General features: G+C 26.3%; 13 protein-coding genes and 1 pseudogene across 25 annotated transcripts; 8 read left to right on the top strand and 6 right to left on the bottom strand.

Moving 5' to 3' along the window:
• Window positions 1-788: 788 nt before the first annotated feature.
• Window positions 789-8697, bottom strand: LOC112595477 (homer protein homolog 2). The gene is made up of 10 exons (XM_025340711.1): window positions 8608-8697; window positions 3858-4460; window positions 3614-3770; window positions 3410-3541; window positions 3034-3312; window positions 2843-2964; window positions 2579-2760; window positions 2350-2495; window positions 2083-2269; window positions 789-980 (listed from the first exon to the last, which is right to left on the bottom strand). The coding sequence occupies exons 2-9, from the start codon at window positions 3887-3889 to the stop codon at window positions 2084-2086; spliced, it is 1236 nt and encodes a 411-aa protein (XP_025196496.1). The 5' UTR covers window positions 3890-4460; window positions 8608-8697; the 3' UTR covers window positions 789-980; window position 2083.
• A 4891-nt stretch (window positions 8698-13588) lies between these two features.
• On the top strand, window positions 13589-16062 carry LOC112595527 (ATP-dependent Clp protease ATP-binding subunit clpX-like, mitochondrial). The gene is made up of 2 exons (XM_025340775.1): window positions 13589-15133; window positions 16006-16062. The coding sequence occupies exons 1-2, from the start codon at window positions 13589-13591 to the stop codon at window positions 16060-16062; spliced, it is 1602 nt and encodes a 533-aa protein (XP_025196560.1).
• Window positions 16063-16949: 887 nt separating this feature from the next.
• On the top strand, window positions 16950-22004 carry LOC112595414 (protein SAND). Of its 3 annotated transcripts, none has more exons than XM_025340615.1 (9): window positions 16950-17041; window positions 17372-17468; window positions 19818-20043; window positions 20210-20407; window positions 20502-20745; window positions 20814-20989; window positions 21068-21188; window positions 21313-21594; window positions 21681-22004. In XM_025340615.1, the coding sequence occupies exons 3-9, from the start codon at window positions 19826-19828 to the stop codon at window positions 21819-21821; spliced, it is 1380 nt and encodes a 459-aa protein (XP_025196400.1). In that variant the 5' UTR covers window positions 16950-17041; window positions 17372-17468; window positions 19818-19825; the 3' UTR covers window positions 21822-22004. The 3 variants fall into 3 exon arrangements, with proteins under 3 accessions (XP_025196400.1, XP_025196399.1, XP_025196398.1); XM_025340614.1 differs by lacking the exons at window positions 16950-17041; window positions 17372-17468 and adding exons at window positions 19009-19510; window positions 19604-19733 and having other exon boundaries at window positions 21681-22003; XM_025340613.1 differs by lacking the exons at window positions 16950-17041; window positions 17372-17468 and adding exons at window positions 19009-19542; window positions 19604-19733 and having other exon boundaries at window positions 21681-22003.
• Window positions 22005-22363: 359 nt separating this feature from the next.
• Window positions 22364-23841, top strand: LOC112595482 (pyridine nucleotide-disulfide oxidoreductase domain-containing protein 1). Of its 2 annotated transcripts, XM_025340716.1 has the most exons (2): window positions 22364-22500; window positions 22570-23841. In XM_025340716.1, the coding sequence occupies exons 1-2, from the start codon at window positions 22452-22454 to the stop codon at window positions 23808-23810; spliced, it is 1290 nt and encodes a 429-aa protein (XP_025196501.1). In that variant the 5' UTR covers window positions 22364-22451; the 3' UTR covers window positions 23811-23841. The 2 variants fall into 2 exon arrangements, with proteins under 2 accessions (XP_025196501.1, XP_025196500.1); XM_025340715.1 differs by having other exon boundaries at window positions 22364-23841.
• Window positions 23807-24849, bottom strand: LOC112595483 (pre-mRNA-splicing factor 38A). The gene has a single exon (XM_025340718.1). It carries the CDS (start codon window positions 24676-24678, stop codon window positions 23866-23868), a length of 813 nt encoding a protein of 270 aa, XP_025196503.1. The 5' UTR covers window positions 24679-24849; the 3' UTR covers window positions 23807-23865.
• Window positions 24850-26073: 1224 nt separating this feature from the next.
• Window positions 26074-26774, bottom strand: LOC112595488 (prefoldin subunit 5). The gene has a single exon (XM_025340726.1). The coding sequence runs from the start codon at window positions 26579-26581 to the stop codon at window positions 26135-26137; it is 447 nt and encodes a 148-aa protein (XP_025196511.1). The 5' UTR covers window positions 26582-26774; the 3' UTR covers window positions 26074-26134.
• Window positions 26775-26924: 150 nt separating this feature from the next.
• Window positions 26925-28541, top strand: LOC112595487 (prostaglandin E synthase 2). 2 transcript variants are annotated; one of them, XM_025340723.1, is made up of 5 exons: window positions 26925-27043; window positions 27140-27477; window positions 27543-27949; window positions 28006-28218; window positions 28288-28519. In XM_025340723.1, the coding sequence occupies exons 2-5, from the start codon at window positions 27166-27168 to the stop codon at window positions 28517-28519; spliced, it is 1164 nt and encodes a 387-aa protein (XP_025196508.1). In that variant the 5' UTR covers window positions 26925-27043; window positions 27140-27165. The 2 variants fall into 2 exon arrangements, with proteins under 2 accessions (XP_025196508.1, XP_025196510.1); XM_025340725.1 differs by lacking the exon at window positions 26925-27043 and having other exon boundaries at window positions 27166-27477; window positions 28288-28541.
• A 1265-nt stretch (window positions 28542-29806) lies between these two features.
• On the bottom strand, window positions 29807-31223 carry LOC112595471 (protein LLP homolog). Its single transcript, XM_025340698.1, has 2 exons — window positions 30925-31223; window positions 29807-30029 (listed from the first exon to the last, which is right to left on the bottom strand). Exons 1-2 carry the CDS (start codon window positions 31079-31081, stop codon window positions 29812-29814), a joined length of 375 nt encoding a protein of 124 aa, XP_025196483.1. The 5' UTR covers window positions 31082-31223; the 3' UTR covers window positions 29807-29811.
• A 3033-nt stretch (window positions 31224-34256) lies between these two features.
• On the bottom strand, window positions 34257-35546 carry LOC112595470 (annotated as a pseudogene).
• A 368-nt stretch (window positions 35547-35914) lies between these two features.
• Window positions 35915-37555, top strand: LOC112595469 (transmembrane protein 208). Its single transcript, XM_025340697.1, has 5 exons — window positions 35915-36495; window positions 36572-36727; window positions 36981-37117; window positions 37212-37296; window positions 37361-37555. The coding sequence occupies exons 1-5, from the start codon at window positions 36490-36492 to the stop codon at window positions 37511-37513; spliced, it is 537 nt and encodes a 178-aa protein (XP_025196482.1). The 5' UTR covers window positions 35915-36489; the 3' UTR covers window positions 37514-37555.
• Window positions 37556-54529: 16974 nt separating this feature from the next.
• On the top strand, window positions 54530-73542 carry LOC112595438 (clavesin-2). 2 transcript variants are annotated; one of them, XM_025340661.1, is made up of 7 exons: window positions 54530-54651; window positions 68400-68627; window positions 69692-69913; window positions 71421-71614; window positions 72155-72271; window positions 73088-73181; window positions 73296-73542. In XM_025340661.1, exons 2-7 carry the CDS (start codon window positions 68402-68404, stop codon window positions 73469-73471), a joined length of 1029 nt encoding a protein of 342 aa, XP_025196446.1. In that variant the 5' UTR covers window positions 54530-54651; window positions 68400-68401; the 3' UTR covers window positions 73472-73542. The 2 variants fall into 2 exon arrangements, with proteins under 2 accessions (XP_025196446.1, XP_025196447.1); XM_025340662.1 differs by lacking the exon at window positions 54530-54651 and adding an exon at window positions 67527-67623.
• A 14008-nt stretch (window positions 73543-87550) lies between these two features.
• LOC112595427 (nocturnin) lies at window positions 87551-105792 on the top strand. 8 transcript variants are annotated; one of them, XM_025340629.1, is made up of 10 exons: window positions 87551-87632; window positions 88797-88974; window positions 92602-92819; window positions 92952-93102; window positions 93174-93370; window positions 103100-103272; window positions 103803-103862; window positions 103955-104076; window positions 104146-104352; window positions 104415-105792. In XM_025340629.1, the coding sequence occupies exons 5-10, from the start codon at window positions 93180-93182 to the stop codon at window positions 104910-104912; spliced, it is 1251 nt and encodes a 416-aa protein (XP_025196414.1). In that variant the 5' UTR covers window positions 87551-87632; window positions 88797-88974; window positions 92602-92819; window positions 92952-93102; window positions 93174-93179; the 3' UTR covers window positions 104913-105792. The 8 variants fall into 8 exon arrangements, with proteins under 8 accessions (XP_025196414.1, XP_025196415.1, XP_025196418.1 ...); XM_025340630.1 differs by lacking the exons at window positions 87551-87632; window positions 88797-88974 and adding an exon at window positions 89483-89567; XM_025340632.1 differs by lacking the exons at window positions 87551-87632; window positions 88797-88974; window positions 92602-92819; window positions 92952-93102; window positions 93174-93370 and adding exons at window positions 102008-102397; window positions 102494-102684.
• A 100-nt stretch (window positions 105793-105892) lies between these two features.
• Window positions 105893-108416, bottom strand: LOC112595481 (transmembrane protein 138). The gene is made up of 4 exons (XM_025340714.1): window positions 107870-108416; window positions 107710-107782; window positions 106919-107093; window positions 105893-106266 (listed from the first exon to the last, which is right to left on the bottom strand). Exons 1-4 carry the CDS (start codon window positions 107998-108000, stop codon window positions 106139-106141), a joined length of 507 nt encoding a protein of 168 aa, XP_025196499.1. The 5' UTR covers window positions 108001-108416; the 3' UTR covers window positions 105893-106138.
• A 2182-nt stretch (window positions 108417-110598) lies between these two features.
• Window positions 110599-112607, top strand: LOC112595436 (eukaryotic translation initiation factor 3 subunit I-like). Its single transcript, XM_025340657.1, has 6 exons — window positions 110599-110707; window positions 110807-111053; window positions 111118-111267; window positions 111642-111769; window positions 111972-112172; window positions 112255-112607. The coding sequence occupies exons 1-6, from the start codon at window positions 110705-110707 to the stop codon at window positions 112501-112503; spliced, it is 978 nt and encodes a 325-aa protein (XP_025196442.1). The 5' UTR covers window positions 110599-110704; the 3' UTR covers window positions 112504-112607.
• Window positions 112608-118293: the final 5686 nt, after the last annotated feature.

Below are 118293 nucleotides of genomic sequence, written 5' to 3'. Positions count from 1 at the left end.
CCACAAGGAAGCCAAATGTTTAAAATTAATAATTTATATCAAAATCGATGCTAATTATAAAATAAATAAAATATTTATTTTACATGTGTATACAATAAAATAAAAAAAATAAATAAATTCAGTCAAAAAAAACTAAAAATATGTAGTAGTGTAAAAAATATTTATAACTACAACTTATGTTACTGTAATTTAACTTGAAATCTAATAATATAATTAATAAGTAAACAACAGCAAAGGTTTTAAAAAAAAATTATGTAGGTAAAAATATAATAAATTAGAAAAGTAGTATTTGCCTTTAAAGAAAATCAATTTCAATATTTATCTACTGTTATGTGCTTTTGTTGGAAAGTTTCTTTGTTCTGTTACTCACGCCATAAAATTTTTTATCACTTATTATTCAAAATGTGAACAGATTGTGAAAATAAGTATATAAAGTTAAAAAAAAAAAATAATAATAATATATTTATCATATTTAAGTTAACATAAAATATTTTTAATAATTATAAGTTTACACAAAAAATAAAATCAAAATAATTATAAAAACAATAAAATATCACATTTATTATATAGCAGTAAGCAACCAATATTTCTTTAATCAAAATTTTTATTATAAATAAAAAATTATTATTTTTTAACTACAAAAACAAACAATTAATAAAAAAAGACCGATGGTACATTTTTAATGTGGAGAGGAAATAATTAAGTTTTTAAAAATAATCTAATAATTTTAATGATAAATTTTAAAAATAAATAAAATAACATTTGTAATACTTTTAAAATGTAAGCCGAGTAAGTTGATAGGCTTTTAAATCTTAATAAGTAAATTGCACATAAAAATGTTTGATAAGCACAATAAATGTTACGATATTTTTCTTGTGAATCTAAAATTATTTTTAATGCTATAGTGGCAAAGGAACTAGAGATGAGCGATATCGAAAAATTGATTCTCCTTTTATTCGATACTCGATACATTTTTAGATCTATAAAATAATATTTATATTTAATTTTTAAGTATTTAGTGATAATTTAAATTTAAGAAAGTCAAACCCTTACAATAATTTGAACAAATTTCTATTTTTTAGTTAAATTATTATAAATCAATTAAATAGGCGCATAAACATCTTTAATTTTAGGTTTACATAAAAAAAAAAAAAACTTTTATGTAACGATAAAATATTAAAATTGATACTTCTTTAATAATCGAGGTATCAAATAAAATGAATTAATTAAACAAGTTTATTTTGGAGAAATGTGACATGCGAATGAATTTTATTAAACTGCATAATTTGAGGAAGTTAATCTAGGGATTAGAAGTTGGAGGAATTATATATTTTTGTTTACAACTTCATATTAAAGTAGACCAAGAAAGAAATCCATCATGTACAACATTAAAAGCAAACATTTTAAATGTATATTTCTTCATTTTTATGCGTATTAATATATATTTTTTTTTTTATAAAGATTTATTTCAGCTAACAAAAAGTGAATTTTTTTAATATTACAAAAATGTTTGATAATGCTATATTCTTGTTAAAACGTCAGGTTTGTTTTTAATTTATTATTAAGAAAACATTCATTAATATTGAAGACATTTTTAGTATGCAAAACTAATATACTATTAATTAATAAAAATTTTTTTTTCAATTTTCAACACCAAATTTTGCATACTTAACATACTTGTGTACTAGTCAATTTTAACCCCTATAACTTCCAAACATTAATTAATGGCATTTAATGATTTACTTTGTAGAATACTAGTTTCATAAATTTATTTTAAAACAATACAAAATTATATATAATTTATCTCTAAATTTTAGGTCAATCACAAATCATAAGTATAGAAGAAACTAAAAACTGAATTCTTATAAATATGCAAAATTGGCAAAAGATATTATGTACATTTGTAAACTAGATACACTTGCCTTTTTCTTAAACTTAATATTTTTCAATGATTTTCTTAATTTGTTATGAATAAAATAATATAAATAAAAAAACGATAGAATTATGTTTGTTAAAAAATGAATAAAATTTTAAATAGTGCTTTCTACAACCAATTGTTATTTGATTTACAAATCATTATACCTTAGGTTTGAATAGCAGTTGTCATTTCTCTGTGTATTGCAGCCAATTCTTGTATGCGTACAAATAGGCTATTGTTAAGTGTATCTATAACACGTCGTTGTGATTCTTGTGCTGCTAAAGCTGTTTCCAATTGTGCTTGGGCTAGACTAACCGCAGCTTGAAGTTCTGCATTTTCTTGACTAAGAACCTAAAAAGATACAAAATTATAGAATTTAATAATCACATTTTCTTTTTTTCATTACTATGTGCAGTTTAATTTTTTATTACTTTGCATTTTTCTTCAAGTGGCATTCTATTTGTAGTCATCTTTTGGATTTCTTCATTTTTACTCTTCAACTCGCCATCAAGGTTTTCAACTTTCAAGCGTAAACTAGTTAACTCATTTCTTAATTCTGAAGCAACTTCTGATCCTCCTATGGATAATTAGTAAAATATTATTAGACTTACAAAATATTATTAATATTAATTTTTCAGCATCAATTATAAGCTAATATACCTTTGGCTACTTCAGCGTCAAGGTATCTAGTTTTCAATCGTTGATTTTCCTCTTTATATGATTGTAACTGACGTTTCCACTCGTCTACATTTGCTGTGCTCTCTTGCAAAGCATTGGTTAATCTTAAATTATTGTTCTTAAGTGTCTGAAGTTCAATTTCCCATTTTTTTGCATTTGCTGAACTGTTCAATAAAAAGTGGAACATAATGAATATTGAAAAAAAAATTACTTTTTTAAATTTTAAATTAATAATAGTAATATTACCTATGAGTTAAAGCTAATTTTAATCTTTCATTTTCATATTTCAATTGAGATTCAGGTAACATTGAATTTCCACCACTCATACGTCCATCATTACTTCCTTGATGTTTTGGACTTTCTGCAGCCTAGGTATAAAATATAAATTATATGGTATAAAATAATTTTATAAAATGTTTAGTATTAATATTTATTACGTGATTAGCATTAGTAACCATAATTTTAGACATCTGGTTAATCATTTGTTCAGTGGAATTAGTATCTTCTGGAGTAGTATTTGGATCAGTGGGTGTCATGTTAGGAGGTTCAATAATACTTTGACCATCAGATGACTGACTAATACGTGTAGTTACAGGACTAGCATTAGCACTTGTAATTGGTGTTGTTGAACTCATAAATGCTTGTTGAACCTGCTGTGGTCCACTTACTGCTGATTGTCTTGTTTTTTCTTTTACTTCTTCAAACTTGTGTATAAACTAATAACATGTGAAGTTGATATTTATTATTTATAATCGACAAAGAAGACAAAAACATTTAGATATCTTAAATTGACTTTTTTTTTTAAATATATACTTTATTCAGTTCTTGTTCAGAAGAAAACCCCAGACCATATACAGTATTGGCTCTATTATCGGTCCATTGACCAAACTTTTGTGATGTTTTGGTGAAGGACATATTTGGAGTTATTGTACTGTTTATGACAGCCTAAAATATGTCAACATTAGAAATATGCCAATAATGATTTGCTATTAAATGTGTAAATACATAAATACATACTTTGCTTCCTTCAACACTAATGATACGATACAATCCTCGATGAGAGTCAAAAAAGAATGAAACATTGACAGCTACTGTAGATGCCGATATCCATGATTTTTTTGTCTTGGGGTCTATGTGGAAAACATGGGCCTTGCATGTAAATATTGGTTGCTCTCTATAGTACAAATTTCGATTCCATAAAAAACAATGATACACAAACAAATATTATAAAACAAATAAATATATAAACTTAAACACTTACCCCATGGTATCCTTTCCTAGAGTCATAGCCATCAACGAAAAGTGTTGTTTGGAATTCGGAAATCGTGATAACCGGTTCAGCAGCAGAGTTCAACTGTTAAAAGTAGATTTACTAACGTCGATACCGTGCACTTTTGATATCAAAAAAAACAATTTGCGCTGTCCGTATGGTACTGCGATAATTCCAAAAGCGGCAAAATGTATAAACCGAAAGAACACGACCCTGGACTGGGTCGAAAGGGATCTGAGACGTTTTGCGGGCCGAATATTTGTTTATCAATCAATCTCGACGAATACGCTTTTTTGATAAGAAAACAATTTAATAAGAAAATACGCGTGCGCATAGTGGACCAACGCCCATTTGCGCGTGCGGTCGTCTCGTTTATCTCCATAGAAAAGTCAACATAATTATTTACAATTTAGTACAGATAACTAGATTACTAACACATGATAACAGACGACAATAAGATTAATCAGCAGTAAAGTTGTAGTTGTCCGAAAAATGATAAAATAAACTTCAGATACTTGATAAGAGAATAAGACGGAAAGTTTTGAACGAAAAAATCTGAGAATGTATTACTATCGAGTTGTCTTTTCAACATAACTATAATTTAAAATTAATATAAAACTATTAAATTCATAAGTAAATATGTCTACATATAATGATAAATATATTATACGCAATCATATTTTTTGTATAAATTATATATTATAATAAAAATTAATTAGCGAGTGACTGATTCATAATCAACGCGGAGCCAAACCTATTAGAGCTATAGATTTGAAATTTTGAGAGTAGACTAAAATTATAATTTCACCGTGCACTAATAAACGATTTTTTTTTAATTTTGATTTTGAGGGTTTGAAATTAGCAAAAAACAAAATTTTAAGTGTACATTGTATACCTTCTAAATATATTGATAAGTAAGCACTTATAAGCCAGAACCTCTAGCTCTCATTTTTAGCATTTTTTCACATGGGCAATTTTATTTGGCATGCTCAAGAGTCAATACGCACACAAGTTAAGTAATTTTGTACCAAATAGAAATAGATCAAATGTAAATTATAGAGAAGTTTTATAATGAAGTTGTTGTCATAAATTATTATTTTTAATTATATACCTATTTAAATTTGGTGAGTAAAGCTGTGACCGGTAACCTATTAGAATATTATATATTATATATACTATAATATATTAATAAATAAATAATTAGATAATATATGACATAAAAATTACAAATATTAAACATAAATATCTAGATATTTTATAGAGATAAGATATTATTTTGATTTCAGTATTATTAATCATAAACACAGTTATTATTATTTTCATTATAAATGTCAATAAAAATTTTTTGCAGAGTCTAAAAACTTAAATGTTTAAGAATTTAATATTAAGTTCTCTCAAGTTGCTTATTTACAAATTAAAAAATATCACAACATATTTTCATAATCGTTTAATAAGTATAGAATTTTGTTATATTTTCTCAACCATAAAAAAAAAAAATATTCCACATAAGTTGATTTATAAATATGTAAAAATATTTAAAATATATAGTCACTATTCATTTTTAAAAACATTTTAAATTAAAATTTCGACAAAATTCACCAAAATCACAAATTAACAGTCGAAAATTTAAAAAATATGCAATTTTTTTAACAAACACTTGAAATTATAATACAATATTCTTTAAACATAATCACTATACTGAAACCAAAACTCTAAAAGAATTAAAAGCATACTTTTTATTTTTATAGACATTTTAGATTCAAATTTGGATGAAATTACATATTATTCAAATTATGAATAACAATATTCATTATTTGGTCATAATTCATACACATTATTTGCGTGAACTTAACTTTTACATATATTATGGACTTATAACGTTAAAAATAATTTATTTTAAGATATTATGTATTTATACATATTTACACTATTAAATTAGTTTAACAGTTTATAACCATTATTTATTTGTAATACTATATAAAGTATATAATAGTATCATTAAAATAGAATAAAATAATAAATATATAATATTCTCTGAGAAAATGAAGCCAACCTACTGTACAGCAGAGTTGGACAAATTTTTATACAATTATTGTTTGAATAAAAATGTATTCAAATAGTTTTCAAACATAATATTGAGCTTAAGTTCTATATTACATACAAAAATAAATAGATAGTTGAGGACATGTGATATATATATATATATATATATATAAAGTATTTTTAACCTTATAATATCTATTAAACTATTATCTAAACATAAAAAAGTGATTTTTTCATATATATATATATATATAGGTATTTTATAAGCTATAAAGTAGCAATATCGACCAATCATAGAAATATTTTTTAGTTATAATACACTACTACCAGGTCCTGTTGAAAGATGATTTTTCTTTACAACTATAACTAATTTACTAAAATGTAACAAACTGCCAGATAATATGTCTGCAGAAAGGGTTTTTTTAAATCTAATTTAAAAATGTAATAAAAAATAACATGTATGACTTGATTGTTTAACTTGAAATTTTTTATAAATATTATTTTCATTTTTGTTATTATTTAAGTACTACTATTTATTTTACATATTTTACTAAAATTTGGTGGTACCAAAAAAGTCATTTTCATTAGGCTTAGTTTTGAAAATATTAAATAATAAAACTAAATTAAATTATGTTTTGTATGTTAAATTTATAATTCTATCTTTTTGACTAGCATATATGTTAATAATATTATCATAAAATGATTCAATTTCTTGAAGTTCATGAATCAAAGACTTTTCAATTGATAACATTTCAAGAGAATTTAAACAAAGTTGTGAATTACTATTTCGAAAATAGGTCTTGATTCTTTTAAGGCAAGAAAAACTACTTTCATTTGATACATTAGTTGATGGTATGGTTAAAATAAGTATAAATAATTTATAAGCTTCAGGTAAAATATCTTTCAATGCGTCTTGTTCAATAATTTTAACCATGTCATAAATGTGTAATAGATTTTGATATTTTACATCGCTATACAAAACTTCTAATTCAACTTTTAATTTATTTGTATCGTGAAATATATTAGAATAAGTTAATTTCAAATTATTTAAAGCATTTTCTGGAAATTTACAAGAATATTCTTTAAATTTAGTTACATCAGCTAACTGTAAAAAAATTAATTTATTTGTATACTGAAATCTAGTATTTAATTGTATTAGAATATTATCAATTATTTCATAAAATAATATTTTATAATTTGATTGACTGTTAGATTCATTTCTAGTAGCTTTTGGGGGTTTTGTAAGAGTAATTGCTTGATTAAATAATTTTAAAAATGTAGACTCATTTTTTTTTTTATTTATAAGATTACATGTTTTATTTATTTTTCTTAAGCAGAATTCTACATCAAATGATTTATTTTGAAGTATATTAAATAAATTATCGGTTAATATAAATATATTACTAAATATCAGGGCTAAAAAAGCAAATTCAAATGTTTTTAAATTTTTTAAATGACCTGTAGCACCACATATAGATTTAGGCGATGATTTAGGATTACTGATAATAAAATCAAAAACATTTATAAATCTAGACCACTCATTAACTATAGTATACAAAATGTTTGATTTTAAGGACCATCTAGTTTGAATAAATTGAGGAACTTGTTTCCCTACAATATTATCTACAACTTCAGTATGTGAAGTGGAATTGTAAAAATAAGTAGCGATACCAGTTAGATTAGCAAAAAATATACGACATTTAGCATTTATACTACAACTATGTTGCAATATCGAATTTAATCTATGAGCTAGACAGTATGTAAATAAAGCATTAGGTGCAAATTCCTTAACTCTAGCCTGTATATCTGTTAAATGCTCAGACATTACACATGCCCCATCATAACATTGGCCAACCAATTTATTTTCTAGATCAAACTCATGTAAAATAGAATAAACCAAATCAAATAAACCTTGAGCTGTGCAGTCTTCACTAAAATTATGAAAACCAAAGAAACGTTCAACTAATTCAGATTTATCTGTAACATATTTAATTATAATTGAACATTGTGTTTTTTTATTTGTAATATCGTCAATTTGAATAGAATAAAATTTACATTGTTTAATTTCATTTTTTATTTGGTTTATTAAAAATTCAGAAATACACAAAGTTAAATCATTTTGAATGGATTTGGATAAATCTAGAAATGTGTTTTTTATACTTTTATAATGATTTTGTATTTCTTGAGAACATCTATTAATATGCATATCAAACAACTCTTTAAAATTCCCTTTATTTAATGAACCGCTGTTCTCATCATGATTGTGAAATGCCAAATCTTGTTTTCCCCAAAATAAAACTAAATCGATTAAGTGCTCCATAAATAAACGATTCAATCTCACGTTTTCATTATAATTTTTCTTTAACAAATTACTATTCTCATTAATACTATCTACTAAAGTAAAACTATTTTTTTCTAAGTTTTTTAGTTTTAAATGATTATAAATATGTTCTTTTGAAGATTGATGTATTTGTATACTTCTAGATAAATTTTTTAAATCACAATAACCAACAGTATTCCAAACAGACTTAATTTGACCTATTAACAAACACGGCCAACAAAACAATTTTTGTATGTAATGACTTCCACATAACCAAGAGTGTTTTTGATATAAATTTGGATTAAATGACCTACAGAATACCTTATTTTGTCTTTTGTCAGGAGTCAAAACTGACAAAATCGGAATAGGTCTACCTACTTTTAGTAAATCATTTTTACAACCAGACTTCCAACATTGAAACGGCGTTTCCAATAATATGACAACCACATCTGTTACTGGATTCATAATTCTGATTTCTGATAGATAAAATTTTTCGGTAACTAGCGTAAACGATGAATAAAAAGCACAGTGGCACGTGTTAATGAATTTAAACTAACCAACACAAACGACGATTCGAACAAGACCGAATTATAAACTAATATTGAACTTTTAGAACGGTTTCATTGGGCGCTGTGACAACTGACAACAGTACAAATAGTACAATATCTTCTGTTGTCTGTTATTACTTAATAGTTTCTGAATATGACTTGATTGTTGTCTGTTGAACGTACCACAGCTGTGGCTACGGGCTTATCACAATATCATATTTATATATAGTACAAAGAGGCGATGAAAAACGAGCCTCTTGAAAATTGATGCGCAAGCGCAATTCTATTTATTTACAGTCGCACACATACGCATGTGTGTGTAATTTATGTACACAAATTCAAACTCGGAGGCGAAGTTAAACGGTGCCTCTCCAATCAACGTATTCTTACGTCATCAAAGCATTGTATATTATCGTCGGCTGGATACTGGAATACCAGTGTTTATTTAGGTATTTAATAATAATAATTATTATTTCGTGCATGTTTTATCAGTTCAAAGCTAAGGATGCCCGCAGTCGAAAATTCAAAGGGAGGGATAGCGTTAGTTGTTAATAATAATCAAATGCTTATTAGTTATTAATGCATTATGTGTATTTTAAAACATTTTTAAAAGTATTATAAATTATAATAAAATAATTAATATTACATTGTTTTGTTTTATTTATGACAAATTTATTATAATGCCACTAATTCTATTATTGTTTATAATGTAGATACTATAATTGATAATAAACCAAAAGTAGTAGATTTCAGCTTTTTAATATTGAAAATGGTTTAAAATTTCTCTATACTGTTTTGAGAAAATCTATAAATTAGTTGTAACACTTGATGGTTAACAATTCACCAAGTCCACTAAGAGTTCATCTTTACATGATTATATAGCTACAATTAATCCTAATGTTATAAATCTTATTCATAGAAAATTTAACACACCCAAAACAGTGATCCACTTGACACCTAATATAGTGTGGTACTTATTTGTCTATCTCTTTTATTTCATTATGGATATTAATATAATTGAAGTTGCTGTGTTCTGTGTGGTATGTATTTATGTGATTTTAAAGTTTAAATTTAAGACTAAATTTAGTCTCACAAAAACTAATTTAAAAGTTACACCAGCGGTTCTCAATCTTTTTAGTACCGCGACCCAAATTTCCTCTGAAAAATCTTTAGTGACCCATATGGTTTCACTTTTCAAAAAGTAGTTAAATAAAAAAAAAAATTAATTTAAAATAATATAATAATAATAATATAATATAGTTTATTTCAATTTTTTTAACAAAATATGTTTATAGGTTTAAAGTACAGGTTTGTAATCAATATATTTTTACAAATGTACTTTTATTAATAATATATTTAATATTAATTTAACATACATTTCTTGGAATCTGTATAATTTAAAAAACTGTTCGCGACCCACCAAAAATTGACCGACGACTCACCAACATTTTGTGAATTATATAACACATTATTAATAACTATGCAGATTATATTGTATTGGTGCGTTATTGGCCGCTGTCAATTCCGCCGGTGCGTACAAAGTTTTACACGGCCATCCGTTTGTCTTCTGCCATACGTCGTCATGTAAAGAATCAAAAGACCGTTATTGTTACATTTTTATCAGTGCAAATCTCTGTATTATTATATTTTATTTTTAGCGTGAATCGCTGTATTTTGCTATATTTATTTTGTTTCTTTATATTAATTTATACGTGTGCGCGAATTGCAATAATCATATTATTAATTTATATAATTTATACATTTTTTGTGTGTGAATTTTATTGAGAATAAGCTGAATTGCTGAATAACCCGGCTTCGCCTGTATACAGTTTTTTTGTGTAACCTACTATAACTTTTATTTTATCAGTTTTTATATTTATTACAAGCTGCTTATAGATAAGTTTATCCTAGGTTTCCCATGTATTGTAACAATAAAAAGTCAGCAAAAAATTACTTTATTTTAATATTTTGAAGACAAATTGTAAGATACAATTCTAATCGACGAAATGTTGAAATAAAATATACCCAAAAAATTATAACTTTCTGTAATTGAAAAAAATGTTTTACGTATTATTATAATTATTATTACTATTATTAGTATTATTCTTATTATTAGGTACTATTTTTACTTCTTATTATTATTGTAACATTATTATATACATTATGGTGTTATAAAAACCCATCAATATTTATATTGACATATTTTGTTCATCTCAATACCTTTTTATAAACAGTATTTTTGGTACTGCCTACCTCCACTACTACTCCTGTTGGAAAAGCCTGTGTGCGTTGTCGATTATGGCAAGCGTTATAATAGAATCATAAATGACCATACCACCGTGTTATTTTAAAATCGAAATTAATAATATAATGTGTTATCGATAAAGTGTTGAGTAATAAATACGAAATATCAAAATAATATACAATACCTACTTTAAATGATAATTGAATAATTCATATTTTTTCCAAAAAAAAATCAAAAATACATTAAAAATTATTTGTGAAATATGTGCTATTGGTAAACCAAGGCCCAAGATGTGTACTTTTTGAGTATTATTTACTATAAAATGTTAAGTATGTGCAGATGCGAAAATTCTGTGCTGTATTGTATGTGAAAAACGTTTAAGTCAAATGTCGTGCTGAGTGTCAAGTTGCCAGTAATCACCGGTGATAGGTAATCAATTTCTGAAATGCCGCCCGGGGTGCAACTCGCCGGCTTTGCGGATGACCTCGCGGTTGTGGGTACGGCCGTGATCGGACAGCAGCTCGAAGAGGCAATCAATCCTATATTGACAGCCATAGATGACTGGATGCGGAGCAGGGGCCTTGAGCTGGCTCATCAGAAAAGCGAGGCGGTGGTACTTTCCCGGAGGCGGGCGTTTGTCCCACCACGTTTGACGGTCGGCGGTCACCTGATTCCATTGCGAAATGAGATCAGGTACCTCGGTGTTATTCTGGACAAGCGTCTGACCTTTGCTGCACACGCGAGTACCGTCGCTGCGAAGGCGGCCCGCTCGGCTGCTGCGATATCCAGGCTCATGCCCAACATAGGTGGATCAGCTCAGTGGAAGAGGAGGCTGCTCGCGTCTGTTGTGGAAAGTCAGTTGCTGTACGCTACTCCAGTCTGGTTCCCTGCCGTTGCCAGGAATAGTCGCCAGAACTAGGACGATCTTGATCCGTCCGCAGAGGACCGCCGCTTTGAGGGTAATCCGGTCCTACCGTACCGTGTCGGGCGAGGCCGCCCTGGTTTTGGCCTGCATGCCGCCCGTTGACCTGCTTGGACTGGAGAGGCAGAGCATTAGATCCCGACTGCGTGCTGCGATGGAGCCCGACGAACAACGGCCTCCCAAGGCGGTCGTGAAATACGAGGAAAGAAAAAAACACGATCGTCGCCTGGCAGGCAAGATGACGTGCTACCCCGAAGGCGGCCTGGACGCGCCGCGTCATCCCTGACCTGTCAAGATGGCTGGAAAAGACCGTCCCGTGGGTGCCTCTGACGTTTCACATGACACAGTCACTCACGGGCCACGGCTGCTTCGAATGGTACCTCCATCGCATAAACAGGGCCGCCAGCCTGCGTTGCTGGCAGTGCTCGGGCGAATCAGAAACCGTCGAACATATTTTCTTCGATTGCCCCCACTGGGACAACTTTCGTGAACCCTTGAGCGCCAGGATTGGCCATCGACCGAGCACCGACGACGTCCCGGACATTATTTGCGGACCGGCATTCGAGCTTCTGCTGGCGGACGCTCACGGAAAGGATGCAATCCTGAGAGAAGCCGAAGAGCGGTTTAGGTTGTTTTACGGCATGGTGGAGAATATCCTTTGAGTTAAGGAAGAAGAAGAACGAGTGCGACAGGCTGTGAACGGACGGAATCCACCATAGCTAGGAACTGATATGTAGCCAAGGCAGGGAGAACAGAGCTCCTATTTATTAATAGTATACTATTCTTTAATAATATATTTACATTTGATTGTAATAGCAGTGAGTGGGGGACTGGCCCACCGTTGTTAATTATCATGTGCTTTTTGTTTTGACAATAAACGATGGGGGCTGGAGGAGAACTGAGAAGTACTGGTACCATGGTTCCTCCTCCAGTCCTCGATATCATAAGGAAAAAAAAAGGTAATCAATTTCTATTTGTAGAACTTGATCATATTAAATATTAGGGAGTGTATTCTAATAATAATTAGTAGATATTTGTATTATAATTTATATTAGTTGTTTAATAAATATATTATAAGAACATTTATATTACAAATATACATATATTTTTTTTAAATTAATTTCTTAATAATATTCTTTATCTCTAACTACTTAATATATAGTGCTTACCAAATAACCAATAATTTTGATGGACTAGTACAAGTATTATTGGTAGTATAGTGAATATAATACCTATAATATCTATATTAAATCATATGCAGTTAAAAAATTATGATTTATGAATTACCCTCAAGGCCATAAACAATAATGAATAATTACTAATAAGTATGAACGATGGCCGATGGGCTATATATAATACGGCTAAATACCTAAGGTTTACTACACATGATGAAACGTAGAATAATGTTAATTATTATAATACATTACGCCCATTTCAAGGGCTACCAATCAGATGATTTTATTTACGGTTTTATTGTTTTGAGCTCGACTGCCTGAGTTCAGAATCTGGTTACCATACTTATTCTAATATAATATTTGTTTATTTTTAATAAACTCTGTCCCATCGGTTGGCTTTATTATACTTGTTTATGATCGTACCTATTATATTTTTGTTCTATAGCAGAAGTTTTTAAAAGCTCTGGAAATGGCGACCAGATTAAAATACTTTTGTATGAAAATATTTACACGATCCAAACTGGACAATAGTTATTTAAATTTATCAAGAAACTTCAGTGTTTTGTCTAATAACCATATCATAAAAGACATTGTTCACCAAAATAATTTCCAAACGTTGCTTAGTTATTGGAATGTAGAAAACTTTGGGACAAGACAAAAAGGTAATAATGCAGGTCAAACAAGGATACTTTGTTCAAAGTGCCAAAATGTTAATTTAGCGTTTTTTTTAATTTCAAATCGATTTTTGATATGTCAACGATGTGATTATATATTTAAAGTGATTTCTGCTGAAAAAAATAAATTCAAACCACCGCCACCGACTCCAAAAGAAATTGTTGTTAACCTTAATAAGTATGTAATTGGTCAAGATCTAGCTAAGAAAGTGTTAGCTGTGGCAGCTTATAATCATTGTAAACGTATTATTCATATTACAGCACCTCAGAAGAATGATTTAATCGAACAGTTGTTTGATAATTTACCAAATTCAATAGAGCGTTTTGTTAACGAGCGTCTATCCAGAATCCTACAAACGAATAGTATAAAAAATAGTCAAGAAGAAATTAAAGTTGCTTCGAAATTTGAAAAAACATTATTAGAAAAGAGTAACATAATATTATTGGGGCCTACAGGATGTGGAAAAACATTACTGGCTCAAACAATAGCTAAGCAATTAGATGTTTCATTTGCAATTTGTGATTGTTCCAATTTGACACAAACGGGTTATGTGGGAGATGATATTAACAGTATAATTAGGAAACTCTTACAAGCTGCTAATAATAATGTTGATAAAGCTCAAACTGGAATTGTTTTTTTGGATGAAATTGATAAAATTAGCGCTTTACCTAATATTTATCGATTGAGGGATGTTGGAGGGAAAGGAGTCCAACAAGAAATGTTGAAAATGTTAGAAGGTACTGTTATTAATGTACCAGGAAAAAATACCAGAAAATTTAGAAATGAAGCAGTACAAATTGATACTACTAATATCTTGTTTGTTGCTTCTGGTGCATTTATTGGTCTTGATAGACTTATAAGTCAAAGGACAGACCAAATTAGTATAGGATTTGAAGCAAAAATTTTTAAATCAGGGGTAAGTAGAAGAGATGCTACTAAAGCCGATTTTGTTGATACAACAGCTTCATACACTGATAATGAAAAGGAAAATGTTAAACGAGATGAGTTGTTAAAAAAAATTGAACCTAGAGATTTAATTCAATTTGGAATGATACCAGAGTTTTTAGGAAGGTTTCCAATTTTGGTTCCACTCCAATCATTAAATATAAACTTGCTTACACGAATACTTACTGAACCAGAAAACAGTGTAGTCAATCAATTTAAATTACAATTCAGCTTAGATAAAGTTGAATTAACATTTACTGATGAAGCACTTAGATCAATTGCCTCACAAGCTCTAGAAAAAAAAACAGGTGCTCGAGGCTTACGAGCAATTTTGGAATGCATTTTGTTAGATTCAATGTTTGAAATACCTAGATCTAATATAGTTAGTGTTCTAGTCAATGAAAAAAATAATCCATATTATAAAAGAGACAATTCAATTGATAAAAAAAAAGCCAAAATGGATCCAAAAGCAGTGGTGTAGTGGAGCGAATACGCGGGTATACGGCGTATACCAACTTTGATTTTCTTAAATGCGTATACTTATAGAATTATACACATAAAATGTGGATATACCGATATACGCGTATAGGAATGCATTTATTTTATAAACCAATTTGATAAAATAATTTTTAATTAATAAATAAAATGTCGAACAAACTTGATCAATTTAACGGTTAATATTAAAGGTATTCAGTATTCATAGTATATTTCCGTGAAACCCAAAAGCGCAAATCGTCGATTTTTTCGATATACCAAAAGCGTAAATTCATTTTGCGCTTTTGTACCTTAATAGTGAGATAAAAGAACAAAAATAAATATTTTACCCAGTGGCGGTCCCTGGGGGGGTTTGGGAGGTCAGCTGACCCACCGTTTTTTTTTCTCAGTAAAATGTGGCCTCTCAAAATGACAAACTACATAAATATGTACAATACTACGATAATCAAAAATAGAAATAATATAAACTAATAATATGGTGTTATTAGTAATTTATAAAATGTACACAGACTCAAGAACATTTCTATGAAAATATAATTGTAAATGTATAAATATAAATATAATATATTATGAATATTATGATATATGATGTATAGAAATTAGAAAGATATGAAAAACCCATTCAATTTGAATTAATTAATAATATCAAAGTTTATAAGTCAGTTTTAAATTGTATTAAAAAATTAGTTATGACTTATGCTTTATCTCTTTTAGTTATAGTATTTACTATATTAATATATGTAATATAAATAAGGTAAATGTAATGTACAGTTGATTGAACCTTCTACACAGTGGCCTCTCATAAGTGAGGCAGACCCACAGTACTAAAATCCTGGGTTCGCCACTGATTTTACCTGTTATATTATAAGTTTAATTATAAAATTATAAAATTATTAATTTTGATTAAATATATATGTATTTTTATAATTCAAAAATACATCAATGCTGATCGAGTTCAGTTTAAGTTATGTATAATCATAACGAATCACGGTGAAAGTTAATAATTATTTAAGATAATGACTCAGTATATACAGTATAAACTTATATTTAACTTATTAAATACACTTTATTTTTGTAAAATTAATGGGTCGCTGTAAATTGTGTCCCGGGTATATTTTATACATACGTAAATTGCGGCCCCGTTATATTTTAATATATTTGCCTACTTAATAATTTGTCATTGTTATGTAAATTACATTAAGGATTGTTAAAAAATTTAAAAAAAAATACAAATACTAATTTACCAAATACTGTAAATACTGTAGGCCAATGTAAAAACTCGTGCAAAATATTTCGATCAAATGCACACTGACACTGGCGGCTAGTAATATTATATAAGTGAGCATCAAGTGATATCCTTATCAATTAATATTAAAGATAATATAACCAGCCGACCGGAAATCGGAATATCCCGGGCCGCAATTTACATATGTATAAAATATACTCGGGCCACAATTTACACAGTATATAACTAAGACCTTTTTTGTGGGACGCAATTTACCAACTCCGAAATTTATTTGCGCTTATGATTTATTAAAAAGGTATTTTTTTTTTCGCACTTCTAGGCTACAGCCTAGTATTTGTTAGTATAATATACGACAGTACAACACTGTAATAATTAGACATAGATATTATATTCTATTGTACAGCTTAGGTATACTGACCGTTGAATTGTTTAGATACATTGTGCGATTGTGGCCATTGTGGGAAGTGGGAAAACGTATTATATGTAACTGATATGATGATAACAGATCTCGTAAAGTTGCAGGAATATAATTAGATGAAGAAAAAGCTTGTCTGGAAAATTGTATGATATATTTATTTGTTTATATGCTTCTTTAATTTCATTTGCTTATTATTTTATAGTCTAAGCATATTAGGTGCCTAAATAGATACCAAATTTAACAGTAGCTTAACATACCTGTAGTGATGAGAATGAGATTTATTTTATATTGTTTTTTAATATTTTCCTCTAATTCTGTTTTTTGTTTTTATTAACTAATAATATATACGAGTATAACTAATACTTAAAAATCCTATTTGATTATTTGATTATAACTACTTAAAAATGAATATTACTTAATTATTTATTATCCAAGTAATCATAAAAAATTAAAATTTATAATATTATTTCTAGGACTATGATTGTAGACTACTGAGACTCAATTGCGGCATGGTAGTAATAAAGTGACATAATGTATTTATGTAATTATAAATATAAAAATAATAATAATGTAAGTAACATTTTACTTTTATACAAGCATATTATGTTGCAATGAATTGTAAATTATCATACGATAGAAGTTAATTACAATATTTTAATACAAATATAATGGATTAAACATACATATCTATTTTGATCGTACTTAGCCCCTCAGTTTTATCTATAGTCCCCCTAGTTTTTAAACTATTTTACTTGAAACTTATTAAAACTATTGAGGCCATTTAATTACAACTAAAAAAATTATTTATTGATGTTTATATAACATGTCTATTACAGCTTATTAGTTATATTTCAAATAATCAATAGGTATATTGTATTTATTTTTAGATTTATGCTCAAATGACAAAAAACTCAATTAAATGAAGGTTAATACAGTTTATTATTTATATTTTATATTAATCGATAATTTTATCGAAAGCTAAAATATATAAGATACTTGTGTAGTTGTATTGTGTGAAATAGTCAGCGACACAGACTAGGGGGTGATCGCAACAGATGTTTCGTACTAGTAGTCATTAAACCATTTGCAGCCCCTTTTCAAATATTTTGTACCTATGATTAGCATACAATAATTCCCCCATGTGACAGTTTTGTATGAGGATTGAAGATGCGCAGTGAAAGACAAGTTTCGGTCGATCACCGTATGCGTTCTCTCATAGTTATTAAAAAAGAAGATTTTTCACTAACAAACGTCAAACACTGTGCATATTCAAGAACAAAATGATCAACTAATAACTTAAACAGAAACTATTCAGGACAACTGACAAGCACATTTATAAACCCTTTTCATTTGTATCTAGTTCAACATTTGCAAGTAGTTTAGATACATATCTTGAAGACCATAGAGTCGGGTCCTATAAGACCTATATTAAAGGCAAGTAAATAAGCTTACTCCTAGAATTATACTTATACCTACTCATTATAGAAATTTACCACCGGGAGCATTTGCATCAGCGGTCACTTTTCATTCTTCCGACTATAGTAGAATCAAAAACTATATAGATAACAAACGATTATGTATATCCAAAATGCGATGAATAGCACTAAATTACCTCCTGCCGTTTTTAAAATGCATGCCAAATGTTTCCATTTCTGTCAAATGTAGAATCACTGAAAACAGAAAAAATACCGATTGAGTGCGTGACGATCGCGGTTCACTTTTCGCCGCGTCCACAGGTATTATTCTGTTGTATGATAGGTATTTCGATAGTGACATCCACGGTCTTAGAAGATCGTCATTATTTATTGTTTTTCATTATCAATCGTTATTTATTGTTTATTAAAATAAATTTCTTTAAATTGGTATTTTATTTTATATTTTAATATATATTTTATGTTATTTTTATTTTACGATCAATAATATCACATTGGCCTGCTAATTTTGTAGCTTTCTAGTTTATTATCTATATTTTGTGCTTTTAAGAAGACGCTACTCCCAAATAAAACATACAGCATGGCAAATTTTCATTCAATAAAACCAATTATATGCGTTTAGCTTAAATATTAGAGTAAAATGATCTATTAGTGAATTATGAGCATTTTTAAATAGGTATTAATAAAAAAAACACAGATAATGTTCTTCCCTCAAAATTTGATAATGGGTCATTTCGTTCTAGTAATCTGGTATTTAAGCTAAACACACAAAATTGGTTGATGGTTCTATAGCACGAACATTTTCCATATAGGTACATTTGTAAGACTACAGATGCAGGTGTCTGGCGTAGTAACTTCCGCATTCCGAATTGTTTATCTCGTTATTATTATTTTCATTATCACGGCTATTATCATCACAGATTAAAAACAATAATATGTTAATAATTTTATCAGGATGCTTATCTGCAAATTTTTTGTGACAATAATACTCTGATTTCTGAGTTTCGACTAGATGATAAATTTCGCGCTGTGCTGCTTTGAATGCTGTCTACTGACATCGCCATTCGCCAGTAGAAGTGTTGATTGATGAGTGTTGCCGGTGTTGAACTATGCATTATGTATCATTGGAAACGTCATTTGACCGTGCTGCTCTTTATTAGTAAAAAATTATCGCAACTGGTATAAATATTATGATATGTTTTATATGCTAGGTACTTGTGATTATAACCGGTTGTGTAAGGATTGAAAATGATCATAATTTATGTTTTAAAGCCGATTAGGTTCCAAAGTTGTCAACAAATTCATTAACTATTAGATTTTATACTGTATCTGGTTGTTCAATTTATAATAAACCAATAAATATTTTTATGTATTGCACATTCATTGGATTTTAATTACTCAGGTATAATATATAAACTACATAATAAGTTTTTTTTTAATTAACGTCTAATGATATCATATGTTCTTTACAATATTTTTCTTTTAGTATATGATATGGAGAAAACTCAAGAAACTGATACAACTACACTGATTTCTGATATAAATGATATTGCTATACACGATCCAGAAAATAGTAAATCTGTTGCTGAAGATAAGCCTGTACCGAGTTGTTCAGAACAAGGAAGTTCTTATGAAATTTTATTAGATCAACTTAAAGAAAACAATAAACATATATTTGTTTTAAGTACAGCCGGTAAACCTATATACACACGGTAAATATATCTTTTAAGTAAACAATAATGAAACAAATGCAGTTTCCTGAGCAGTTTTCAGTAGATCAGTGTATCAATAAAACACTAATTAAAAAATACAGTTAATTGCATTTGTATCATAAAAATTAAATTTTTTAAATTTTATTTGTATACTTTTCATGTATAGGTTTGGAAATGAAAACCAAATGGCCTCCCTATTTGGTTTAATGATAGCTTTAGTGTCGGTGACTCAAGATTCAAACGACACATTGCAGTCAATTTGTTGTGGTCAGACTCGAATAGTGTTTTTGAATAAAGATCCTCTTATATTGGTCGGTGTTTCCCAATCTTCTGAGCCTTATGACCAAATTAAAAAACAATTAACGTAATTTATAATATAGCTCATATAATTTTAAAACTAAATATGTAAAATATTAATTATTTTAGATTAACACATGCTTTGTTACTTTTTTTTATAGATATGTGTATAACAATATAATTAGTACTTTGACATTAACTCAGTTAAAAAAAATTTTTCACAATAGAACTAATTTTGATTTACGGCGATTGATGAGTGGATCTGAAAGATTAATAGACAAACTTATAACGTTTACTGAGAATGATCCAGGATTTTTATTAGATTCTATTAGTTGTCTACAAATGCCATCTAGTAGCAGAGATAAAATAACACAAACAATATTGACACAATGTAGTAAAATTAAAGTAAAAAAATATTGATATTATATTTTAAATTATTTTATTTTATATTAATAAATATTTAATATTTTTAGAATTTAGTATTTGGTTTATTGATTGCTCAAAAACATGTTATATCTATTGTACGTATGAAAAAATATTCACTGCATGTGTTTGATATTCACTTGATATTAAACTTAATTAATTCAACGGAATCATTTAAAACAGCAGAGAGTTGGACACCTATATGTTTACCTACATTTGATTCTAGGTAAAATATTTCTTAAATATGTTTCAAAAATTGTATGCCAAAATGTTTTCATTATAATTGTGTTTATAACTTTTTCAGTGGTTACATGCACGCTCATATATCATATCTAGCAGAAGATTGTCAAGCATGTTTAGTTTTATTAACAATTGATCATAATCTTTTTTTTACACTTTCTGATGCCAAAAGAAAAATCACTGAAGTTTGTTTTATTTATTTAATTTTTAATACTTCTCTTGTTTCATTTTATAGTCATTCATAACTATTAAACTGTATGAATAGTTTATTTTCACATAATAAATAAATGTATTAATTTTTTGTAACAGAAAATGCGTTGCAATGATTGTCTCCATGCAATTAACGAGGCAATTATTCGCCAACCCATTAGCTTAGCACGAGCAAATATTACAGGATTGCGGCATCTTTTATACAAAAACAAAAATCGGTCACAACACTGGTGCCCTCCATTTACATCTCCATATAATACCAATGAATTACAACAAAATCTCATGTCAGTATATTCTTCATTAATTAGCCAAATTAATTTCCCTGGGCGTACATTAAAAGTGATTTTTCAACAATTAACAGCTGAAACTATGCTTGCTTGGGTATGTAAATTATATTTAATATACTATATTACGTAGTAAAATTATATTAAATGTTGAATTATAAGAATAATTTAACATTGTTCTAGGCAACTGAAGATGTTGAATTGTATATGTGTTTTGAACCACTAGTTTCTAAAGAAAATGCAACAAATGCGGTTACTAAATTAACACAATGGATGAAAAAAGAAGAGGATTCATTGTTTATATTTAATATTCCCATGTTTTAATATCAGCCATTGCATGAAATTGAATTTGGAATTTGTGATAATATAAATATATTAATAGGTACCTATCTTAAATTATTCTTAAATTTTTTAGGTATGTAATTATAAATTTTCAACTTTTTAAGTTCCTTTATATCATCTTTCTTTATTTTAGTTAGATGTATACAACCAAAATAATAAAGAAATTAATATAAATTTATTATTTTATTATTATTTTTTGCAATTGTATGAACTTAAATTATTTTAAAAATAATTATTGTCAGAGATATAAAACATTGCCGAGATAATATTGTACATGTTATAAAATATTAAAAAATCATGATTTATTTCTGATTATTTTATTTGTTATAATGTTATAAAGCTATATAATTGTATAGCATGTCTTTGATGTTATTTATCCAAAAAAATATTAAATTGTTATTGTTTTTTTTATTTATCTATTTATTAATCCCTCTCTTTTTCTATAACAATTGATAAGTGTTATCACTTGTTAGAATTTTTTAGAATTTAAAATGTATTTTAAATTATTTTGATAATTTATTTTAAATAAAATATATGTAATTTAAAAATCATAATTGAGAATATGGAATGTGAGTAACTATAATTATTATTATTATCGTAGTAGAACGCACAATGAGTCAAAACCAGCAAATCAATTCAACCTATGTTGTGATTGGTGGAGGTATAGCTGGAATAAGTTGTGTTGAAGCTTTGAAATTGTATACAACAGAGCCAGTGCTTTTAATTTCAGAATCACCAATTGTCAAAGTGGTCACTGATATTAAGTTTTATACCAAAATTGCTGCAGGATTTAAAGTTGAGGATCGGAATCTCCAATGCGTTGATAATACGGAATACATAATCGATAAAGTAGTTGCAATCAACTCAATAGAGCACATAATTTATACTGTTAATCATCAAGAAATCAAGTATAAAAAATTGTGTTTATGTACAGGTGCTACTCCAAAATTGTTGGATGACAAAGAATATGTTATTGGATTGCGTGATACACATTCTGTGGAGTATTTTCAATCAATTATTGGTACTGCTAATAGAGTATTGATTGTTGGTAATGGAGGTATTGCAACTGATTTGGTTTACAAGTTAAATGGTATCGAAATTATTTGGGTTATTAGGGATGAACACATTAGTTCACATTTCCTGGATGCTGGTGCAGCAGAATTCTTTAATAACAACCTTAACACTCAGCAATCAAGCGACAGAGTAATCAAAAGATTTAGATATTGCGGGGAACGAACTTCTGGAGCTGCACTAGGTCCTGACTGGCACTGTGGAGCAATGTTTGGAAACCACGACGGTAAAAATGTAATTATTGAGTATAAGACTGAAATCAAAAATATTTCTAAAAGTGATGTAGTTAGGATAGAATTAACTAACGGTAAAGTGTATGAATGTGATTTTGTCATATCAGCTACTGGAGTAATACCGAATAGTAATTTTGACATAAGAGATGGTAAAAGTATTGACATTGCTAGTGATGGTGGTATTAAAGTAGATTGGAAAATGGAAACAAATCTATCAGATATTTTTGCAGCCGGTGATGTATGTACTGTAGATTGGAAATCTGAACATTGGTTCCAAATGAGACTATGGAGTCAAGCAAGACAAATGGGAATGTATGCTGCCAAGTGCATGCATTCTATGCATATAAAAGAAACATTATTGCAAGACTTTTGTTTTGAATTGTTTACTCATGTAACATCATTTTTTGGATTTAAAGTTATCTTATTAGGCTTGTATAATGCACAAGGATTGGACAAGAAAGATTGTGAGCTATTGGTTCGTGTGACTAATGGGCAAGAATACATTAAATTAGTATTACAAAATGGAAGAGTTGTTGGAGCTATGCTTATTGGGGACACTGATCTAGAAGAAATGTGTGAAAATTTAATATTAAATCAAATTGATGTAACTAATTTAATGAATGACTTATTAGATCCTAATATTGATATAGAAGATTATTTTGATTGAATTAAAATTATTTATTTATTGGAAAAAAATATACAAGTGTACAAATGAAAATGTTTTATTTTCTATAAGGTGATCTAGATCTATGTCTTTTTGTTCGTTCACGATCATGACTTCTGCTTCTTCTATGTCGGTCTCTATCTCTTCTATCACTCCTATCACGATCTCTTCGATCTCTATCTCTATTCCTTTTTTCACGTTCTCTGTCTCTTCTTTTTTCTTTAACTGGAGAATGTTTATTTCTATGTTCCTTTTCTCTTCGTTTCTCAGTAGGTTCTTCTTCATCTGATGATTCAACACCTTCTTCAATGTCTTCTTCAAGTATAGACACTTTGGGTTCTAATTCATTGTTTTCTTCCAACACATGTCTGCTTTGTATACGTGGTAATATAACATCACACACACGTTCATCTCGTAGCAGTGAATCAATAAATTCATCAACATGTATAAGCTCGAACTGGCCATCTCGATTTTGTCTTCTCAACTTACGACTGTCAGCCAATAACGGCTCCAAATACTTATAACAATCTACTGATGAGCCTGTCAAACGCATATAAAATGCTCCAAGCGCTCGCACATACTTGAATTCTTCATTTTTTATGAACTCTACAATGATATCTTTTTCAGGTTGTATTTGCAACATTTTTAATGTCAAACACAAGAAAGGTGTGGGTTTTATATTACCGCCAAATACTCCTCCTATAAATCGCATTGACATTGCCTTGTCCACCAGCAATTCAGCAGACAAAGCAAAACATTCTTCTTTCCAGAATTTGTTGTCATAAATACGAGACCGAATGATCTTTTCGATCAAATACTGAGGATTTGTACCGTGAATAGTTTTTGCATCTTTTACCGTTCGATTGGCCATTCTTTTGTTAAGTTCTTACTATTAAATAATAATAATTGACACGTTATAATTGACGAATACTGACTACTCAGACTAGAGAATAGAGTACCGGCCATAGATAAAAGATTAAATTAACCAAACACCTACCGGAAAATAAACATACACAATATGTTTATTATTTAAGAATACGACATTACGCCAAGTCGACACTTCTACAATAGAATATATTTGATAGAGGTAAAACGATAAAACGTCGATTACAAAACTTTACCAGAATACAGTGTTGCCACGGCTCTCGGTACATTATAGTTCCACCCGACAACCATGTTCCTTACAGGATTGTAAATTATTTTTTTTTAAACATTGTACAAGTACTACACTACTACTTGGTACGGTACAAGCGTCAAGCACGATATGGAAATTGGAATTTATGATCACACTTTTGAGTTGCGGTGGTTATTGGTAGTAAATTGGATCTAGTTGGTACTTTTGGGGTAAAAAGTAAACAATTCCTACTAAGTTTTTTTTTAATAACCAATTAAATTAATAGACACTAATATTTTTTATGCGTTTGAACTTGGAAGTTAAATTTTTATAGCTTAGATTTGAAAATTTTATGTCATGTTTTTCATAAATAGTTTCATACTAGAACCAAAAAATGAACAAACATATTTTATTTTATGGATATTTAAAGTTTAAATTTAGACAAAATCGCATGTTTTAACAATTTTAATTATTTTTTTTATAATTTAAAAATATTATTTGTGGAGATATATATGCATATTATGAACTTAGGTATATGCAATAAAGTTTTTAAAAATGTAGATTAATTTTTAGATATTCTTATACTTTTATATTAAGGAGTGATATTGACTTAATCAAGTTAATAAGGATAATATAATATGGTATAAAAATATGATATACTATGTTTTCAGAAAAAATTTAATTAACTTAGTGATATAAGCTGACAAACACTCTGAATCATATTTCATTTGTTATAATGATTTATCTTTGAATTTAAATTTAAAATATTTTTTACAGTGACACACTTAACACCTACATTACAGCAATACATAGTGATACCCACTTGACCACCTTTTATATTTATAATTAATTACACCTTTGTATGAATAGATACATACAATACTTGAACAAAATGTTTTTCAACACAAATATTTAAATATGTGATCCATTAATAATTGATATATATTTTGACAGAATCTTTAGTACATATAATATTTTAGTTCAATAATTTATCACACAAATATTAAATATTTTGACAATAAGAATTCTCAATGCTATACAAAAATAATGCTCCAATAAGGACAAGAAGCATTACCAATCATTTATAGAAAATATTTAACGAACATTTGATTAGTTTAATTTAATAGGTATTAAAAACAAAATATTTAGCTTTAGTTTTATTTTAATTAAATGTTAGGTAAAAGTAATTAAAAAAGGTTAGTATAACTGTTATTTATTTATTTTCAGTTTGAGCTTGTTGTAATTTCATCTCTAGTACTTCAGTAACAACATTTTGTAGCTTTTGTTTTTCTAAACCAATCTGTTGGATGCCTTCCATTCGTTCAACAAGGAAGTTGACACGTCTTTTGAAGTATTGAATTGCATCTTCAATCTCAAGCTTTAAAAAATATCCAGCACCTATGCACACAGTCACATGCTCGGGATTGGCTAATTGTCCAGCGGCGTACATGGACTTGGTCAAAGGAATCATCATAGATGTACCTGATGCTCGTCCTTTGGCACTCTCCAGCGCCTCTTGTGAACTAATGTACCTTTTCTGTGCCATCTTCAAGGATTGTAACGAATCTTGTATTAAACTCACTTCTTTGTATACCTGTTCCTTCATTTTTGCAAGTTGCTGCACGTTCAAATTTTTCAGATCAATCATTTTACCTGCCATGGCTTAAGAGGGTAAGACTTGGAGACGAATTTACAATTATTAAACGATTAAATTACTTAAACTGTCAGTAGGTACTCGCTATTTAGTAGACAGACAGTAGACACTAGTCTATAATCATTAATCAGTATTCAGTATTCACTATTTAGTACTCAGGTAGTCAGGTCCAGGCGTCAGGCGTCAGAATTGATCATTTCTGTGTTATCAACAAACATGTGCAGACTAGAGTTGATAAGCCAGTGCATGCAGAATTACACAAAACAAAAATTTTTAACATGCAGTTTAAAAATTACCATATTACTTTGATTTTGTTATCTGTATATTCTGTATTCTATTAAATATTAGATTTATTTAGGTAATATTAGATCATGTATTTTTTGACGGTGAAAAGTGGATATTGAACAAAATACATTGTACTTCAATAATGATCAATAATTTTATTCTTAGTTGTTAATAATTTTACTTGTAAGTTTTAAATGTTTAAATAACTAAACTTTTCTGCTGTTAATTAATTGTAATTTTAAAAAACAAGACTTGTTACCTTTATACATTTTTTTATAGGTAAGTAAGATTAAAAAATAACGAAAATGGCATTGCGAGTGGCTGTTGCCCGTTTACATATAAAAACAGTTGCTGGAAGACCGTTTTTATTACGTATAAACAATCCATTTAATCGTATGAAACATTTCAATAATGAGTCGCCACTAGCTAAACACGCTAGAAAACGTACAAGCACAGCACGTTTAATAGGTGGTGGTGTGGCCATTGGTGTTGTAATTGGAGCAGCATATTCATATTTCTCAGATTCAGAGCGAAAACTACCCGGTTCTATAGTAAATACTCCAAAACAAATACCAATCTTGAAGACATTGCCTCCTGAATTGAAGGTCACCCGAAAAGTATGACCATTACCCTTAATTTTTATGGCATTTAAATTTATTATATTTATAATTTGTATTTTCAGGTGCGACACAATAATGATGAACATGCTGATTTAATTTTGTTTCAATATCCAACTTGTCCATTTTGTTGTAAGGTGCGAGCGTTTCTTGATTATGTTAAGGTGCCATATGATATCATTGAAGTAGACCCTATGCTCAAACAGCAAATAAGCTGGTCTGATTATAAAAAAGTTCCCATTCTATTAGTAAAATCAAGTAATGGTTATCAACCACTTACTGATAGCACAATGATTGTATCTGCTCTTGCTACTTATTTAAAAGATAAAACATTCAGCATTGAAGATATTGCAAATTTTTATCCATCAATATCTTTCGTTGATGTCGATGGAAAGAGAAAGACAGACATTATGAACAAATATTTTATTATGAATGAAGACGAATCTGAAAAATCAAAACGTTCAAATTTTGAGTAAGTTCTATTATTAAGAAATGATCTATTAAACATAATATGAAAAATTCTTTTAGAAATGAAAGAAAATGGAGAAAATGGACTGATGAAACTTTGGTCCATGCACTCTCACCAAATGCTTACCGTACTCTGTCAGAAGCTATAGATTCTTTTAAATGGTTTTCAATAGTTGGTGAATGGGAAAAAAATTTCCCCTTTTGGGAAACCATTTTTATGGTATATGGTGGAGCCTTTATGATGTGGATAATTAGTAAAAAATTGAAGAAAAAGTAATTTTTTTTTAATTATTACATTATTTAATATAATTAACAACTATATTATATTTGATGTTTTAATAGATACATGCTAAAAGATGATGTACGCCAATCGTTATATGAAGAATGTAATACATGGGTAAAAGCAGTAGAACAAAATGGAGGAACTTTTATGGGTGGTAATAAACCAAACTTAGCTGATCTAGCTGTGTATGGTACTCTTTCAAGTATTGAAGGTTGTATGGCTTTCAAAGATGTACAGGAAAATACTAAAATTAATGTGTGGTTTAGTAATATGAAAAAAGTTATACTATAATATTGTTCCTAATGTTGTCATTTATTAAAAATGATAAATAGAATGAAAATGGGTCAGTGATTTATTTTAACAAAATGAGTTGTTTATTTAATTTTCACTAAAATTATTTATTGGTTATTATATCCTACTTAACTTTCCAATTCAAACATATTAATCAATCATATAAGATCTAGCATTTTAGGTCCTGCGTTACTTAATGAATGCTTTTAATTTTTGATGTTCCTACTGTTTGTTATTTATATATTAAACTACAAATAAGTATTTGAATGGGAAATGAACATATTTTTTATGAAACTGTTTTTATCTATTCTGTGATGGTGCAACATTGTTATCATCACTGATTAAAGGAAAACTATTACTTCAAGCTAGATTTGACATTTATGTTAATGATAAAATTATAAGTGACGATATGAATCAATAAATCTACAAGTTATGATTAAATTTTCAACTAATATCGCACATACTTATGATCAGTTACTGCATACATATTTACAAGATGCACTATATTATATTTTTAGAAAACATAAATTCCATAATCTGCTATTAAGAGATCACTGCTGCCATTTACTCAGGGTTAGTATTCATTTCAGTTAAAATTGATGTACATGTATAAAAATCTTAATAATGTTGTCTAAAACTTATAATACCTTATTATGATATACTTGTAAATATTTAAAAATAGTTTTTTACACGTGTTTTAGTAAATTTTTAATCTGTTGTTAATTTTTTGACATTAAAAATTCATACGAGTGGTGATAGGTTGAACAAGATCAGTACCAAATCCCCTTAATTCATTAAACTAAGTTTTATGTTTGAGCAAAATTTTATTTTATGCTAAAAATATTAAAAATAGTTTGATGCTTATATAATTTTTATTATGTTAATGTTTTATAAAGATATATTACTTGGTATAGCAAAAAAAGTTTAAAAAAATATTAAACAGTGTTGTCTGTATTAAAAATTATTAAAATCTGAAATTGATTTTTGATTTATTAAATAAATTTCAATTTACTAGTTTAATGTTATTATATTAATAAAAGATATACTAAAATGTATTTATTTGATTTTCTTTACATAAAAAAAAAATCAATGTTTAGAAATGTCTATATTTGTTTTAACTATATACAACTCAATTTATTAAAAATATTGAGTATTAATTATACAATATTATATGGATTATAATCATTGTGCAATAAATTTTGTAAAGTTGAACTTGTTAAAAACTCAATGATAAACTTTAAACAGTCAAATTTTATTTTTAAAATGGTCAAAATTACAAGTTTTTTACAGCTTTACTTTTTTTTTTTAATTGTTCCCTTTATTCTTTTAGCATTGATTGATTGTTGTTTTCTATAGCTTCTTATGTATTTTTTGTATTCTTTTTTTCTTAGCCAAGTTGGATGTTTAACTTTTTTAGAAGTTTCCTTTAAAGATTCTGTAGTTTTGTCCACTTTGGATTTTTCTTCCTTTTCTTGTTGAATTTTTTCAGCTTCTTCATTTTTAGCTTTGACTATAAAAAAGATTAAAGAGTTATTTTATATTAATGTAATATTAATTAAACATTTTAAATATTTAGCTATAGAATTAATCAATTATACAATTGTGAAACAATATATAAATATAGACGTTACCAGTATATTACTAATAATTATTTCAAGTTGATTACTTATTTAAATGTTAAGATATTGGCCGATGGTAATTAAAATATTATTTAATTTTTAATAGTCTATATGCAAAACTTTAATTTAGTGCATTGTCAATTCATAAACTTTTAAATCAATTATTATAATAGTATTGATAACATGGCGTGTTTAATATTAATCTAAAACAGTAATAAGGTGTAAATGGCAAACATTGTAACTCATTAACATATTTTAACTCAAACACAGTTATGGTTAACAGATTCTTGTAGTCGATTTGAAATAAAAAAAATTACATCCAAATAATTAAGCCTATTATATTATGAATCAGAAGGTATTAAGTGCCTCCACAAACTCAGTAAATACATTTTATACTTTTTCCATTAAATAACAATATGTTAAACAAATGATTATGTTTTAAAATACAAATGTACCACATTGATTTATGAGAATTATCTATTAACATGAAATACCTTATCATACCTAACAATTAACGATTATGTATTTTGATATGAAAATAAAATTAATATCCATTATGCTTATATTTCTACAGAGACAATTATTATTATGACTTTAAAGATGTAATATGACATGAAAAATGGAAATACTGTAGTTTATACATTACTGTACTGTAAAACTGAACAACATAAATATTAGGATGATTTCTACTATCAAATGCCCAGTTCACCTTCACCAGATTATTTCTTTGTACACAACAAATACACTTTAAGCCATAAGCGACTTAATAAAAGAAAAATAAGTTACCTAAACAGACATGTTCAATTTCACCGCCTTCCTTGACTTCTATTTCTCCGGCGTTCACCAGCATATTCTTCAATCTGTCTAATTCCTTCACGCCATACCTGATTCGCTTGATAGCCCTCATCTTCCGGCGCCACTTACTTCTTATACTTTTGGCCATTGTAAGCAGGTCGACAACAGATAAGTTATAATAGTAGAAAACAAGTAATAACTGACCACGGATTCGGAATTGCGATTTCGTAGTGGCACAATCGTAGTGCGCACTAAACAATACACGAAAGCACGTGAGTAAAAGAATAACAAGTGCTTATCAATTATGCACCGTGGTATCAATTTTATCAATATTAGTTTGACGGAGCCAGGTAACTGTGGTTAAGGTTAGAGTTATTTAAACATTTAGATAATAAATTATATTCCACTTATTACTTAACAAGAGTCGTCTGAAATTGTTCTGATGAACTTTCGTAATTGAAGTTGTGTTTTACAACAACTGTTTTCCAAACCATTATCAGGCAACTTGGATACTTGGTCATCTGTACCAATCACAGATATATAATACAACTAGATAGCCGACTACAAACTAATATTGAAGTCCAGTAAATGGCCGACTTTTCTTATCAAAGAGCCCCTTGTTTACATTATGATTTTTGATAATAAAGAATCAATGATTATTGTTATAAATTATAATGTTATGTACTTGTACTTTTGCCATGACAAAGTAGTATTTTACCATTTTAATTTGTCGTTATTTATGTTAAATATTAATATGAAAATTAAAATAATAGAAAAAGTTTAGAATATATTAATTCCAATGAAAAACCTTTTATTTATTTTTACAATTAATATTTAATACCTAATAAAATTTGAAACAACTAGTTAGGTAACATAAAAAATGAAACTTTGGTAGATAATTAAAACATAGGAACATTACAAATTATTATATATAAGTATAACAAATTAAAACTACTAATATTAAAATAGAAACTTAGTACATGGACATTTTACATAATTATATATAAGTAAGTATAAAATTATTTATACAAACTGAAACAACATACTAATGAAAACTCGTTATTAAATAACATAGTAATAATATAAATTTAAACATTTTAAAACTTAAAGATTGTTGTAACAAAATAAAAGAACCCTTTTATTGGTTCATAAAAAGTATCTGTTTGGTCAATTTTTGTCTGTCACTAACTTCATTCAAAATTTCAGTGGAAAACATTTTTCCAAATGAATGGAGCCTTATACTTAAATATTGCTTGACTAATAGTGAAATTAATATAATTTTGTGGGGTCTATCAAGCAATGACCCATTGCATGATAAATTTGCAAAAATATTCTTATCTAAGCAAAACTTTTTGTTACAATAATAGATTACCTTAAGGTCTAAATTTTGAATATTTAAGTGTTTCAAATTTTCAGTTAAAATTAAAAAATACATTTCTGCTTCATTTATAATTTTAAATGCACATTTAGAAGCAAATATAAGACCTCCATTATTTCTTAAATTAGTAAATTGTTTATATTTTTCTGTACAGCTGTAGTTATGTTCAACAAATGGTTCAATAAGCGATTCAATGCATGAAGTACATTCTAACAATTTTGCAATTTTTTTCACTGCATATCCACAAATGTAGTACAAGATATTTTCTTTGCAATCTTTATAGTTAGAATTAGTGTTATTCAGTAATTTTGATCGATTTATAATGTCTTTATTTATGTTTTCATTATCATAACTGGGATCATAACTATCGGTTAAAGTATATTTTTTTTTGGAAGGCCATGTAAATGAAAATAATGACAGAGTAATGTCTTCATCAAATGTATTACAGTTGCTATTATTGGAGCATTTAATAGAATTTTTCAATAATATCTGCTTCATTGCTGTCTTAAATTGCATTACATTTGGATTGTTATTTGCTCCGAATCGTTGACGAAAACGACCAAAAAGTATTTCTATATGATCTTGAGAGAAACTGTATGTAAGAATATATTTAAAATTTAGGTTTTCTGTAAATATAATTTTTGATACTTCAAACATTGATTTCACTGCTGCTGTAAATCCTATAATAAATGTTTTTTTGTTTGTCATGTAGAGCAATTGATTTTTATATTTTAAAGTTGATAAATAATTTATTAGTGGGATGATTTTGTCTTGTAAAATGCCTATATTTGATCTAAAAATAGGCGTTTTGTAACCTTTGGAAAAGGGACTTCTTGAATTTAAAAAGTCAAATATTTGGTCTATTACTCTACAGTACTTAATTGTAGCTTCGCTGTTTTTAAATTGTTCAAAGTTGTTATCTAATAAAAACTGTAGAGCATTGGCTGTCGATGAACTTAATAATTGAGCAGCAATTTTAACCTTCATTTTATTTTTTTTCCATCCAATGTGTACACCAGTTAACTTGTTTGCAAACTTTAAACCCAACTCGGTTTGCAATCGATGCAAGTTTTCAAAATAATTAAACTTAATTAAACCACTAGGTGACTCAAGTACCAATGTGTTCCCTAATGTGTTCCGAGCTAATTTTAGCATGTGACAAGCGTCAGGTATAATGAAAATTTGTGAGTTATCTACAGGGTGCTTAATCCATGGCTTACAATTCTCAATGTTGTTACCCAATTCGCAACCTAATATTTTAAATGTTGAGAAATTGGTAACTGCTCCATCAAATGTTACCCCCCATACGCGCAAACCAGAGTTATGAGCTAAAGTCAGTACAGCTTTGACTAACTGAGCTTGACACATAGCATTGAGTTTATTCTGGAAAACATAACCCACCGGTATTTTCCATTTTCCTGTTAGACCGACAAGCATAAACACTAATGCTTCAGTAGCAGCGGTTTCTGACCCTTCAATATTAAGCTGTCCCCCAAAATCACAATAACCTATAAACTGATGTGCTTTTTTGTCCCAGATTACTTGTTTTTTTATGGACATTGCATCCAAAACTAAATTGCAATCTCTGTTTTCAAGTTTTAAGGTTTTCAAAGCTTCAAAAACTTCAATGAAAAATCCGGGCTCCCCATTAACTGTTGATGTCCAAGTTCTTAAAGCAGTCTCATTAGGGAGTTTGAATATTGATCTATAATGTATTACACAATAATAGTTAAAAAATAATTATAAAAATTAAAAATAATCAATAGAAAACGTATAATTGGTGTTGGAAATTTGTAATTACCAACATGTTTTGATAATATAAATAATTTTATTCATAAAATATAATAATAGCAGATAATTATTATTGTATATTGTAAATCATAAATTGTCATAGTTAAGTATATTATTATTTTAATTTACAAACAATATATTTAAACATTGGCTATAATTTCACAAAAGCAATTATTATTCTATTAATATCTAAAACAAAAAAATATTTTTAAAGTATTGGAATAGTTTTATAGTATTCTAATACTTCATTAAGAATACTATTTTTATTATGTATTCGAATACATATTCGGAATACTATTTTTCATGAATATTCGAGTATTTATTCCAAATACTTTTAAAAAGTATTTTACCCAAGACTGTTTCTTACTTAGATATTAGTAGGTACTAACCGACAAAATTTATATGCCTTAGGCGAATAGTAATGAAGTGTAAGAGCAAATTTTTTAATTTCATCGCTATATCTACATCCGGTAGGCTTTCTTTTCTTATTAGTCAATTCATTTTTCAAAATTTCGAGTTGAATGCCTTCAAATTCATTTTCTATAAGATCACATGGATCATTTTCAATCAACCCTTTTTTTTTTAATTCTTCCAATACATCGTTAAGAGTTTTTATTTTAGTTTTTAGTCTTCTTACTTTTTGTTGCAGGATTTTAACTTTGCTCTTAATTAATGTTTTACGAGGTGTAGCTGGACTTTTGTTTGTAGGTCTTCCTCTTTTTGGCAGCGTGTAAGATGACCGAGAAGGGCTAATATTATTTTCAGTTTCAACTAAGCCATAAGTAAGTTTTCTTTTCGGTCGCTTACAGGTTGCGACTTCAGACTTTTCCACTATATGGGCGTCTTCATGCTGCACATCTATAGAATTTTCTTCCAATAACATTGCTGAATCAACTAGTTGTATATTAGTATCTATAGCATGTGAGGACGTAGGGTTTTCATTTGATGCAATTCTTATGCCATCATTAATTTTTTTCTGTTGTTCTTTTAGCAATAAAAATTGTAGGAACAGCGTCGTTTTTTAATAAAATGTGATTTCGACCTCCCACAATAGTTTTGAAATCATTTTTAGTGAAATGGTCACTACAGACACGACTATGTTGTGTTTGTACACCATACTTTAATTTTATAGATTTTAACCATAATTTTTTTAGATCATCGTCTTTTGGAAATCTATTTAAAACAAAACATTAAATAAATTATATGAAACATAATTTATAGGTAATTTTAACCTTGTGATTTTAAATAATTACTTACGAAAAGAAATGAATACCACTTTCAGTTATTTTTTTATTGGGACAGTTTCCAACAAAACATCTGTGCACCATCTTAAATTAATCTTAATAAAGAAATTAATTAAAAGAAAATGAATTGTAATATTACAATTTACAATTTACAGTAATGCGTTAATCTTAATACGTTATTACAATTTTATCAACAAGAACTATGTAAACAATGGGCCCTTTGATAAGAAAAGTCGGCCATTTTCCCAACTTCAATATTTGATATTGCTGCTATAGGAAGTCGGCTATCTAGTGTTATTATATATCTGTGGTACCAATTGACGTGACGGGCAAATGGGAAATTATTATTTGTTTTATACTTTTACAGCGTCAATAAAGTTATTTAATAGATTAATTATTGTTACATTTTTGTCACTTTTTTGCAGTCAAATTAAAAAATAGTAATGACTTACAACACATATCATATTTAAACCAAAGATCTATTGTATTTTGTAAATAATAAGTTTTAATTAGTATATTCTGATCTTCGTGGCTGTAAATTGTATTTTGTATTTATCGTGAAAAAAAACTTATATTGATTAATCGATTTAAATTCAATTATTCAGTTCACATAAGCCGCGCTTTATACGTACACAAGGATGTCAGTGGGATTAACAGTAAAGTTAAGATTTGTTAAATTTATTTTCGAATACATGTTTTGCTCTTAAATTATATTGTACTAATACATGATCTAATAGATTTGTTAGAACTAAGTTTCGAAAATTCAAAGTCATAATAGTTATAACCTGAGTGAGTTGAATGCACCACTTAAAAATCAAATGAATTATTTTGTTTTTTAATTTTCTTAAAAAGTTTGATGTCACATCACACAGTAAAGTTGGTAGCATGCTTCTGTTAACTGTTACTGATAGACAGATAGACGTGTCTACACGCGTTTATGACGCGAACTGGTTGAGTGATAACTCATTAATAACGAGTTACCTATGTTATCAAATATCAACTAACAAATTGAAATTTGAAATAGAAAGTAAATAATAAATGTTAAGCTTATTGAATCATCTAGATCTTTAATTCTAAATAATATTTAAGTCAATATTGTAGACACTCGTGTTCTATTAGGAATTAATCGGAGAACTTCAAGTGATGGCGGTATGCAAATATATAATACTTATATTTATCTAGTTAACTGGACTTTTACTATGTAAATTTGATTTGTCTTTAACAGCCCCAAAAAGGTAAAACCGGCACTAAAGGCCAAAAACAAATATTTGAAGAGAATGAGGCCACATTGAAGTTTTATAGAAATATGATTGGAGCAGTAAGCGCTATATACATTATAGTCCAATTGGCTTTTGGAAATGTTTTTTCTCTTACAAACATTGTAAGTAAAATATTATTTTTTTATAGTTAATAATTTAATAAAATGAGGGTAAACATTTGTTTTTCATAAAGATCAAAGACTTTTTATAAAAATTTAAAGTATAATAAGTTCCTACAATTAGAATTAATGCATAATAATAATTTTTTTAAAGTATTTCATTAATATTTCCAATAAATAAATATTGAATTATTTTGATTTTTGTGAATCCATTATTGTTTAATAAATATTTTTTCTTAAATTTTTATTTTTGCAGTTTTTATATGCTCTTGTTGTAGCATCACACGGTGGTAGCTATAAATTCATGGCATATATGTCAGCTGCTAAATTTACTGAAAATGGTCAGTTATTAGATGCTGGTACAGATCTCAACATGGAAGGAGGTTTAGCCGAGTAATTATATAGTATTTTTGTTACGATCAAATTATATGGACATTTTTTATTTTAATCTATATTATTTAATTTATGTAATGTATTTTTATTTTAGGTATACAAAGGATTTGATTATATTGACATCAGGATGTCAATTATTATCACTTATTTCTAATTACTTTTGGCTTCTGTGGCTCCTAGTAAGTTAAACAATTTAATTGTGTAGGATTGTATATATATTATTTCATTAATTACATTTTAAAGGCACCTGGTCAAGCATTCTGGATATTATGGAAAAACTTTTTAGGACCTTATTTTATGCAGAAAGCACCAGAAGATAATTCACCAGAAATAAACGAGAAAAAACAAAAGAAATTGGAAAGGAGAAAAAAACGGCAGCAAAATGTACGCTTTTAATGATTTTGATTAGTAAACTGAGCTTAATTATTATTATTTTAAATTAAATTATATTTTTGTTATACTTTTGAAAAATTTTTTGTATGTATATATATACTTAATATAACATTTTACAATCATATTTATAAATTAAATTAAATTTGTATTTTTTTTTAAATAATATGTTCATATTTGTAATTATTAACACCTATAGTCAATTATTGTGCTTTTAAAGAATATACTAAAGTATGTTATGTATTGATAATATATAAAAAAATTTATAGTAGAATGTATAAAATGTTGAGTCACACCAATTAATTTTACTTATTATTTACTTTTTGCAATTAACATAAAAGCATAGGTCTATGCATAAAGCTCATAATACCAAAATTAGGTAGTAACCTATCAGAAAAATCTATGGTATACAGCTTCTTTTTATGTTTAGAATTTATTAAAACCTCATATATCTGTGATTACAACACTTTAAATACTTAACACAAATATTTATTATAAAACAAAATAGGTATAATTATAGGCTTGTGTTTACTTTAGTAAGTAGTGTTTATATAATATTTTTTTTGGCTTTTTATTTTAAAACTATTAGACATTTTTAAATTTAATGTACTTTTAATATACATATTAATATAGAGTTATACAAGTTGCACACATCGTTTTTGAGAGAGCGGTCATGGCAGATTAACATTAAATTTAAAATACAGTGAGAAATAAAATAAAATTATGTTATTATAATTTAATAATCATAACATTATTTTATAAAAATTAAAAAATTGATCAATTGGTTTCTTAATATACAATTATTACAATTACCTAATTCAACAATTTTTAATAATCATTAATACTAGCCAATAGCCACTATATAATATGTGTATAGTGTATATGCTAAATTGTATACAGATTTTTAACTAGGTATCTATCAAGTTGCACACATTAAATTATTCTAATTTTATAAAATTTGTTTTAAAAAAATAATCTAAAATTGACTATAGTTATTTAGGTAGGTAATTTATTAAAATTATGAAATGGGCAATTTGATTTGAGGCATGTGAGCTAGAGCCCATGGGCACACCCTGCATGTCTATTAAGTATAACAGATTTTAGTGATAAATTGCATAGAATTTAATCTTTATAACGACCTTTTTTTTGTTAATAAAATCGCATGTAAGCTGAAAATTCAAAATGTGTCGTAGTTCTTCAACTCATCCGCATCGTATCGTTTATTGTATCTTCATAATTAGTGAAACACGATTGCGGACGTTTTACCTTTTTCGCAATACGAATAATACGATTGCGGACTTTATGAAACTATGACAAAAGATTATTTTATACTCAAAAAATGACACGATTCCTGATGAAATTAGTGAAACGTGAAATGTTATCAAGTTGTGCCTTGTGCGACGCAGATAACCAAGCTCAACGATTATCAATTTGATGATAGGTTTATTGTTCGGATGTCTAGTAAGCATCATTTATATTACAGAGCTATTTAAGTAACTTTGTTAGTAACCTTGTTTGCTGTTATTTATACCTATTTAGTAATGTTTGATTTTTTGTACATAGTTCTTAGCACATAACATATGCTCGCTGGAAAATGCACAGATGGATTTCTTGTTTGATATCGTTAAAATATTTACACTGCAATCTTTATTTGTACATAATTATTTTATAATCTCATAATACTATACGATTCATACGTACATAAATACAGTAGATGCCGCTTATAAGACTCACGGATATAAGGTTCAGTCGCTTATTAGACTCAAAGTCGTATGGAACGGTCCGGACGTTTCCAAATACATTAAAAAAATCTGTTTTAAGACTCAAATTTCGTAAAATAAATAGTAGAAAATAAACTGGTTTGATTATAATTTAGAAATAAATTGGTTTTGAAAAATGAAATATTATTCATGTTGATTATTTCTAGTTTCTGTTGGTACCTTATAACGTATAATAATTTTTATCGCGGATAAAAGTTCACATTTATCGCAACGATAATTATAACGATTATAATTTTAGTTTTTTTTATCGGGATTATTAAATTTATTCAATAATAAAGTATGTAATATGTGTTAATGTATTAAAATCAAAGCAAAATATGTAGTAAAATAACATTTATAAATACGTAATTAATTTTTTTTTTCCACTTCGCCTATAAGATTCATTCGGTTATAAGACTCACTTTGTGCTGGTCCCAAAGTGAGTCTTATAAGCGGCGTCTACTGTATATTTACGAACTACAAGTTTAGTACCTATACAGTATATAAGAAGAGGTGCTCTATCAGCTATTCCAACTTGACTTACAGAAATGGAACATCTTGAGGTAACTATTTGAAGACAACAGTGGAATAGGACTCAGCGTTTTCAAAACTTTTTCTCTGCCAGGCTTTTTAGATATAGTAAAAATTATTGTGGACCCCCTAAATAAAAATTAAAAACGATAATAAATAATAATAGGTACTAATTTTATTGCATAATTTTCTGAACTAAATGTAGGTACATATTCATATGATAAAAAATTGAATTAATAAAAAAACGGATAAATAGATAGGTATATCATTTGCATAATAAATAACTAGTGTATTCAATGTGATTGATGGTGTTCATGGTGTTGTATTTTCAATTAATGTTTGCGGACCATCAGAGTCCGTGCCCCGTCGGTCACAGTTTGGGAAACGCTGTGATAGGTAATCCAACTGTTGTCTAATAATAATAATTGTAATAGTAATAAAATTAATCAATCATTAAACTTGTCACACGTAAATCGTAATGCTTAATTGCAGAGTGCACTAACAAGTAACAATAATATTAGGCCGGAGAGAGGGTAGGGCAGGTGGGGCCCGAGCCTTCAGGCGGGCCCGTTGTCTGGGGCGTATTTAGGCACAGTCGCACAGGCCCTATAGACCCGGGAGGTCAATTTTGCTAACTTTTTGAGTAGAAAAATTATTTTTATACAAATTATATGTTATATAATTTAGAATTACAAGTTAAGCCGTAAACATTCGCGTCCGATCGCTCAAAATTAAATAGCTACTATATTATCATTTATCACATACGCAACACAGTACGAAACAGTACACACAAAGATAACAAAAAAACATACGCGCATTCAATGCGAGTTCGATCTGTGTAATCGTCTAATCGGTTAGACTACTGTATTAGTGTTATGTATATCTTAGTATTCTTAGTCAAATATGAAATAACTATAAGTAAAGGGGCCCGGAATTGATCAGCCCCGGGGCCCACAAATGTTCTCGCCGGCTCTGATTCTAGTAAAAATCTTATGAACGTTTAACGATACGTGCATAATAATTTTCAAATCACAATGGTTTAGACAAATTTTGAAGTAAAAACATTAAAAATACTTTTTACAGTATTTCCAATGTTTTCAATTACTGATTACAAGAACAGGAACAGCTTACGAGGAACGTAGTATTTAATTAGTAAGTTTCTATTTTATGGTTATTCATTTTCGAATTATATACGATACTAAAACAATCAATTTTATCAAAAACTTACTGCGTAGGTACCTAAATATTTCCAAATGTTCATAATTTTTTTTCTTGTTTATCACGATTATTTTGTTTATCAAATTAATTAACCCGAACTAGATAAACTTTGGTAACAAAAACGATCTCCAAAGATCTTGAATATTAAAATATTTTTTTTTCCTTAAAAACTGATGCTTAATACAACTTTTTTAAGTTGGGCCCGGATTTAATTGGCAATTCTTTAAAATATCCCAAACAATGCTTTGGATCGAAATAATCATGGTTAGTTAAGTACAGGAAATAAGTAACATTGATAAAAAATAAAATGTAGTACCTACTGCAGTTTTAAATTTTATTTTATTTTAAAAAGAAGATATTTCTTCGCGAAGACGTTATACCCGCATTTGTTGTCTTCATCTTAAACGTATAGTTTCAGCTGTTTCAGTTTTGTGTTGTTGGTTTAAACTTTAAATAATGGGGTGAATTGACATATTATCAAACTTAAAAGTAACTGGTAAGAACATTAAATATGTTCTCTATTGTAAGAAGTCAATGAGAGACTATAGGAATAAATTAAGTATAAGTACATACAAATAATTGCTCTTTTATCATTACGTTGTCATTTGTCTTTATAAATTATTAGCCATTGATCAATTCGATCATAATACCGCCTAGTAAATATTTTTACCTTTGAAGCATTGTCATAAATGATTAAGAAATAAATAATAATATTGATTCTTATATGAAATCAGAAACTCCTCTATTGGGTGTCACTTAGTCATTCTTAAGTTATCCTCTTCATTTTTCTTGACAATGTTTAATGATCATAATTTCTGATAACATCGGTACTGCTAAAACAATAAAACACACATTATTATTAGAAATCGTTTTATGACTTTCACTCTTAAACTTAAAAATTAAAAATGTTGTTAATACAACAGTTTTTATTAATAATATAATTAAAATAAGATTATATGAGACATGAATCATAATTTATAGCCATAAACTCATAGTTAATAGGTAATAAACTAATAAGTAATAACTAATATTACGTATGTTATAAGTTATTATGGATAACTGAAATATTTTAAGGAATAGGAGGTGCCTATAGTGTACATATTATATTGAATACAGGTTCTCAAAAATAAACAAATAAAAATAAAATAACAAATTTATTATGTAATTATTGTGATAATATAGGTATAATATTATAATTGGATAAATTTATGACTTGACAAATAATAATAATATGTACTCGTGCTATCTATACCAAGGTATCTACTATTGTATTAATCTAGTGTTGTAAACATCATTCTTTTAGTTAAATTAATTATTAGATCCAGTGATGCAACTAAATTGAAACAACAAAAATAATAAAATGTTTAATGTATAATATACATTATACAGCAATATTGGTTCTGAGATATTATTGTAGTAAAATTATGACAATATACCTAATACCTATATAACTAAATCTAATTAGTAGTTACTGTGGTCTCTCATCTGTATAACAGTGATTATTCTTGTAAATTCTCTACTGCCTACAAATTATGTAGGTACTTACTTTAAATATATTTCGTAAGATTATGAAATAGTTAGGTAATTAAAAAATTTCAATTATACTAAAGTCGTAATCTTGCACGTAGTATTAAAAATAAATAAACAGTTAATTTCTTATTTTTTCCTATAAATATATTAAATCTAAACCACCTAAGTTATACTAAGAAAATAAAATAATGTAACGAATAATTTATATATTACTTATATGTCATTATGTCATTATTTTATCTACAGTACAGGACAAGTTTGATTCGACGAAGAAAAGAAAATTAGAATTTTCTCTTTGAAAATATTTCATTACATATATAGGTAATAGGTATAATATTTACTTTATTATAATAGTAATATGTTTTTTATTAATATTATTTTATAGTTTTACCTAAGCTTTAAAAATTAATTCGATTTTATTTCTTTTTGTGATATAAAATAAATAATTTTAATTTGATATTTAAAAGATGGACACAGGTGCTATACGGTACCGAATAGGTGTCGAGTGGATTACTTTTATGAAAATATTAAATTTAATTGTGTACAAAAAACGATTCTGAGTGGAGACGGTCGATCAGCTAATATCACTAAATATAATTCATGTTATTGTTTTATTAGGTGAAGAAATTTATTTGGCATTCATGCAATATAATATAATCTATCTCATGATTTTAAATATAGGTAATATGAGATCTACCGTGTACTATGTAACTTATCAAATTAATGGTTATGATCAATTTATAAAATTTAACTTTGCAAAAATCTATAAAACGAATTACTAATTGTTACATGGTCATTTAATTGAAGCCTGGTATAAATCAATATATAAATTTGACGATATTTTTAACGATTTAATACAGGATATTCGTAAAATGTACGGTTAGATTTAAAAAATTAAAATTGCAGTGCTATATAAAAATCTTAAATTAATAATGTTATACAATTATACTATACCTACCCATTTTATTTTAGAGCATTTTAATGGCTTGACAAGCAATTTCAAAATAATTCGTATATTTTGTATTAAGTAATAATAGTTTTGTATAGTTTGTAAAATAAAATATTATATAGGTAGATCACATTAAAGTAGATGATTGTCGTGCGGTATATCGCATATTGCACGAATGCCATTTATTTTATTATCTATAATACAGTAATACAATAGGTTGAATTAATTTTCGATAAAAATATTATAGTTGAAAACATTATTGTGTCAAAAAATATATAATAATGTACATAACATTTTATATATCCTCGTGAATAATAAATATTTTTATTCAAAGATTAAATGTGTACAGTTTTATCCAAATTTTAAATTAAAATTTAAAAAAATAAATAAATAGTGTCTATGTATTTTAAATATTTTTACCTTTCTCCATAACTTATGTTGAATCTTTTATTGTATTTTCAAGCTTTTTGACCTTGTTGAAAATTTTTATCAACATTTATAGAAATAAAATTTAAAATATCTATAAATAATACAAAAAGAGAGAAAATATTTAAAAAGTCTCACCATGCACAAAAAATGATCATATAAACATTTGATAAAAGTTTCAAATACTTACGGCTATTCATTTTTGATTTATAGTATAAGTTTTAGGTATACTTTGTGTAAGTTACATATTTAATTTTGTTAAACTAAATTTGCGTAGAAATTCCCATTTTTATTTCAATTTTTTATTTTTCCTGGTTATTTAAAAAAATACTGGGAATTTTTAATTTTGACCTCTTTAAAAAATAAGCTAGATTATGTTATCAGAAACCATCTTAAATTTGTAAATCTATAGATTTTTTCTTCTACTTATCGTGTATATATACATATGGTATTTGGTATTATGTTTTTATGGTCTTATTCATAAAAAAATTTTAGCTACGACACTAAAATATATAATATTTTTATCATTTCGAATCATTTAAATAAATGTATATATCTATTATATACATCAAATAAAAAATTATATCTATATGCGTTTTTGAGCTGTAATAAAAAAATTATTGTTCGAATAAGAATAATAAGATATATTAATTAACATTATTAAATATTAGGTAGGTACATACCTATTTAAAATTGTCCATGACTTAATTTGAATAATATCTCATATTATTGTTACTTAAGTTCATTCGCTTTTATAAAAATATTATTCGATAAATTGGTAGAATGTTATCCGTGGTTGGATTTCGAAATTATATTACCATAAATGCCTCTAGCTATAGTGTCTGTATAGGAGCTTTTCCACAGTATATTATAGTTATTAACCAGTACCTATCCAATGTAAATCAAATAAAATAATTTGTTGGCGTAGAATTTTTATTTGGTCAAGGTAAATGCATCTTTTTAATTTCGTTATTAGTTATTACATTTTTTCTCATTAATGTAATCTCTTTACTTATCAGTTATTGCATTTTTCTTAAAACCTGTTGAGCGTATTTATTATATCTTATAGTTCTTAAACGCCAAATTTTGAAGAGATTTATGTTTAATAAAGTATATATAGGTAAGTATATTGAGTATTTAAAATGCAAAAAAAGCTATTATTCTTGTGGTGAAATTTCAAATTTTAACTTAATGTCTTTTAGTCTAGAGCGTAGAACTAATATTTTAATAAACTTTTAGGTAGTAGCCATATTAGTATATAAATATGTTAATGTCAAATACTCGTATATGTATATATTATGTAGTTTGAGTATAACGAGTTAATATTATTAGTATAAATCAGCTGGTACCTATCTATACAAAATAATATATTATTAATTGATATACAGGTACATATTATCAAATTATGATTTATGACAATATGATACATCATAATCATAATATATATGTAACAATTTTGTTTGTTTAATACACACTGTATTATACCTAAGGGCATAGGCTATATTAGGGTCATAACTCGTAACTCGTTTAGTTATAAAGTATATATATTTTTAGTTACGTTACCTACCTAATAAAATATAGTATGATTTGCTTATATTTTTTTATAATACTTAAATACTTCCGGCTGTATGATATGTGTACAACAGAGTAACCTAAAAATGTGCTGTGTAAAATCTTAAGTGTTATATTTTTCTCTTTGTACCCTTTTTTTAGAGTTAATTTTTACAAACATTGTAATTTTTATACAATTTACAATTGTCAACAAAAGGTATTTTTGATATTATGTAAGAATGTAGCCAATGTAGGATTAGTAGTATAAGCATGTAACATGGGAAATTATTTTTAAGCGAAAAGAGGAATTAGTGATAGAAGATAGAAAATTATGACTATCGGTTGGTTAAAAATATTGATTTTTATGTAGCCGATAAATGATGGTCGATAGGTAGATTACTATGTACCTACTACCTAGTATCTAGTATAATGTAACTCCGTAAATCTTAAGTACATCTATGTTTATAAAAAAAAGTTAAAAAGCTTATAAATATCTTGTAGCTTTATTAATATGCCTACATGATTATTTCAATTCACATAACAAAAACAAACTGTCATAGAATTCGATGCATATGTTCAATTAAAAAAATTATTAAACTAGCTGAATAACCCGGATTCGCTTTTATGCAATTTTTAATGATAAAAATATTATATTGCAGGTATGGAATTTGCTTATAGATTATTGTATTTATTATTACAGTAGAATCTCGATTATCAGTCTTTCGATTAACCGTTTTTCTCGGTTTACCGTCAGGTGCCACACTTGCACGGACTACTTGGGTGTTGCAAAAAATCTTATTGTCTTGTGTATGAGTAGGTTTATCCAAAACTTTCCGGCAATATATACTAGGTAAGCGCTAGGTACATATGTATATTTAAATTTAAAAAAAATAATAATAATATACCAATAAGTAATAGTACCTAATTACATGAATATGCATATCATAATTATTAAAAAAATAATAAATAATATGTACGAGTATGTATGTTTAAAAAAATGTTTTTTGCTCACTTAATTGTCTTTTCGATTATTCGTCAAAGCTCTGATCCCGAGACTGACAGTTAATCGAGATTCTACGTATTATCAAATAGATCATTTAAAAATAAATGTTTTTAGATACTCTATAAAAAAAATTTTAGGTTTCAGGATCAGGATATCGTTATAACATATTATTAAGTTATAGTAATTTAAAAACACCAATATTTAATTTGATAAATAATAAATTTCTTGTAAATTATAGAATATTAAAACTCTGGACCTATTAATCATATAAACCGGTATAACAACTTATCTGTAATATATTTATGATAGGTACCTACAGTTATCATCAATTACCATTAGACAGCTGTTATCAATACCAATTTTTGACAACCAATGGTAACTTTATGTAAATAAAAAATTTATTTTTCATGAGCCTGCGACAATTCTCTGTACATAAGTCTCTCTTAAAAATGTGAATTTTATAAAATTCTCTCTTTGTGTACTTATTCATGATAAAACGAAATTCTTACTACTTTTTTCACTTTTTTGTATGTGATCATATGCATCATATTCAGGGTAAATTATGACATTCACCTCTAATTTTTTTTTTTTTATAACAAATTAACAATTTATTAATACTTATTAAATATTAATTTTGTTAATTTATAGCTTAGTACAGTAGTTCTTAGGACGTACGTAAGTACTTTTAAATTGTATATTATTAAAATAAGTGTAAATACTGAATATAATCACTAATTTTTATAATGGAATAGTAGTGGTACTTATTATTGTCATTAAAAAATTGTGTTGTTTGTGGTATACTCTTTTTTAACAAAATAGATTTTATAATTTTTGTTGAATTCAGCGGCTTAATAGAATTGTGCCAATTATTTTAATAAAAAGTGAACTATTTTCAAATAATTTTTAAAGTTTTGATCTTATTTTTTACTTTTTGCATCAACATTATACTTTTTATTAATCAATTTGTAATTTGTATTATTATTATTGTGTTGGTTATAAACAAAAGTTTCATAAATATACCAAATATTTTTATGGAAACGTGAGTAAATTTTTAAGGTTAAAATATTAAAACAAAACAAAAATATTAAATAAAATTATAAGAAATATTTTAAAAATTTACCAAATGTGTCTTGTCTTCTACAGTATAATTAATTTAATATAGAGTAACCATTGCAATTCGACTTAACCTAATCTAACCCTGTGATACTAATAATTTATGCCCATTCTATTCGAGAGCATATGCAGTTTCAGTACCTACCTATTTGGTGCTTAGTCTGGGTACTACTGAGGATAATATGATTTTTTTTTATATTAGTATAAGCGAGCAAAAATCCGTTTTTTCCAAACACAAAAGTTGCCAAATTTGGTATTCTTTAGTTACGATAAACCTTGTGCGTGGCTATACCAATGTTCACGAACTTCTCTTATGAAATATGTATATAGTCATATACTCATATGACTATATATGTTCCCATTTAATATATTGTAATTGTAATTGCTAAAGGGCTGAACAACATTTTACCGTACAAGAGTGATTGGGTTATAAATGTATAACTTTAAACCGCTGGCTAACAAAATTATGTACCTACGCGTAAAAATTCTTCTACTGACTACTACACTTATCTCCATTAGAATAGTTGAATACAATTTGGAAGCTTTCATTATTTATGTAATCTATTTTATATGTACAATATACCAGTTGTATCATGTACTAGCTAATACATACAACCTGGCCAATATTTCATTAAAAGTTAAAACACACTTAAAACGATCTCACATAATGCATTATGTAACTATATGTTTGTGAACTCCATCCGTTAATAATCGTTTACTATTAATCTGTTATTATACACGTATTTCAGTTTTCAGCAATATTCAAAACCGGTTACATTACATTTTGTAAATGAATACGAACTACGAGTACAAACTTATTGGATTTTGAATTTTTGTATTCACTTATACATTTGTTTATACTATATAATATGAAACCGTATTAAATTAATCAAGTGTTAATCCATAATACTTTGTATTAATATAGTGTATTGAAATATTATTGTATTTTTCATAATTTAAGTAGGCTTAAAAAAAAAAAACAAAATTATTTTAATTTAATGGTTCAATAAAATTTAATGGACCAGTCATGGCAGGGTCACTAAATCATGTTCAAGAGACTATTAGATCACTGTTAATTTATTGAATGTTTAGTCATTGTTCACGAAACTCAGCATTTATGTAAGTTGTTTTATTTTCGATTATAACTACCTATAAATTAATCAAATATAATATTCAAATTTATCACTATAGTAGATATTTACCTGTTTCCTAATTATTGTTTTTATTTTTTTGAGAGGTAAACTAATATTATTTTACTAATAATTACTATAATTTTATAAGGAGGATGCTGGGGTGAGAAGTATTATAATTAATTTATAAGCATAAAACTGCATAAATTAGCAAACCCAAAATAATTTATTAATTAATATAAATATCTATTATTGATTAATCAATTTCTACTAGGTCACTGTTATACAGGTGAAGTCACCAAATTTTTATTCCTAGCTGTGAATTATTGTTTATGGTGATATGCGCAATAATATTGCAAATATAAATATTCATGGTTTTTGATTTACGTCTAGACAGTAAACACAAAATATTTTATTATGCTAATATTTGATTTTACGTCCTTGGCCTGAAGCAGTTATGTAATACTAAATATATTATAATAATTGTAAAAATCAAGAGTTAGGTTATCAAAATAATAGTAATAATAAGGATAATTCACTTACAATATATGTACTTTTATTTAAAATAAAAATTAACTTAAAATAATAAATAATTAAGTATCTATATGCATAACAAAAAATTATAATTTATTTTGTAATAACTGTTATAATGTTTAATGACTTAATATTATATTCTTCTTTTTCTTGTGTCATAGTGGTTTTTAGACATACGCGAATCTAGCCCGGGATAACGGAGGGGGGGCGAATATTAAAAATAACTTAATTATGTGTAAGTTTTACTATAAAATGGAAAAAGCAAAAAAAAAAGATTATCAACTAGCTTACGGGAGGGGGACGTTGCTGAATCCGCCACTGCCTCTAGACTTGAGAGTCTAGAGTCTAGACCATTTAGTCGTACAATTAATCCTCCAATTTCATTCTCCTTGTCAGTTGTTCTTTCTTTCCAGTCTGAACTTCCATTTAAAAATTCTACGCCTCTTTTTATCAGGTCTTCCTATCTTAAAAGGGGTCATCCAAAAGATTTTTTCCCTTCTGGATTCTCTGCCATTATCGTGTATAGTAGTGGGTTATTGAGTTCTGACTAGCCCACTATAATCTCCTATTCTATATCGTATTTAATATATTTGGTTTCTGAAAGAGTTAGATAATTATGCGATAACATATTATAGAATATTTTTAACTTAAGATCACGGTTTCATCGATAAAAATAAAAAAGAATAAATAAATAAATAAATTATTGGTAATACAAAACAAATCACAGATAAACATTACTTTGAAATATTGAATACAAAACGTGTTCGGAAATATTATTGAACTTATAATATTTAAACCAATGATCATCTCGTTATAAAATATTGATGTAACGAAGATAATGGGCATTTTTTAATAATTACTATGGCTGAATTTCAAAAATAAAAAACCATTTATAGTGAGAGCGGTATCCGCTATATTTCCGTAAATACGCCACTTGATTGACATGTTCAATAATTATATAAATGATGATTATTAATAATAATTTATTATTATAGTACAATAAATTTATTCTGATTCAATTTTAACGACATTTTTCAGGTAGGTATTCTAATCCTACATCAAATGAAATCTTTGTCATATTATTGTAATGCATGTCTTAAGTTATATGTACAATATCTCTTTTTGTAACCTTGTAAAAGTACAATGTAAAAAATTAGTTAAGAAATAATGAAGAAAATGGGCGAAAGGTGTTTTAAACCGTAATAGTCGATACACGGTTTTTAATGTATAAGTTTGATGTTTTTAATAATAATAGTTCTTAGTTAATTATTCGATAAATGTGATCCGGTTTGAAATTAGACAAAGACAAGTGTTGAAATATTTGATAGTATAATTTAGCTGTTTGATGCATATATTTTACTTCCAAATATGTAATACAAGTACTTAATATAATTTGGTAAATCCTATTTTTCAAAACCGTTGATATGTTATGTATTACTATAAATATACAGTTTTTCGTATTTATCATATTGTAATGAAATAATCTACTCTGTGTTAACTTGAAAAATATTATTTTCATTAGTTTCTGATGAAATCAATATTACAAAATTTGATATTAGTTGTTTTTTACATCATTGGTTTATGGGCAATTGTATTTATTTGTTCAAATGGAGCAATGTATATTTCAGTTTTACAGTGACATATATATCTGAAGATACTTCATTTTTTAATGTAGAAAAAACTTTCATTGATTCACTTTAAACATTGAGACTGATTTTTGGTAGAAAATTGCATTTAATTTGTATTTTAGGAGAAAAGGAAGATCAACTATTGTTAAAAGCAGAATACTTAAAAACACTACAAAAATGAGATTGTTTACTTAAGTTTTTACTAAAACCAATCGATTTTTTTTGAAATTCAAAAGTGAATAACCTATAAATTTATTTCTTCTACTTTTCTTAGCTTAATAGCCCTCGAGGTTCTAAGCTGTTTCTAACAATTCTCTCCATTTCTTCTACTAAATGTCAGGTAAGTACATTTTTCCAACATTTTGATATTTTTTTCTATAGAATTCTGAATTTTTTCATTTTGTATGTTGTTAACCTAATTAGTCTTTTTTTATGTATGGTTTCAGTTAGTACTTTTTTTATGATGCCATTATCGGCTTTCCAAATGTATCCAAAATCATTCTATTCTCTTAATTTTTAAACATAATAAAATATTGGGTTTATCATGCAGTCTGTACAAATTATTTTTTATGTTTTCAAATGTACTAAATATATATAGGTATAAGTAGTTTTTAGACATACTATAATTTTTTTCTAAGCTAAAAACTTAAAATATTTGTATGGAGTTCTTTTTAAAGAAATTAAAAAATATTGAAAATACATAGTCACAATTTTTTTTTTGTAAGCGTGTTTAGAGTTAAATAATTTAGCTGTTAAAAATGTATAACATTTTCAATTTAATTACTACAGGGGAATTTTTGGAAATAAATAAAACGTTTAGCGTAGGTATAGCTACAAATATTCTTGGAAATATAATATGCTGTTATCGTCTCCGTTTAAAATCTTATTCTGTATGTAAATATGCAATAATTTATCAAACATTACACATTAATTAAAATGACCTATTCAATGATGAAGTAGGTACACCGAATAACTTCTTAACGACTGACCGAAAAATCACGCTATTTTAAATTGCAATATATCTTATTTTATTTAAAATTATTTTTATATAAACTTGTAAACCATTTATTAAATAACCTATTTAAATTTGAGTACATTTTGTAACTTTATGGATTGCTGTTCAATAAAAATATAAAAAATATTGATTGTTTTGAAATAAATATATTTCGTAGTTTAAAATTTAGATTTGAATAGTTAGCTGTAGTATAAATATCGAAAATCTTACATAATATACTATTATTACTACTGTATACAAATATAACATATATTACATAAATATAGTGAATAATCGTATGGTACATCTGAGTCACGTACTTACGGCTGTTACTAAACGTATAAAATATTTTGTAATTTATTGTACAATATATTTAAGAAAAAAAAAGTTTTTCGTTTGAAGTACCGTTCTTTAATCCTTTAAAAATACATGTAAAATAAATACCGTGGTAAGTATGCAATATTTTGTATGTAGTTTAAATTTCAGGTTTGCGTTAAAATTAATTTTTATTTTTTTATTACACACTATATACCTACCTTATTTAATTTAAAACTAATATATTTATTTCAACTTTAATTGGAACTAAAAAAAAATAATGAATTCTACAGTATTATTGATTAGAAACATGAACATTGGAACTCTGGACACACATAATTGTATTTATACCGATTTCATATTCCCTTATCTAATTGTTAGATACCGTATTCATAGTTATTTTTGTAGGTAATATGCAGCAACTTTCAGTTTTCACCTAAATGATTCACGATTTGCTGCTCTAATTTCTGAATTTCTGATACAACTTGATCTTTGAGAAAACATGATATTTATTAATCATTAGATACTTTATACAACTGTTAATATCTTATAAAAATGCATGACTAACTATTGTATTATGATATGGTCATATTCACACAATACAGATTCCGTTTTTAATATATAAATATTATAAATTTTATCAAAATTTATTATTTTTTCTAACTTTTCTGTATTACAACTGTTATAAGTGGTATTATATAATATTGATTTAAAATTTGTGTTTGTAATACTCTGCTATATATATTAGTGTTTAATTTATAATTATTGTAAATTTGTTGAACATGATATAATTAATTTAAATTATGTTTTTAGTTTTTTTTGAAAAACCTTTATGGACTTCAGTAATCACTGTTCAAAATAGATTAAACGTTTTATAAATGTCATAGTATTTTGGTTGAAAATTTGACAGAGTTTTTTTTTAACATTCTTGTGATATTTAGTGAGAAAATAACCATATAATTGCGAAAGAAAAGGTAAGTAGAAACTTGACGTCAAACTCGTTTCGCTATATTATTCGATAAATAAAAACATGTTACCTACTTAAATTATTTCATTTAAAAACTGATGCAAAATCAGGTGTACGTCATGGCCACCGCGCAATGGTGTATTTAGGTGCCTCAGGTACACTATGAATAGTACCCCATTTTTATTCACTTTTAATTTTTATTTAGACTTATATGGCGCTAGATGAGAAACTGATGTATCTTCTCACAATACTATAAATAGCCCTCCCCCTTCCACAGTAATTTGTCAAATTTTATTATTCCAAATCGATAAATTTGTTTATACAATTTAAGCTCTTCAACTTTGGATGGTTATACTATAGTTGCGTCCCACGTTTAAATTTTCTTTTGAATTGCGATTTATATATATTTTTCAGTTTACATACGAATTGCAGACATTGTGGCTCATGTTTTTTTACGTGAAATACTAATAATCACTTACATAAAATATAAAAATAAATATTATTACTAAATATTGGTAAAAACGTTTTGCAGTTTTTATTTAATTTTTGTTTTACTTCAAAAAAAAAAAAAATAAAAAATAAAAATATTATGGTATTGGTAAAAACTTGGTTGATCCATTTTTCATAAATTCGAATTTGTTAATTTGTAACCGTCATTGTAGTCAAAAATAATATAATTTGATGTAGACATATCTTAATGTCAAATTCATAATATTATAATAAGAGAATATGATATAGACCAATATTATGATTGTCGATTGAATAATTAATAAAATTATATTATAAGTATATGAATGCCAAAATTTTACTTTTGACTCTCACTTTAAATTATTTTATTATACTTATTTTCACGAATATCTTATTAATAGGTATATGTAAATTGTTAGATGATTAATGCTACGTATAGAAAAAATAAAAATTCATCATTCGCATTGGGTATTTTAAATCCCGAGTACTGGTGTCTCTCTATGACGGAACTCCGAATTTGGTGTTGTGGCAAATTGCTTTTTTTGGTGGCTAAGTCCTCCTCCCCCCACCCTTCGCCCCCAAATACGCCACTGCCGCAACGTTGGTTATACTCAGATTTCCCGAGCAGCCACGCCGGCCGGAGATCTTTCTTGATTTTCAATCTTATAATTATATTATTGTTATAAAATAAAGATAAATGCCCCGATAACGTGAATATGAATGCTGTAATATGTATTGGCCTTGATGTCCTGCGCAAAACGTGTCGCCTGCATACGCACAAAGAACTGTACCGGTTTTCATACGGCATACATAATATTATGTGTCATAGTACGCATTCATATCAAGTTGACCTAGACCCGTTTGAGCAAACGCCGAGTAGTGGAACCATTCCAGAATTTGTTGTCATGGAGTTTGTGATCGTATTCTAGTGGTGTCCGTTCGTTTGTTTCACTCTAATAGTACCGCAGACTGGTAGTTGTTCAGCTATCGAATCGCCGCCGTGACCACAGCACTCCTAAAGCACTCGGTAAGTCTCATCAAAGTGTTTTAATTTTAAACTAGTATACGAATTATAAACATAGTCATCAGGTATCTCTCTAGTAGAATAATTCTATTTTTGTAATTTCAAAAAAAAAAAAATGTGACCGTTATAATAAACTTTTTATAGAAAACAATCACAAACATTTAAGCACATTAGCTTACACATTGTTTGCAAAGTTCTATACATATGCATCGATAAATTTTAAATGTGATGAAATAATAGATTATTATATGCGTTGAAAATATTGGAGGTAAATCGATGATAGTAATTATATATTATACATAATTTTTTAGATATTAACGTAACTGGAAATTTTAAATTAAGAATGAATTTCACTAATAATTAAAAAGTATATTTAATTAAATATTTAAGATAAATTCATGTATATCAAGTTTGAGTATAGAACTTAAATAAAAATCATAGCTACCATTTTGATTCATAGTAGTAAACATAAAACATTTTTAAAAATCTAATATTATTATTCTCTACATTTATTAAGGATATCGAGTAAAACTTTATGTATTTACATCGATATTAATAGCTAATTTTATTATGATAGACTTAAATGTTTTAAACTTAAAAGTTAAAAGCGTTTTATAATTTATAATTTACATACTTACAAAACAGTCCTTTCATTGCTTTCATACGAATTTTAACTATATAAATATTTGAAATATATTAAGAATTTGAAATAATATATATATAAAGAAAATATTTTTATAGTGGTTGAAATATTGAATTACACATTTATAAATTATGGAAAAAGTATTATTTTCATCGAAATCATATTTTTAGTAGTGTTATGAGCTTTTTATTTTTTATCTACTTGAAATTTTATTATTGAAATTACCTACCCTTAGAACAGCGTATTACACTTTTTGTAAAGTTTTTTTTTAAATTTTAACATATGAGTATTGCATCGTTACTTTGTTTGTATACGAATATAAATGGTGTATTATGATGATCAGTTTATCAATCATTATCATATATTCATAACATATTATTTTTTTTTATAAAGGTTATACATTTTAATCTTCATCTATTAAAATATTATAAATTTAACATATATATATATATATATATATATATATATATATAGCTATTACTTACCTATTTATAGGAGTAATTTATAAAGATTATTTGAATAATAATCTAGTTTTAACATTATTTTATTAAACCATACTCTTACAGTAATAATATATTATTATAAACCAAATGTTATAAATTTGTTTCTATTATAGTGTAGGTTAAATTAAGAAAACCTAATATAAATATTATTAGCTTAATATTATAAATTTATTATCATTTAAGTTGAGCAAACCTTTTCTGTATAATAGAAAGAAAATAGATTTTATTGATGATTTCAATATAATATTCTTATGAGATATGATAGTTAATAATATTGTTCCGTTTTAATTTTATATAATATATTAATAATTTATGATTTTTGCAAGTTTTAACTATATGTATGTTCAAATTTTTTATTAAATGTGCACGCAAAACGAAATAAAATTTATTTTTGAGATGGTATCAATTTATTTGTTTTCTGTCCATTACAATTTATGTTGACGTTATGTATGTAAGGACGAATAATTTGCATTTATCATGATTTTTTTTTTCCCAACTCATAATTCGAACAAATTGTAATTGTAATATATCGATTATAGAAATAATTTTTATCCTTTAGAATAATGTAAAATTCTATGCATTTTTTAATCCTAGAAATCAGTAAATAATTTGTTGAGATGTAATTTAATGTACATATTGTTGAAATTAATGATAAATATTAATATTAAGTATTTTTTTATTTTAATTTTGTATTGTTTTTTTTAATATCGACGTCTAAGGCTACTTGTTTATTGTTAATAGTATATGTGTATTGAGTGAAAGTTATACATACAAATGCCAATTTTGTTCATCCATAGGATTTAAATGTGTGGGAGTACATATTTTATAATTAATAAACATATATTTACAAATGTATATTGAAAATTAAGTGGCTTGTCTTGAAAATTCAATATGATACTTTATTATTATATAATCGAATTGACTAATATCAGAAATTTCACGAGCTGCACCTATAAATAAGCAATACGGTTCATACATACATAATAATTAATAATATATTACATTTTTATATTGTCAATTATTTGCATTTATATGTGTGATTCACGATTTGTGGATCATAAAAATGTTTAATTTAAACTGCACATTATATCTTCTACTTTAACTTTATTAACTATATTTAATTAGTATGGGTGAGGTGAAAATGTGTTTCTTAGTTAAAGAATTTATAACAAATAAATTAAAAATTAATTTTTGTTTTGTATTTTATATTATTTATATATTCAACAATGTATTTTAATGTATTGATTGTTAATCCAAAATAATTTTCAATAAATACATGTTCGCAACTTCATAATTAAATCAGTAGCAATCTTCGCTTCATAAATGATGTACCTATACTGTACAGTAGAAAAATACTATAGTTTTTATTTTAAATAATATGAAATTAATAAAAATCAAGTTTTAAAAATAAATTGTAAATTAATGTTTACAGTTATATTTTTTTAACAAAATGCAAAATAAAAATTACATTAAATTTATTAGTAGCAGCTAAAACACATTTTCCGTTTAATGATATACGTTTTAAAGTACCAGAAAAAATATGACATTTCTTTTAAATCCCAGTACTGATAATTTATTATTTGATACCAATTATTTATTTTATCAATAAATTATTTTTATATAATTATTAAATGTTAATGAAAATCACTACGAAAAATGTTTTCAATACTAATAATAATTTAATATAAATATTTTAAAACTTTGACGATATTGTATATAATATGTTTTTGAATATGGTAAAGCCTAAATAAATTGTACAAAAATAGCAACCGTAGTGTATGTCGACCACCAAAGTAACAAGCTTATAAATAGCAAAATTAAATTTTGAAATTTACATAAAATATTATTTATATCTTCAATCAAAATATGTTATTTGACTTAAGATTGTACAAATAATGTTTTTATTGTAATCTTTAGATAGGCTATACATACTAATAGGTTATTGTTATATTGTAATATTATAGGAGTATTCTTTAAATTGGCTCTTATAATCTTATTGCATTAAATTAGTTGGAGTCATGATGTTATTGGTCATCTATATTATATAAAACGTCACGTGACCCACATTGCAAAATATAAACAAGTTAGTAATATATAAAAAACCGTACTTGTTGTACTTGTTGCACTTGTGTACATAATGTTATATAGAAGAATACGTACATTTCTATTTTAGACATTAATACTTAAATTAATAAAAATTGTGAAATAAGAACTTATATGATATTAAAGGTTATATTTTAGACACATTTATCTTATTTACTTACATTTCATTGAAATATTTTTCCAAAATATCTTTTTTTTTCTTAAACATTTCAGCTGTTGTGTAAAAAACAATTACATTTTTAAAAAAAATTGACTGTAACATGATAATTGACCTAATAAAACTATGAATATATTTATATACGTATATATATTAAAATTTTATTTTAGTATATAGTCTGTAATCACTTTGGAACTTTTCAATCGAATTAGTGGACATGGTTGGCACATTTCTATGTATTATTACCATATCGGAAATACTTCCTAAATTAATCATACATGTATTGGAATTTGAAAATATGCGTGGGCAACGTGGATATTGGATATAATATTTTTATTATTTTCTGGAAAATTGAGAAAAACAATCAACTAACAAACATCAATAATACATGATTCGTTAGGTAAATATTTTAAAATATTGCTAACATTAAAAAAAAAAAATTATTATCAGAGAAATTTTTAAATAATGTGACGATAATATTACTATCATTATATTATTAATAATATTCTAATGGAATTATGAATTGTTTTTACTAAGACTTGATATTTGAGTATAAGGATATTTTAATTATTTCCATGATAAATAATAAATTTATATTTTTGATTTATACATTCTTATTTAATTGTTAAGAAAGTAAAGAAAAAAAAAATTCAAAATTACTTGATTAATGTTGCCCAATATTAATAGTTAACTTGGAAATATACAGAAATAGGTAAAAAGTGAGAAAAAAAGAATAGAAAATTGTTTTGTCTTTAAACAAGAGATCTTTACGCCATTTTTTTTTTAGTCGGTGGCAAAAATTTTCCAGGAAGCGTCGAGGTTTTAATTTTGATATGTATTACGAATTTTTAATCATAATTTTTTTTTTTATCATATAACTAGATTATCTAATAAAATTAAGTATAATATAAATATGATACAAGTTTGTAATAAAATAGATATATTGTAAATTAATTATTTTGTGTATTTATTAATTAGTTATTGTAACGTAAATTTATAATACTTATCTATGACTTTTTCTCAATTTCATTAGATACTGCATCTTAAACATATGTATACTAAATTGCATTAGATTTTAATTTAAATATATATATATTAATATTAATTTGTTTAAAAAATAAATATTTTAAAATTATTAAAAATCAAAATAAAAGTGAGCATTTTTGATTAAATTATAAAAATATTATTTATTTAATACACAGTACTAAATAGGTAAAAAAGTTTTATCAGATTAAGTACGTAACAATAAAAGTATAAAATAGATTAATTGACTTAGTACCTATTTCAAATAGTTAAATTATCCAATTTGTTTATAATTTCAACTTATAAATAGCCAATAGGTTATAAAATCTGCAATCAAAAGAACATTACTAAACCAACAATTAATGCACACTAATTCTTCATCCATGTTCCACTATTTTTTTTTTTTTGAAGATTTATGTCTCGTCATGGTTTTACCCGTTATACTTTTATATAAATTAAAAAACAAACCATTCCGAATTGTCTTGGCAAAATATACCAATCAACCTATATCAAATGAAAATACATTAATAATGAAAAAAATTACCTTTATCCCCGTAATGGTGATAAAAAGGTAGGGAATTTAGATACATGTTGCTTTACATTACGTGAAATATTTTTTTAAATATCTAAAGGTAATTGAAAAATTTGTAGAAAGACGATGCACAATGTGTTAAAAATATACTTGATATTATTAAAGATAGATCGGTTGTGAATGAATTAAAATTAATATCAACTTATTTGTAATTTTTAGTTGAAATAATTGAAAAATTAGAAACTTAAAATATGCTTTTATCTAAAAGTTTTTCTTTAGTAAATGAATTAGAAGGAAATATACATTATTTTTGGATTTAAAGGGGTAACATTAAAAACAAAATTGAATAATATAATTTTCTCGAAAAATAAAGGCCTAAAGGTATTAGATACAAATAAAATATGATATGGCAAACAGGTGCAACTTGATGAAATCTATTAAGACTCGGTGATTTTAAATTTTTTTAAATGCGAGCAAATAAGTTCAGTGGATGTTGAACGACGATCTTTTTTGATGTATAAGAAATTATTATGCCGTTTACGGCAAAGTTTCACAAAAGAAAATCTTGAATATCATTTAATAATTCAGAATAAAAACATATTTTGAGTTGTATATTTTATTTTATTTTTAAACAGAAGTATTTATGTATATAAATGTGTTCTTTATACATTTTTATTTTTTTTTTACCTAATACAATTTTTAATTTTTAAACATAATTTTTTTTTATTGCATATTTGATACATATTTTGATATATTTTAGTGCTTAAAAATTCATGTTCTACATGAGTTTATAAGTCATAAACATATTATAATATATATGACAAGTACAGCTTTAAAAATATAATATATTATTCTTATTTTGTTAGTTTGAAAAATATTATTGAAAGTTGTAGTCTCATTTTGTTACTTTTGCATAGTCTTTGTGAAGTGGTTTACAAATTATAACAATAGAGAATAGAGTTCTTTGTATAGACATAACTTTATGAAACACAATAATATAAAAGTTTTATAAAAACTCTTTAAGTTTTATCTTTTTTGTAGGCCATAATATATTATAAGAATAATAATTAGGTATTATGGTGGCGCTGTGATAATGATATTTTTATTATTATAAATTTGAAAGTAATGAATAATAATGAATCATCGTATTTGTACGATTATTATATTATAGTAAAGATTAAAAAACAAGATAATATTCCAGAATTTTTTTTAGAATTGTTAATTAAGTCACTGATTTCAATTTCCAACCAATTTTAAGGTTTTAAGTTTAGTTAACTTGTTTAAGATACTGTTTTATATACCTATTATTGGTAATCAATTATATAGATTAAGAAAGTATTGGGAAATATATAAATTTTTTAAACAAAAATTGTTATTTCATCAATCCTTTGTGACAGTATTGATAATAAATTGGTAATTATGCAGTTTAATTATATTTACTTAATTAAATGAAAATAAAATTAAGTGATTTAAAAGAAAGTCCTAAAAAATTATAAATCAAAAAATATTTACAATTAACATTATTAAAATAATATTTTGGATGAATTGTATATTATTTTATCTTATTGTATACCTTCACGATTAGGTATATATGTTTGCATAATCTTATATAATAATGTATATTTAGTGTAAATAACCAAGTCAAATATACCTAAATGTGATTTTATTATTATACAGTAGCAACCAAAATTCAATAAGTTGTTTTAAAACTATTTGTACCATATCATCACATTGTATAGTTGCATGATATTTAAAAATTATCCATCAAGATGTCAATGCTTTATACATGACTTGTAAAAAACAAATAATATCTATAGTAATTATTAATGAATTACACAATTATAAATAATTATAGATTATTTTAAAATTTAAATTATAAAAATGCGCCCATTAAAATTATTAACTGAACTCAATTATCCTAAGTTTACATTAAAATAATTTTTATGTTCGTAAAAATAAATTGTATTTACAAATCGAGTGATTAATTTTTAACTTTCTTTATTTTTATAAATTTTCATTGCTGAAAAAAAAATTATCTGCTGTGATTGTTTTCTTTAAAAATATATTATGATAAAATATATTTTGTATTTCTTTTTCTTTTTTTTCTTTTATAGTATTAATTTATTTCAAGTTTATTATTTATATGATTTTAAACCTTTCTCTAGATTGCATAATTGTTTTATTCCCACCTTGATAATCCAGTATACATTAATATTATGTCTTACATTTTACAAATATTGGGCGTGTCAGTTTTGCCATGGTAGTAGTCTATTCAATAATTCTTATACTTAACTATTTTATTTTTTCAATAGTACAAAAAACAAATATTCTTTTAAGAAATTTTACTGATATCAACTATTTGTAAAATAATTGCGTTTAAATTCATGTCTGTTTTATTTAAAAATATAACAATAAAATACATGTATCTATTGAAATAAATAAAAAATAATAACTAACAATTGTATAATTAATAATTTCACAATTTAATAGGAACCTATACAAATAAAATTGATTTTCAAATGAAGAAAATGAGAGAACATTATCTGTCATAGGTAATTTATAAATTATAATGTACTAATTTGAGCCGTACCCGAAATTATTATTTATGTTTACCATTATCCGTAGTTATATGTTTCGGAATTTAATTCACCATTTAACTTTGTCAACAGTTATAAAAGTATACAAAATATTTATTTTTTTTAGTTGTCCAACAATATGTACGTCATAGTTATTCAATTAAAATTCCAGTAATAAGTTTTTAGTATACCTAAACGAAATGTAAACATGAGATTGTATCGTAATGTTATAAGTTGTTACTATTTGTACTGTCAATACCGGTACCTAATTTGGGCAAGCATCGACCAACTATTCATTATGCGATTATTGTGAGATCCTAGGAAATGCCGGAATTCTAGTATAATACTTTTCCAAGAAGCCATACCTACATGTAATGTTTTCATCTTACAAACGTACAACATAAACAATTTTACGTTCTTGGTAATCCATTTTACTCCATTTTACTTATTCTTAAGATAAGAGCAAACTGATCTTTTATACAATTTAAAGTGTATCACAATGATCTGACACATTTAAATGTAATTTTGATGCAAAATTATCATATTTCCATGATACATCGTGTATATATTAACTGACTGAGAGTCTTATTATTTATCTTGTTTAAAAAAAAGGTTAACCGTAAAATTACAGATTAAATATTTTTCGCCATTCATAACTTTAATAGGTGATGGATATCTACTTTTGTACACTCCGATTCAAACTGGTATAATATCATTACAACTTACAACAAATAGCATGGAGAGATAGTGGTTTCGCTATACATTATATAGGTACTTTGGTTTTTAACAAAGACAGAATAAACATGTGATTAATTGGAGGTTTCTTAATAACTAGGTACTCAGAATCCTGTTTAAAACTATAAGTTTATCAAATTAAATTGAATCAGTATCCAATGCAGTTATCGTAATATTTAAATTATTATCTAAATTAAGATAAAAATTTACTCGTTGTAATTATACTTTTTAACTAGTTATTTTATCTTTGCAATCATGTTTTAGAGTCATTTATTATATTATAGCTTCGTTATAATAAGAGTCATAGAGTTAGGCAAAAATTTATTTTAAATTAAAATTAGTTATAATTTTATTAGTAAGCTTGGGATTTTATAGGATTTTTCTTTTTTGAAAATTGAAAAAATAGTTATAATTATTAAATGATATTGAAAATAAAAATCTGTTCCACATTTTGGAGTTTCGGAGATAAAAATAAAGTATAATTCTTATTTTGAATATTTTTTAATTTTTTTTTTAAGTATAACTGTTAATAGCATATATTTAGGTACCTATGTATTATATTATATAGCAATTTAATATTTACGATGTATATTAATTTCAATGTTAGTATATTAACTAAGCATGTTTAGATAATAGATACCTATTTAAATAAATAGTTTCTAAATATTGTTTTAATTTTTAATATTAATATTAATGGTAATTGATTTTAATTATTATAAGTTATTGATATATAATTTTAGATTAAATACTTTAAAGAATAATAATTATTGAACAATTATTTTAATGCATAGACATATTTTTGAAAGCTTTTTAGGCTATCAATTTTTATTATTCATTTTCCAACGCGAACATTCTATTATAGTCAATATGATTTTGTCATCTCGATTTTTAGGAACTTTTTGTTTTGTAGATTTAGTTACTAAAAATTATATACTATAGTAGATAGTCGTATAAACAATTTCATAATTTAAATTGAAAAATAAATAAAATAATTATTTTGTCAACAATGGAGTAAATAGTAGGTAATGAAATTAAGGAGTTTAGTAGCGTAAAATTACTAAGTTACATTAGTTTTAATTTCATGTATTTAACGAATGTTGTATCCGGCTATTATTAAAAAATATAATTGCTGACTACTATTGTGGGGTATTCACCTGCAGTTTAAATAGATGCCAAAACAAATACTAGTATTAATATTTTATTGTAATATGATCTAAAATGTATCAATTCAAAGCTAATATACATAAAAGTTATTATACACTCTTTAACATTTTATAGCATTAGTTTGTATCTTTATTACTATTGTCCTTTCACTTTATTGATTCAGTCCAAACGGAAAGTATTTGCGTGCTTTATAAATTATAAGATCTTTAAATAGCTGTCAGTTCATAGTTCTTTACTACAAAGTTACTCAAGGTTTAAAATAAAAACAAGTTTTTTATTTGATGCTCACGCAAAGCTTAGGAATATTAATTAATATACCTGATAGATTATACTACACAAAAATTTAAAAATGTACAACGAAGTTAATGTAGGTGCTTATTCATTATCCATTCATTTCTTTTTTATATTTTTTATTTTATATTATGATATATATATATAGTGGGAATTCGTATATATTTATCATATCAGAATAAATCGCATAATAGCGGTATAAAGATAAAATATTTATTTTTTTTTTATCAATTAAATATATACGCCTCTCTCCCCCCAAAATTTTTTTTTTAATTTTTTGAATAATTAGTAATTAATTTCTGTAAATTCCTGACTAGATTTTTGTAATTCTGTTCTACCTTTTTGTCGGGAAAGATAAATTTTCCTTAGATAGGGGCTATGATTACATTTTTCTAAAACATTAAATATTTGTGCAAAAAAATTCTGATCAGTGAAGGGAATGGTAATTTACATCAATTGAACACCTCTTTTAATCAAATTATAGTGAAATTTTGTCATAGTAATAATTCATAATTGTATAGATGTAGGTAGAATTTGAATGTATAATATTTTATAATTATTAAAAGTATTACTACTAAATTTTATCGTATTTTCATCTAAATAGACTGTCCATTATTGTATTGAAGAATAACTTTGTGGTATTTTACACAAATATAGATAGTGTATAAGATTCTCTACAATATAAGTAAATAATTATATATTTAAAAAAGTAAAAAACAAAATAAGATACAAATAACTACCAATATATAACTAATATATAACTCGTTTATATCACTTGAAAAAGGATTCAATATATGGTTACTATTTATATAATAGGTACTTATATTAAAACTAAAAATAAGAATATCAAAAAATGAATTTTAGAACATTTTTACGATTATTTTTACCATCAGGTTTTTTTTTTTATTCTAAAGAAATACGACACAAAACATTAGATTATTTTAATTTCCCGAATTTTTATTATATAGAGAAAAAAGACGTAAAACACCATTGTATATAATTTCCAGTTTCCACCGTAAATCTTAGTATAATACTTGAATATTTAAAAAAAAAAAACCAATGATATTATAATATGTATGAGTATATTATATTTTATAATGCATAAAGGTACTTTATATAATTATAGGCACAAGTACCTACATAAATAGTTGAAATAATCATATTCAGCTATAAAATGTATATTTTCACTTTAATAAAGTGATGTCACTGTATAAATTTTCCTGTCAAGTCTAATTCTCTTTTTTTTTTTTTAGTTAGAATTTATTATTTATGATGATCCTAATATTAATTAATATTAACTTAGTACTTATTATATGAGTTGAGTAGGTATATGATTAGTGTGTTTGGGCGTGTATACGTTGTATTTACCTTTATCGTATACCTAATAACTATGTTTAAATATAAGAAATTAATTATTTATTCAAATTGCATGTATATGTATATATAATTAACAATCATCTCTTAAATAAAAAAAGAATAAGTACATAGTATGGTAACTACCTATGTATAACTACTAAAATTATATAATTTAAAAACTCAAGTTAAATTTTAGATTCTTAACGAGATAAGGAAAGTATTTTTGGATTATTTATTTAATTTTATGCAGGTATTTATTTTATATTTACATAAAAAGTTACAAACGCGTATTTTCTCTAAAATACTCGAAATAATCGTCTGAAAAGTGTATGAATAACACAAACTTTAAGTCTACGAGTAGTTTTATTAAGTCATAATTTAATTGTAGTCTTTATTTTTATTGGTAAACCAAAATATTAGTTATATTTATATATGTAAATGATTGAGAAATAGAATCAATTTTTATGATTAATTTAAGAATGAAGCATTACGCATTACGTCATCACTCATCACTATTGCCATTTACGAATTACAGAATTGTATCTTTTTACAGATCAATTTTGTATACTAATTAAACATTTTTTTTTCGAATTAATTGGTTTAATATAATATTATAAAATGTCAGACAACTTAAGACAAATTGTACTTTAAAATAATAAAATAAAAAACTTATTGGATATAAATATTAAAATATTTTTATTACCTAGTACTCACTAATATTTACGTAATTTAAATAATATCGTATTTATAGTAAACTCCAATATTATTTATTTAACAATAAATATATAGTTATTTGATGATTACTGCAGTAACAATGCAGCTAATTAAAAAAAAAAAAAAAATGTTTGATTGAAAATTAAATTATGTAAGATTATTTTAATTTCTAAATTATTATTTGTTTGATTTTATTATATTAATGAAAAAATAGGTACATGACCAACATATATGATTACCAATATAAAAAAAACAAAAAACGATGTCCATTGTTCCATTGTCCAGCATATAGGGGTATTGAAAAATTACCAATTATATAATACGTTTTAATTTCGTATTTATTTATTAAACTTTGGCCTAATTAACTTTGTACTGTAAATTTGCGTGGAATTATATACATATAAAACGATTATACAGTTTCTATATTGTTTCTAGTCAGTAGTTGTACATTTGAGGACATTTCTTCTGAGGAAAAAAATATGTAACTATAACCTATGTTAGAATACACGAACACATTTGATACACTTCGTAGAGTAACAAATAAGAATCAATAAGTTAATTTTTGAAAAAATCTCCAGAATAAATTAATTTGTTTAAGATCTATGTTATAATTATATTAAAAATATATTTAAAAAAATTCTACTAAAAATATATGAACTAAAATATAAAAAAAAGAGCTAGGTAGTTGATAATATGGCATCGAAATATATTATTATTGTTTAATTAAATAGGGTGATTTTTTTAACAGAAATAATAATTTCACGTTAATACTTATCGGCATAGTGAGCGTTTGCCACTAAAAGAAAGTAGAAGAATACATATTTTTTTCCAGTCATTAAAGTATTTATATAACATTTAAACGTTTAAAAGCAAATGCCTATGTTTCATAGTTATATATTTTTCTCTATATAAAACAATTATTCAAACATGCCATTACAAGCCAAATTAAATTCGTCAAATAGGTAGGGGAAATTATGTTTTATAATACACTGAGTAGGGATAATATTATATTATATTCTAAGCATTCGAAAACATCTTAAGCATACATTCTGTTGAAAAATGTAAGGAATAGCTATACTTACTACCTGAACATCTCAAGAGAAAGTATTTTTAATACTGCACTGTGCACAGTGATAGATTTGCATTTTTATGTTTTGTAAACCGTTTGACAATCACAGGTGCGTATTATCACTATATTCACAATACAGAATATATATATTTTTTAAATTTGTTTTGGCGTTTTACTACGTGTATAAAAACATATTTTTTATGAAACTATTTAATGTTATATACCAATAATGATCATTGGTAAATAATATTTTTTCTTAAAAAATATTTTTGTTTCGAAATGAATAAATAAAATTAATTATATATAGGTATATTTATTTTATTTATGTTTTTAATTTATTTATTATTTCAATATTTTTTGGTATTGGAAATTGAAAGATTCGATAGTAAATATAACAAAAATAAATTTTCAAATTCTTTTAATGTAAAAACGAAAAAACTAAACATAATAAATAGAAAAACCTAAAAACTGGAGTAGAATATTTTTTTCCAGTGCATTATTTTTGAAATAAATTAAAAATATCAAATCCAATACCTACAGTTATACGGACATTACTTATTTTCAACCATGGACAGTTTTATTATGAGCATTCAACTAATTATATAATATATTTTGTATATTTTATAATATTATGTATTTTTAACAGTATACTTAGGTAATATTTATAGATAAATCTACTGACAAAAAATATCATAGTACCTATAAATGTAGTAACTTGTGCTAATTTTGTTACATTAAACTAAAAAAAAAAAAACAATGGTTAATTTATTATATCTTATATAAATATGTGATTCTTTTAAATTTTTATTGAGTATAAATAGTTACTATTTAATAAAGAGATTTATTTATAAATATGAACGTGTAATTACTCGAATATTTTTTCAGCAATGTCACCAACAAAATCTTCTGACATTACTGTCGACGGTAATTGTCAGGAAAACCATACGGCCACAGACGAATGTTTTACATGCTTTGAAACGTGTACATTACCAAAACATATTCAAGAAGTAGCTTTGATTCAGTTAAGGGAAAATGAAAGCGCTCGTAAGCAAGCTATTTCATCGTTCCGACAGTGGATATCAAAAAATGCAGATATTCAAAACGTAATTACCGGTATGGTAAATAATTATATTTTAAAATATTACAGTATTCAATCAAAAACTTTTAATGGTTATTTAAAATTTAAAAAATTAGGTTTTCGAAATAGAATGATTTATGACTAAGTATATAGGTTAATCGTAAATCTGATAATTTTAAATTATTGACTACTATTATTATTGCTAGAGTTATCCATATATTAATTAAAAACCATTTACTCAGAACATGTATTTAATTAAAAAACAAGAAATATGCGCTCAAAATATAATCTTAAATAAAGTTAAAGATGTTTAATATTTGTTTGAAATAAAAAAAAATATATTTAAAAAAAAGTTAGTTAAACAAAAGTTTGAAACATTAATTTCTTTTACGATTATCACTTGACAAATTATGACGGACAACTTCTTTACTACAGTCCAGTTACCACTCGCCGCTTGCATTGCGGCGTGTAAATGTTTAATATAATAATAATATACGTTTCGCAGTATTATCACCGGTTTTGTCATATCATCATATCAGTTAAGATTTTCGTAATAGTTAAATTACTAATTTATTACCGACAATTTTCCAAACTTGTTTTTATTTAACTAAATTCATTTGATAATAACTTTATAATGTCAAAAATTGCAAAACATATTCTTAATTTTTCTAATATATTCAAATATTATGCAGTACCTAGACGAAAAAATACGCAAAATAAAATTACGAATATATCTACCTAGTGTTAACAGTTATGAAACATATTTAAAGATTACTCACTGATATGTAACCTTTCTAAAAAAATACTTAAAAAACTAGAAGTCCTCAGCCTTAATAATAATAATTATTATAATATAGGTAGGTAGTAATTTTTAATTTGTATGACTTATATTTAATATTACATTTTTGGGTAATATGTAATTTATGTTTGTTATATTTTTAAACAAAATGGTGTATTCTACATTTCTAATATAATGCCGTATTGGGTCATTTTACATACTAAAGAGAGTCATATTAATTATATAGAATACTGAAATATTTATTTAAATATATTTTTTAGTATTCTTGATTATTTATTTAAAATAATATATGATTTTCAGATGAAAATTTTTTGTTACGATTCTTGCGTGCTAAAAAATTTAGTTTACCAATGGCTCAACAAATGTTGCTTAAATATTTAAATCTTCGACAGAGATTCTCAATGTACTTCATGGGTCTAGATTGTATGATTCCATCAATTAGCGAACTTATTGACTCCGGGTACATGTTTGTATCACCTTTTAGAGATAACGAAGGTCGGCGAGTTATAATTGGTACTGCTAGTAAGTATAAAATAATAAAATATGAAAAATTATTAATTATTATGTATACTGTACACAGTTATATCAAACTAAACTAATATAATCAACATATCAACTATTTGATAGAACTAGAAGGTACTTAAAATTAAATAACTTATTTAATACACACTATATATAGGCAAGAAAGTATTAATGTTTATTGTAAAATAATTTTAAAGCTAAATTTGACTTTAATATCGATTTTTTTATGTCTAAGTTATTATGACCCGTTTAAATCTATACATAATTCATATTTAATCTACAAATTCGATGCACCTATAGTCGCTGAATATAATCTGAATTCATATATTGTTGAATCATTAAGTCTCTAAGATAGAAATTATTTTTGTCCTACAAATAATATTCTTATATTTCTATAAGACTATTTCATATACATAGACACACCTTTTTTATATGCGTTTGAAGTTGGGATTTTAACGGAACTCCTAAAAATTGCAAAAAAAAAAAAAAATACCAACTATTTTGTAGTTAAAAAATCATGAAAACTTTTTTTTTTGTACTTAAGTTTTGAAAATTTAATACAAGAATAAACATAAATTGTTCATATAGGAACCATAAAATCTAAAAAACATTATTCGTGGGAATTTATTACTTTTACGTATATTATATGATGAATTTTATCATACGAAATGACATTTTCGATTTAAGTTATTATTATCTATTCATAGTATAAATCTATTTTTACTGTTTTATGGTATTTAAAAAAATATATTTTAAATTTCATGTAGTATACAGAAGTTGATATAATATAGTATAATAATTAAACATTAATGTTATAATAAATGCAATATTTTCAGAAAAAATGTTATCAACCTTCTAATATATTAAAAACAAAATAAATAACTTAAATAGCTATAAAAAAAATATGATATAGGCTAATAGACCATTTCTGCTTGAAATCGATTTATATTTATTTGTAATTTGCCAGCTCGGATTGAAAAACTCGCAAAGTCCTACAATCGTAACATTTCTAGTTAAAATAACAAAAGTAATAAAATATAGAATGTATAAAAATATAAAGTAATAAAATAAGCCTCAAAGGTCCGGTATTGGTTATATTGATACTTTATTAGTTATTGTGTAATAACATTTTAAAATGAAAATAGTTTTGTATGATTTTCTGAATTATCATTATACCTTTACTACCTTTACACTATTTTATTTGTAATCAGTTAACTATATATATATTTTTTTTTTTTATAAATAAAAAATTATCTTATATTTTTTAAACATTTTTCACAATTAATTTAATAAAGTACTTAAAAAATATCGACACGTATACAAAGTCTTTGGTTATAATACAAGAACTAGATGAATGTATCAAATGTGGATATGTATTATTACTCACAATTCACATACATAGCTTTTTTAAATTCGAATTATAAAAGTTATAGTACTACGTCCTCTTTTAAATAAATTATAAATAAATATTTTAATATCTTTACATTATATTTAATTTGTTTTACAGAAGGATTCGATCTTCGAAAATATAGTAATAGAGACTTGGGTATTGCACATATAATTACCTATGAGACATTACTGAATGATGAAGTTAATCAGGTCGTGGGATTCACCCACTTCGGAGATTTTGACACTATAACTCCAGCGTATATAACTCTTTTCGCTCCAAATGAATTTGCCACTCTTATCAAATGGGGAGAGGTAAACGTTACAAAAACACTTTTTTTTTTAATCTACTTTTTTTGTTGTTTTTTCATATAGTTACCATCTTAATAGTATGCAAATATACTTGGCGCCTACATTTTTAATGGCTTACTTTTAATTTTACATTTTTTTGTAACATGAAAAATTAGGTATATAAAATATAAATACATGTTTATTTTAATTTTCACTATAAAACTATTATTGCTCTACAATTTATTAGCTTTATAATTATTTCATTTTGAATACCTGTATTATCTATTATTTTTGTGAATATACGTCCAATATTTACTGAACTGATCTGCTCTGAATTATTTATTCAAACATGAAATAATAACATAACGCCAAACAATTGATGTATTTCTTTATAGTCTATGTTTAATATTTATTAATTGCTAGTTTGTTATTCATTAATGGTTTTATTAGATAGTATTAAAATTTTAATAACATGCCTATGAAATATTTATTGTTTTTTATTTACCTTTCTAAATAAAAAAATAATAACGTTGATACAATTAATTGTCTTTATTTTTTGTATAGCAATCAATTCCTATGAGACATAAAGCAATACACTTGTTGAACGTGCCAACACCGATCAAGTTTGCTTATGATTATTTCCGATCAAGAATCAGCCCAAAACTCAGTGCACGAATGAAAGTATGAAATAAATAAGAATTCTTGTCTTATATTAGAATTTTACAAATAATACATAGACATTTGTATAGTATTTTATATAATTGGATAGATTAAAGCATGTCTAATATTTTAAATCGCCGTCATAATGACTTAATATTATGTTCAATATAAATTATAATTTTTACGAAAATAATACTTAAATAAATAATTTAAAAACATGGTTTTAGTTAGCGTAAATAGGCTAAAATGTTTATAGACACTTTAGTACCCTTAGTATTGATTAAAAAAATGTGGATTTTATAAATATAAATTATTATTTACATAATTATAGAACGTTTACATTCAATTATAACTAAAATAATGATTACACAGTTTAGATAGTATAATTTATGCATTTGATATATATATATATATATATATATATAAAGCAAATTAGATAAAGTTCACAACTGGTAAACATTTATTTATAAATATATCTGTGGTAAACTATTATACTTACTACAGATCATATTATTCTTTTACCACATTTTCTAAGGAAAATACATGCAACCATTCGTATTCACTGCGTATTGATATAAATATTTATGAATTATGAGAATTAGTATAAATAACAAATAATTTTTTTCAGTTCTATTTATTTGGTTTAGTTTCAAAAAAATTGAAAAAAAAAATGAGAATTTAATTAATAAATAGGGTTCATCCGAGTTTGAAGGTGGTCTAAGTCCTTTCTAACCCTTACCCCTATTTGCGCCAATGGTATTAATTTATTTTATCCTTGAATGATTAAATAGTAAATACTGTGTTTTGAAAAAAGTCTAATTATTATTAATATTTCAGATATACAATTCACTTTCCGAATTACATGAGAAACTCGATAAAAAAGTCTTACCCAAAGAATATGGTGGTGAAATGCCAATGGCCGAAATGATCAGTAATTAATTATTGAATTTTATTATAATAATAAACTATAAAATTGTTATTTGTTCATAACATTATATGTATTTACAATTTTTAATTTTCAATTTCCATTTTTTTGTTTTTTTAGGATTATGGAAAAAAGAATTGCTGGCAAATAGAGAAAAATTATTAGCGTTGGACAATATGCGATTATTATCAGATAGAAACATTATAACAAGAAAAACGAAACCTGAAATGAATCATAGTTTGATTGCTGGATTTGATCAGATAAATGGCAGTTTTCGAAAACTTGAAGTAGATTAATAGTGATAATTAATTATATATTATGTAAATAAGTAATTCATTCGTATCATGTGAAAAACTTTAAAATTTTAGTTTATTTTATTCATTTTTATTCACATTTTCATTCTGTACATTTTTTATTGCTATATGAATTCTCATTTTTAAATATCATCATACTTTTATATTCTCTTATAATAATTATAATTACCATATTTTTATTTGCAGAATTTTGCAATATGTTTAATTAATTTACAAAGTATTTTAATAATGTATATTTAAGTTAATATTAGTATAAATGAGTATTTTTATAATATTTAAGTTTTTAAAACTGAAATATTTGATTAAATATTTATCACAATATCTACATCTCTTAAAAAATATTATATTTAGTTTTGTTGCCCACGTTAAATTAAGTTTTTTTTTATTATTATTATTATTATTATTATTATTATTAAGAAAAATCAAAAAAAAAAAATAAAATAAATCAATGATTTCAATATAATTAAAAATTGATTACCTACTAAGATATAAATATGTCATAATAATAATTAAAATAAATTATCATATATTTTTTATAATGTATATCTATATAATATTTTTAATATAGGAACTTGTTTTTTTAATATTTGTACAATTCTGCTTACTTAATATCTTACATGCACCCTAATACTTATGTATTTAATCTTGTAGTCTAAGGCATTAGGTAGTTATTGTGTTTCATTAAACCAGAAGTTCGAGGTCCTAAACTTTTTTTTTTTACTTCAGATTTTATTTATTAAAAGTTAAGTAGTTATTATTTTTATGTGCTAATATAATTAGTTAAAACATAGACAATTATTCGAACAAATCATAATTTATGCATTTTTAATAAAAAAAAAACAAAAAATAACCCATTATTTTTAAATTTTACCAACATTCTATGGGTACATGAATAAGTGAGATTGAGTAATCTAATATTGTATGTAAACTTAAAAAACATTCAACCTTTGTTTTTGAGAATATTTTACAATTAATTTATATACTATCATAAAATCAAAAGTTTGAGTAATTTATTTTTATATCTGTAATACAATGAACTAATTTTTGCCAATAACATTGCAAATATTTTATAGTAATAAATATTATATAATAACATAATATATGAACGTATAAATAAAAATTTCCAATATACTCGCTCATCAACGCCCAGACAAAATTATAGAATTTTGTAGATATACGCCATTATAGTGGTGTATATCTCTAATTATCACTCGGGGTAAGAGTAAGCTGAAAAAACTCACGCAAACTTGTTTAGTTTTGGTTGACAGAAATCGAAAATGTTTTTTGTTTAAATATGGTTACGATAAGTTATAGAAAATAAAATAATTATTATGAAAGGATATATTTTTTTTCAAAAACGCGTGATAAATCCATTGCTATAATTTGATTTGTCACAGTCTAGCGATGTCACGCCGCACAGGATTAGTAATAAATTATAATTGATAATACAATAATATTAATCGGATGCTCTTTTTCAAATGCGCTGTTTTCGATCGATTTTCATATTATTAGTTGGCAACATATTATATTTTATTCTTCAACATGTGAATAAAGTTAGCTTATAAAAAACTATCATTTTTTTTTACTTATATATTGTTATTGTACAATCAGAAAATAAAATAACTATTGTGATTGGATATAACTTTTTACCTAAATTTTATATTTAGTAAAAACGACTAAAATAACTATGTTAAAAATCAGTTCGATTTACGATTTAATCCACGGGCAATGGTGGGATCAGCTAGTGTATTAAATTTTAATGAAAACGAATTTTTTGTACTCTTTAAGGAATGTTCTGTGATGATACAAACTTCTATTTTTTAAAAGATCCTCTTTTTAATTGTAAATTATTTAGTGAATATTTTTTTTTGAAAATCTGATATATATAATTCAAATGAAGAGTTTTTCAATCATTAAATTAAAGTCCATAATAATATTTTTATAAAAATATAAATGGTTATAATATTTGATAAAGTATTTATTAGAGCTAGACCATATTTACTAAATATTTATAAATGTTGATACATATTAGTATTAATTACTAAAGTCAACTGTAAGAATGCTTCGATTTTCAAACTTCAGGTAGTGGTTTCTGAAATTCTGATAACAAATTAAATCAAAATTGGCAAAAATTCTCAGTACTTTTTAAAATTATCAGTACAAATGAAAAAAAATTAAAGAAAAGTGGAAATTTATATGACCAAATAAGTTGCTATAATTTTGAATTTTTCATTAAATATTTATACTTTGATAACTATTTAAATTTTCTATTATACTGAGTGACAATACTTAATATTATACAATCTCATATTATATTATACCTAATGCATTTATATTATTTATTTGTTATAAACAATTATTTGATCAAAATTGTTTAAAAACGATGTGATAATATTTATAAAATAGAATGATTTTTTATCATTAACTATTAAATATTTTTAAAAAAACTATTAAAATTTTGAAATTTTTTTTTACATAAGTAATAAACAAACATTTCATAAAAAAATATATTTATTCATTACAAATTTTTTAGTTTTTTTTTTATACAGTAATGCATATTTTTAAGTACATATATTCCGATTATGAATATTAGTATAATATTAATGTTATTTAGCATTTAATCGAGACATTGAATGAGGTGTTTCTTATTTAAATTTAAAAACCGATCGTGTGGAAATATAAAATGTTACTTCACAAATTTTACAATGTATGTATGTCATCAGGTTTAACAAAATTTCCGCATCTACCATCATCTTATCAATGTCCATTTAATTGAAACTCAAGTAAATTAAATTGAACAGTAATTATAGTATTTTTGTTCTTTTCAATAACATAATGATGGATCAGAAGACTTAAAATAACTAAACAAAAATAACGAAAAAGTATACATGATTTTTTGAAAACAATTAACACAAAGTATGAAGAAGATTTTTAGCGGTCTGGTTTAAGAATTATTTATCAATTATAATACTTACAAAATATTAGCTATGATATTTATATTTAATTACATAAGAAAAAAAATTTAAAGGGTATAAATATTCTTTGATTGTATAAGCTTCAGCTCTATACTTAGCCTTTTATACATAAATAGTCGGGTAATAGTCGTTACCCGTGACTTTTATTCAATAAAATACTCTTGCAACCAGACCGGGATCCCAAATAAATAACAATATGTGTGCGCATTGGTACCGATTGGTCAAAAACTGCAGATTTGCAAATGCACTATTTAGATTACCTATAATATTTGTGTTATCTAACTACATATCTATCATTTCCATTTAACTTCATCTAAAATATTCTTTATTGTTTTTTCTCATTAAAATCGGTCGAGTATTTTTATTATTATTATTTTTTTTTTTTGTTTATAAACTCGACCATACACTTTGAATTTTACATGCAATAGATATTACTCAATTTTAAATTGATATGACTTAGTTATTAGCCTTAATGGCTGAATTAAAAAATACAATTCATGACAAAAAATTATTATATCCAATCACATAATAATCATAATAACTACGTCCTATTTTATTATCTATAACCAACGGGCAGCGACGGCAACTATTTAAACGAATGAAACAATGTGTGTACGTGATTTTTGTGAACGAAAACCTAATTCACGTGTGTGCTGTTCTGTAGAGCAACATCTATGTAGAGGTTAAAAAAAAAAATTCCATAAACATTAAACAGTGTTCGCATTATCTGCTATTAAACACTCTCCGAGTCTCGCGAGGGATCTATTGGTATAAGCTTTATTGAAAACGGTCGAGTCGTTCAGTGGTTGGTTACACCATAACAACAGACAGATAGGAGAAATATGTGTTATGATAATGTATGAAGTCCACGCGAATTGCAACAATATCGTAGCGATTTTCAAACGACCGCCATCGCGCGCGACAACATCATTTATAACCACGTGCGCCGTGCAATTTGCGCGATTGTATATGGGCCCGGTAAGGTCACGCGCGCGCGTGTAGTGTGTACCTATATTATTTATTATTATTCAACCGCGGCGGCGAGTCATTTATAACAATAATTAATAATAATATTGTAATAACTAATAACGCTTAAAATATGACGTGTATAAACTATGAACGCTCGTTGCGTCCCGCGGTCTGCGGAGGAGGCCGCGGATAGTCTCTAAACGTTTGTCGAAAACGGAAACAAACTCGCCACGAAATGATAATAATCATATGAATCACAGCGTCGTATGCTACAAAGTATTATTCACTACCAATATGGTATTTTTTTGACATTAGGAACCGCGGCACGGAGTTCCTGGACTGACGATGGCGACGGTGTAAAAGCTATAATTTTTTATGACAACGCCGCCGACCAGAAACGCAGAAGGTAGAAAACGTCGTCATTCGTCGTCGTCGTGATATTTTAACACAATGATTCTTCGTACATAACAATGAGATAATAATAATAATTTACCGATTATAACAATACAAAACAATGTGCGACGCACACATTATTGTTATTATTTCTGCGGCACTGTCGGTTGAACATAATATACCTACGCATATATTATTATTAAGATGTTTTCTGTTGGAACCGATGATGGTTTTGCGGTCGGTTTAGTGACATTAATTATTAGGTATTCGGAAGAAAGAAAAACCTCTAGATACCCACTCCTCCACCCTCCAGAGAGGAAAAAATACTATACACAATAAACAATATAATATGATGAATTCAGGTTGGGGTTATGCTTGTATATATTATGTAATAATTAGTAAAATCGTTTAATAGCCATGACATCGGTAAAGCATGCTATTGAATTATTTTTTTAATCTATTCACATTTCTTAAGTTAATTATCGATGTTTATTTTATTTTAATTTTTTTTACATGTATTGACGTTTATCTCGCTGTATAACAATAAATTGACGATGTACAATCGTATCACGCATTTATACAGATTGCATGAATACCTTTACTTACATAATATAATATAATAGTATATTTAACAAAGTTGTAATTTGACGACAGTTCTTGTTGTAATGGAAAAAATCTAAAATATATATTATATAAACGCAGTCATTTTTTATAGACGCCTGAAGTGGACACAATAATTACACATTCTAATAACGAATAACGATTAACGATGTATCAGAATACATATCACGGCTTCTGATGTTTCTATATAATCTCCATATTATAGACACGGAATCGCTTTTCATAAATAACGATATAATAATTATTGTTATTATAACACATTGAATTCAAATTTAACTCATCTACTACAGTGACCTACTCGACACCAAATGTTCCACAGAGCGGTACCTCATTTTTTTTCTTCTATACACCGCGCAGGCCGTGTTATCCCGCGGGAAAAACGTGAAAAAATCCGCCGCCTCCTCTGTGCAGCACCGTCTGCAGTTTTAATCGCGAACCTTCTTGGACATACACACACACACACACACACACACACACACACACACACACGCACACATGTCATAATGATATAATCATCATAATCATCACGTTTTACTTATCAAGTTTTTTGCGATGACGAACTCGGCGGTAAGCACGCGATCCGTAAAGTATGCGATGGGACACTCCCCGCTTGCGATCGCCATACATCCCATCGGAAATATGACGGCCAGCTGGTGCCCACAATTTAATAGCGATGATACGACGTCACTTTCGTTATTTATGGTAAGTATTAATTAGTTATTATCATCGTTATCGCCGTGTAGTCGTCGCCTGGCTCAGCCATCATCGATCGCCGCGCACAAAAACAGTCGTGTTCACGATTTTCTCAAAAACACGACCTTGGCGAGCGACGCGATAGGATCATGTAAATTCGTGAACTTTGGCGCGCGCGCTCGCTCGCACACGCTCCCAAGGCCGCCGTCACGCGTAAACTTGACAGCGCTCGTGTGTATTTCCTTTCTACATACGTCTGTATGTATTATAATATGTATATAACAATAATATCGTAAGCGACCCTATTGTTCCAATAACCTTTTCGTACGATAGGGCGACGGCGGCGTAGACGAGCGTATGACGCAATTATAACAATTATTTTATTGTTATTATCGCGATGTAAAAAGAAAAAAAAAACTAGTTTTCACAGCTCGAATAAAAAATAAAAAACACGGCGGCTGCCACCTTGAGGAGGATGGTTTTATAACGTCTTGTGTTATTACATTGTGATTGTAGGTGACGAGGAAAATTTGCAAACGCGATGTCATGTTGGACGCACTCGATTTTTATTATAACCGTGTCCGACGAGCGATCGATAATCAAATGATAACAATATATTAATTATTGTTGTACGTCATATTATGAATTATAAATTTTAGTCGCGCGTACCAATTTGTACGATATATTATATAATACAAAAACACTTATTGTTCAATAGATCTAAAGAATAAAATATAATAACAATAATATACGGAGACATTAATACATAATAATATTATAATATAATAGTACGTGTATAAGAGCAGATTACATATTATTATTATCTATTAATTGAAGTTGAATACATGCCCCGACAGACGAATCAGCAGCTCGTGTACGATCCTCAGGCGGGCGCTTTCCATACTCCAAGGGCGCGATAATCTAAGAATAAATTCAAATTTATAGGAAAAATAAATGCTTCTTTTTAAATAGTTATTAAGCAATAAATATTATTACAAGAGGTATTATTTTAGATTTTTTTAGTTTTAACGTGAGCTACTTATATGAGAAATATCATCTTAAATGTTCAAACTTAAGCTACAAAAATCAAAGATTTTATAAATTGTTAATTGCATACACTTATATTTTATAAATCATCGTTAGGTATTATGACGAATTTCGTCAAACTTTAAGCTTAAAATGCACATAAAATGTGCCACGTATATTTTAATATATTTATACAAACATAAGAATAACTTTTGTGAAATTTTGAACTAAAATTTTCAAGGAATTTTAACCCAGCGAATAATTTTTTATCGGAATTTATAAAAAAAAAAAAAATTAATTTTAAATACATATCTATAAGTAGATAATACTATATATAGAAAATGATTATTTAAACACTTGACGGAAATTTCAAGTTTATACGGTAATTAATTTTTTAATTATAACATAAAACCAATATCGATTTTATCGAATATTGGTCTTGCATAAAAAATCCTATTTTTTCTTAATTTTTTGTTTTAATTAACATCTGAATTACGATCAGGAAATATAATTATCTTGTTTTAAATATTTATAATTAACTTATACTACAGCTATATTTAAAATACAAATTTATAATTACCCACTAACGAATAAAAAATATTTATTTATTTTTATACTAGTTTATATTTTGTATGAAACACATTTTAATGTCAGAAAATCAATTTTTTTCCAAATATTGTTGAATTTTATTTTTAGTAAATTTCTAATTAATACTCTCAATGTTTTTTTTACCAACTAGTTTTTATATAATTAACTTAATTAGTTTTCGACTATAACGTATCAATATTTAATCTAAATATTTTTAATATACTTTAAAAATTGAAATAAGTTGGCATGTGGCGATCGGTTCTTAGTTTAGAATTTAGAATTTAAAATTGAAAGTTTCGCTTCCATTATTGTCAAATCTGTCCAGAGTGCGGTTGGGAGAGTAGCATTATAGTCAACAGAATTTTTGACCAAACAGTCACTAAATTCAGTAACTCTTGAATGACAAAATCATAAGTTGTTCAGCGATTAATTCCTAAAATATAATTCTTATTTTATCTAGAGGGAGAAAAGATAACCAAAAAAACGTAGAGCAACCATTATCCGATTTCTGAGTTCTTATTTTTGTACTCTATAGTCGACCCCTTAGCCAACAATTTTTCTCCATCAAACTTGTTGACTGAGATGAAATCGGTATTCAAGTGTTTTTCGGTAAATGTTTAATTGCAGCTTAAATAATTATTTTTGGGGCATCGCCCATTTATGCCAAAAAAAAATTAATTTGTTTTGAGTACAACCCTTTTGCGCCAAAATAAAAAAAGTATGTTTTTATCGACAGCCCATTTGCGCCAAATTTACCTGGATAAAATAATATATTTTTTCCTCAAATAATAATCAATACAATTTTATTAAAATTATAATCAATAGTAAGATTTTTTTTTAAATAATAACCAATGAATAATAATACAAATTATTTTAAACAATAGGTAGGTAATAAATTAATAATTAAGTTTATATTTTTTTGAAAATTATAAGCTATCGATAATCATAGTCGATTATATGATTTTAAATAATCGATCAGTTAATGTAGAATGTTTACGCAAGTAAATTTGGCGCAAATGGGCTGTACCCAAAACGAATTAATTTTTTTGGCACAAATAGTTAACCCCACTTTTTTCAAAGACAAAAACTATTTATTGTAGCTTAAGCATCAAATTAATTTCCAAACATTTACTTTTCAAAATAAGTATAACTAATAGTTATTTACTTTTTATATTTTAATAAATTAAGTGTAACAGAAACATATATGTTATTTTTAAAATAGCTAAAGAATTTCGTCTTGTCATAAACTCAAAGACATAATGCTAACAGCAATTTGGATAAGCGCTTATCGAATAATCGATTATGGAATACTTCAAACCCCAATTAAGACAGTAATTTTACCTTTAATATTATTACAACTGCAATTCGTCTAATGCGACTGCAGCTCGAAGTTTTTTTTTTAAAACTTTTTTTAATCCCTAAAAGAACAAATTAGATTTAATTTTTACAATAAACCATTCAAAAAATTTAAGATGAAACATTTTTAGTATCCCAAAAGACAGAATAGGTATAGGCAGAAAAAAACCACATACACGTCTTTGTAAAATCAATAGGTACATTAATCGTTCTAAAAAAAATATCATATTATAAAATATTAAGGCTTCATATATTATTATTTATCTAGACTACTCTAGAGATACCTAATACCTATTATACATAGATACCTACACTATAATTTATTTTCTTCCCGAAGCCGTTTTCTATTTTATTTACACGGAATTGTATACATAAATAGTGCAATTATAAAACACTATTATATATACCTATACTTTGTATTATATTTTCGAATCTTATATAATATTTATAATATATATATCGAACTAGGAAGTAATTATTTTTACACGAGCTATATAGTATATCATATATTATATTTTATTCGTAAATCATTGGGTCAGGGCTCATTTTTTTAATGATAACAAGCCGTGTCATTAATTTCGTTTTCAATCGATATTATTTGTAAGTATTAATCATTTTATGACGAGCGTATCACTGCTCGACCTTCGAATTGGCACAAATGCTTCACAGTTCAATGCAGTTTGCCGTATAGATTTTTTTACAAGGGGGTAGGGTTTAAAAGTTTTCAAATAAACCAGCAGTCACATTTTATTATTACCCGCATCAAACGATAAACAGCAATATCGTGACGGTAAATCATTTCATTCGTATACTACATAATACAATATAATAGTCTTAGAATAATAATATTCTTTCTTTTTTTTTTTAGAATTGTTTGTAAGTCAAAAAACACGTTATATATTTTTTTTTTTATAAAACGAGTGAATAGCTGTTCAAAAAATAATTACGCTATAGAAATATAGAATAATAATTTCGTTTATAGAGGAAAGAGAGAGCGAAATCATTTAAAAGAAGTTTGCGTGACGCATACATTTCTTCGGCCCACGACTGTAGATAAGATTATCTTTAATTATGCTTCTGCCTAATTGTATTGTATAGCTACCCTTGTTTAAAGTTATATGCCATTTAGTGTCTCATATGTCTCTTTGCAGTGTACAAGTCGATAAAAATATCAGGAAGAGTTCAAAATATGCATAATAGCACATTAAACGTGTACACTAGAAATACATAACTAATTTTATTCAATTATATTTTAAATATAATTTATAAGTCTGTTTTCCCATGTAATTATTTATTTTAGAAAACCGAAAAAATAATAATACTTATTATGTTAGATATTTTTGATGTTTAAGTAATGTATTTACAAAAATCAAAAAACATTTCTACTTTTAAAAACGATAAAATTCAAAACAAAGTATTGAAATATATTATGAATATAATATATTGTTTACTATAAATAGTATCTATATTATTACGTACTTTTTATTTTTTTTTGTAATATCACAACTGAGGTTGGTATTATTTTTCACTTCAGTTTTATCATTTATTGTACAACAACAACTATAAAATTATACAAAATCATCTCTATGAAAATATATAATGAGTCCTTGTTGCTTACAACAACACAAGAAAAAGCAGATCTGCCATGATCGTCATTCCACTCGTGCGTATTATTAAATACTTTAGAGTTTGAGACCTTAGGTTAAATTTTTGTGTTTACATTTTGAAGTGCAATGATGTTTACAATAGTATATTTTACCAAATATAAATCATTGCTGCAAACTGATCAAAAACATTTTTAAACGATAATTTTATAAGTCATTTAGTATATTTTTTTATAGAAATAATTTTTTTTTCAATCACTTGGAAATGTCTAAATCGTTGCTATTTTAATATTTGTCTAAAAAATATTTATGTAGATATCTACTATTCAATATACAAATGAAGACAATCATCATAATATCTTATAATAGTGTAACATAATTTATTGTTTCACAAAATAAATGTTTTCTTACGTTTTGTGTTTTAAATATTTGTGCTGTGATTTAAATTATCTACCTACAAAGCGACCAATTTTTATACTAAAAATATTTTATTACCTCAACTTATCGGAATAAATAAATTGTTCTTCGAAAGTACCTATAGGTTATTGCTATAGTAAATTATAATAATCAATATCAAATTTAATGATATTTGGTAGGTATGACATTAAATGTGTTCTTTCAATATCTTAAAACGCGTTTTATTTACAATAATTTATTCATATTGAATTAATGCAAGATTTAAATGCTTAGTTTTTTTATTCAAAATACGTATTGTATATTTTATTTAGTACATACAATATAAATGAATTGCTTGAATGTTTAAATAAAATTAATAAAAATATGAATATTTTACTTCCTTTATATACATAAGTGATAATAAATGTTATTTGCGTTATATGTATGTAGGTACTTACATTGTTATGATATCTGAACTGAATATAACGAATAATGATGGACCTCATTATATTAGATAATCAAATCTCTCACTATGATCCTTGGATATTTTTGCCCGCCCAATGTTCAGATTCACCATGAAGGTTGTTTTAGTAAATATACATTATATATGGATAAACAAATGTTTTAATTATACGTTCTTGTGAATTTAATTCAATAAGTGGTTAATATAAAAATATTTAATTGAAGACTATAAATTAAACGGACAAGTGTGCTTGCTGACTGCTGTAATAGACAAAATTACCCAGAGTATTTAGGGTCTTAAGTCTTGTAATTCGATAACAGAAACTAGAAGATTCGTATATATATTATTTTTTTATTTTATTTATCTTTTTTTTTTTTTTGATTGTAGGTATATTTTATAAGATTTATAATAATTCCATCATAATATAATCAATATTTTGTCTTTGATCTAATAATTTTAATAAATATATTATATTATAATAGTATAGGTAATACGATTTATACCTGATCACAACTAATATTCTTATAATTAAGCTACTTAGTTATAATACTTATGTATCCATATTCAATATGCCATATTCTAATTGAAAATTTGTACTTAATAAATTAAAAAAATAACTTAAGCATTAAAATATAATATAAAATCAATAATGTAATTTCTCTGACCTACTCCTTTCAAGGCATATTATGCAGTATGCAGTTCGCTATAGTTGTTAGTTTATATTCAGTAATTGTTAGTTACATATTTTGAAGGTTAAAATAATAGGGTATTATTTAATCGTTGAAAAATTATCGTGTTTTTCAAGTACCTATATTCTATTATTATTTAAATTTAACACGCTGAACAAATAAAAGTAACTCAAAAATTGAAATCTATATTTATTTACATGTAATTAATTTAACTTTTGTACCTTAAAAGCTAACCCAACGACTCAATAACAAGTAAAAATTGCTTAATGTATATACTTAATACAATAATAGGTGCCTATTAACAAATAACAATATATTATATTAAATTTTTAATTCGATATAAATTTATAAATTCGATGTTTCACAAAATCACGAATCAGAGGACACCTTTTTATTTTTGTTATAAATTGTTGGCACTTTGAATACATTGTTAAATTACTGTTTAAGAACTTTGAAATATATCCGTGTTTAACTATACTTTATATTATTTAAATATAAGGTATTATTCTTATGTGAATATGATATAATTGTCATCGATATTTTTAGGTACATAATGGCAATCGAGGATGGCCTTGCCAAATTTTTCTTTGTGGCTTTACAAATGTTAAACGACATTTGAATGATGTTATTATTGCATTTTAAACAATTAGTTCTTTGATGCAACTGCTAAATAATAAAGTAACAGGTTTTAATTAGTACGAGTTTCATATTTTAACGTATAGTTGTAATTATAAATTTGACGGCCTAGACATCAGGGTTGAATTAAACTTAACGAGCAGGTTTCAATTCATTTTTAAAAAATATAATAAGCTAAATGAATACATATAGTCTATAAAATAATTAAATGGCCTCAAGATCTATAAAATCTTAGTTATATATACATATTTAGTTGATGGTAAAGTTAATTGATAGTCTGACGCATTTATTGCACTTAACCTGCTAACTAGGTAGTAGCCATATAAAAATAAAATAAAATTATTGAAAATTCCCCTTTAAGCATTATAATAATTAATAATTATTATTACGAGTTTATTAGAGGTTACAATTATTGTTTTCTACTTATTGAGTATTAAATAAGAGTTTGCACTTTTCATTTCAAATTAACATCCAACAAAATTAATAACTCCCGTCAATACTTATGTACAAGTATACCTATTAACTAAAGTAAATATTCTATATAATATACAAGGTTATTAAAGATTCTTTTAAAGGTAAACATTCATTTAATAGAAAATTATTAACGTAATAAGATTTTTTTTTTATATAATTTGAAGTCATTACAAAACAAAATTTTAGAAAACAATTGTTTTATTAACGTTATCACTTTTTAAGTGTTTAATTTTTTCAGGATACACTTTTCATTTCATAATCAAATTTGAAATATTTCACTATAAATTTCAAAAAATAATAAAAAACGAATTTGAGTGAGTAGGTATTTATTATTTATAACTTTTTTAATCATTGATTTTTAAATTTCTTACGAGAAAAATTTTTTGAACTGACATTTTGTGCGGTACTTGACTGGATTTATCTATGTATAAAAAACATATTTATAAAACCGTTTGAAAAATGAATATTTAATTTTATAAGAATGACCTATTGCACATAGGTATTATGTAAAATATACAGTTTTAATTATACATTTTAAGATTTAATGTTAATAATTGACAGCCGACAGGATTGCTGTGAATAACGGATCGTTAATTTATTCTTCAATCACTTTATTTGCGAAAGTCTACAAATCTTAATTACTAGTATCCAATTACATGATAATTATTCATTAACAATTTTTTACACGACAACAAAACACGTAATTAGTGGAAATATCAATTTCGTCTAAACATTACCACGGTTTATCAGAGTGCAGAGCCCAGCATAATATAAATAATATTAATTATTAAGTGTTACTCTGCAACGTATAATTTCTGATAGTTTTAAAAATAAATAGCAAGATCCCTGAGCGTAAAAAAAAAGTTGCCTAAAACAATGAATATTTGGCGATTTTTCAAAACAACTCTCGCACGCATACGCATATATTATATGTATATACTTTACTCATATACTCGGAGTCCGGACAGCTAACAAAAATATACTCGTGTATTAGCGAACGCGTGTTTACGAATTTATTTTACTGCACATTTATGCATATTAATAATATATATATATATATATATATATATATTGATAAAGTGACGCCTACTCCATGTGTTGTTGTTTATTCGAACAAATAATTATTATTCCCTTTCGTCCGCCAAAGAAACGTTATAATATTACATTATGTATGTATACGTTCATCCAGAAACATTCGGTCGTCCGTCTGTCCGTCATCGTCTTCGCCGTTCGACACATGGGCACACACATATTACATAGGTACTATACATAGTCGCTATTTTTAATAATAAATATATGATAGTGTTTCAAGTGTATAAACGTGTTCGTATATGCACATTTAATATATTTACATATATTACCGTGCGTATTATTGTGTGTGAAATCGCGTACAATGAATTTTGTATTGTTTATGTTTTTCCGCGATAATATTTCTCCATAATAACACTACACTTTTATGTAGTGCGTACTAGGCGTAGATATATAATTGATAATTATATATATTTATGTATATTAGAAGATTTATTATTATTTACCATATACCTTCGAAGTTTGATGTTTTTTAGTGTGTTTACTAAACACATATGTTCAGTATACATAAGACACTGTGTTATTGTTATTGCATTTACTATACACTTGACTGTAGTGCGTATATTGCAGTTTATAAATCGAACAAATACAATATGAATTTTTTTTGAAAACACCACGCCAGCACATTATCGGCCCGCCGCCGGTCATCACATAATATTATATCCTGTTTTCGACTGTTAGTTTTTTGCACTGTCATTCAAAACACGTCAATTATTAACTTAATCTAATATCAATAGTTATGATATTTTACATTATATTTTTCTCTAGACTACTGTTTAAGACGATTAAAGTTATGCATTATTATTTTCTTTCTCTGACCCACTTCGCGCAAATTTTGGTTCAGCTGCAGAACCAATCCTGTGTTACTACTTGTTAAATTCAAATTAGATTGAATTGGTGTATTATAAAACTCAGAGTTCAAGTACTTAATTTGTGTTTTTACGTTAAATTTTTAGAGATGTTTAAAAATATTGTGGTATTTAAAGGTTAATGTTAAATTTTAGTATTTTACATAAATTGCATAACAATTGAAACATCGTAAGACATCCAAGGTAATGATCAGAATAACCTATTGATAACAGTTAATAACACAAGATTGGTCCTGCTGAACGAAAAATTGCTATGCAGCACGTGGACCTGTAGATAGAGAAAACAAATGGTGCAATGACATCTTGATAATATTTATGTATATATTTAATTAGTAATCAATATTAGATTCCTTATATAATTATATTATAATACGAGTAATAGTATAGATCACCATAGATGTAGATAATCTGTTGTTCAAATTTTACGAACTGTTTTACATTTTACTTTTTTATTTTATCATTACAGCCGCAGTTACACGGTTTCCTAAGTTTGGCAAACGATCAATTTCATTACTCACACTTTTCTGTTGGAATAATCTGGCGTATTACCGTCGACTATCTGCAACAAAATTGATCATTGACTATCTGCGTTTGATAAGCAAACCAGTAAACTACTGTCGGCCAATTTTATACATATAAAAAAAGTATGTAAGCACACGATTATTACAATTAATATAATAATTTTATATGTAACTGCAATTTAATACTAATTTCAATTAGACTCGTGTCAAAGACGTCAGAACGATTTTTAATCTGTAAATATTAAGTGATTTAATGAGTAATGACGGAATAAAAAAAAAAAACCTACATTTCATTATTATATTATACGCAGACGCAATTATAAATGATATAATTATACATAATATTAAATTGGTTGTTTTAAAATCAAATTTCATTGAAACATATACACAATACAATTTAATAGTTAATCATTTTGTTTACACTTGTCGAATATTATGTGGCTTTTATAAAGACTATTTAAAGGTTTAAAACCATTCTTTCTCTTGTATAAGGCGTATATAAGGTTTATATACAATATAGATAAATAATAATAATAATTCATTCATTAAGTGAAATAAGTAAAATAATTTATCATCAAATAAATATTAATATTGTGAATGTATGAAAATAAATTTAAGCTCGTTTTCCGTATAATATTTACTGAGGCACCATATATCCTCAATAAGTTAATTCGACAAGAAAGAAATCGACGCAATAGTTCAAAGCATCATCTGAAGTATGTAGTTGTACGTAGGTATCTAATTATAAAACTAAATTCTAAGAAAACATTTATTATCGTTAAACGTCATTTATGTATTTTGAAAAAACATGTTTTTTTCTCAATGTACAACTTTTGATTATATAATAATTATATTTTATAAATACTAAATACCTATAATTAATAATAGCGATGACGAAATAAAAAAAAAACCCAATCGCTTACGTGGAAAAGATTATGAAGTTTTTAAAAAAATTTTTAAAATACAATTAAAAACTTAGATATATATTTTATTTTTGAGTAGGTATTCTAATTTTACGATCATAACAGTCCACAATAACATGTAAGACTGCATACTAATTTTCAATAATACAATAATAATTACTTTTTCAATTTTTTTTTTCGATAACCTGTTAACATAAATAAATAATATATTAGAAAAAACATTGTAGTTGAAAAAAATATATCCAGTAGGTTATTCACTATTTAGCAATAAATTATTATTTTTTATTTGAAACCAATTGTGTTTTAAATTTAAATAAAATTGTTCGGATGAATGATATAAAAATCGGAGCTCGTAAGCTCATGTCCTTAACAAAGCCTAAATAAATATGCACTCATGCACTAAAAACTGGCAAAATTTGCATTGAAATATGCCTTAAATGTTTAGACATATTCATTTATATGAACTATAAATTTAAAATTATGCCCTTGGAATATACAGATTAAAAAAGGGAAAAAAGAAAGGTTGAAATAGTCAAAAATAAATCGTTGTAAAAGTATCAAGAATATAAGAGTGCTTCATACGAGTATAACATGTTTTCTACTAATTTCGTAATGTGGATGTCATATCTACATTGATTAACGAAATTAAATAGTGACTTCTGCATTTTATTTTTACGGCTTCGACAATTATTCTCGTATATTTTATACAATAAAAATTTATAAATTATTAAATTTTTCATAAAATTTTGGCCAAAAATACGCTAAAAATTTCATCATTGATTTTTACACTCTATGAATGTTCTACATTCAGAATACATTTTACAAGATACAAATAAATAATCGAATAACTTTACTATTTTGTTGTTATAAAAAGACAGTTGTGCGCCTACAGATATTGTGCTCTACTTTTGAATATTTATGATTTATTCAAATACGCCGTGTCTATCAAGCGCAATCGATTCTCCAATAGGTATATCTATATTATGATCTTTCTTTTACAATTTCTTTTGTATCTAAATAATGATCATGATATTTAAAGTATAATGACTTGTATGCACTAACCGACCATGAGACAATCACTTTAATCAAGATCGTGCCATGAAACCAATGTCTTGTCATAAATTAATTTTTATTGGATATACAGTATATCTACCTGTGTGAATCGTCTTCTTGTATGCTAAAGGCGTAATAATAGATAGCGGTGTATTATAATATGAGGTCAGATTACTTCCACGACTCCACATAACTTAAAAGCATATGGATTTTTTTTTCATTTTTATCTTTAGGTTTATTGTTTTTCACTTTATTATAGTTAATCTATATTGACAAGATGCTTTACACGTCTACAAATTCACAAGTTCTCAAACTTAAATCATTATTTTTAAATATATTAAAATTGAACACCGAAAAAATATTTATTCCAGTCAAATGAAAATATTAAGATAGACTTATAAATTATAATATTCAAAGTCTAATAAAATACTTAATTTTATAGTTTATTATTTAATTTTCATATATTATAATATATTTTGTAAATCAATACATTTTTATATTTTTATTTTTATGTATTTTTAAAAACTAATTATAAAAAAATGAATATTATTTTCCTAATCGCTGCAATTACAACATAATATATATTTAAAATCTTTAACTATAAATAATTTACCTATGTTCATTCATTCCCATTCAGTTATGGTGACCTTATTTTCATAGCTATACTGTACGTATACTTGTTTTTGTGCAACGTCCTAATATGATTAATACGATACAACTGTGAATAAATAATGAAATATAATTTTTTTAACATTCTAAAACATTTTTATTAAATTTTCCAAAATTAAAGCTTTAAATATAGTATATGGTTTATTGTAATATGTAGGGTAAAACTGATATTTAAATCTTTGTCCAACCTTATACTATTGTCTATTCTTTAATGTGAGTCACTCACGTGCATAAATATGACGTTTTCTTACGATTTGTTTAATTTATTGAATAGTTAATGTAAAAAAATAGAACTTTTAAATTATTCTTATAATATACCTGTAATAAATAATACTGTATTTTTTTTTTCATAAAAAATTTTCCAATATAAAATATTGAGTACTATTCTTTATTAGTTATAATCATATTATTAAACTATTTTTTGTAAATTGTAATGGTAAACCGTTTTTATGTGTAATTGTATTTGTAGTATATTTTATAGTCTAGAATACATAGGCTATTAAATGAGCATAGAAGTGTAGAATAATTATAGGTAAGTTTGTGGCCTATAAATTATAACCGTTTAATTTTTTATCAGTTTTAATAGTATTTTAAATCATATAGTACAATAATTATAACCTATTATTTATAATAATTATTTTGATTACAAAATTACAATTTTAAACACTCTTATTGTAACATATTAAGACTGTAAAAACAATTCAATTAATTTTTGTTTTTTTTTTAAGTATATAATATACAATCTATACTCTAGAGTACAATTTCTAAGAATATTTGATAAGTAATTCTACTCAGTTACAAAAAAATGTACTAGTTTTGTTTTTTTAAAAATAAAATGTAACATTAACTATATTATTGATTCTTTTGAATTTATCTAGTTTAATATAAATATCTAAATTTCAAGTCTATTTAGACTTAATTATGGAATAATACCTTAAACAATTAGAATATTATTCTATGGTCCACGATCAAGACTTTCAAACAGGTTGATGGAGTAATGTATTTTTAAAATTTTCTTATGATGCTTTTCGGGTCCGATTCAATTTATTCAGTGGTTACCGAGAGTTAAAATTCTCTAGTCTAATAAGTTTTTTTTTACGTACAGGTGCTCAAGTGGGTACAAAAAACGAAATTATATCAGTGAAAACTATTGGTCACGTGATACCGGTGAATGTTACACTATAAGTACTAGCGAGCTGCGTATTGGAAGGCCGGCCACAGGTAGTGACCTCGGCATTGAAGTCTCTTCGCCGAGACAACGTCGTTCAACAGTTATCGTGTGTACGACTTCCTGACTGATGGAAAAATAGCCGCGTTGTACAAGTAATTCCAGTAAAATTCAATTGTTTTATTATTTATTTTATATATTTTTTTTTTTTACTCTATTTTACAATTTACGATTTCTCACGGCAATTGAATACTAATTTATTTTTACTCTCTAATTATAATTTCTAGATGATTATTATTTATCACTGAAATTAACTATTTATCAAGTATAGAAATATAGTGTTAAATCGCACCCGAAAACCGCACAGTTGTTGTTCTCACTACCGGACTCATCGGTTCATAATTGCTTTTGTTCTGCAGTGTGATATACCTACACTTTGTGAGTAATTGTGATTTGGTTTTTAAAAACTTATTTATGAAAAAGATTCTCATATATTTCTTGTGAATAAGAACAAAATGGAAAAGCCGTGTCGGTATGACTTATCCGCAATTAAAAGATCACTGGAGCTGGCTGAAACTCTTGCTAGTGTTAGCTTAATGACATCTCCAGCTGCAAAACGACGTTTACAAGCAAGAAGTGTTGAATTAGGATTAAGACCAGGCCAACCGTATGAACCACCCAGAGAATTACTTTTGTACTTGGTTAGGTAAGTTTTAAAAAAAATTATGGTTACTTGTCACATGGTTAATTTTTGTGTAAATATAGAATTAATTGATATCTATATTATACTATTTTAATCATGTGTATTATTTAATACCCAATGATTCTATTTTAAGATATAATATTTAATTTATGTTTCATTCAACATAAATAATATTTATTTTATGACAGTAGACACTATGTAATAATAAATCATTCGTTGAGTACACCTATCTACATTTCAATACAAATATTTAATGGACAATGGCATGGGCATAGGTAGAAAATATTTTCGGAGGGGGTTTTGGTCTAGGTCTTTTATTAATATTATAAAACATTAAAATTAAATATGAATTATTTATTTAGTTTTATCTTTAATTTCGAGGGGTGTTTGAACACCCAAACTCCTCTTACTTACACTCATAGACAATAGTATTATTTTAACAATTTATGTTAATTAATGATAAACGTTAACTGCAATTTTTACATTAAAAAGCATGTATTTTTCCCCTTTACGATAGAAAAATAATAATTACATTATGCATATTTAAAATTATTATAACTAATTCGAAAATCATTAAATATTAATGTCTCATCTCATGCAGAATTACTGTTTAATAGTGATAAAAATATTTTAAATAGTGACTGAATTATTCTACCACTTCAGATTAGTAAATTCTCGTAACATAACATTCCGTATATGTACATACAAAATTTGTTATTTTTTTTTTAAATAATTATTTTTGTGAATTTAAAATTAAATTCTTTAGCACTTAATACTACTATATCTATTATAATTTCTAAATATTTAATAATAAAACACTTAATGAAACATAAATTACAATATTGTAAGTTAGAAATTTCATAAACATCTACATAATATTTTCATCGTGCTAAATTAATTTTTATTTATTCTCATAATACAATACGAGTATATAGCCATTTAATAGGTATGTATTCTAATTTTTTGTATGTAAATTAATCGGTATTTTGATATATAAAAATTAAAGATTATGCGGGTTAATATTATGAATTATGATAATCATGTAGAAAAGACTTGTCAAACAGCATAATTTTTATTACTATGTAAATTATACTGAATGAATAGATAAAATTTGTTATTTTTTATGAAAATAGATCTGTAATTGGTTATAAGTAAATTTATTTAGTTAACAGTTTTAGAAAAAAAAAGGTTTTTAAAATAACTCTATAATTGGTTATATATTAATTAATTTAATTAAAATTAAAAAAAAAAATTTTTAATAACTTTTGATGACCTCGAATATAAATTATAATTAATTTCAATATAAATTATATAACAAGTAATATTTTTTCACATTTTTTATTTTTGTTTTTAAACTCATATTATGAGTAACTTTTAATTCTTAAGGTCTGTACTTGGTGCTTATTAAAATTTATCTTAAAATTTAAGGATCAAAAAATGAATATGTAGTGTTATCGTAGGTAATATTTCTAAAATATATACACATTTCTCAAATGGTAAATTTTTTCAAATGTACAATACTTATTCACCGTATTTTATTTCAAAGTCAATAAAGATAATGATCCTCTTTCTAAAATGTAATTTCTTATATTATATTATTATGATTAAACTTTAATTTATCAATTCATATATTAAATAGTTAGTAAACAGTTAACTTCAATCAAGTGATTAGATATAAGAACATTGATTTAAAAACAATAAATATTTTAGTTCAATTTAAATTATAAAATATATTTTAATAATGTTATTTTGGTTAAACTCAGTTAAGAGTATAATATGACTTCAAAAAAGTAATTTATATCAAATTAATTAAAATAATTTTTTTCAACTATTTTATTATTTTATTACTAAAAATATCTAATTTTTAAATACTGTAGGTATTAAATGATGAAAATCAGTATATAATTCTAAACTGCTAATAACGTAAATAACGTAAATGACAAAATGAATAATTTATATTTGAAAAGTTTCATTCCATGTCTACTATACTATGTGTTTATGTAAAATAAAATAATTAATTTTGTTGAAACCTTACACAATTACTCTGACCCTTGTGAAAATTGACTTGGTAGTTGACGCGTAGTAATACATCAGTTGCAATAAGAGTTAAAATCAGTTATTTTATTATCATTGTTGATAAAATATTTCATCCAGTTTATTTAAGTACCCACTAAGTATTGATGGTGGAAGAGTGTATAATGTTTTATTAATGGTTATAATTCTGTACAAGTGTCAAGTGTTAAACTATATTACTTAAATCGTTTTGCAAGCATTATTTATTAACTAAATATTAAGTAAGTTTGTTATTATTAACCTTAACATTAATACATTATAATTTATTTTATTTAGTAGGTAAACGTTTTATAAACTACCTACTTACGCTAAAAAAAAATAAATTATTTTGCTGTAATCATGTTAAAATTTAATACATTTTTCATTTCATGGACAATTATTAAATGTATTATATACTATTTGAACACATTTTACCATGTATCAATGCGTTTACTATTTATGTAGAAACTATTTGTTTATTTGTATATACATTTAATACATTTTAAAATCAAATCCTGATAAAAAGTTTTAAGTCAATTTATATTAAAACTTACAATTTCTTAAACGATTTTTTTTAAAAGTTTTTTAAATTTAATTATATTGATCTATTAAAACGAAAAAGTGAAAGTGAGTCATAATAATTATTAGATATAATATTGTTAATTGTTATAGGCAGCTATTATTGTTATTTCCTTATTGGTAAATTGTAGTATGTTTACAAAAATAGGTAGGTGTAAGGCACTAAAATCTAAGATGTACATTTCAATACGAAACAAAAACAATACATAGACCTTGATATAATAACTAAATATAAAACAAACAATTAGAAAAATGAGATATAATACTAAAATAGTAAAATGTTTTGCCTTGATACTGAGTAGTCAGAATCAGTTTATCGAATTAAGTTTAGCATTAATCCAAAAATAAAACTAGTCAATAATTTGTAAATTTCACGAAAATCAAGGTTTATCTTTATTATTTTATGCATAATCTTCAATCAGAAGTTGACATTGAAATAGTGAAAGAAAATCCACACAATTATTTTGAATTATGTGTATAAAATAAGTATACCAGTTTTAATTATAGTGTATAATATATCATGTTTTTATCGAACTCTAGTTACTAAAGCACTGTTATTATGGCTAACGTAAATACATAGTATAATGTTAATTATTATCAATAGTGTTAAATATTTAGTCTTCTCTAAATTTTATGTTAAAAGGACCCCCCCCCTCATAAGTAAAACATATATAATGATTTCTTTTATGGAATATTATAATTAACAAAGATTTTTTATTCACATATATATATATATATATATATATATAAATGGTAACCCCCTATAAACGAATTCTGCTTACACCACTAGTTAACAGTTTAATAATTATTTAAATATATACATGAAATGAATCCATTTGGGACACAACGTAAGATTTCAAAATAAATTACTGATTTGAAAATTTGTATGTTAAGTAAGAATTTAGAAATTATATTATTTAGTATTTATTTTAAATTTTACATCATGTTTTATAAATTATTAATATTTGTACATATTCCGTATCGTTCCAGCACATACCTGCTTGATAGTTGATATTAATTATTATTTAATAAAAATGACTTTATAATTGTAATCGATAAACTTTTCAAATATTATTTAGATTGGACTTTTAAATAAATACTATTTATGATGATGATGAGATATATATATTAAAATTTTAAACAGTATTAATGTATTCCCATAATAACATAAATTAATAAACGGAATAAACAAATTTGTCAATAAACTTATTAATTTTTTGTATAATGATTATGAAAGGGATGCATTGAATATTGAACATAAAAGTCGAAATAAAAATTAAAATAAGTCCTTAATTCTGCAGGTAGGTCTTTAAATATAGTCTAAGTGGACGAATAATAAGTATAAGTTTTGGTAGGTAAAAACTAAATAGTGGTTGTTATAAATCATAACAATAACAGCAGTGGTGTGTTGAAACTTATATACCAGCTACTGGATTTTCCAAGTATGCTCGCCACTATTTTTTTCCGTTAATAATATGATTATTCAAGTTCTGACTTTTAGAATTTCCATGTAGGTGGCACTTACGTATTGTTCACAATATTATATTCAGACACTTACCTCGAGCCTCTTCCGAATATTTTTCCTATTTACGCCATTGATAGTGCGTCTTGGCGAAGAACATTTTTGACAAAAATAAAATAACAAACTCCAAAAAAAAAATATATATATCCCAACGAACCTTTACGACTATGTAGAAAAAAAATAGCTGTTGAGTGGCTAAAATCTATGTTTGGGGAGCCAAGTCTCATAGACCTACCCCCTCTTCCCAAAAATAGTGGCCCAATACATTTAGTTGAGGCGATAACGGATTCAGTATTGATAGAATACCTACATAATAAATAACAATATAATGACAGATTTACCACAGTTCAAAACTTGTAGACCTATACCACGCACGGCGTTAATAATAATATAATATCATCAATATTATCGTATTGTTATAATTACGTGCGGTGGCGGTAAGCACCAGCTAGGTGGGCAGATATCCGATAACGACTCGGTCACCGCGGGACTCGCGCACAATGAGAATACGAACCGACTCACCGGCGGTGGCGGGGGCGCGTAATCCGCTACACGCGCGACCAGTAACATAATATTATTATAATGGGTAATAGCCCATTGTATACGGTCGTCGTTCGTCTCTGGACGGAGAAGAGATTGACAACTTTGATACAGACACGAGGAGGCTGCGTGCACTTTTCTCGCGCGTGTACACGCCGCATATATTAAATTGTTTAACACGTCTTATTATTATTATTATTATATCGTATAAGTATAATATCGTTAAAATACAGGGTGATTCACCAAGCACGATCACTCCTACTACTTACTCGAGGAGTGTCTCGCACTGATACACACTTCTGTTTTTCAAATGAAATCCATCCCCCTTTTTTTTTTGTAAATTATATAGTCGATAATTTTTTTGAAATGTTGATGTGCTTAGTTCAAAATTTGAACGAACAGTTTTTCAATTTTTAAAATGTATTCAACTAGAATAATAGTCCTTAAAAATGATTCTACAAAAATAAATAATAAATGTAATATTCGATCTATTATTTATTATACTCTTGGACCGTATTTACCAAACTTAAATGTCGATAGATTAATATTAATCGCTAAAATGTTTATATACCGCTACCTATCTTCCAAACGTATTATAATGAACCTTATCGTTAATACGCAGAGTTAAATAACTCAAAAAATATTCGTTTGAAATTCGATTTTGATACCCTAATAATCTTGAATTATGGTTTAATACAAATTCGATTTTTAGTAAAAAGCTTTTTTTTATTAGAATTCCGAAATCAAGACCATTTTACAATGAAAAAGGTTTTTAGTTTTTGTCGATCATCAGATGAGATATTGTACCTAGAATTAATTTTTATCATCGTATTTTAGGAACACGGAGACCATATTTTAGTTTTTTCGCACTGTTCTGTTATTAAAATTATCGTTGTTATTATCACAAAAACTCCGCAAAAATGTGTGCCATTATAATGGAAGACGGTAGTTGGAATTGAAAAGGTTAAAATTTCCAAAAAAGTTATCCTCTACATGATTTAGTGTATAAAACGAGGGTTTTCGTATGAAAATTAGAATTTCGTATCTCCACACAATACTTCTTTAGTGGAAAAAAATTATCATTAATTTGAATACTGTCTGTATGTATATTAAAAATCAGATTTTGAACAACTGCGTGTTATTAAAGAAAAGAAGGAGCAAGCATGCTTGGTGGATCACTCTGTTTATGACGCATATACATTTACAGCGCAGTGTATACATCATTATACATCTTAAGTACACATTATATATATATATATATATATATATATAGTTTACGGATAAATATCGGTACAGACCGCGTGACGTAAATAGGTACAAACCAGCGTTGCAGTGTGCGTGAACGATAGTATAATTTTGTAAACGCGTACAATATAATGGGTACACGCGCTGTGACTTTTGTACGGGTGTACGGGTTAGAGAAGAGAAAACGTGAACAAAAAACATCACGTGACTAGAATGGACGAGAAAAAAATGAATAGTAAAAAGTTTCGTTAAGCCACGTATTTGCATAACTGTAGCGAATCCATGGCGCTTGTATAAATAAGGAATCGTAGCGGGCGGAGAACGAGTCTTCCACGGCGTTTTCAGCTTTCGTATAACTACGTCATACCGAACAGTTCGGGCGCGCGTTCGAGTCGGGATTTTTAAAAAGCAAAATACTCGTTTTTTGTTTTTCGTCAACGCTATTTACTCTACTTGTACATACATACACACGCATTCCATCTATATCAACACAGTTTTCGATTTATAAATTTTACACACGCCATGTCCGAAAACGCTGCAACCGTAGACTTAGACTATCCAGAAATGGGATCGCCAAATTATTCCAACACCTTTCAATTGAGCGCACTTCATAAGAAGAGACTTTCGATAATTAGGTAAAGAAATACGCGGTTATTGTAATAAACAGGGTTATGAATTTAAAAAAATACTTAATACATATTGTACACTCAAAGGTAACCAGGACATATTTGTGGTCTTAATTGTAAGTCTATAATAATTGGTACATTCAGATTAAAAATACGTAAGGCCATGGAACAGCAGTAGAGTACCTGATACTCTTCTTATTTAAAAACATTTTTAATTATCTACTACTTTTTACGGTCGTATAAAATATAATAATCTTGTAATACCATTTAAAATAGAATGATTAAAAACAAACAAAGCTAGTAAAATAGTACATTAATTAAACAATATTAATTATATCACAGTATTATACACAATTATTATAAATTATTTGAATATTTTAAACAAAGGCACTACATATTATTAAATATTTACTACAACTATACAGCGGTAACAAATTTTATTTTAAGGGTTGGACTCTATTATAACTAATTGTTTTACTTGCTAAAATACCTGTAGGATATATCATATCAATAATCAATAATTTAATACGTAATTACTAATTAATATATGAAATATACAAATATAAATACATGGTAATAACGTTTTCCTAGTAGGTTGTAGGTACCTGATACAACTACAAAAATTACAAATACATTCAACTACATTATTGTTCTGAATTCCTTTTTTTGATTTAATATTTGCCTACGTTATTCATTTATTATATTGTTTGTAAATAGGTAAATATATATTTATTAAGAATATATTATTTAGGTAGCATTTTTTTCTTAACATCAATATTTTTCATTTCATTTTTTAAAATTCCTTTCAAATGTATACATTGAAAATAATTTTGTAGAAAAAAATGAGCCGCAATCTCCTGAACCGTGCCCTCCTTAATTCAGATTGGATTTATAACTGAAAAATTATTGTCATAGTTTGTCAAAAAAACATCAAATCTAACCAAATATTTTTTGATGTCAGATACAAATTAGGAGGAAAGTAGACTAAGTATTATTTGTTATTAATTAAAATAATGTTACAAATTGGTCATTGCTCGTTATACGTTTAATAATTTCATACTACCCATAACCCAATTTCATGTTATAGTGTGGCGTAGATATTACATTTAAAAATGGCCTTACATAAATTATGTACTAAAAATTCTAAAATTCATGGTATTATGTAAAACAAACTTACTTGATGAAATAACTTTACTATTATGTTTATAGGTAGGTACGTAAGGTACCTATGGTTTTTAAAAGCGATATATTATGTGTTAAAAAAGATTTCAAACAAAATAAAATAAACTTTCATACTAAAATATCATATTTAAATAATGTAAGTTTATGTTATGTATGCGATGTTTGGAATAACCCATGGTTTTTCTCTGATCATGAATCATAGGGCCATGGCCCTCGGACCACAAGACTTGAGGTTTTTTAGGGGTCATAAATTGTAAACCACATATTTATTTTTATAATATTGTTTTATTAACAGGTAGGTACAGTGTACACTGTACACTTATAAATATTGTGTGCAAAGAAAATAAACATCTCGTGGCTTTAATCCTTGATATATGAACACAAATATTTATCAAAAAAAAAAAATTTATAATCTGGAAATAAAACGTTTGATGCTTTTTAATTTTCTCCCTATATATCGTTATTAGTGTTACGAGAAATAAATGCGATACGATAAGAACAATTTTATTACATCATATCATAATACAATACTAAATACACGTATCACATATCGGAGAGTCTGAAAACTGTGGCCTTGACAGTGGTGAAAAACCTTAATCCCGGCTTGGCAACGGCCAGCGGGTGGTGGGTACAGCTGTGCTACTGCGGCTTACGTCCTGTTCCGGCTGTAGTCCAAGTCGTCGTACGGCGCGTGGGATAGGTCGCGGAAACGGGTACGACAATAATGTATTTGTTAACGATTACCGCGGTACCGTTTGCCGCGCACGCTCGTGGAATTAGTAACCCAACGTACAACACACACACACATATTCATATGTATATATATATATTATATACATAATGATAATACACACATATTTATAGTACGCTGTAGGTTGTCCCGTAGTTGGCGCGCCATCCGTCACGACGACGTTATCACCGTGGCGCGCGTGTCTGATAAATGATAATGTTGTCTCGTTATTTCCAAAATTGTATTTCATTGACATTGACATTTTGAAGCGGACGGTTTTACGTGTCGTCGTTGTTGTTGTTTTTGACTGCCGTCTGTTTCGGTTGTTTTCGCACATTTTTGCTCGTCCGCAATCGTCGTTACTACACAATACGCTATTGCATTATGTTTATTATGTTTTTATATTCTTGACACACTCGACACTGTGCGCGCGCGCGCCCGCGTACTCCCCCCCAAGGGGGAAACTTTGTCCTATCGAATAGCGGATTATTTGGCCGTTTCTGTTCGACTATGTACTACTTGCGGTGCGCAGAGAATTTCACACAAGAAACATTGTACGTATTCGGTATTTACGGCCCCCCGACCTTGGGTTCGAAACGTAAACGTTAATTTTTCATTTTTTTGCCATGTTGCTGACTCGGCAATCGTAGGTAGGTAAAGCCATAGTTTGTAAATTTTCACGTTTGAATCCGTACATGATGATTAGACCGATTGTGCGCACCACCGCCCTAACGGCGCCACGAAAACTGGGTCCAAAGAAATTCTATTCCTCTAATGTTAATGGTGATGGGCCTAAAGCATCTGTCAAGACGAGAGCAGCGACTATGTTAAAATATATTTGGTAAGAGTCCGCTTTGCAGATGCTTATGCCCCCAGGCAAGTAACGATTAAACGACTTACATCAATTAATATTATTTAGTTGGGTATTTGTACAGTAACTGTGGCGTAACTATAGAGATCCTATCGTAATATATTTACTCACTTTTTATTTTGTGTTGCTCAGAAAACTAGATATTTTATTTTTGTAAATACTTCCTGTTTATAATTTAGATGTGTTTAGTCACAAATACATGTATTCCTAATGCATAGGTTATATCTTTTACATTAAAAATATCATACCCATCTTTCTTGTTAATTAATATTATAGTAAGTATAGATATATTGATTCCATAGAAACAATTGTATAAACTTGTAGACAATTTTTTATATAAAGAGACAATTACTAAATTTATATATTTATTAATGAATTATTATAGGATGGGAAGTTTTACATCTAGTGTGAAAATTGACAATGAAGATTCCCAAGACAAGGATTTAACATTTGAAAATCATGTGACCTACCAACAATTACTTGAATACTGCCGTGCTTATGATAATCAATGGCCTAACTCACAACTCATAAAGAGAACATTTACATCAATCCCATACGGTTAGTTTTATTTTATTTAATTCTATACTTCCCATTTTTATTATTCCTACATAATATTATTTACTGGCTATTCAAATGATGTGGTAGTGCTTACAATTATAATATTTTATAAAAAATAATATTTTTTTCATGAACTAAAGTTAATTTTAGTTTTTCTTTTAATGGTGCTATTAATGAGTAAAAAAAAAAACAGTTATATTAAAATAATTAATATTATTTCTTATAAATTGTCTAAAGCAACTATTTCATTAGAATAATTTATAAATTTCATCAAAATAAAATAATATTTGTATAAATATAGAATATTTATTGATCAAAAATTAAATTCTAATGCCTTATTTTTGTATACACCTTAACAGACTAATAATATTGTCTAACTTTATAATTCTATCATTCTTAAGATTATTTTATACATTTAATAAACTAATTTTTTTCTCAAAATGTGCAATTGAATAATTACCTATTTAATTAAATTGTTAATATTATTATATTTATAAACTTTTTTTAAATTTAAAAATGTATTTATTTAGACCCAGATAGTGTAGAAGGAAATCCTGTAAGAGTACTTCAGTGGAACGTTTTGTCACAAGGTAACTATTATGATCAGTAATTTGATATTTTTGTTATTGTATTACCATCATAGTTATTATTAACTGTAATTTTTGTACATATTTTACTATAGCATTGGGACAAAATAATGATAGATTTGACAGTTGTCCTTTAGAAGCTTTAGAATGGAAACACAGGAGATGTCATATGCTCGAAGAAATTCTGAGACATAATCCTGATATTATTTGTTTACAGGTTATATTAAAAAAAATATAAATATTTAATTAATAAAAATCTAATTATTTATTTTTATTTGTTGAGTAGGAAGTTGATCATTTTGATTTCCTCAGCAGAGCTCTAGCCACACAATCTTATAGTGGTCTATTTGTACCTAAACCAGATTCTCCATGTGTGTATATAAATGATAATAATGGACCTGATGGTTGTGCAATATTTTACAAAAATGATAAGTTTGATCTATTAGAAAAGCACGATAAAATTTTGCAAGTATGGACAGTGCACAGTAATCAGGTATAGAATTAATTTTAAAAATAGCAATTATTTAAGTGTTGTTAACACCATAAATTTTTCAGGTGTCATTACTATTGATTCTTCAAGATAAAAGTACACAAAAAGAATTATGCGTTTCTACTACTCATCTAAAAGCTCGTAAAGGAGCCTTGCTATCAACCTTGCGAAACGAACAAGGAAAAGATTTACTGCAATTCATATCTTCCCATGCTGCTGGCCGTCCAACAATTGTTTGTGGTGATTTTAATGCAGAACCTACAGAACCCGTTTACAATACCATGTGCAGTTGTTCTTATTTACCACTAGATAGTGCATATAAATTGTCTGGCTCAGAACCGCTGTACACTTCTTGGAAGATTCGTGGAGGCGAAGGCGAAGTTAAGCATACCATTGACTACATGTTTTACACTAAACATAAATTAACTGTTAGTAACATACTAAACATGCCAAAAGAAATTGATATTGGTGAAAATAGAGTACCATCTTTGTCTTATCCATCAGATCATTTTTCTTTGATAAGCGATTTTTATTTTAACAAGAATACAAGTGGTTGTGATTAATTTTATTTATATTATTTTATTTCAACAATAGTATTTACAGTAGAACCTCATTAATCCGGACAGCCATTTAAGGCTGTTTTTTTGTTTATTTTAGAATAGAATAAACAAGAAAGCAATTTTTGCAAATTTCCCACATATTATTGCAATTTAATACCAATTATAAATTGTCATTTATGTTATCTAATATTCGATTACGGTAGTTGGTTGCCTGTTAGTTATTATGGTGTGGAGTATTTCATATTTTACATATTAGTACATTAAATTTTATTCATTATTATTTATAATTTACATACATACTGTGATGTCGTTAATTAAATCTAGTCGAGGTAAAAAAACCATAAAACATCAGCTGTTTCTTCAAATCAGTATACCAGTATAATAATTATATGTATTTACTTAATAATGATTGTGTAGGGTCTAATACTATGTATGTATCTTGTATATTATAATATATATTCTTGAGTCTATAATACACATACGTTTTTTTGGTAATTTTGTGTAATTCGAATTTTTATTTATCCGAACAACCCAGAGTCCCAATTTGTTCAGAGTAATGAGGTTCAAATTGTATTGCACTTTTTCTCTTAAAAATTATAATGTAAATCATTTTTGTTTTAATAAGGAATTGAGTATTGACAATATAACTTATTATAAATTATTTTAAAGTTTGGTAATGTTGACCATTTATTGTTAGTTCAATAATACTTGCTTAAAATATGTGTACTATATGTATTCAGTTTAAATACTTATTTTTACCATTTTACCAACTTTATTTTGTGAGCACAATGAAGGAACTAAATAACCTTTATAAATTTTAAGTACTGGTTGAATTTACCAATCAAGACTAAAAATATAGTAAACATATTTATTTAAAAGAAAAACAGAGATCAAAATATTTTATTTATATTAATTTATAAGATATAATGATTTATTTAAAATCTATATTTATTATTTATTTATTTATTTATTTTATTTGTGTATTTTAATAAATATCAGGTTTGTTGTAAAAATTAATGTCTATTTGAAAGTTACTTTTTTTTTCCATTTCCTAATGTAACCTATGACATTGGCAAATTTAATACAGTTTATACTTAAAAATTATTAGTTATTACAAATGAGAAAATTTATGATTTTGATTAATTGATATTTGCCAACCATCTTGATTAATATTTTATCATATTATTAATAATTTCCCATCTTAACATAACTACATACATCCAATTTCATCAATACTTAGGACTTCTCTGTTCTGTTTCTTGATTTATGCGATGATTAATCCATTCATCGGTATAAAATTTAGGATCTGATATACATAGGGCTGTTCTTTTGTACAAGTAGTAATGCAAACATGAAGCTGTAATCAAAACGTTTAATAACTGTTATTTTTCATTTATAATATAACATTTTGAATGAAATAATAGGGGCTTACTCAATTGGTTCATTAACATTTCATACAACCTGGCAGTAATATTTATTTATTTATTCAATTTAACTTCTAATCGTTTTCTATTGGTTATTAAATTAAGGAAAAATGTTTTGTTAATAAAGTTACCTAAGGCCTATAGGGTTATATAATCATAATTATGGATTACTAACAACCTCCAAAACTTAATCTTATATCTAAATCTAAATACCTATAACCAAAACTTCCATATGATTATATTATCTAGAAATAAAAAAATGTTAAGGTATTTTTTCCAAAACTCTAGATAAGTAACCTAACCAACTGGTCATTAAAACATAGCGTTTTAATATAATATTGTCTTAAAAGATGAACCTGACTACAGAATAATTGTAATTTAGAGAGATTTTATTTTCACAAAAACAATAAATTGACAATACAGTATGTTAAACTGTAATATCAGACAATGTATTCAGTGGACACCGATCTAGACCAGGTATCATCTGATCAAACGGTTTTTAATTTTTCGGAAAACTGTAAATTCTAATTATAAATCATCATCAAACAAATTAGTATTTCTTTTATGATTAGGTAACACACTTACTGAATTTATGTATGACAAAAAAAACGTAAAGTCCGTCCGGCCAGTAGAAGTAAACCTGGCCCTTAAAACGGTTCGTCAGAGTCCACACCTGCACGAACAGGGTTAGAATAAAATAACCGACACTGGTAATGATGGTCGACCGGAACTCGTTGAACAGCAGCACAATGAAACCAGCCTGCAAGAATTACAAAGCCATCGTAACGTGCTCCGCGTGTCTCCTCGATGAGGATAGTACGAAAACGTACTTTAAACATAGACGCAACTAGGACTATTTTTTAAATTTTTTTGTTTACATCAATATTTATTTATAACACCTCATACTTATTTAATATGATTTACTAAGTATTTACATCCCAATTTTTCTTCGATAACATGTATTTGTTCAATTTTTTTTTTAGAATTTTTAAATATAAGTATTAGAGGACCATATTTTTAATTATTTAGATTTATAAGTAGATACAAAATTAGCTAAATAATTTACAGTAAAAAAGTTAGTTCTCGCATAAAATAAAGAATATTTGGTATCGCCATTGGACACTCCTAAAATGACATGAAAAATCTAAGCATTTGTAAAATTTGAGAAACTGTAGTGTTGAAGTATACTTTTACTGGCTATACTTATTTTTAGACCCTAATCAATTGCGTATGTCTAGTCGAAGAAAACATTTTTCGTGACCATCATCCGATATATTATATTTAGAAGCATCAAGTACCCCCCCTAGTTACGCCTATGAACCCCACGAGTAGGTAATATAATACACATTATTTTATTATTCGAACGTAGGTATCACCTGAAATATGTTGGTCTGGAAGAACGTGATGAGTAACACGGCGATGGCGACCAGCTGACCGATGTCTTGAAGTCTACATTGAGATAAAATACACAAAATCACAATTGATTATTTTTAAAAAAAAGGCTTTAAACCAATTTCTCTTATTCGCCATCCTCACACGAAGAGCAAAATCGAGATGCCCGTGTTTGCCAGGTACCGATGGATGAATGTGTTGAACAACAGGTCGACGGCGAGCAACCCCAGCTGGACGACCAGCACCAGAGTGTACCTAAACTCCGACAGTCGCATTCCTTCGACCGACCTCTCGTGAGTGAGGGTGGACGGCTGAGGTAAGTATATGAGCTGCTGTATACTCGAGCGCAGGCTGTAAGCTCGCTTGCCAACCGACCCCCTCCTCGACCACCGCAGTTTTTATTGTTTAGCCGGAAAACCCACAGCGGTCCCTATAGCAACGTCGGTTTGCCACGCCATTCGTTTTCGTCCAGTGAACATCGTTGCACAACAACGTTGTAGGAAACAACAATAATAGGTAATATAATAATTATATTATAAATACAGTGTTTTACACACACATGGTCGAGAGAACACCGTGGCACATGTTATACCTGAGCTGTGTGCGTGTTTAATTAAAACTCAAATCCAGTAATCGACCGTGTAACTTACATTAACGTGGGCGAACAAAAGGTAGGTAGGTATAGTGATGCGCTAGTAAAATAATATACGTACGACAGGCACAGACTTTGAAACGGTTATACTCCTATGTCCTACAGCACTCTAAAACACTTGTATGGCATCTGGCGTGGATAGGATTTGGATGGTGGGAGGGTAGTTAATCGGGACGCGGATGTCCCGGTGCAGACGATGTTGTTTCAGGGCGGAAACGTATAATTTCAAGGTTTTTTTGAGAGTTTTTAAGATTCTGAATGAAACAATGAACGTATTGGTTTCACGAAGATGTGTGCGTGCGTGCGTGTTTATTTTGTGTCCGTCAACACCTTTTAAGGCAGTAAAAATGTTTCGATTTTCAACTTTGGAGGTGGGTTTTGTTAACAAATTGATTTTACTTTGTATATAATATATATTACATATAAATTCTCAATACCTACTTTTCTAAATGTACAGCAAAAAAAAATTGGGAAAGTGGATAACGTTCTGCTGTATAGTGATCAAGTGGGTCACTGTAACGAGCGTATTAAAATTGAATTATTGTAAAAAAATTCTGAGCGGAAACGGTCAGTCGCAGCGTGAATCACTAAGGAGGTCATTTCATGATATGTTTTTTGATGTTACTATTAAAATAATTAATTTTATAATTAGTACTACTATTAATTATAGAATATTCTATAATTAATGGTATTACGGTAAATTAATTAGATTTTTGTCGAAAACATTGCATTTAATATATTATTAAATTTAAATTTCAAGTATCAACGGTTACCTATTCGTTTTTGGATTGCAATAAAATAACAAAATTTGTTTGAGGAGAAATATTATTTTATTTGTTCAAAATATCATGAAATTTAAAGTTCTCATTTTGTTACGTAAAAAATATTTTACATGCAAAAATATTAAATATTTATAATGTATATATTAGTGATCAGTCCTTTGGATTTTTTGGACCTCCTTTGATACTTATTAACCAAGTTAATGTCTTTATTTATACTTACATATTTAAACTGTTGTTATAAAAAAAAAGTATTTTTTGGGTTTCATGGCATAGGTATAGTAATTATAATACCTACGCTATATTCTATTTTAAAAACTTTTTTATATATAATAGAAAATAATACCATAGTGCATTACATAATATACTTAATGTATTACGATAATATAAAAAATGTTAATTGTACATTACCTAGTTTAAAGGGACCTGATTAGTCACAAATTTTGGTAAAATAGTTGTATGGTGAAATGTCGTATTATTATTTATTTTCTCACACATAATCGTTAAACTTAACCTTTGATATATCATTTTTGTCTATTTAAACTTATTATAAAATATTCCTTCGCAATAATGTTATGTGTGAGACATACATGAGAGACTTAAATAGCTTAATAGTGATAAAATATGGTCTATTACTCAACATACACATAATTTCCGAAAACAGTTTGGTACAATTTTATTAATTTTTAAAATTTTTATAATTTAAATTGTATTTAGTCATTTAAGTTTTTTTATAGGAGTTACAAAGTTTCAAACAGATCAATTGTTAATTAAGTACAATTTAGAGTTCATTCACGATCACAATAGGAATCGGTTTCATAAGATTCATCATATTTTATGACCTTTATTATTATTGTGTGATTTTTTTTTTTTTCATGCTTTACATTTATTAACGACTAAACTGTTAAATATTTCAATTTCTAGAAGTATTTTGCATACGAAAAAAAATTTGAGCAGACGAACTGTCAGCCAATAAATATATAAATAAATAATGACATAATATTATTATTTATATCAAATATCTTATCTATTTACATTGCTATTAATTATTTTTATAATTTATTTTATTAATAATAATATGGTAGTCGGTAGGTATAAACTAAATGTAGGCAATAGTGAATAGTTTAAATTTAAAACTAACATAAATATTTTTTAAATGCCATTGCATTAATGCTCTAATTGTCTTGACGAACTACTAGATCGTGCTGGTGAGCTCCAAAAAATAATCTGATGATAAAAAAATCAAAACTTATGAAAAGTTGATCTGGCAACACTGGAGTATAGGCGTTCTATAAATTGTCAGACGACAGCTATTGGGTACCTAAATATCTTTATTCTCTTTGGAAATAATTTAGTTCAAAATTAGTATAATAAAAATGTTGTTTATTAAAGGCGCTTTCATTGCTCATCGTAAACGTGAAACGTGATAACTGATAACAGTGGTGAACACACGGTCCGAAAAGTATTTAATTACGATTAAGATTTTATAACTCTTTTTATATTTAAAATTTAATTTTTAAGTTAAAATTACTTTTTCACCTATTCACTATGGTAAGTTGCCGTTTGGCGTTCATTGTTATTACTTACTCTGTCTTCATAGTTTTTATTTTAAATATTTCTCTTTATGATTTTTTTTGATTTTTTTTACAGAAACCTTTAATGTTACAAGGGCACGAGCGTGCTATTACTCAAATCAAATACAATAGAGAAGGTGATTTATTGTTCTCGTCTGCTAAAGACGTAACACCAAACGTTTGGTATTCATTGAATGGTGAGCGTCTAGGTACGTACAATGGCCATACTGGAGCTGTATGGTGTATTGATGTTGATTGGAAAACCACAAAATTTTTGTCCGGAGCTGCTGATAACACCTTAAGACTTTGGGATGTTTCTACTGGTAATATATATTAAAACTTTCTAACAATAGTTTAAAAGTTAATTATTTTTAAATGTATTTGCAGGCGTAGAGATTGGTAATATTAGTAGTAATTCTGCTGTACGTACATGCTCATTCAGTTACTCAGCTGATCTTGCCAGCTACTCAACAGATCAGGCTATGAAACAAGAGTGTGAAATTTTTATAGTGGATGCTCGAGATGACGAATCTTTTAGTGAGTTATCAATAAAAGATATGACATTTAAACTGTACAAACATTTAATAAATAAGTTAACATTATAAAATAGTTATAGGTTTTGTATACCGTTTAATAATCTAAGTAAAGTATACATTGATGAATAAAAGTATGTATTATTTTAGGAGGTTTACAATTTATACAAACACTATGATGTTAAGTTTGAGAGGTTCTTTTTGTTTTAAATATTTTTGAATTTTATTATTATTTAAATATATTGTTTTTTTGTGTAAATTGAAAACAATTAGTATGGAACTTTACTGTATTTCACTTATTTAAACAAATTTATTAAATTATTTATTTATTATATATATATATATTAAATTATTAAATCAATTATAATTATGTTATAGAAAGTAGTGCTCCAATTTTGAGAATGACTGTACCAGACTCCAAAGTAACTTCTTTAATTTGGGGTACATTGGACCATACAATCATTACTGGGCATGAAGATGGTGCCATTACTCAATGGGATTTAAGAGTATGTATAATCTTTAAGAAATACATTTTTATTATATATATTGTAAAATCAGGTTTCGATAACATGAATTTCAAGTGAATAAAATGATAACTATATCATAACTTATTTAACTTCAAGGAATATGAACAAAAAAAATAAAGGTTTTGAAGTTTTTGAATTATTTAGACTTGCTTGTATATAATATTTTTGTATGTTATTATAGACCGGAAAAAGCATAGAAACTGTTAAAGACCATCAAGGATCAATTAATGATATGCAAAAGAACCGACAAGGTACTATGTTTGTTACTGCGTCAAAAGACAAAACCGCAAAATTGTTTGATGTTGATGATTTATCAGTCCATAAAGTTTATGTGACTGAACGCCCTGTCAATAGTGCTTCGCTTTCACCCATATACGATCATGTTAGTATATATTTTATAACATAAAATATTTGCCTACTTATTAAATTTAAATTTATATTAAATATTGGTTATTATTTTTAAGGTGGTATTGGGTGGTGGTCAAGATGCTATGGATGTAACAACAACAGCAGCACAAGCAGGAAAGTTTGATGCTAGATTCTTTCATGTAATTTTCGAAGAAGAATTTGCAAGAGTAAAAGGTCATTTCGGTCCAATAAATTCATTAGCATTCCATCCAGATGGTGAAAGTTTCAGTACTGGGGGAGAGGATGGTTTCATTAGGGTACAATCATTTGATCCATCGTATAAAGAATTTAGATTTGATTATTGATTATTTATTCTACTGTTGTCAATAATTAAAAAAAAAAAAAAAAATCAATAAAATATTTAACATCAACTGTTCATCAAGATGTTATCTAATTACAATCCATTTAATATGTTGTTGGATCTTATTGGTTATTAAACCTTACATTCTATTAATTCCTTAACAACACTCAATTTGTGTTGAATTTTATCATATATATAATTTTCTCATTTTCTAATTAGAATTACTAAGAAAATATTCTAATTTAAATGTAAGTTTGCTTATAGCAAACTAAATTTATATTCAGTGGTTAACATTTTACACATTTATCACTCATTTTAAACTAAAAAAAAATAAATATATATATATATATATACAATGATAACAAAATTGTTATTTTTTAAGTTTACGAATAGATCAGTTTAGAGTAATTTTCTTATGTTTCACTTATGTGAAATAGAGATATTATTTACTAAAGTGAATTGCTAAACTTAAATGTATGTTATAAACTTACATTAGGTGTTGCAGTTTGGTGTATTCTTAATATGTACTTCATAGAATATAATTTCTTTTTTAATAAACTATTTTATAAATTACAATTTATTACAGAATATTCACTGCGCTTATTTAACTATTAAAATTGAAAATAATTTATCAGATTTTAACTACTTTGAAGTTTGACAATTTCAATTTTTTTTTGACTTATTAAACATTTAAAATCATTTAATGATTTTTTAAAAATATGGTATATTAATTAGTATTTAATTTTCAATTGTCATTTATAAATATTTTGTGTTCTTTCTTACACAAATATCTAACATTGTGAATTGTACATAATACATATTATGTACCTATATTGTATGTATGTGTAATATGCCAATATGTCTCTTGATTTAAAGCTATTTTATAAAATATTCAATCTAAGTACATACTTAAATAGATAAACGGTAAAAACAGTTTACAATTAGTTGAAAATTTGTGAATTTTTAACTTGAAATATCTATAATTGTAATTGTCCATATGCCAGAAAACAAAAATTTAAAAACATCATTTGTAAAAATTGATACCTATCTGTTAATAAGGTACATAATTATTTTCACAAATAATTACCTATTTTTTTTCTCATTTTCCACTGATATTTAATAAAAAAGGTATCAACTGTACATAGTGTACATACCTCTTAATTGCTCTGGAATCAATTCATTGGTTTTGTTTTATGTGAATAAACTATAGGCATCTGAGGGAGCTTAGCACTCCTAAAATATGTGTCACACCTCAAAAGTTTAGGATATACAATTTTAAAACAATTCTTAGGACTATTTGTATGTGTTTGCTAAATTTGCTAATGTAACAATAATTATTTATTAATGTTTACATACTTATAGATATTTTAAGGGTTACGGATTTGAAAAAATTACATACATTATCTTCGAGTTTACTGTGAATGTATAACATAGTTTCTGCCTTCTTTTGCACAACATTTGAATTAGGAACTAGTATGTTACTAAATTATGTTACGACCGACAACTGGACCGAGTTGATTTTTAGTAATATGTTGATGTTTTTATATTTGTAAGCTCTAAAATTATTTTATTTGTTATAATCATTTAATAACAGATACACGTTGAAAATATATTTGGTCTTTTTAGACAACTTAAACATGAGGTTGGGGAGCCCTAGCCCTCACGGGTTTGCTTGAAATTATTCGCAGCCTCTTCAAATTTAAAACTCGTTTTGTGCTTATGTCTGTGTGACTATGGAATCAATTCGAACGTAGTTGACGGAGCTAGCGGTAAATGTAAAATGTATCGTATCGTCTTAAATTTATTGGATACCAAACTAAAGGACGTGTTAGGTTGGTACAAACCTCAGAAGCGCGTTTTTAAATACCTATTACCTATGCAATGTGCAGCGCATATCCGAAGTACCTACGATACGAATCCTTTCGCGCGTTAAGTAGGTACCGCAAATTGTTGCGCCGCATTGAAGTTGGCTAAACTAGCACGCGATTAATTTTCAAGTGTTTTTTTAAAAGGTTTTTCAGGTACATTGATATTGTTTACTGTTCAAAATTATTGTTGATATTGTTCAATTGAAAATTTGAAAAATTTAATTATTTTTTCAAATTGATTGTTAATAAACGGAACGATTAATATTTAGTTTTTTATAGTTGCCAACTACATAAACATTCTTATATATATATATATTATTTATTAACATATCATTATAATATTTTATTTCAAATTTTTACTTAGTAAGTATACGCCAGAAAGAAATGACCAGTTAAATTATGTTCAAATTAATTTTATTATTATATTTTAAATATTAAAATGTATTTATATCTCAATAAGTATCTATACTCCCTAACTGACATTGTATCTTTTAAATAAGAACTCATTTGTAGTAGTGGTAGTACTTAGCTTAATCGAAGAAAATGAATATAAACGACGACGCGTGACGTTTGGCTAGTCATATTTATAATGTATCGAATAACGAAGAAAAAAATGACTGTTGCAAAACAATATAGGTACGTATATACATAAAAAAAAACCAATTGCACTTTATGTTATTTTATTATTATTATCGGAGTAAGTATATAATATTTTTGGAGAGTCTTGTGTATACGTTCAATAATTTTTTCCCTTTGTACAGTTTGTATGCAAAATGCGTATCAAACGACAAAACCACGACGTCGGCGGTATGAGATTCTCGTGAAAATCGACCACCCTAGATGATTGTGGCACCTGGCTTGGCTTACGAGTTACGACTTCAACATACGTACTAAGTGTTACCATGGTGGTCGTATATTCAAACAAGCACAAGTGGATTCACAAGTGATTTTCATTTACTATATATTATGAACATTATTTATGTATAATATTATAAAATTCGATTTTTTTACATCTTAAAGTCATCAAAATAACAATTTTCTTTTATTGTTACTAACGTTTTTACGTTTTTACTTTTTTCAGTACGATTGTATATTTGTATATGTTTCCAATTTTAAACGAGTAATCGGTTAATTAAAAAGTGGAGGAATATTTCCTAATGGTATATACTATTCCACTCTGTCCATTTATACTCGTACTTTAAATACTTATAAAGTTATAATTTGTTAATTATTTTTATACATTGAGGAACTCTGAAAAATATTGGTATGCAAAATTGAAAACGTATAATATTGTCATTAAAATGAGTGAAAACTTTAAAATAATAAAAGATAAATTATGTATATATTTTTTAAAAAATTATTGCTTTAATGACTTTAAATGAGGTAAAAAAATGTCTGTAATTTTCGAAATAATGAGTGTCTAACGTCAAAAAAAATCACTCTGTGATCTGCATATATTATTTAGCCGTGCGTGCATAGATTATTATATCGGTTAAGTAGTCCTCAAGGTTTTAGAACTTTTATGTCTCTACATTAGTGATACGTATTCGGTCAACTGATATGGAATGAGATTGATTCGAATATAGATCAATTTCTGACACGAATTGCGTGAACTATAACAGCAGTAGGCACGGTTAAATTACACACTTACATTTAATTGCAATGCAGTACGGTCCAATTTACAATTGTAATAATGTAATTTAACGATTAACGGCGCAATATAATGCTAATCGGTGGGCCCACGTGTTCCTACAACCGAAGAATGAAAATACTCAGTGATAGATTCGATAGAGAAAGCTATTAAGTGAAATCTATAAACCACGAACGTATGATTTATAATAAATTATGTATTATACTGTCTTATCATAAAGATTAACAATATTTTGCATTACAATCATATATTGTGTACATATGCAACTATGTACCTACCCACATATTTCAAGTCCAGACATTATATAAATAATAATAACAACAAAAAAATTATGTATTATGACGTGTCGTTATTGCAGTCGTGTCTGGTCAAAGTTGTGGAAATACGAATGTTTACTGCAGAAATATCAAACACTAAGACTAAGCTGTATTAAATCCAAACAAAATAACGTAGGTATGTAATGAGTAATGACTAATAACCAATAATTAATAACAGGCATAAATGTAAGTATGGGTCATGGTCAATGAAATTTGTAATTGACATAGGTTCATCGATGCGCAAAACAATAACCATATAGGTCGTTATTATTGATAAAATAAAATACGATGTTTTTAATGTTATTTTTATATATTTCAAAAATTTTATTGACGAGCATAATATTATATAACTTTAATCGTTACATAATCTCAAATCAAATTATCATTACTCGATATGGGTTATAATAGAGTCGTTATTTGAATCTAATTTTTATGGATCACAGCGCGTATATTGTTATTATTTTTCTTTATGCAGCGTGGATCAAAGTTTAAAACACCCATCAAAATAACAATAAATTACTTGTCGTCGTCGTCTATTATACATAACATAAGTATAATGTGATACCACATGTGCATGTGCACGTATTGAGGCACCTTTATGGTTAGTGGCTATATATTATATTATATGTTATTCATAATATTATCCACAAATAGTATATAAAATTATTCTGTCCACAAAACAGATGTCATTGCTCTTTAAACATACCTAAATAACAAATAGTTTTGATGGACATGAAAACGTGTAATTTTGAACAGAGTTATTGTGTTATTTTAAATATTTTTTTTTTAATAAACGGATGACATTACTTTGAATTTTTTACGAAAACTTATAAAAATTTCACGTGAAACAAACAAGATAGTATATCTGTACCCATATACGTTATATGTATATATTATTATATTTAAAGACCATAGACGGCTGTACTACATATTTACCTATGATAAATAAAATAATTATGCAGTTATTCACATATTTTGATAATGTATTGATGTCGCAAAGAATCCATCGAGCAAAATATTATAAGTTGTTAGGTGTGTTGTTAATTTTATCTGCTGTTAATAAAAATAGTTATATGCATTTAAAATTTTTGATCATTTTATTTTGAATATTATCACCAATTTATCGTATTGCAGTTGCAGTTCGACAAAATCAATTGATTGCATATTATATTGTAATATTTATTATTTAGTGTCGATTTATCAAAAACTGGCAAATCCGCAGTAAATCGTTCGTCTTTCATTTTCACTGGTTTGACATATTATAAAGTTACCGTTATTAATGACTGTGTGAAAATATTTCAGTTGGACTAATGCTCGACTAAAACGTCAAATAGAACAATTATTAACATTTTTAAAACCATTTTATAATAATAGTCAATAATATATATAATATATATACTATTGTATGGTCACAAATTCACAACGATTTTAATATAGAGAGTATATATATATTATATATATATATATAGGTACTGTTTAATACATTTAAAACAATGTATATAGGATAGACTACAGTCATTGATTTCTTGTAAATAATGAATTATTATTTTTTTTCTAGGTGTAAAATATCAGATTGGTTTTGTGTGATGGTAAAAATGGTTGAAATGCATAAAAGCAACGAGTGGTTTATTATACAATATGCATAAGGTATAGATTCTTGTTATTACACTAAGTATGTATTATAGATATAGGTTAATCATACATTGATGATTGATGAATAATGATAAATTCATTTTTTCAATACACAATGGTTTATATTACATGAACGATATTTACTTGTGAACACGTAAAAACATATTATAATTTATTAGAGGCGTCATTTGGGGGAGGGGGGGAGATCAGGATATGCGGTTGTACCCTTTACTTTTAAAATAGTTCTAAATACTGGAAGTAGGTACCTACCTATCTATGTAATGATATTAAGTTAACATTTTCGCAAATGCGTGTTGGCCTTATTT

The sequence above is a fragment of the Melanaphis sacchari genome, unplaced genomic scaffold (assembly GCF_002803265.2).
Source record: "Melanaphis sacchari strain LSU unplaced genomic scaffold, SCAv2.0 Contig27_pilon_pilon, whole genome shotgun sequence".
Taxonomy (NCBI): Eukaryota; Metazoa; Arthropoda; class Insecta; order Hemiptera; family Aphididae; genus Melanaphis; species Melanaphis sacchari.
This window is presented reverse-complemented; position numbering and strand designations above follow the sequence as displayed.

Bases quoted from the DNA above. Each gene is read 5' to 3' on its own strand.
- LOC112595477 (XM_025340711.1), bottom strand. From the start codon at position 3,889: ATGGCTATGACTCTAGGAAAGGATACCATGGG. The intron at 3,313-3,409 runs GTATATATTTAA...ACATGTTATTAG, and splicing joins CTGAACAAGAACTGAATAAA to TTTATACACAAGTTTGAAGA. The intron at 2,270-2,349 runs GTAATAAAAAAT...GTATCTTTTTAG, and splicing joins CACTTGAAGAAAAATGCAAA to GTTCTTAGTCAAGAAAATGC.
- LOC112595527 (XM_025340775.1), top strand. From the start codon at position 13,589: ATGGCGACCAGATTAAAATACTTTTGTATGAAAATATTTACACGATCC. The intron at 15,134-16,005 runs GTCAATGAAAAA...TGTAATGTACAG, and splicing joins CTAATATAGTTAGTGTTCTA to TTGATTGAACCTTCTACACA.
- LOC112595414 (XM_025340615.1), top strand. From the start codon at position 19,826: ATGGAGAAAACTCAAGAAACTGATACAACTACACTGATTTCTGATATA. The intron at 20,044-20,209 runs GTAAATATATCT...TTTCATGTATAG, and splicing joins GGTAAACCTATATACACACG to GTTTGGAAATGAAAACCAAA. The intron at 20,408-20,501 runs GTAATTTATAAT...TTTTTTTTATAG, and splicing joins CAAATTAAAAAACAATTAAC to ATATGTGTATAACAATATAA.
- LOC112595482 (XM_025340715.1), top strand. From the start codon at position 22,452: ATGAGTCAAAACCAGCAAATCAATTCAACCTATGTTGTGATTGGTGGA.
- LOC112595483 (XM_025340718.1), bottom strand. From the start codon at position 24,678: ATGGCCAATCGAACGGTAAAAGATGCAAAAACTATTCACGGTACAAAT.
- LOC112595488 (XM_025340726.1), bottom strand. From the start codon at position 26,581: ATGGCAGGTAAAATGATTGATCTGAAAAATTTGAACGTGCAGCAACTT.
- LOC112595487 (XM_025340725.1), top strand. From the start codon at position 27,166: ATGGCATTGCGAGTGGCTGTTGCCCGTTTACATATAAAAACAGTTGCT. The intron at 27,950-28,005 runs GTAAGTTCTATT...AAATTCTTTTAG, and splicing joins TCAAAACGTTCAAATTTTGA to AAATGAAAGAAAATGGAGAA. The intron at 28,219-28,287 runs GTAATTTTTTTT...ATGTTTTAATAG, and splicing joins AGTAAAAAATTGAAGAAAAA to ATACATGCTAAAAGATGATG.
- LOC112595471 (XM_025340698.1), bottom strand. From the start codon at position 31,081: ATGGCCAAAAGTATAAGAAGTAAGTGGCGCCGGAAGATGAGGGCTATC. The intron at 30,030-30,924 runs GTAACTTATTTT...TCTTTTTTATAG, and splicing joins AATTGAACATGTCTGTTTAG to TCAAAGCTAAAAATGAAGAA.
- LOC112595469 (XM_025340697.1), top strand. The intron at 36,728-36,980 runs GTAAGTAAAATA...TTATTTTTGCAG, and splicing joins TTTTTTCTCTTACAAACATT to TTTTTATATGCTCTTGTTGT. The intron at 37,118-37,211 runs GTAATTATATAG...TTTTTATTTTAG, and splicing joins ATGGAAGGAGGTTTAGCCGA to GTATACAAAGGATTTGATTA.
- LOC112595438 (XM_025340661.1), top strand. From the start codon at position 68,402: ATGTCACCAACAAAATCTTCTGACATTACTGTCGACGGTAATTGTCAG. The intron at 68,628-69,691 runs GTATGGTAAATA...TATGATTTTCAG, and splicing joins TATTCAAAACGTAATTACCG to ATGAAAATTTTTTGTTACGA. The intron at 69,914-71,420 runs GTAAGTATAAAA...TTTGTTTTACAG, and splicing joins AGTTATAATTGGTACTGCTA to AAGGATTCGATCTTCGAAAA.
- LOC112595427 (XM_025340629.1), top strand. From the start codon at position 93,180: ATGGAAAAGCCGTGTCGGTATGACTTATCCGCAATTAAAAGATCACTG. The intron at 103,273-103,802 runs GTTAGTTTTATT...GTATTTATTTAG, and splicing joins ATTTACATCAATCCCATACG to ACCCAGATAGTGTAGAAGGA. The intron at 104,077-104,145 runs GTTATATTAAAA...TTTGTTGAGTAG, and splicing joins CTGATATTATTTGTTTACAG to GAAGTTGATCATTTTGATTT.
- LOC112595481 (XM_025340714.1), bottom strand. From the start codon at position 108,000: ATGCGACTGTCGGAGTTTAGGTACACTCTGGTGCTGGTCGTCCAGCTG. The intron at 107,783-107,869 runs GTGAGGATGGCG...ATCTCAATGTAG, and splicing joins ATCTCGATTTTGCTCTTCGT to ACTTCAAGACATCGGTCAGC. The intron at 106,267-106,918 runs GTAAGTGTGTTA...TTTTGATTACAG, and splicing joins TTTTGTCATACATAAATTCA to CTTCATGTTTGCATTACTAC.
- LOC112595436 (XM_025340657.1), top strand. The intron at 111,054-111,117 runs GTAATATATATT...ATGTATTTGCAG, and splicing joins ACTTTGGGATGTTTCTACTG to GCGTAGAGATTGGTAATATT. The intron at 111,268-111,641 runs GTGAGTTATCAA...ATTATGTTATAG, and splicing joins TCGAGATGACGAATCTTTTA to AAAGTAGTGCTCCAATTTTG.